This window comes from Rhyacophila brunnea, unplaced genomic scaffold (assembly GCF_057557595.1).
Source record: "Rhyacophila brunnea isolate RB1 unplaced genomic scaffold, BYU_Rbru_1.0 scaffold_4, whole genome shotgun sequence".
Taxonomy (NCBI): Eukaryota; Metazoa; Arthropoda; class Insecta; order Trichoptera; family Rhyacophilidae; genus Rhyacophila; species Rhyacophila brunnea.
Genome location: NW_028233068.1, coordinates 17,275,616 through 17,383,319, shown reverse-complemented (window position 1 = coordinate 17,383,319; position 107,704 = coordinate 17,275,616). Strand labels below are relative to the sequence as shown.

Sequence of the window (107,704 nt, the reverse complement as noted above, 5' to 3'; positions counted from 1 at the left end):
TAAACATTTTCCTGAATGTTTATTATTTCGTAATGTACATATTCTGATTATTTATAAAAATATCAATAATAATTTGCAAAAAAACATAAAAAGTCATACTTAAATACATTTAAATTATAAAAACTCCGTATAAAATATATATACTTATATCAATATGTCCCTATATCCCTTGTTAAGATTTTATAGACACGCTGTACTATTTCGAGTTAAGTATTGCGCAATGTCAATTTTCCGTAAAAGAGCGTTATAACTATAGTTGTAATTAATAAAATCGTATAGAGTAAGAAAAATGCGACGTAAAATAAGGTTTCTATCTCAGAATATGAATGTGTTATGCGGAGTCAGTAATCTATTTCGTCCGCGCAAAAGCATGTTGAATCGAGTCGAAATATAAAGTGCGTAATATTATTCCAAATAAAAACGATTTTTGGACATTATCTCAGCTGTTATTTAATTAATCACCATTAAATTTTGATGATTTTGAGATAAGAAAAAACGGTACTGTTCGGTTATACCGGAGGCAGCGGAAAACGCATTTTGAAAATAGCCGATGAACTGGATTATTTGTTAGTTTGGGTTAGTTTAGGTTCGGTTAGGTTAGGTTGGGTTAGGTTAGGTTAGGTTTGGTTTGGTTAGGTTAACCTTACAAATAATCCAGTTTATCGGCTATTTTCAAAATGCGTTTTCCGCTGCCTCCGGTATAACCGAACAGTACCGAAAAAACTTACTCATTTTATATGATGAATAACGTTGATAAAATCGGTCTAAAATAAATTTAGTATAATTTATACTATTTAAGACATTTATTGTTAATATTGTGTACATTCAATCTTGGAAATACATAGGTTTAATGGAGTAAATAATATTGTAATATGTGAAAGTAAAACAGTTTTATTTATTTATGAAAAGACAACAAATAAAAGTTCAATAAAAATTTAAAAAATGTCAAATGCATTAAAAAATATGGTGTAATCACTTTTTTAAAAGTACGAAGCATTGTTTTTTCCAATCTTTCTCATTTTTATTAATTTATGTGAAAAAATAAAATCAATGTGCAATACATGGGTAATAAATCAAACTTCATTCAAACTCAATTTTTTTCTAATGTATTTGTATGTTATTTAAAGAATTTTTTCTGTTATATTTTCGTTTTTATTTTATTTTCCATAAAAATTGATAAAAAAAAACGCAATCCCGAAAGTTTTGGGATTATGTTCCCAATCCCGGATTCATAGGTATCGAAAATAGTTCGGGATCCCGGGATTGTAATCCCTAATTGTAAGAATAAAGCGATTGTGAAAGAACGGGATTAAATGTCGTGAAAACAACCGAAATGTAAAGGAAACGCGTTTCTAAAAGTGATAATAATATAATATCTGATCATTTCAAGTTTGTAAATGATGTGGTCGATTAAAGGTAAGTGAAAGTGTTATTTGTTAAGAAATTAACGTAAATAATGAATACATTTCGTCGAAACAGCTGTAGCTGTAGCGCCATCGAAGAAGAAGAATGACTACGCATATGACCCCAAATTTATATTGGCAGTAACGACTTGCAAATCGTAAAAGTGACAAATCAGCAAAATCTCAAAGTCTCTGATGTGTTATTGGATTACATTTTTTTTCACTGTACCGAACTGTTTGTTTTAAATATATCTGGCAGATAAAAAACACCACACTTAAACCTATTCCAGAATAACAGTTTATGTGAACAATATTTTTCATCTGCGGCTGCAAAATACATATAAGAACATAACACAAAATTTCTGTAAATGTACGTGACAGTATCTCTTCTCAAAATCGTTTGTCCTTCATCTCATAAAATCATAAATGATACAATACTGACTCAAAGTGTACCTAACAGTGCTACGATAACCATAATTACGTTTTAATAACTGACTGGGCTATTACGGTGGGATTATGGACATGTGAAGTAAAACACGGTTGGCATTATAAAATACAATATATTATAACAGAGTATTTTTATTTGTAAAAAATAGAAATAGTTATACCACGCCACATGGATATCTTGTAGGTACTTAAAGATTATAGTCAAACAAAAGATAAAAAAATAACACTAAGAGGAAAATAGGCAACGCAAAAGTAACACACAAGTAGCAATAATATAAAGTAGTCACAAATTTTAGTTGGTTGGGACTTATCTAATATCACTGAATTGAACTTGCATATTCTTCTCATGAAGTAATTTGTTGTTTCAAATGCTCGATATTGTTTTTCGAAGATTGGCAGTGTTAAAACTAAAGAGCGCATTTTAAAGCTAATATCTTTAATCTCTGAGAACTTGTTAGTATTATTTTGTTGAAAGTAATTTTGATTCATTTGCTAAGCTGATAAGTTAATTAACGCATTGAATAATTAGTATTGTCTGTATTCGAAAACTTTCCAACATTGCAGCGCATACTTTGAAAACCAGTGTTTTATAGCGTATTTTCTGTTGTGTTTTCTTGATGTGTGATGAAGCCGTTTTTATGTCAGCGCAGCAGCTCTGGCAAATTATTCTCAGACCACTTAATGTATGAACGGGCTACAAATTAATCTGTGATGGAAAATTTCTTGCAACTATTGTTATTAATTATTAGTCTTAGTAACATTTTTCCGCTTCACCATCATATTTTAATCTCCGTAGATGAAGGTTATTTGACATATATTTAGTTTGTCTGATTCAGCTACTTGAAAATTATTATAAGTCTCGTGATTTTCTTTTGTTTTAATATTATTCTACCGACACCTGTCATTATTGTGACATTAGGGCCAGACAACACTTTCGATCCACGGGACGTGTTTAGCTACTCTCACATACACGTCTGGAACAGTTTTAGTACCGCAGCCAAAAGGAATAGTCGCAACTGCCACGATTGTATATGTGCAGTAGACATTCTTGTTCTGTATTTGGATTGGACTACCGTAGTCACTCTGCAAATTAAAATGTGATTACATTATTAATAATAAAATTTTTGAATGGGCATCTACCTAACCAGCAAAAAGATAGGTACGAGTACCTACCGATTAAAGAAAAATCAATTTTATCAACTTTTTCATTTTATTTTATAATAATAAAACAAATAGGTACATACATCAGTAGGTATTATACATTTCTTTTAGATTTGAAAATCAACATTATTTTAGATCGAAAGTATGCTTTTGAACTTTGGACAGTGTAAAGGAGGATACCTACCCACTGTTAAAAGGAAAAAGTATTTAACCCACAGAAATCAAATTTTACAGGAAGCCCAAAAACGTTTTTGTCGTGGTTTTCGGACAAAGTTAAAAAATATACAACAGACATAAACCTTAAATGCATGACGATAATTATTTTGGTTTTTTATATTCCTAATCTGATATTAATTATTGAGGTACCGGTATCCGATGGTTAAATATATTTTCCAACTTCACCTATTTCTTTTAAAAAAATTATAACCTAAATTTAAATAATATTTCATCATTTGCAGTTTACATCCTTTGGTCATAGCGTGTACCTATTTATTCGTGTCCAATGTTATTATCCATCAAACGTAGGTACACATTTTGAAAAAATCTGAGAGTTAACTTCTTTTTATTTTCTACAGTTGAATGTAATTCGTATTCCGTTATGGAAAAACCCTTTGGTTTCTCAAACTCTTAGCGATAATCATGTTTTGTTACCTGGCAAGTCCCTTTCCCTTCCGTTCTGCTTCCATAGCAAACGTATACATCATTGTTGACGATTAAGTTTTCGGTCGCATACAAAGCAGAGCACTGGGCGTGCGGGATTTCTTCCAATTCCACCTAATCAAAAATACATACCATGAGTGCATTGAGTTCATTATTTTATCAGTAGGTACGGTGTTGGTTTAGTAGCACCCGCGATGGAGGAGCAGACGTAAATGCTAGAACGTAGTGGTCGGGCGGGCGGCGTGCGCAACTCAAACGTATAACCGTGTGTGAAAGTATATCTACGGAACTCACCTGGTCCACTATTTGGACCCATTGATTTCTTACAATTTGGCTATATGAGTTACGAAAAAATAATTTGTATCCAAAACAAATCGCCCATCCAGAATAAAACAACCATAACTGCAAATTCCTAGTTTTGAGAAAATCGCAATTAAAGTTTTTCAACCATTTAAAATACTCTTTTCAGATCAAATATCTCAGGTATGAAGATATTTTTTTTTGTTTCCACAGTAAAATAATGTGCTTCAAACTATTTTCAGCAAAAAAAATCTGAAAATATGTTTTTAAAGCCTTATTTTAGCACTTGTGGTCTTTTTACACTAGATATTTTGGTAATGACCTACACTTTTATGCATTTGTGTTGTTTTGAAAAATATTTAAAATGAAAGGTAGTGTTTATTTTTATAACAATATATACATTGGAATGACTTAAATGCTAATACAAAAATGTGCTAATGTAGGTAATATTTTTTTTTATATTCTTAATGTAAATAACCAATTTACATAACAAATGCGAATAAAAAGAGTTCCTCTAACGATTTTGTGATTCTGAGTAATGGTGAGTCTGTAGACTCGCGATTAGTAAATAGCGTCAGAGTGGCTCAGATTAGCAAGTGAGTCTTATTCATCATCATCATGTTCTCTGACATCATTAACAGGGAAAGGTGGCTCTGCCGCAAGACTATCATAATAATTACGGTACACGTTTGGGATTAGGTTAGACTTGCACAAATCTTACAAATCTTTAAGTTTGCTGCTGATAGCTTAGGTGGATTTTCGTACGCAGCAACTAAAATTGGCTCCATTGTCTACCGCTGACTGCTGTGCGTTCGTATGTCAATGACTTTTGTTCGGCATAATTTAATTTATTAAAAATTATCAAAGGTACTCCCTTTCTCACTTGGATCACTTTGATATCCTTCCATAAAACTTTATCACCATCTGTATTCACATTAAAAATCGTCCCCCATAGCAGGCGACATCGTGAAAAGTTGAAGAATGATGGGGGTCGATACAATGATGTCACGGGATGTTTCATCACCAGCCATTTGCTTATTTTGATTGCTTATCAGTGTCAGCATTCTTAAACCCTCCACAGAGTGTGCACTGATCTTCCAAAACCTTGTCACGAGTGTTTCTTGAGAAAGTATCACCTATGTCTAATGTTTTCATAAAGAATGTCTTACATACCTTTATCATGTTACCGTCCCATGTCAATTGGTATGACAAATTTAGTTTTCGGTTGGGCACACCTTTCTTTATGCGTCTATATTTTGGGAAGACTTCAGAAGTATGGGTCACGATAAAATTACGTTGTCTAATATGTTCTCCCATTTTCCAAAACTTGGTATTGATGACAACTTGACATTGATGTGATAACTTAGTTTACACTTTCGTTTACAATAAATTATCATTGCAACTGCCTTTGACACACTTAGTTGCAATGATCTTACTTGAAATGGTTACATGCTGTTTACCAAAATGTACGTTCTTTTTTGCAATATTTCGCTTCCAGTTTTTAGGTTGACGATGTCGCTTGGGTGATAAAGTTGTATTTTGACTATTGGCATCGATAAGTATATCGTGACTTTCAATCACTGGTGGAATCCATTTCTTGATCACTTCTTTCACACACATACTCAACTCATCATCTGTGTTATTTGGTGAGAAATCTCCAGTGGTCTCATTCCTTTCAGAACAATCCTGCTGTAATATGTTTTCTTTTTTTTCAATAATTGCTATTATTATCAATTTGGTTAATCGATCATGGATATCTCAATCTAATAAATGCATGCCTGTCACCATCAACAAAAATCTATATATTTTAATTAGGAACAGGAAAACACAATTTTAGCACTTATGGTGGTTTTGAACTGGATGGACGAAATGATGAATGAACCTCTACCAGATTCTTTAGTTACATCATGCGATTGTAATTCTAACTGCCGTACATTGCCATGTAGTTGTTAGAAATCGGCTTTGACATGCGCATATCTTATTGTGAAAATCTGTAAGTAGTATAAAAATTATGAACTGAAGCAGTTTAAATACTTGCTCGTTTATGTATGTTGTTAGTTTTTTTTTTTTAATAATTATGTACTTAGTGTAGATACCTACTGACATCTTAGTCCAAATGTGATGGCGAAAAGATGGCTCTTTCCTTGCTTTTTTTTCGTGCTTTTTATCGTCTGTCATATTTTGGGACTTGGGATGAACAAATTAACATCGGAATTGTGGTCGGAAACGGCGAAATTTTATTACGTTAATATTACACCTATGATTATGTATTTACCTGCCCTATAAAATAAACAAGGTGTTCCGTTAACATTTCAGGATTTGCGAAGTGTTCCAACGTAGGGTAAGTTTGGGAAAGTTTATTAAAAATATATCACTTTCTACTAATAAAAAAATAATATTTTGAATTTTTTAGGTCCAAAATATTTTTTTTTTGTAGTGAGAGTAATATTAATTTGATAACAATATGTCGTTTTATATTGAATATTTGTTATCAATTAAATCATATAATTTTACAAATTTATATACTTAATCCGAATTTACAAATTTGTTTTATTTATATTGAATAATATTATATATTAAAATTTAAACATTACGACATTGTTTTTTAGATATCTAAGTGTAAGAGTAATTAACCCAAAAAGGTTGTAGATAGCTTAAGGAGGCCTTTATCCGGCAGTGGATGGAAAGTGGGTGATCATGATAAATGTAGATAAATATATAGTTTTACAAATTTAATCATCATATTACTGAGCAGGTTTTAAGTAGGTACTTATGTAAGTGCAAAATATTTTTTTCCACTAGGTAATTGTTTATTAAATAATAAAATATTTTCACATTCGGGCATAATACGATTGACGATTTTTCCGCAGAAAACCAACATGTTATGCGAATTTAATGTGATACATCAATATAAATGATAAACCATGCGCCTATTTAAATCCTCGTAAAAGAATGTAACAAGAAGTAATATGACTTCTTATTCGTAAAATAGAATGCAGTACAATTTTTTGTTGAGATATGATTATATTTTTGTGGACACAGTTTGGTAAACACGTTATATTGACATAAATTTGCACCACAGTCGAAAACCTAACATCTTAAAATGTACTGCTCCAGTTCTGAATTTGAACCCAGTGGAGAAAAGCCAGTGGGAAAGCCACGCACACGATGGGGTGATAACATTACAAAAGATGCCAACCAGCTGCTAAAAATCAGGAACTGGAAAAGTCGTGCGGAGGACCGCTGTGGCTGGAGGACGGCGGTGGAGGAGGCCAGGGCTCGACTTGAGCTGTAACGCCATCGAAGAAGAAGAAGTTCTGAATTTCTTAGAGGATATGCACAAAGTATCGCAGAAACTCAATAAAAGTTAAAACGCAAACTTATAGCGCTTTTTTTGGGGACCGTCGATATGTAGTTCGAGAGGATAGACACAAGAATCGTCACAGAAACGTGAAATAGCAGATTTTTAGTTATCAACCTATCGTACTGAAATAATATATCGGTCACTATACTTATTTTGTTTATGTCCGATCCTAATAGGATCATAATATGGGCCTCCACAAAGTGGAGGTTTCTATTAACAGATTTTGTTTTTATGAAAAATGCATGTCAGCCACTTGCTCAACCTATTAGGTCCATACTCTGACTCATACACAAATTGAAAAACAATATGTGTACTTACTTGCCATGGTGTTGGATTTTAATAAAATTGTGATATAAATCTAATAAAAAATATGTGTTGACGGCACCGTAGTTTTCTACTTGTTTCCACTAAGGTTCACATATTATGACGTTACACGATGTTGGCTATTTTTAACCATCGTCACATAATTTGTTAGGCTCCTGTCTACACGTCACATTTTTGACCTAAACGTTAAAATACAAAAAAATGTTTTTTGAAGAAATTTTGAAGTTATACTTCTTTTGGCGCGTTTGACATATAATTTATTTTTTCACACGTAAAAAAACGCACTCGATTGGATTAAAACCACCGATTGTTCGGTTATCATCCGAACGCACTACCTTTATGCTACAGTATGATACTGCAATCGTGACGATTATACAGTATAATATTATAGTTTAGAATTGTTCCGTTGCTTAGGCAGCGAATTTATTATTGTCGGCAATTTCCAATTCCTTACGTAAACAAACGATTAAACATCATAGTGGCAGTAAAGTTGTTACTTTAAAAATAAAAACAACGATAAATAATTATATAATTTAGTAATATATAAATTAAAATTTATAGAAATAAACCAACGGCGCTTCAATAAGCGGCCCGTTTTTTTACGTGTGTAATTTCACAAGATAATTAAGAACTAGTCGAAGAATCTAGTTTATGACAAGTTTTGTTTTTGTTTTGTTACGCCAAAGAAGTAGGCATAACTTCTAACGCGCGTAAATAAATACAAACATCGATTTTTTTTTATGTTTATCCATAAATCCCGATCCCTAATATTCTTTTTCAAATCCTGTTATATTTTTGGCTGACCCCCTTCCCCCTCCGTCACAAATAATCACATTATATCAGACCTCCCTCCCCTAGAGTGTGACGCCATACCTATATGAACGGCCTTAACTATTTCCATAAAATGGTTTTATGAAAACTATATTGTGTGTTTTAAAATGCTCTGTTTAGGAATGAAAATAGTAATTTATTTTAATATTACTAATCTACTGAATACAACAACGCTTTATCATCATATTTCTCAATTATTGGGAAGTGTGAAATTGAATTGACTTCAATATAATCAAAATTTTACCTCGGCGGGTAACCGCATTGCTATAATACCAGAGGAATAGAATTAGATTAGCAAGTGAAAAAAGTCACTTGTGAAAACTTATTATGGATCAATCAAATACACTGCAAAAGAACGAAATGAGGGTAGAAATTTCTCAAATTCATACTTTGGTTTTTGAAAACCAAATATTAAAGGTAATGGGTTTTTTTTGGACCTATCAGACATAAAAAAATAAGGCACACAATCGCTCGCCAAAATGGAAAAAAGCTGTAGGATAATACAAGTAGTTAATACAGAATGGCGACGATGATCACATTGAAATCCCTGTGTGTAATTATTGTTAAGTTTACAACGAGTCAAATCGCATTCGCCAAGTGTGATTTTTAAAAAAAGTGTCATCATTGATAACAATAATTATTGATAACCGTTTTAGAGTAGCTACCTTTAAGAGAACAGTACTCTGTGGTCCATCTAGTGAAGTACTTCCCCATCCAGCGAGAACTGCTTTGTTTATATTAATGGTTGGGTCTACATGGAGACATGCTGGAATTACAGCTGGACCAAATGTTGCACTGCAAAGTAAAAAGAAAATATAATACATGTTGTAACAAAAACAAATGGTTATAATCAGGTCACGAACTGGACTAGAGCGTACCGAAACACAGCTCCGGTTCATGAAATCTCCGAGATTATCGTTCCACCTTGTGAAAATATTAATTTGACTGTCTGAAGTAGGTAGGCCATATATACCCAATAATACATATACCCAATAATAAATATACCCAATGCGCACTTGCATTTGTCTTTCTGCACCCGCTGACCCTTGGTGTGAGCATGTCCCCTCCAATACGCGAGGATGTGTATCATCCAACTCTATGTTTTCTACTAAAGTTTCAGTCGACTTGTCCGCTACAAACTGAAATTCCCTCCACCGAAACCAAAAAGTCCAGGGAGTGGCAGTTGGTGACAGAAACTTCAAGCTAATTTAATAATAAATTATTTCTTTTATTCAACAAATAATTCACAATTATTGAGAATGTAATATTCTTTTATATTGAATATACATAATTTGAAAACACCTCAGATATAAGTATATTATATACATACTAATAGAAAAAGAAAATTGAAAAAAAGTGAAGTGACTTTTACCCCTAGATAATAGTTTTTCGCAATCGTGGGAGACGGTCGGCCCAGACGGAATCTGCCGATTTAATATGAGCATAAGAGTTGTACCCAGTCGGTACTGATCGGTTATCAGGAATACAGCGGAAAACACATTTTGAAAATACCCGATATACTGGATTATTTGTTAGTTTGGGTTAGGTTCGGTTTGGTTAGGTTAACCTAACAAATAATCCAGTTTATCGGCTATTTTCAAAATGTGTTTTCCGCTGTATTCCTGATAACCAAACAGTACCGGCACTTTTAATTTTAGATTTATAAAATATATATACATATACTCTTTTTAACACTACAACAGACCATGAGGCCCAATGACAGTAGTGCACTGAAACAATAGTAAATTTAGTAATGGAAGAGAAACAATCATAAACACCCAGACTTTAAGAAAATACTAATAAAATAAGTCATAAAATTAAAAATTAATGCATGTAACCAATTCAGTCAACAGTCAGTCTGGGTAATATTGATTTTATTTTAGAGATACGAGGGTTGTCCAAGAATTAAAGACGTTTATTATTTAAAAAATCAGAAAAAAAATAATTTTACAAACAAAGCATACGACATTTAGGTACATATTCCCACTATTTTTCGACGTAGTCCCCATTACGATCCATGCACTTGGTGAACCGTGGCACTAGGTCCTTGATTCCCTTTTGTCGTATAACTCCGGCGCCGCCGTCCTCAAAAATGTTCTCACCTCTTCCTCCACGTCCTCATCGGTCTCGAAGCGTTTTTCGGCCAAATATTGCTTCAGGTGAAGAAAAAGATGGAAACCACTCGGCGCCAGGTTGGGGCTATAAGCAGGATGACGGAGGACATCCCGTTTGAATGAGTCAAAAAGCGCGGTGCTGACGTTGGCTTTGTGGGGCCGAGCGTTGTGACACACGCCCTTCCTCAGCTTTTCTAGTCGCTTGTTTTCGATAACCCTTTGGAGGTTTTTTTAACGTTTGGCAATAAAGTTTGGCGTTTATATTTGTCCTTTGAGGGAAAAATCGACAAGAATAACGCCTTTTCGATCCCAAAACAGGGTTGCCATGATTTTCCGCCTTGTGATTGTCTGACGAAATTTTCGTGAGCGAGATGAAGAGGGGTAGCCTTACTTGGCATTAGGTGGTGAACCTATGTTTCGTCGCCTGTGTCGCGGTGGACTCCCTTCTGGCTGAGAAAGCGAATGATTGTACGCACCTCGTAGGCAGCGAGATTCGACAGCAGAGCGTCTATCTCAAACGGACGCAAAGGTCACACTGAAGCAGCTACCGATCCGGCTTACCACTCGTTTTGGAGAGGGAAGTTTGCGCTACTCGCCAGTGCTGCCATCTTTTGATAAATAACACCCGCGTCGCCGAAAATGAATAAAGGTCTTTAATAGTTCTTGGGCAACCCTCGTATAAGGTACAAAAGACCAAATTCAAGCAAATCTGGTAAATTATTCTAGCTTTATTGTGATAAGTTTTAAGCTGTTTGCGGTATCGATAAATGCTAGATTTATCGCCACATGTCAGATGCGAATTATGTAAGCTATAATGATGCTTATTAAAAATTTCTAGATCTGGCAAGAAAAACGATAAGTTGGCAATGCTGGCTAAGCATGCATTTTTCACAGACGTAATATTACAAAAAGTGAAATATTACGGCATAACTATGTATTGATACGAAATTTAACAATAATATTAATAAATATAAACGTACCGGGTGTGCGTTACTTATCCTAATAAATAGAAGTGAGAATGTAAAACAATAATAATAAAAAATAAGCGGAATAGCTATGTACGATTACGTGTTACTTACTCTCTATTAAGATGCAATAGGTAAATTGAATCATATCTGGTATCTGGACTTTGCACAACGTGCGAGATATCAAAATACATTTTTTTGTCGATTGTTGCATCAAAATTTGGAGTTCCAAGAATCACGAATTTTAAATTTCTGGAATGAAGATAAACATAGAAAAGATAATGTTGCATAATCAGTGTTATTTTATTAAGTTTTATTATCTATGTGCAGTCAGATACTTCAATTTGATAGACACTCAAAACACACTTAGTAATAATATGATCTAATAAGACATAATCATTTCTTATGAAAGTTGTATGCGATTAAGTTAGTTCATTTTATATGGTAAGCGCAGTATATTAATGGCAAATAAAATCATTCGAAAAGAACTGAGGCAAAATTATTTTATTACTTAGAGAACTTAAATACTCTTATGTTATGATAGTGTGTCCACTGTCCAGTCCTGTAATTATTGTAAATACATTCCACTAATATTAAATATTATTTAGGTACGGTTACGATTATTTATTGTTAACATAGCGACATGAGCTATAAATTAATAATGACTGTTGAAAGGCAAAACCACTAAGTGACTGTTGCTACTATTTCATTAGACCAAAAAAATAATTCCCAATGCAATAATTTGAAATTTGAATAATATGTTGTGTTGATCAGGATGTGAAAAATTAAAGAAGAAGACACTTTCTCGATGATTTACAGGCCGCAAGAGCTTCACATATATATGGAATATTATTAAAAAACAGAATTCTTCAAAAACCGTCGCCATACTCAAATTTCTGCATGAGAACAGCGAGTGCTGTGTCAGAATTGGTGACACTGTCACATAATGATGCAGGATCACAACCGGGGTAAAAAGGATTACATTCTTTCGCCGTTTCTCATCATCATCGTCTTCGACTTCATAATTTGACCAAACCTGACACGCATACATACCACAACCGGTTTTATTCGGGTTAGGTTAAACCATATATTTGAATATAACGCACCAATGATGCAAGAAGGCTGTTGAGCGATAAAGATTTTTGGAAGCGCCGTTTCTTGATCATTTGCTCTAAGCATCGGATATGAATTGAGAGGAAGAAGTGGTACACAATCACTTATGCAGTTTTGCATTTCAAAACTATTAATAGTTACTATTTGACACTTCAAAAGTATTTGATTAATTATAGCCCCGGGAAACCTTCAATAATTGTCGTACACACAATGTAATGGGGAAGTTGATTAACATTAGATATATCATTAACTATGCAACGTTCACTTTTTTTATTATTTCACTCAACTACACTATAGTAAATTTGACTTAAATAAAATCATGGTTAACCACTGCAGATATAGTTAATAAGCCTCTTAGAGCCTTACCGCCTGTCGGGAAACCTCTTTGAGGGGAAAGGGCGTACTACTTTCTGTTCTACGAGCCTCCCTTGAAGTGTCTTTTATGATCTTGTTAGGTACCTACATTTTTGTTCCTCGGACCATACCAGCGGTGTAGCGGAAGTAAATGTGGATGTAATTGTTCTCGCTGAAAACGTTTTAAGCATTGCTGTCAAATACCTGGGACTAGGTATTTTCTTTTTCATACACAAGGTCCGCACCTGAAACCCCCCCCCCCCCTCCCCAATCCTTTATGAGCGCGCCAGGCTGTACACGCTTCTTTCAATATTGAACCAAACAGTACATACAGACCGTTATATTTTATTGCCAGTCCGGCGTCCTTAGATGGGATATCCACCTAATACTAAGTACTTACTTATATTTATTGTAGGTATTTGGTATCTATGTGTACCTATTATTAACATTATTGATATTCATTTTACCCAGGGCTCGAAATGGACCGGAACGCACCGGAGCGCCGTTCCTGTTCGTGAAATCGGTAAAATTATCGCTCCGTCTCGTGGAATAAATAATTTGACCATCTGAGCTGGATAGGCCATATAATAGAAAATCTAACACACTTATTTTTATGAAAAAAACACATAAACTTTGATAACTTTACTATGTAAAAATCTTGAGAAAACTGTGGAGCGCTCCGGTTCGGATTTTTTTCCATTTCGAGCGCTGATTTTACCCCTTCGAAGAATGGACCAGAGTGCAGTAAGTTGTAGTGAGCACCCATCTTTTGTGAATAAGTGTACCGGCACATCCCCATGCCGCTGTTTCAACTGCACCACCGAATCCTAATAGCGCCTGTACAATAAAATAACGGAAATAATAATAACTGGTGACGATATTTTGTGGACTGTATGAAAAGACTAAATGATTTGGTTATTGGCGGTGGACAGTGGAAGCAGTTATTTTATCCAGGCACTAACTCTTGATGTTGAGGTGGTCCAGACTGCTAGATCTTGAAGCGCTCTCGGGTCCTGCGCGCACACACTTGTTGTAGATTGTTATGTAGGTATATCACTTTCACTTTCACGTGAGTCACCCAGTACTTGCTGTATCTGGATAGCGACATTTTGATTGTCATAGGGTAACAGCTATTTATGAAATTATGGTCGAATGATGATTGATGAATTAGTCACCCTGTAGGCTAGCACGTGGCGGTGTAGTGACCAGTGCAGGTGTTTACGCATACACGGCTCAACAGTGACTTACCATGTGCCTGGACGACACGATATAATATAATCGAAGGTATAGGTATGTGAGTAGGATATGAATTCGGATGAAATTATGGCAACCATAAACCATGAAGCGCCTTACGTTTAGTGAACCAGAAGGAAAATAGAATGCGGGAATACCACACCGTCGTTGATATATTAAATTCGAGCGGGTGTAACCAACTGGATTTCAATATTGATAAACGCTAAATATATCATCGTCTACCAGAGCCTCGCGAATATTATTTTTTCAATATTCGAAGCATGGTAGAGTTCTTTTGCCAATACCATCTGTAAGGGATCTTGGCATTGCGTTTGATAGTAAGCTGACAGTTAGACTTGGTTTTACCATATAGCTGTCATTTGTAAAAAGACACTGCAAATTTTGGCCTTGGTCTTGCGTACTTCCCGACTCCCGTGTCTTTTCGTATATTGATATATTCGATATACGATATACATCATATATATACATACTATAATGTATAGGTGGGCATTGTTTTATAATTTTTTAAAATAGGGTCTGCTTAGCTCATTCGGTGTACTTCCTTGCATCTAATTTATATATAGGTAATATATATATTTTTTTGTATTCACACTTTTCTACTGTTTAATAACTTTTATAAAACACTGTTTTATTAATATTTCTTTGTTTCTAAATGCCACGTTGTGAACGTCTTAAATTATTAACTTGTAATGTTCACTATAGGTGGGTATGTAAAAAATTGAAACATTTTAATCTCAATTTGAAAAAAAATGCCACGCGAGAACGCGGTACAAGACGACAAAAATAACGCGATGCTAATACGGATTAAAATTTCCAGTATACTGTGCGAAAACATCTTCTTGGCTACGCTTCTAGGAGCTGTTGTTTACTAAATGGGAGGAGCTTGTTAGTTTATAATGGAAGTGCGGTTAAAAATGGGCGGAGCATGTTAGTTCACAGTTTAACATATAGCCAAGAAGATGTTTTCCCACTATAAACATAATATTTTGACAAATCATTTTATTTTATTCTTCGTTTGGTAAAAAGAGTTTTCCTAGTTCAAATATTGTTAAATCTGTATGAAAGCTTTGTTGTTTTCGCTAGAAATCTAACAAAAAAAAAACACGAAATTCGCCCCAATTATTATTTTTTGGATAATTTTATTTTTCAACTCTTTTTTTGGACCAAGGATTGTATCATTCAAGCCAACCAATACCAATCTATACCTTCAGCAGTTTTCGCAGTCTTTCTTGTAGCGTGCATACTGTATTACGTAATACAGTCCATATTATTATAGTAATAAAGTACAACAAGTAGTAAAAATAAAATATTATACATAGATATTATGTAGATGTAGTCTAATTTGAATCTTTTGTCTGTCATGCACCTTTCAAATACAATACTTATCAACGCAACGAAATGTCAATATTAGAATAATGATAATGGATTATTATACAACAATGCCTCATTTGGAAAATGTTGCAATAATTATGTTGATTTTTTCAATATGATATTACCTATGCGCTATGCATTTCGATCCTTCAAGTTTTTTTTCAAATTTGGAAGGAACAAACATACATATTATTATTTCATTTTAACTTAACATATAGGTACACGCTCTGTGTTATAAATATGTTTAAAATCTGTATAAGCTTATCTGTTTATTTGGTAGGTAGCTAGTAAGAGACATACCAAATGTGGAAATTCATTTAATCCAGCAGACATACCGCCAGCAACACGACGTGACCTGAAAAATACATGGTTATAAACGCGATGGTGGTAAAACAAAAATTAACTATTAAAATTTGAAAATCTTCCATATTGTTAGAATTTTATGAAATAAATGAAGAATTTAAAATAATATCAGTAAAACAAATTTAAATTTATTTTCAATAGGTAAATGGAACTATTTTTTATGTCAGGTACAAACACAATGTTTGCTTAATAAGAACATCTCATAAGAATAAAGTTTATTTGCTGAAGGCCAATAATTGAAACGAAAAAAAAAATCATTGTCCGATAATTTTGGTTAAATAATATATAAGTATTTCATTATTTTTCTAATGCCCAATTTACCCCGGTCCATTTAGTGTCCATATATTTACTGAAGCACATATAACTGAGCAGTTTTAGGGTTGAATGACAAAAATTTAAATATTGAACCTTGTATTTCTACGCTCGCGATGATTATCAACATAATTAGAGCACAATCCTTTTGGCTTTCTCGGATCTCCAAGTGGAAGACTGTTATTACATCCGAAGAGTGTGTTGGCCACGTCAATGCAATCTAAAACAACATAATATGTAATCATACATATACGGGTGAAATTCGGGAATCCATGTTAACGGTCTTAACGCATTATACCTACAAGGAAATATGATAAGACGATATTCGTTATATCTTTTGTGGTACATTTTTAAAATGACACTTGTATGGGAACTGCTCATCTAGTAGTATATCAATGTATGTAATATTATAATATTAATTATCAACTAGCGGAGCCAGCTGGCAACGGCCAGCGTCTCGCTTGATTGTTCAAATCATAGGGCCAATAAAAATAGAATCAGCTTAGAGAACCCTTCATCCAACAGTCCACTGTCCAGGCTAATGGTAATTAAGATGCATTTTGATATTTCTTCAAAATATCTTCGGGTACCTAGGTAATATTAGACGGTTACTTCTAAAAAAATAAATAGTCAGTTTGGCATTAAATTTTAGCTAATTTTTCACTTTTGCAAGGCTAGTTTTAATTTTCTGAAAATTGAGATTGTTGTGATAAAAAAATAAACATTTCATTTTTCGATGAAGCATGAATCCAATGGATTGATCAAATGGCTAACAACTATTTATCGTAAGAGTTTTTTTTAATATTACTTCCATTCTTTGATGTCAAGCAATAATATGGCGATTTATTTAATTGTTTAAACTAATTGTCCACCGGTGCCCCATTTTAAGATTTAAATGGTTTGCGAGAAGTATAATAATTGTGATGTATACTATAGGTATTGAGGATATTATAGAAAGTATTATTAAACAATATTACAATATATAATTTTTGACAGATCAATATAATTATTACTCTTTAATCTCTTCGATAATAACATACTAATCTCTTATCTAAACGCGACTTCAATGATTTTGTTAACACATTCACCAATTGCTTTTAATTTGCATCGAGAAAATCCTTAAAAACAATTTGATATTTTAAAAGATAAATGATTGAGAAAATTGTGTTTACCATTCGACACCATACTTCTTTTTACGTTTTCATTAATCTGTCACAAATAAATTGTAATATCGTTTAAACTTTCTATATAGGTATTTGATATATTATTATTTTCACATATCATAATTATTATTCTTTCAAACTTGTATTTAAAACGAGGCACTGATGGACAATCAGTTTAAACAATCAAAAAAACATACATATTTTAGTTCCTATGCCAAGCATATGGCCCCCCAAAGAATAAAAGTTATATAATATTAAAACCTCTTACGAGAAATAGTTGCTAGCCATTTGACGAATCCATTTTGTCCATGCTTCATCAAAAATATAAATTGTATTTAAAAATACAATTCAAATTTTTAATGTCACTATCTAAATGTCATAAAAATAAAACCATTTTTACAAAAGTGAAAAATTCAGTCAAGTTCGAATGGCACTGGCCTTTCATCAGGAGGCTCGGCTTCGATTCCCGGTGACTGACATGACCCGGCTCACGGCTAGCTCAATAATGCTACCGGGCCGTCACTGAGGAGACTAGTGATGAACTAGGAGAGGTGGATCTCCTTTGTAGTATCACAACTTTTGAATTCCCGAATAAAACTCTCAGCTGGTGTGGTGCCGAATTTATTCAGGTACTAGAGTTCACGGTCACACAATAAGGTTAACTGTCATTGTTCCCGTAATTAAATCTCATTAAAGTATCAGCAAACTATTTATTTGTTCACTATAGGATCTCTGTGAAATCTTTCACGAGTTCCCAAAAAGTCACACCTAATTCAGAAAATGTATACGCCGATATTCTTTGGATATTTTTAATTCGAGAAATATTTTCCCATAAGAAAGAAAATATAAATTATTCTTTGGTCACACAGTATTAGGTTTATAAAAAAGAATAGAAATTATTTTATTGTTGTTTATAAAGTTTATTTATGTTCACAGTACATTTACAAATATTTATTTGTGTTTACAGACTTGTTTACAAAAGGTTTGCTTAATGTTTACAAATTTATTTACTAAAATTTGTTTTTATGTTTATGAATTTGTTTACTAAAATTTATTTTATGATTATGTTTACTTAATAAAGTTTCAAAAATTTATTTTATAATTCCGAAAAAAGATTTGTAAAATTTATTATTACAAACTGAGTTTATTAATTTGTTTTTATAAAACAAATCCGATCGCGTAATTTATCCCGATTACGTCACCTCGTATGATGAGTAATGAAAAATGAAATTACTCCGCGAGCGCGTTACTATCGACAGATACGTGGTATTCGAGCTACGTTTTAGCGGCCGACGTCACTACCGACAGATACGTGTTATTCGCGCTACGTTTTGCGGCACACGTCACGACCGGCAGATACGAGATATTCGCGTTACTTTTTGCCCGTCGATGGGGACTTATTGTAGGTAAATTTCACGAATGTTACTGAGAACCGTATCTCGTATCCGCGGAAGGACTGCTGCTTAGTAGGAGATCGCTGGTGAGAAGTGTAGAAACTAATAATTTTACGGGAAAAGTGGTCGCCTTTTATACCCTTCGGATAGAGGTTTAACAGGAAACAGTCCGTAAGGGATAGCAGATGTATATCTTTCTCTCACGGGATAAATTTACATATATCTCCCGTTCCTGGCAACTTTCTAATAGAGATATCTTCTAATTAAATCGGGTTAAATTTACTCTACCTTATTTTCACAAAATAAAGTTTCAATAGGGGTGTTTCGAGCACCCTCTAGAACAAGTCCCTTAAATACGCCGTTGCGATGACGTAAGCAAAATAGTTGATTTTATATGATTTTTCGTGTTCAAACGAAGGGGAAAGTTTCTAGCTTTCCATCGAGGTATCGGAATAAGTATTCGGGTACTAAATAAGGGAATGGCAGTCTTTAAATTTAAAATGTCAAAACGAAAGGTTGACACCCACGTACTAGTCCTTTCCACCACTCTTGGCCTTTTTAGGCCAATAGAATTTTACTAAGTTTTAATAAAACTATTTGGAGCCGCAGAAAACGTTTCATTCGATATTTACCTTTCAGACGAACATTATTACGTGAAAATACTATAATATTATACTTAACATTTCAACTTAAATATATAAATGCTTAATCCTAACAAGATGTTATACACGAGTAGTTACTAATTTATTTAATCTTGCATAGTGACTTTTATATAGTAATATGGATGTAACCTTGAATCTATTTTTACCTCGCGAGCCAGCACAGCTGGGCCGTAAATTCTAGTCGGACAGAATTCAGTTAAGGTTCAAGGTCACGCGTCAATTTGTATTTTTAGTTGCAGTATTTAATTCTTTTATTTACCCAAGATGCGATTAAGATTTATTATTATTTATGGGTAGAAACCCATCTATACCAGAATCTTAAGTTTTTCCAATCGTTACTTTTACAATATTCATTATAGTCAGCGAGTTATAGCATTAATAAAATCTATAATTATAATTACGCATCTATAGATATAGGTACGCGTTTACAGTATTTTTATAACGGTAGTTAGTTTCTATCTTGTATTGATAAAATTAGTGTTAAAATTCCTTATTCATAATTATACAGTATATAAATTTATAAATATTCAATTTTCTTTTCCAATTTTCATACACTTCCATTATTGCTATAAAAGTTATTGAAGCATGTACTTGCTAAATTTTACGTAAACAATCTCTCCCATAACTTATTTTCTAAGTTTAATGGAGATTTCCCGGAAATTATTTTCAAAATAGATCGCGCCCAAATCTACGCGACGTGTCATCTCGAGGCCTGTGGTCACAGCGTTCCAATTACACTGAGCAGTCTCGATTCTTGGAGGCGAAATTTTTTACGTAAAATTTTATTACATTTACAAAGAAAAGGTTAACAACATACATTTTACTTCCTAATACTAAACGATTACGCTACTGGTTACCTTTTCATGGTCTTTTTCGACCATTTCATTCTTGATTCTTCCATAGTTTAGAACCATGGGACTTATATATCCTGTCTGAACCGTGTCGTGAGGTTGTCGCAAGGCTATTGAGAAGTAGAATTGACTACAAGGCTAGATTTGTATAGTTATGTCGTTAAACCATACTCTGCCACAAACACTAACTGAAGGTCGGCGTTTCTGCTCGTGTCAAATGCCCACCCTTAATAAAGACATAACTGTATATGTCTAGTCTCAATTCACCATTGCAACACCTCAGGACACCGTAAAAATGCAAAGCGATAAAGCAACAGTAAAGCATATTCAAAATAAAATACACAAAATCTGCGCATGCACACAAAGTTTTTCTTTTACTTTTTATAATTAATATTCGCCCAGATTCAGGTCTTAAAATTCTAATTAATAAAAGAAAATTATATAATTCAATAATTCTGAAGTTAAAAATTTTATTTTGAGGACGGTGAGTGCTGTATGGGACGACTACTGCTTTTCCTGCCGAGGGACAACCGCAAGGAAGAGGACTCACGGAGACGCTCCCTTTACAACCCATGGACAGAAGTAGAGTTCGACTTCCCGTCGCGAATCACGTTCCCGCTTACTAGAAAATACGGCATAGTACCATGATATGCCAGGGAGACTCCCCTGACAATACCTTTAATATTAAATTACATAGGGTCATTTAAACCTATTTAATCTAACGCTCAATACTCCTAGCTATATATTACATTCTACAGAATTTGAAATCAATCCCAATCAAGAGACTTATTTCTCGCAGCTCCGAATACCAATAAGGACTTAGCGTGAAAGTTACGAACTTCCCCACGCCTAAATTAGCAACGCTCTCTTCATTTCGCAGCTCCGAATACTAATAAGGACTTAGCGTGAAAGTTACAAACTTCCCCACGCCTAGATTAGCAACACGTTTTCATTTCGCAGCTCCGAATACTATTAGGGGCTTAGCGTGGAAGTCAAGGACTTCCCCATGCCCTAATTAGCAACACTTTCTTCGTTTTGCTCTCCCCGAAGACTTATTTCTTTCTCGCTTCGAGAAAAGACTTGTTTGCTTCGATAATAGACTTATTTCTTTATCGCTCCTCTCGAAGACTTGTGGTTTGTTCCGATAATAGACTTATTTCTTTATCGCTCCTCTCGAAGACTTGTTGTTTGCTTCGATAATAGACTTATTTCTTTATCGCTCCTCTCGAAGACTTGTGGTTTGCTCCGATAATAGACTTATTTCTTTATCGCTCCTCTCGAAGACTTGTTGTTTGCTCCGATAATAGACTTATTTCTTTATCGCTCCTCTCGAAGACTTGTTGTTTGCTCCGATAATAGACTTATTTCTTTATCGCTCCTCTCGAAGACTTGTGGTTTGCTCCGATAATAGACTTATTTCTTTATCGCTCCTCTCGAAGACTTGTTGTTTGCTCCGATAATAGACTTATTTCTTTATCGCTCCTCTCGAAGACTTGTTGTTTGCTCCGATAATAGACTTATTTCTTTATCGCTCCTCTCGAAGACTTGTTGTTTCGCAGCTCCGAATACTAATAAGGACTTAGCGCGAAAGTCACGGACTTCCCCATGCCTTAATTAGCAACACGTTCTTCGTTTCGCTCTCCCCGAAGACTTATTTCTCTTTCGCTTCGAGAAAAGACTTGTTTTTCGCTTCGATCAGAGACTTATTTCTTTATCGCTCCTCTCGAAGTCTTATCGCTCGCTTCGATAATAGACTTATTTCTTTATCGCTCCTCTGGAAGACTTATAGCTCGGTTTAGTTAGAGACTTAGCTTACAGGCGATGGCGGTAGCGATCGCTTTGAGCGACGCTTACCTGATCGGCCTATACGCTGATACTGACGTTTGGGGGGCGCATTCCGGATGGGGGCGTCTCGTAAGACATTGAAGTTAAAGTCCCTCCACCAAACCCGCCCCGTACCACCCTCGGTCTTAATCGAGAGTATCACGGGACCCATCAATTGGTGATGTGAAGCATCTAAGAATTGGCCTGGGAGTGTCCTGGGAGAAGATGCCCAAGACTTAGATTGCTACGCTCAAAGTGAGCTCTGACTGAGTTTACTGAGTTTACTCTAATGCAAAGTGCCAGGGAGAGAAAAAGCACATGGAAATTACTAAAAAGAAAATGAACCTACTTGTTTATTAAATTAAAGAACGAAGCTAATCATACAGGCAGCAAAATTTATGTGAAGAGATCTTCACGCCCGTAGTAAGACGCCGCAAATTTTTTGAAAGCAAGATAATTGGCCTTAGTAGCAACCAGGTCGGACGGGCCGATGGGTCCAACAGCTGGTTGGACCGACCTGAGCATTTCCTCCCGTTCGGAGCACATACTCAGACACTCCCATAGGATGTGGTTGGCATCCTGTATTTCCCCTCCGCTCGCGTCCAACGCATCCCGCCACTCGCCAAAGGTAGTACCTTGATCTTTGCTCCAGGGCGTTGGGAAGTTGGTCCTCGCAGGGCGCCGCCCTCCCAACCGTCCCACTCTCCTAAATTCTCTTTTGGGGGGCGCTATCTTGATGGGGGCGTCTTGTAAGACTGCGTCCAACGCATCCAGCCTCTCGCCAAGGATCCTCTCTTCATTAGATATTGTCGAGTCAACAATTCTTTCTACTTCAGCTTCTCCATCGCTAAGTTCGGAATCTGTTTTTGAACTCGCCAGTAGTTCTTCCCGCGCACATTCCTGCGCATCCATACGACGTTCTGACAGGGCGTGCACTCCCTCGTCTCTGTCGCTGGTAGCTTTGGAAAGCGGCGTAGGTGATACCACCGGGTCGTCTGCTCTTTCATTAGCCAGATTCTTCTCAAACTATTTCGCACCGCAGCTCCGAATACTAGTAAAGGACTTAGCGTGGAAGCCATGCGCTTCCCCATGCCTTAACTAGCAACACTCTTTCCGCTATTAATTTAAAATATATTACACTTATCACTGATATGTATATCACGCTTATCACAATTATATATATCAATTTAACACTAGTATTTAAAACACTTTTAACACTAACATTTTTATCAAGTATAATATTTAAATCTTTATGAGGTAAACTATTTTTATTACGTACAATTGCAGTAGTTGGCAATTTCTCTTCACCCGGCGCATCCAACGTACTACCTACAATTGCCCACGTACTTCTGACTACGCTATTTGGACGGTCTGCAGTCGTTACAGATGGTAGTGTCTTTTGACACGCCGCAAAGTTCTGTCCCCGACTACACCTGTCCCTAGGATCTAAAATATTTACAGAACCGAGAAAATCCGTAGAAATTTTGCTTTGTTGGTTATGGGCAGCCGTAGCTGAGTCCCATAACTCTTGTTCTCCGTTATTGAGTATATCACCGCCTTTGAGACGATGATCATACACAACAACTCTTTCGTCACTATATCTAGCTTTATCTATGTACATTAAGTTCATATTTCTTAGTTCAAACTTAACGCTATCAAAATTAATCTTATTAAGCCTATACAATTTATTTTTAACGTTCTTAATACTAAAGGACTTACATTTACTTGATTTTTGCTTAAGATAACGATTATAGTCATCTAATGCTATGAGCTCTTCTTCATTAAGTTTATTTCGCCTTAATTTACCGAAGGTATTAATGTTTTGTAGTCGACGATTAGTTCGACTTTTCCTAATAATATTCTTAACGTCAGCCTCGTGGGGTCTGTTCGCTAATTTAAAAGGTAAGTCCCTTCCTAAAGTTTCGTTGCTGGATTGCAACGACGATCGACTATCTAAACTACATACATCGCTTTTAATTTCAAGTAAACTGCCAGCTTCGGCTTTAGTATAGTTAGTACTATTAATATTTTTACACAAATGGTTAGCGGAAGCACAATAATTCGTTAAATTATTTGTTACAAGAGATCTGTCGTCAGTATCGACGAAACTACAGTTACTTACGTTTGCCGATGTTCTCAGCACACCAAGAGCGCCACTGCTTACGCCTTCGCCGCATCCACTGCTAGCTGTCTTTAACTGTTTATCTTGATAACCTTCTTCCTTGTTGCCAACATTTATTTCATAACTCCCTAATTCTAATTTATCTAAAAACTTTTTATATTCTATTTCGCCGCCGGTAAAAGGATTAAAATTTTCTACTATTTTACTAGCAGAATTCTTAATATCACGTTTGCGATGTTTCTCCGGTCTTACGCTATTATCCTTTACAAGAGGACCTGTACAAAGATTAACTTGGTTACTGGGGCCAGCTTCGACCTCACAGTGAACCTTAGGGTTAAATGATTTCACCGGAAGGGTGTCCTTCAGTTCACTTTCACAGTTAACCCTATTCGCCAGAAGAGCGTCTATGTCACTAGCTAGAACTCGGCTGAACGGCGTTCGAGGAACGTTCGTGTCACCTTCTTGAGTCTTCTCTTCGGCGGTCCGCCAGTGTTCGTCGTCTTGGAGCCATCGACGATCAACCCGGCCCGCGAGCCGTCTTCATGGCTCCTTTCTGGTCTGCTGAGCTGCTTGCCTGTCTGGGCAATCCTTATTTTCATGGAAGCCAGGACAATGTTGACAGCGCCTTTGTCTGGCACCGCCTCACTCATCAATGCGAGGACGTGGGCGGTACGCAGGTCTTTCCGAATCGTTTTGCTGGTCCGATTGCCGTGGAGGCCTTTTATCAACAGCCTCCGTAGTCTTATCAGATTTCATGTTAGTCTCTTGTACCGAACGCGGCTTCTCGCGCCAAGTATTTTGTGGTACGGGTCTCCTTTCATTGTTCGCCTTGGTGGCATTTGTAGTAGGTGGCACGGATGCCAGTGCTGACTTTAATGGACGAAGTGTATGAGCTACTTCAAGCAGCTCGTCCATCGTCTTCCATTTCTCTTGATTAACCCTTATTTGATCGCTCACGGTGAGTAAGTCATAAAAGGTTGAAGCCAGGGTTTCCGACTTCATTTCCGGAAGGAGTACCTCGGCTAATTCCATCTTCTTCAGGAGGAAACCATAAGCTCCCTCTTGAGATCCTTGCTCTTTATGTTCGAGCTCCGTTCGTTGAGCACGACGTCTTGAAGGCGATTCGAAGTGCTCTTTCAGGTCGTTACTAAACGACCGCCAACTGTCTGATGTGTCCAAGTCTTGGCCTCTCCTCTGAGCTGACGCATAGCCAACTCTGTCCAATTCTCAGCTGGGTACTTCACAGCTTCGCAATATTCTTTGCAGCGTCGGAGAAAAAGCTCAACGCTCTGCTTTGGGCTACCCTCATAGGTGGAATGGAGTTCCGGCTTAACATGGCACGGGGTACATACGGCCGGTTCTGGTTGTGCCATTTTTTGTTTGGGATCCGACGTGCTTACTTGCAAAAATGAATCCTCTTCGGGGAATACTTGCGCGTTTTTCAAGCCTTCTTCCAATATGAAGTCTTCTTTTACACTCGGACCCGGAACAGGGTTCGGCATAATTTCTTCGAATTCCTCCGTCCCCTGGAGTTGGAAGAAGCGGACCTTCAACCGTAAATTCATATAAAAATTCAGCTATCGATTGCGCCAATTTTCAGCTTCCTACGACCACCCGTTCGTCCGCAATCGACGTTTAAAGTATTTTGAGGGCATGCGCTGCTTGTCGCTGATAACCCTGAAGGCTTGCAGCTCCTGTTACAAGCGTCCAATCTTCTCCGTTTAAAATCTTATATTGTAATAGGTACAGGCCTTCATGTACCTATACCCATGACGTCACGGTAATTATGATAATTATCGAGATTTTAATGTACAAACTGAGCAGTTTTAGGGTTGAATGACAAAAATTTAAATATTGAACCTTGTATTTCTACGCTCGCGATGATTATCAACATAATTAGAGCACAATCCTTTTGGCTTTCTCGGATCTCCAAGTGGAAGACTGTTATTACATCCGAAGAGTGTGTTGGCCACGTCAATGCAATCTAAAACAACATAATATGTAATCATACATATACGGGTGAAATTCGGGAATCCATGTTAACGGTCTTAACGCATTATACCTACAAGGAAATATGATAAGACGATATTCGTTATATCTTTTGTGGTACATTTTTAAAATGACACTTGTATGGGAACTGCTCATCTAGTAGTATATCAATGTATGTAATATTATAATATTAATTATCAACTAGCGGAGCCAGCTGGCAACGGCCAGCGTCTCGCTTGATTGTTCAAATCATAGGGCCAATAAAAATAGAATCAGCTTAGAGAACCCTTCATCCAACAGTCCACTGTCCAGGCTAATGGTAATTAAGATGCATTTTGATATTTCTTCAAAATATCTTCGGGTACCTAGGTAATATTAGACGGTTACTTCTAAAAAAATAAATAGTCAGTTTGGCATTAAATTTTAGCTAATTTTTCACTTTTGCAAGGCTAGTTTTAATTTTCTGAAAATTGAGATTGTTGTGATAAAAAAATAAACATTTCATTTTTCGATGAAGCATGAATCCAATGGATTGATCAAATGGCTAACAACTATTTATCGTAAGAGTTTTTTTTAATATTACTTCCATTCTTTGATGTCAAGCAATAATATGGCGATTTATTTAATTGTTTAAACTAATTGTCCACCGGTGCCCCATTTTAAGATTTAAATGGTTTGCGAGAAGTATAATAATTGTGATGTATACTATAGGTATTGAGGATATTATAGAAAGTATTATTAAACAATATTACAATATATAATTTTTGACAGATCAATATAATTATTACTCTTTAATCTCTTCGATAATAACATACTAATCTCTTATCTAAACGCGACTTCAATGATTTTGTTAACACATTCACCAATTGCTTTTAATTTGCATCGAGAAAATCCTTAAAAACAATTTGATATTTTAAAAGATAAATGATTGAGAAAATTGTGTTTACCATTCGACACCATACTTCTTTTTACGTTTTCATTAATCTGTCACAAATAAATTGTAATATCGTTTAAACTTTCTATATAGGTATTTGATATATTATTATTTTCACATATCATAATTATTATTCTTTCAAACTTGTATTTAAAACGAGGCACTGATGGACAATCAGTTTAAACAACCAAAAAAACATACATATTTTAGTTCCTATGCCAAGCATATGGCCCCCCAAAGAATAAAAGTTATATAATATTAAAACCTCTTACGAGAAATAGTTGCTAGCCATTTGACGAATCCATTTTGTCCATGCTTCATCAAAAATATAAATTGTATTTAAAAATACAATTCAAATTTTTAATGTCACTATCTAAATGTCATAAAAATAAAACCATTTTTACAAAAGTGAAAAATTCAGTCAAGTTCGAATGGCACTGGCTCGGCTTCGATTCCCGGTGACTGACATGACCCGGCTCACGGCTAGCTCAATAATGCTACCGGGCCGTCACTGAGGAGACTAGTGATGAACTAGGAGAGGTGGATCTCCTTTGTAGTATCACAACTTTTGAATTCCCGAATAAAACTCTCAGCTGGTGTGGTGCCGAATTTATTCAGGTACTAGAGTTCACGGTCACACAATAAGGTTAACTGTCATTGTTCCCGTAATTAAATCTCATTAAAGTATCAGCAAACTATTTATTTGTTCACTATAGGATCTCTGTGAAATCTTTCACGAGTTCCCAAAAAGTCACACCTAATTCAGAAAATGTATACGCCGATATTCTTTGGATATTTTTAATTCGAGAAATATTTTCCCATAAGAAAGAAAATATAAATTATTCTTTGGTCACACAGTATTAGGTTTATAAAAAAGAATAGAAATTATTTTATTGTTGTTTATAAAGTTTATTTATGTTCACAGTACATTTACAAATATTTATTTGTGTTTACAGACTTGTTTACAAAAGGTTTGCTTAATGTTTACAAATTTATTTACTAAAATTTGTTTTTATGTTTATGAATTTGTTTACTAAAATTTATTTTATGATTATGTTTACTTAATAAAGTTTCAAAAATTTATTTTATAATTCCGAAAAAAGATTTGTAAAATTTATTATTACAAACTGAGTTTATTAATTTGTTTTATAAAACAAATCCGATCACGTAATTTATCCCGATTACGTCACCTCGTATGATGAGTAATGAAAAATGAAATTACTCCGCGAGCGCGTTACTATCGACAGATACGTGGTATTCGAGCTACGTTTTAGCGGCCGACGTCACTACCGACAGATACGTGTTATTCGCGCTACGTTTTGCGGCACACGTCACGACCGGCAGATACGAGATATTCGCGTTACTTTTTGCCCGTCGATGGGGACTTATTGTAGGTAAATTTCACGAATGTTACTGAGAACCGTATCTCGTATCCGCGGAAGGACTGCTGCTTAGTAGGAGATCGCTGGTGAGAAGTGTAGAAACTAATAATTTTACGGGAAAAGTGGTCGCCTTTTATACCCTTCGGATAGAGGTTTAACAGGAAACAGTCCGTAAGGGATAGCAGATGTATATCTTTCTCTCACGGGATAAATTTACATATATCTCCCGTTCCTGGCAACTTTCTAATAGAGATATCTTCTAATTAAATCGGGTTAAATTTACTCTACCTTATTTTCACAAAATAAAGTTTCAATAGGGGTGTTTCGATCACCCTCTAGAACAAGTCCCTTAAATACGCCGTTGCGATGACGTAAGCAAAATAGTTGATTTTATATGATTTTTTGTGTTCAAACGAAGGGGAAAGTTTCTAGCTTTCCATCGAGGTATCGGAATAAGTATTCGGGTACTAAATAAGGGAATGGCAGTCTTTAAATTTAAAATGTCAAAACGAAAGGTTGACACCCACGTACTAGTCCTTTCCACCACTCTTGGCCTTTTTAGGCCAATAGAATTTTACTAAGTTTTAATAAAACTATTTGGAGCCGCAGAAAACGTTTCATTCGATATTTACCTTTCAGACGAACATTATTACGTGAAAATACTATAATATTATACTTAACATTTCAACTTAAATATATAAATGCTTAATCCTAACAAGATGTTATACACGAGTAGTTACTAATTTATTTAATCTTGCATAGTGACTTTTATATAGTAATATGGATGTAACCTTGAATCTATTTTTACCTCGCGAGCCAGCACAGCTGGGCCGTAAATTCTAGTCGGACAGAATTCAGTTAAGGTTCAAGGTCACGCGTCAATTTGTATTTTTAGTTGCAGTATTTAATTCTTTTATTTACCCAAGATGCGATTAAGATTTATTATTATTTATGGGTAGAAACCCATCTATACCAGAATCTTAAGTTTTTCCAATCGTTACTTTTACAATATTCATTATAGTCAGCGAGTTATAGCATTAATAAAATCTATAATTATAATTACGCATCTATAGATATAGGTACGCGTTTACAGTATTTTTATAACGGTAGTTAGTTTCTATCTTGTATTGATAAAATTAGTGTTAAAATTCCTTATTCATAATTATACAGTATATAAATTTATAAATATTCAATTTTCTTTTCCAATTTTCATACACTTCCATTATTGCTATAAAAGTTATTGAAGCATGTACTTGCTAAATTTTACGTAAACAATCTCTCCCATAACTTATTTTCTAAGTTTAATGGAGATTTCCCGGAAATTATTTCCAAAATAGATCGCGCCCAAATCTACGCGACGTGTCATCTCGAGGCCTGTGGTCACAGCGTTCCAATTACACTGAGCAGTCTCGATTCTTGGAGGCGAAATTTTTTACGTAAAATTTTATTACATTTACAAAGAAAAGGTTAACAACATACATTTTACTTCCTAATACTAAACGATTACGCTACTGGTTACCTTTTCATGGTCTTTTTCGACCATTTCATTCTTGATTCTTCCATAGTTTAGAACCATGGGACTTATATATCCTGTCTGAACCGTGTCGTGAGGTTGTCGCAAGGCTATTGAGAAGTAGAATTGACTACAAGGCTAGATTTGTATAGTTATGTCGTTAAACCATACTCTGCCACAAACACTAACTGAAGGTCGGCGTTTCTGCTCGTGTCATGACGTTACAATAAATTTATGTAATTTTCTCAAAGCAGGGCTCAAAGTGGACCGGAGCGCCCAGGAGCGCCGTTCCGGTTCGTGACATAAGTAAAATTATCGCTCCGTCTCGTGGAAAAAATATGAGTATGAGCTAGATATACCATATAATAGAAAATCCAACATACATATTTTTATAAAATACACTATGAAAACATCTTCAGAGAATTGTCGAGCGCTCCTGTTCGTATACGTGTCTATTTCGAGCGCTGTCTCAAAGCCTGAGTGCTGTTTGTTTCACCTCTATTACTGCATTACTGTTTCACTAGATTATTGTCATTGGGCCTCATGGGTTGTTCTAATATTAAAAATAATATTTTATATACCTATATGCACGTTATTGTTTAAAAAAAACAATCGGCGTTTGCTGGTTTATTTTGTGTTTATTCTAATCAATTCGATGACTTTCTACGATGAATAGAAATTTTAACACAAATAAATTAACAGTTACATGATGTACTCGTAAGTATCTAGTTATTTAGTGAAAAAAGAATACTACTTCATAATTATATTTATCAATAATTATTTGTATTCTTAAATGAATGGTTTCAAAACAATCTTACAATCCCATGATTTTTGACCAGTCTTCGGTGGTAATTGTGGACATCCGTCTTTCGAAGGCGGTGAGACAAGATTGGTTGTGGTAGTCTTGCTTGTAGTAGTAGTAGTGCTTGGGAGAGCTTCCAAAGGCGATCGTCCGGGTGGGGCAAGAGTGGTTGTGGTAGTTGCAGTGTTTGGGGGAACCCCGCTGTCGCAACACACAATAGTTGGACCAGTATCGCTGGATCCACAAAACTGAAAGATAGAAGAAGAAAAATCTAAATCACATTATATTTTTAACCTAAACGGAGAACATGGTCGTCCACAGGGTAGGGGTAATATTAGCAGACTTTTTTACGAGGGATGACTGATAGCCACTCGCCAAAACAGGTAGTTTATTGTACTGATTGTAATGATTCATACAAAGACTATTGATGTAGACTCCTGGACTGACTGGAAGTCAAAAAATAAGTGGAATGCATCTGATTTATGTTCATAGCATTTTCCCATGATTGCTTGTAGGGTAAAAACTTGATTGGTGGTCGACATAACCTCGGACTTAATAAAAACGTGGTATATTTGGTTCAATGTGTTCTCGTATAGAGACCTCCATATACCTTTTCATGTGTATTTATATCAAAATGCTTGCGTCGTGCCAATCACCATGTTCTGAAACGCTGCAAAATCTAAATACTTATGACCATAATCTTTGATGGTTCCATGTAGAGTATTTTTACCAATAGTGGGTAGAAATATTATTTCTTTACCTATTTTCTCGCCGCGAGCTGACTTTAGGGGGGACATGCTCAGCGTAGGTGAAAATGGAGCATTTATTGCATTTTCAAAGCACAACCCTGGACATTTCTTAAACGTTGTAGATAATCTGTTTATATAATTTTGAAGCCTAATTATCCTTTATATTTATTTTAAACATTTGATGACTGCATAAAGTATTTTTATTACATAAAATAGTGTTCTTTTAAACCTCTCGCTCTAATGTTTTAGAATATAGTAATATTTCAGTACATCCATGTGCAGTGGTGTTAAATTTTTTTGTGTTTATTAATTTTTAAACGCATTTATAAAACCATTAGTATAATTTATGTCGAGATTATTATAGTAAAATATTTACGATAAAAAATTATATTGATAATCTCTGTGATCCCAAATTTGACAAGAATTAGGCATTTTATTATTCAAAAAATGGACAAGATTAACACAATTTAAGATAATTCTAAAGAAATTAATTATAAGCTATGTCTTTGACCATTCAAGTGTGATAAACATTTTACGAATATTAATTGCTTTTTAATAATTATTGACCTAAGAATAAGTAGTGTTTTTTTGAAATACGCCATTTCTTTTGGCATTCCTCAGTGGTTAAGCTACAACATACGGCCGTAGCCATAAATTGACAAACTAAAACTAAAGTAGGGAGTAAGATTATGTTAACGCGCGTGTTTTCTTTCTTCATTTTCTGATTTCGATTCTTCCATTTCTGCAGCACTCGACTTCAATCATACGATGTTTTCTCATATTAACGAATCACAGCGTAGAAGCCGCCATATTGCATATGCGACTAATCATATTTTGCACGGTAGCTGTGAGCTGTCACTTCAGTGACAGTATTGTTTAAAGAGGTTGTGTTTTTAACAAGACGTTAATAAACTTTAATTTATTATAACAATTTACGATGCAAGAAGATAGTAAGCACCATATCGAAGTTGGCCAAGCCAATAATGTATAATAATAATAAATAAGCCGATAATGGTTCTAGAAAAATAAATTTTACAGGTGGGAAACCATCTGAAGCAAAAAAAAAAGATATTCTATATCATATTTTTATTGTTGTTTTAATTTAATAAAACGAAATTTTTTTTAGTACTTATTCCACTTTTAATAAATAGATTAGGACCGGTTTCGTACGCCTCAGACGGACATTTTCAAGTTCAGTTGAAAGTTGAAAATGTCCCTCTGAGGCGGACGAAACCGGTCCTAATCTATTTATTTAAAGTGGAATAAGTACTAAAAAAAAGAAGAAAAAAATGCGTTTTATTAAATTAAAACAACAATACAATGCAGTTCCATCATGAATTGACAGTTAACAAAATAAAAGAAATCACATTTTTATACCTGGACAAAAGAAAAAGCCGGGAAAGGTAGTCAAGAAATATCTTCAGCTTTGCTGCACCATTTAAGAAATATGGATTTCCAAGGGAAAAAATTATTTCGACTGTTTTGTGATGATTGCATTGCACAAATGCTAAAAAAAGCAAACTATTTTGACATCGGAGGAATGCCAAGAAGTGTATAAACGAATCGGCCCAGTGTGCTGGGTGAAGACTGGAACATAGTGGACACTAAGTCACTGAATAAACTGTATAAAGACTTCCCATGAATTAGTGATTTAAAACGAATATCACTAAAAGTAGAAATAACACCACGTGGCCTAAAACGTGTACTGGTCAAAGGAAATACAAATTTTCATTATATTAGCGACAGCCCGAAAGAATACAGTTACTTGGTGAAGAAAGGTATATCTTATTCACATTTGCAACGAGTTCAATGAGACACCTTGCCCTTATCACATTTCATATCCCAAGAGAAGAAAAATGATATAAAAGTAATGTTTGTGCGACTGGAAGAATCTAGGAGATGGAGGACTAGAATGGTACAAAAAATACTTTTTGATAAACCATCGGCCAATATCGAAAAGCAGAAGGTCATGTGACTGTGTGGAGCCAGAACCTTTTACTATTTAACAATCTGTACATAATATCATACAATATGCTCCCTAATAAATTTTATTAAAATAATATATGATATAAATGAAATGCCCTGATTTTCATTCAAATGATGTTTTGTCCTAGTAAGAAAACATTCGAATAGTGTTTTGTCCACAAGTTTCATGCAAATCATGTTTTGTCCAAATTTCAAATCAAAAAATGAACCACTTCCACGAATTAATTAGATTAAGTATACAACATACCAGGATTAAAATTCTTTCCTTAAGGGGGGACATGCTCGTCGAAGGTCAAAATTGAGTTTTTATTGTATTTTCAAACCATGATCCTGGACACTCCTTAAACGTTGTAGATAATCTCTTTATATAATTTTGAAGCCTTATTATCCTTTATAGTTATTTTAAACATTTGATGACTGCATAAAGTATTTTTGTTACATAAAATAGTATTCTTTTAAACCTCTCGCTCTAATGTTTTAGAATATAGTCATATTTCGGTACATAACTGTGCAGTGGTGTTAAGATTTTTTACATTTATTAATTTTTAAACGCATTTATAAAACCATTAGCATAATTTATTACGAGATAATTTTTGTAAAATATTCACGATAAAAAATTATATTGATAATCTCTGTGATCCCAAATTTGACAAGAATTAGGCATTTTATTATTCAAAAAATCGGCAAGATTAACACATTTCAAGATGATTCTAAAGATATTTATTATAAGCTATGTCTTTGAACATTCAAGTGTGATAAACATCTTATGAATAATGATTGCTTTATAATAATTATTGACCTAAGAATAAGGTAGTGTTTTTTTGAAATACGCCATTTCTTTTGTCAATCCCCAGTAGTTAAGCTACAACATACGGCCGTAGCCATAAATTGACACACTATAATTAAAGTAGGGAGTAAAATGATATTGACGCGCGTGTTTGAACATGTACTGTTAAAAAAAAAAGTAAAAAAAAATCGGTTAGGTACATGTTCAAACACGCGCGTTAACATAATTTTACTCCCTACTTTAATTATAGTTTGTCATTTTATGGCTACGGCCGTATGTTGTAGCTTAACCACTAGGGAATGACAAAAGAAATGGCGTATTTCAAAAAAACACTACCTTATTCTTAGGTCAATAATTATTATAAAGCAATCATTATTCATAAGATTTTTATCACACTTGAATGGTCAAAGACATAGCTTATAATAAGTATCTTTAGAATCATCTTCAAATGTGTTAATCTTGCCGAGTTTTTGAATAATAAAATGCCTAATTCTTGTCAAATTTGGGATCACAGAGATTATCAATATAATTTTTTATCGTGAATATTTTACAAAAATTATCTCGTAATAAATTATGCTAATGGTTTTATAAATGCGTTTAAAAATTAATAAATGTAAAAAATCTTAACACCACTGCACAGTTCTGTACCGAAATATGACCATATTCTAAAACATTAGAGCGAGAGGTTTAAAAGAATACTATTTTATGTAACAAAAATACTTCATGCAGTCATCAAATGTTTAAAATAACTATAAAGGATAATAAGGCTTCAAAATTATTTAAATAGATTATCTACAACGTTTAAGGAGTGTCCAGGATCATGGTTTGAAAATACAATAAAAACTCAATTTTGACCTTCGACGAGCATGTCCCCCCTTTAAAAAAACACTTTGAGTACATAGGCTAGGTCAGTGGTCGGTAAACCCATTAGTCAAAAGAGCCAAATATCAACAGTACAACGATTTAAATTTTTTCTGAGAGCCAAATTTCTTAAACTTAAAGTATATATATGTAGTGAGGAGTATGGGTTTACATAGGGTGTTGATTTATACTTTTCACTTAACACTGATTCAGGGACATTAAGTAACAATTAATTATTAACAACATATTTTGTGAACGCACGATTTGGCACGAAAAAGGTAGCAAGTTGTATTTTTAGAGGCAACGTTCGAGGTTCAAGGGTAGGTTACCGACTGACCGTACCTACACTCGATCCTTCGTCCGCCCAGAAACAGATAACGGTAACTTTCTTTTTGTTTGTTTCGCTGTGAATCCTGGTCTAGCCTTGACTCATTTACAGTTACAATAATATTATCATTATATTTCCAACTCTGTCGATTGGAAGATTTTTGATGGCGGATTTAGGCATTATGATATTTGGTATCAGTAGGTACATTGTTCAGTAATTTAATTAACTTTAATCAAAGTTTTACATCTTAATTAAACTATAAGTCATCATCAGGGGCGCAACAACTCGGTGTGGGTCCTGGCCTCCTCCAACAGCTCCCTCCACCTGTCCCTATCCAGTGTGGCAGCTTTCTAATTTGGTACCCCCAGAATACGGCAGTCACTGGCAACTGCATCCAACCAACGAATTTTTGGCCTCCCTCTTCTTCTACGTCTTATTGGATTGCTGGACATCACTCTCTTTGCTAGTTCATTGTCATTCATACGGTGCACATGACCAAGCCATTGCAGTCTCCCAATCTTAATTGATTGAACTGCGCTGCAATCTTCGTACAGCCCGTAGAGCTCAGCATTATATCTTCGCCTCCAATTGGTGCCATCCCTGATCGGTCCATATATACGGCGGAGAATTTTTCTTTCAAAGATGTTCAGGGCTCGTTCATTTCGCAGAGTTGATTTCCAGGTTTCCGATGCATATGTGAGCACTGGCTATACAAGTGTCTTGTAAAGAGTGCTTTTAGTTCGATGAGATGGTATGCGGGACTTAAAATGTCTTAACAGGCCAAAGTAGCATTTATTCGCAGACATGATTCTCTTGTTGATTTAAAATAAAAAAAATTAAAATATTATTAAACTATAAGTACATTGAATAAAACTTGATATCATACTTAAAAATGATTGTTTTTATTGATACAAATTAAATTGTAAGTAAAGTATCCATACAATTTAATAATGACAAACACTTAATATCCATCTCCTTAAAAAGTTTGGGGAAGTCAGGTTTGTATGTTGTTGTTTTTAATTTTGGGCATGATTCCAGGTTCTCATCAATAATATAACTTCTCAATTTACTCTTGATAAGGTTCATGCTTGAAAAAGATTGTTCGCATGAATATGTAGAGCCGGAAAATGAAAGTACGGCAAACGTTACTTTTTTCAACTGATCATATGAGTCAGGAATACTATTCGAGGTATTAAAAATCATCATGTTTTCCTCCTCCAGGTCTTTCAAACCAGACTGATTATACTGTGAACCATGTTCATATTTGTTTTTCTCCAATATGTCCAATCAGCACAGAGACGTTAAAATTTAGAGCTCCATAATTCTTTATTTTTAAATCCAGCAATTGCATTTCAAAGTTGCCAATGTCAACATTACGGGGGAAAAAAATAATTCTGTTACCTCAGCATTAAGAGGTTTTTTTTTTTTTAAGAAAGACTGACATCGCTTTGTTGTTTCTGAATTCCTAAAATCTGTTGAGAAAAGCTTCCCTCTTATTTAAAATTGTTGTTTTGAAATAGCAAATGTCAATCTTAGCAGAATGATTTTTTTGGCGATGTTAGCAATGATTCTTTTGCGAAATCTTGAGCAAAAAGGGATAATTTGTCTTCGAATGAAATAACCTCTTCTAACATCGAAAAAAATATTGTGTTTCCTTCCCCCCGCAGTTTACGATTAAGCTGATTTAGATGAGACGGACCGACGTACTTTGTTATGCAGCAAAAGATCTGCGTACTCACTCTCCATTACAACTAAAAAACCTTTAAATTGGCGACAATTAAGAGCTTTAGCTATAACGGAGTTGATAATCATAATCACAAATTCCATAACTTGCAAATTTCTTCTGGAAATGTTTGCGCATAAACCGCTTCTTGGCGAATGAAAGCAAGTATCTCGTGATTATTTTTTTCTTTCAAAATAGCAACACAACCTTTTAATTACCCCAGTCGTACTCTTCGCTCTGTCTGTTGATAATTGACACAATTTTGTTGAGTGGATTATAGTGTTTTTCCATGCACTCAATTAAAGCATTATCCTCTCCACGTACTTGACCTTTGAGTGGCAAAAATCCTAAAAGTTCTTCTTTAAGACCGGTAGATGAAATAAATCGTACCAATTTGTGCTGTATCATGTATGTAACAAGACTGTTATTGATAAAGCTGAAACTAATTTAAGATCTTCGACTTACTGGACTTACTGGATATTCGAAGATATTTCGACTGTTCTATTTTTCACTATTTTAGTCCGATCGTGGTCATTTGTGGTAGAGCCACACTCAAGGGGCCAAAGAGCCGCAGTTTGCCGACCACTGGGCTAGGTTATTAAACAATATGTTTTTCATGATTATCTTAACTCAGCATCTGTGGGACAAATCACTTTTTGAATGTTTGCTCCTTAAATATCAACCATTCACGAGAGCAAAAAACCAGTGAAAAAATGTGTAGGAAAAACCGATCACATTATGCAAATGATATTTAAATTATAAATTACATCTTTAAATTACAAATCATATAAATATATACTCATATTTATCATGAAATCTCATAACATCTTTATCGTACCAGGAAATAATAATCAAAATGTGTTTTTCCACCTTATGTTTGAGTACTAAAATAAAACATCTAGATTTTGTGACTTGTTTTGTTCCACGTATTTTTTTCTTTGAAATAGGTACTACATAGTACGGCATGATGTTTTTTAACGCTAATTTGAAGACAGAAATAATCAATTTTAAATTGACAATAATTGAAGACAAAGAAGAAAGCACAAACATTTTTTCATAGTTACCTGAGGGCCGATTCCTCGTCTTATGTTAGCAATAGCCGCTCGACAGGTTTCGATTTTGATACAAGTTCCTACGTTTGCGGTTCGCGCAAAAATGCAGCCATCACCTATTTTAGAAAAAAAAATGATTAACATCATACTGTATGTTAGACATATTATATTGTAATTAATGCGCGATGCACTTAGTTGCTTAGAAGACACGATTACAGACGACAAATGCCATTTGTGATACTATTAAATTTGAGTGACCGATGGTCCAAAATTGGTAAATGCTCTGAAAGTAAATAATTAGTAATTATCAACACATGGATACTACCGACGACGACACTAATGACGATAAAAATACAACGGATATACTCGTAGATGATGTTAGAATAATAATAATATGATTCGTTGTATATAATAATATTATTATCAATATTATCATAATCAAATATGTTTCCACTCAGACATCCACTCAAATGAAGCTCATTTTAAAATAAATATTAGGTAGGTTGATGCATAAGTTCTTGCCATTTTAAAGGTATGTACTTACTTATTTGTAAAAGGTTGTCTTTTGTTGTTGTGTTTTTCCTTAAAAGGTAGAGGATGTACCTTGATTTGGCCAGTTTCAACAGTCGATCGTGTGTCAGCCACAAAAAAATTAGCAATAGCCCAGAATATGAAAGTCACCGAAGAATTCGCTCGACATTTTGACTATCTGTGGATCAATCCTCGCCAGACAAAATAAGGTTTCATTCTTGGATCGAATTATAAACAGGTGATGAAAATTGAATCGTTTACAACAATGTTTCGCGAAAACGACAATGGTCAATCTCTGGAGCAGCATCCCTCTCTACCCATAAAGACGAAATGCACAAAACGATGTGTAATGGTGGGAACTTATAATCTTCTTAGAACTTAAAATCAAATGGAACAATAATGCCGTCAAGTATAGTCAACGATTGAACAATTTAAGCTAGACATTCATTTAAAAAACGACCGCATTTGATGAACAAAAATGGTGTTATTTTTACTATCAGAATTAATCTTACAGCATCCGCCATACTCCCCGGATTTGGCACCAATCCCGAGCCACTAACTATATTTTTCGACTTGGTAATTTAAATTTTTTCCATTAATTCTTTTAACCTGGCATTTATAGGCCCATGTTCACACCAATTCATCCACAAATGTTCGGACTTGTACACTGGTGGCAGGCAAGTCTCGTCAGCCACTATAGTAAATATTATTGATATTGAACCCTTAGTATATTTTGTGATTCTTTTCGGATATTTTACACCTCTTTATAAATGCATTTTGAAGTTCCAGGATTATCGCTCAGGCTAGTTTCGTCATGGTTTTTTTTCAAATTGTTTTTCAAAATTTTTCAAATTTCAAACTTTTTCAAATCCATCCTTCATTTTCTCCGCTCGTGCTCTTTTGATGTTTTGAGTGCTTGCTCTATATTGTAATTTTTTCACGATTGCGTTCGATGAATGAATTTACCCACTTTTCTCCCGGTGGACTTCCATGTTCTGCTATTTTTATGTCACTCAAGTCAAGCCAAGTTTAGTTAGAGGGCTCCCATAATAACTGGAAGCAATTGCTACTTCCACTAGCTGTGCTTCTTCAATTTAGATAGTTTGCAAGTATAGTACAGTTTCAATTGTTTTTATTTACTTTATTTAAATATATTGTTTTTGGAATACTGAACTTTTTCTCTGCTTGGTAAGAAAACATCTCTTTATTTTCCACCAATTCTGCAACTGCTGCTAATTGTTCATCTGTATAATCTCTCTAGCGCATTGCGCCAATTTTTCGACGTTTCCCTGTACCGTTAATAGTTATGCGCTCTAGAAAAAAAGTTACGTCTATAATATTACCTATGGAGAGTATAATATAATTATTATAACTAATGCAGCAAAAATCCTATTTCAAGTAATAGTTAAAAAAAAATATTTGAAATTAACTTGTGCCAGCCCTGGATTGAAATTAAGGTACTAAAAAACTTACTACATGACTCTTCCCTTCTTTACCTGTCATCAAAAAACTATTTTTTTATGTTTTATATAATTTTTTATCTTATCTTATAAACAAGGATATTTCCAAACACGTCTATTATTTAAAAATCAATATTTGTTTGTTTGTTCGTATTTTATACGCTGCCATACCGTTCATCCGATTGCGATAAAACTTTGTCAACGTATTGCTTGTACTTGCGTGAAGGTTATAGGCTATATCTTATATATAAAAATGAATGTCTGTCTGTCTGTCTGTGCCGTATGCGTTCCTATACCATTCATCCGATTGCGATGAAACTTTGGTGAGTTGTTGTGTGCACGCCCGCGAAAATTTCTGAATTAGAAAATCATCTTCTTCTTCTATTCGTATGCGTTTCTATACCATTCATTTGATTGCGATGAAACTTTTGTCAGTTGTTGTGCGCACACCTGCGAAGGTTTTTAAATTAGTATTATATAAAATATAAAGTTTTTTGTTTGTTTTGAATTTTTTACTACATGTTAATACTATTAATAACGTTTGCATATTTTGGATTCGATTTTAATTTAGTGTTCTTTTGTTTGACCCTTTCTTCTATTAGAATTACTTCCATATTGCCATACCGTATTACAGAGATATTTTAATATTAAAAAGATAATTACTTTTTTTATTTTTTAAATATCTAAGATAAATGTATCCACGAAGCGTCCCTGTGCGAAGCCGGGTACTTCAGCTTGTATATTATAAAAACCACTAACCTCCAATAGGTAGTTTGGCCTCCATAGCAAAAGTTTACAGAGCACTCGGTTCTTCAACAATTCCCGCCTTTTATAAACTTATCTGTCAAAGTATCAGTAATGGACTCGAAAAGTTTAAGTTGTGCGGTGGCTTGAAGAGCTAGAATCCCCTCCTCTCGTGTTTCAGTATTCATTCCCCTCACCTTGAAAGCATTTGACGTTTCTTATAAGTGCGCGGTATCAGTCATTTAGACGTGTTAATAATGGCATTAATGGCAAAAGTTTTGAAAAGTGGCGGCAGAAAGATTATAAGTCATCATATCTCCTACGGTGAAGAAGAAAATGACAAAATAAACTCATTCGGCTCTTCAACAACTAAAATAAGAGTTGCCGCGATGGCAGGTATAAAACACACTTAAAATTTGAAAGTTGCTATATAAAATGCTAGTTATTGGGAAAAATGTACTTATATCACTGTATTTGAAATTTGCGAAAATATATATCTACCTATTCAAGGAAGTCGGAAATAATATCTTCCAATCCTAGAAATACTCTCACAATACTTCTAAATCGGAAACAATACGAGCGCCGCCGCCAAGCCATACGTTAAACTTTTCGGTCTCTAGTGACAAACACCTTTTTTCAATGTTGCCATAAAAAGATAATCTATTTACCCAATTTATTCTGAAGTTGTCAGACTTTTCAAAATAAAACTGGAAGGTATTGTTTAATAGCAATCCACTCAAGGCAAAGTTGGGACAGCAGGCTAAGTTACGGCGTTTGACGGTACTGCAAAATGTTCTTAATGGTAAAAAAATAGTTCATAATAATCCGAAGGTTTTTATAGATATGAAATAAATAAATTGATTAATATATGGGAGACAGTCATACCTAACAATGGGCATTATATTATTATATTTAAAGAAACAACGTTTATTCCAATATAATAATATAATGCCCATTGTTAGGTTACTCATCAAGAAGTCCCTCAATCCCAGGGATATTGGGGTACAAATAACGGAAATTAGAAACATCAGAAACGGATTTTCGTACAGCCCCGCTCTGAGGACGAGGCCAAGCGTCTTGTCAGCGCTCTGGGGACCTCAGAGACTGCTCTGAGAGTTAAACTCGCAGGAAAAAAAGCAGCATCGCATTATCATTTTTAATATGCCGGCTTCCACTACAGAACCCCAGCTTCGGGAGGCGATTTACAACTCTACAAGAGAGCAGACGGGTCTATCTGAGGAGGCCTACCAGGCCGTACGCCTCAGCCACAAGGCGGGTCTCAGGACTGGCAGATGCCATTATATCACTTATGTAACTGCCGTGGTGTGGTCTGCTCTCATTGCAGATGACAGACTGTACATGGGGTGGGACTCTTTCCTATCCCAGAACTATCTAGGGGTAACCAAGTGTAATAAATGCCAATTATATGGGCACATGGCCAAATCATGCTCGGCAAAAGACGTCACCTGTTCTAGCTGTACCGAAACAGGCCACGACCGTGCGGACTGCCTCGTGGAGGAATCTTCTCCAAAATGCGTTGCCTGCCGCCGTCACAAGCGGCCATATGACCACCCGACCCATAGTGTAACATGTCCGGCTCGCCCGTACGCGGAGCAGAGGGAGCGATCAATGACGGACTACTCAAATGAAATCCCTCACCCACCCACAGCATGACTCGCTCATAATAAGCTTAAGCATCATTCAACAACCCCCGCACCTTGGTCATGCCAGATTTATTATCAAAATGTACAAGGCTTAAAAACTAAAGTAAATACATTTAAAGAGGGTATATTGTGTCCCCGGCTATCGATAATTGCTCTTAGGGAAACATGGCTCGACGACACCATATCGGCCAATGAGCTGTTCGGCATTGAATATTTTATACATAGAACAGACCGTCAAAATGGTAGACGAGGTGGGGGCGTTTTGCTGGCAATTAGAAATGGGGTAGCATTATCCACACAGACTTTATATCCACTCAGATCAAATATGAGTGAATATGATTTTGATTTTAATTTGTTGAAAGTAAATTTTAATTTTTGTTCACTGTACTTGGCCGCTGTATACTTCCCTCCCAGCAGCTCAGCGACTACATCGCACCCCCAGTAAAATACTGTCGTAAGTCTGAAATGGGCGTTTTCGAGTTATGGATGTGGTTGGATTCGTATTTTTTTTTGCTATTTTAATAAAATACTATCGTATCTCAAACTCAAATAGTGTCGGAGAGAAAGCACTTAATACAGTACATTACTTTCCGAAAACTTTTGAATAGATAATAAAATAGTGTTGTAACTAAGTTACGACAGTATTTTACAAGAAGCTTTCTAAAAAACTAAAACAATACTTTTCAAAAAAATACTGTTGTAACTCTGTTACTACAGGAAAATCTTGAGATACAGCGTAATTTTCTCACTAATTGCATGGATATTATTGTTCCAAAGTATTCAAACAAAAAAAACTGGAAGCAGCAGAGGCAACAATTTTTGTTATCAACAATTAAATGGAAGTAAAATACAAGAAGTATGCAAAAAATACTTTATCAACACATTTGGGGTGAGTGAAAGGTACTGCTCCACTGCATGGAAAACAAGAGATCTTCTTTCCGGAACGCCAATTCCAGAACAAAGAGATCACAAAAATCACAAAAAAAATAGTGATGTTTAAAAAAATGATATAAGAGCTCACATTAAGTCTTTCCCAGTGATCGAGTAACATTATTTGCGTGCACAGACGTCCAAATTGTATTTAGATGGTAAATTAACAATTGCTGAAATGTATCGGTTATACAAAAAACAACAAGCTGACAGCAATATGCCATTTGGAAAAGAACACTATTATACGCATCTATATTTAATGACGAATTTAATATTGGCTTCTTTAAGCCTAAAAAAAGATTTGTGCGTTGAATACGACCTATACAATAATTCTTCACCACCAGATGAAAAAAAACAACTTCAAGAAAAATATGAGACACATCAACCTGGAAAAAAGAGGCAAGGGATGAAAAGATCAAAGACGTAGCAGAGTCCCGAACTAATGGCTAAAATAGCGTCATTAATGTAGCTGTATATGATTTGCAGGCTGTTTTACCGCTTCCTTGCGGAAATGTGTCAACTTTCTATTATAAACGAAAGTTTGGCAATGTACAATCGTACAGTCTATAATATCACTGAAAATATTGCAAACTGATACATGTGGGACGAGAGTCAAGCTGCATGAGGATCCAATAAAATTGGTAGCTGTGTACTCGATTACAATGCATGTAAAAAATATCACCACAATGAGCATTTTATTTTTTACAGTGACAATTGTGCCGGGCAGAATAAAAATAAATAAATTGCTGCAATGTATTTATATGCCACCGGGAATTTACAAAAAAATACAACGATCTCTCATAAGTTTTTGGTCACCGGGCATAAACAAAATGAAGGCGATATCGTCCATTCTACAATTGAGCAGCAGAAGACCAGGGCTCTAAAAAATGGACCAATATTTGTGCCCAGCCAAATGATTACCATTGTACAAACAAGTAAGAAAACAGGACAACCATACATAGTTAAACCCATGACGACAAATAATTTTCTCAATATGAAAAAACTAGCAGATGAAATCGGTAAAAATTACAACACGGATGAAAATGGAGAAAAAGTTTTGTGGCAGAAGATTAAAATTATAAAAGTAGACAGAGACTATCCATACATTATTTTTTTTAAAACCAGTTATCATGAAGAATGTAGGAAATTGAATGTTCGACAACAGCAAATGGGCAAACCGTTACCAATGGATGGTCTCAATATATCCAAAGCATATCAAGAGTGGCCAAAAATAACGACAATTAAAAAGAAGGATTTGCTTTCCTCTGCACCGCTAAACATCGTGAATTTTATTATGATTTTTTGCTTCTCTTCCAAGTGATGTTTAAAAATTAAAAATCGTATGTAAAAAATTTATTTTCCCATTAAATTAAATAATTAAGTATTTTTTGTTGTTTTGAACTAATAATTGTATTTTTCTTTTTTTTTCAATAAATCTTTAAAGATTGTACCATAACTTAATATTTTGAAAACCTTCCTTTACAGTGCCCAACAAATTAGTTGAAATTATTAGAGTGATGGTAGGGAAATTTACATAGAAAGTATTGAGTTGATTCAAATTTTACCATGAAATTGTCAAATATCCTAATAAAATACAGTCGTAACTCAGAAATATTCAAATATCTCCGTTTGTATATGTTTTAGAGAAAAATGATGAATACAGTTGAAAATAGATCATGTTTTTCCATAAAAATGAGTCTTTTCCTGTATTTACAAAGAATATTTGAAACTTCAAATGGTTCTCCTGCAAAATGCCAATTTTTGACTTACTACAGTATTTTACTGGGGGTGCGACATACAGTGACTTTTTTCACATAATAGAGAATTTGGCCCTGCCCAACAAAAAACTAATTATTTTGGAAGATTTTAATTTGTATTCCGCTGGTATAATTGAATCTGATTATGCCAGCTTTAATAATTTATTTAATCTAAAACAATTTTCTTCTGTGAAAAATAGTCTCTGTCGGACGCTTGATTTGGTGCTACGAGTATCTAACGTTGGTTGCACGGTGGTCAGCGCATGTGACGAGCATCTCGTTCCTGAAGATGTCTATCATCCCTTTACTTGCACAATTATATCTTTTAAGCATGTATCGCATAGCAATGATGCGTCGATTCCGCCACTGAATAGGCATAATACACAATGGATATTAGATATTAAGAATATTAGCATTAGATATTTTCCATAATAAATTTTATAACAGTCTGGACTCCTGTTTCCCTCGCCGGCTCGTTCATCTACTGAAGTACTCATATCCTAAGTGGTTTACGCCAGAAATTATTTACAATCTAAGGTCAAAGGCATATTATCACCCACTGTGGAAAAATCATAGGCGGACTGCAGATTATAGTAAATTTTCCTGTCTCAGAAACTCATTGAAGTGTGACATCTCTTCGGCTCACAAATCATATCTGATGTCGATTGGTCGAAATATTGTATCAGATCCTAATTTTTTTTGGAAATATATTCATTCGCGTAGTTTCAGTAGCACTACAAAAGACAATGCCATGATGACGTTGAATAATGATCCTATAGAGTATAGAGAACCATGGTATATCTGATGCATTTGCTAAGCATTTTGAATCAATTTATAGCTCAATAGAACCGCTACTTAACCCTGATTCTGCTGGTCCTTCGTCTGCAACGCAAGATCTTCAAATCTCAGCATTTGACGACAAAGATATGGAATATGGGTTTTTAAATTTGTCTCCCAAAAGTTAATTTGGACCAGATGGCTTCCCACCTTATGTTGTTAAGAGCTGTTACGAACATATATCCTTTCGGCTTAAACATATATTTAATTTAATCATAGCATCCAGCACTTTTCCTGATGCATGGAAAATAACCCGCCTAAGGCCGCTTCATAAAAAGGGATCTAGATCAGAGATCTCTAACTAAAACTCTAAAAAGAGGCCAATAGCAGTTCTTTCGGCTCCATGTAAATTATTTGAATCGATATTACATATACACATCAACCGTCAAATAGACTCTTGCCTCTCCGATTCGCAGCATGGTTTTCGACTTAGGCGGTCCACAGTAACAAATCTTATAGTGTATAATAATTTTATTTCAAATTCTATGGATAAGTCGATTCAAGTTGATTCTGTGTATACAGATATTTCCAAGACATTTGATCGTGTTGATCACGATATTTTATTACAAAAGCTTTGTATATTTGGCGCGTCATCTAGTAGAATATTATGTTTTTTTGCTTCTTATTTGAAAAATCGCCGTCAATTTGTTGATGACCATGGGAATGAATCGCGGATTTTAGAACAAACTCTGGCGTTCCTCAAGGTTCAAATCTTGGCCCAATTTTGTTTTTAATATTTTTCAATGATATTGTGAAAGTTATAACCAATTCTTCTTGTTTGCTATTCGCAGATAATCTTAAACTTTTTCGAACTATTGAAACCCCATTATGCTGTGCGATGATGCAGTCTAATCTAGATGCTATCTCGCAATGGTCTATCTTGAATAAACTTGAATTCGCTACCTCCAAATGTAATATTATTTCATTCAGTCGTTCAAGGCACACCTTATTGTTCCCATACACATTGTCTAGTATAATATTGAGTAGGGTAACGGAGATAAAAGATTTGGGTGTATTGTATGATGCAAAGTTCACTTTCAATCAACATATTGTTAACATCAGTACTAGATCTAGCAAAATGCTTGGTTTTGTTATGAGGGTTTCAAAATCATTCGAAAACATCCGAGTGCTACGTACATTATACGTATCATTTGTGTTGAGTATTCTTGAATATGCCAGCATTATTTGGAGTCCTAATAGGTCCATCCACACAATTAAGTTGGATCGAGTCCACAATAGATTTCTTAGGTTTCTCTACTTAAGGGGGGACATGCTCGGCGTAGGTCAAAATTGAGTTTTTATTGTATTTTCAAACCATGATCCTGGACACTCCTTAAACGTTGTAGATAATCTATTTATATAATTTTGAAGCCTTATTATCCTTTATAATTATTTTAAACATTTGATGACTGCATAAAGTATTTTTGTTAATAAAATAGTATTCTTTTAAACCTCTCGCTCTAATGTTTAGAATATAGTCATATTTCGGTACATGAATGTGCATCCTTGGATGGATAATACGCAGTGACGTCCCGTGGAGAGTCCGTGCATATTGAGCGTCGCTTGGGGGTGGCAGCTGCTCGAAGGGCGGCAAATCTAGGAGAATCATTAGGTATATTATAGAAATAGGTACCTAAACTTTGTAATAACGGGAATATTTTTTCATTAAAAAAATTAGCTTACTGGTTGGAAACAAAATCTATTAACTCATTTAGTGCTAATACCGCAACTGGCGCGTTTGGCGTCGTTGGCCATTAGATATAATTAACGTGTTATTTAAATGTGGTAATTGAAAGGTTAGCAGTGATTGTGTTAAATGAAAGGTTTAACAGGAATGTAATTTTTTTTGTTGAGTTCGCGCTGTCTGGTTTACTTCCGTTGTTCTTGGACTTCATGTCTTTGATGACCAGCAATGACACGTGCATATTTGCGAATTCTATTTTAATTTTAGGTAGGTACCTACATACTAACCTAATAAATTTATCCATATATTTTTGGCAGTCACTCGCGAGTTTTGAAAGTTGTCAGATGTATTTTTAAATGTATCTGAAACCGTGGACCCGCAATATTATCTACTGAAGTATAGATGGTATTTAAATTAAATTTAGCGGTATATGTATATGTTGTTACTAATGTATCCATACAAAACATTTCTTAGATATTGGAGTTATGAAAGGATGATAAAAAATAATGTATAAAAAATGGGGCGGCACATTGACGCTGCTTAGGTGCGGCATTTTGTCCAGGGACGTCACTGATAATACGATACCTACATTGGCAGAAGAATAAAAAAAAAACTTGTTTACCTTCTTGTTGCGCAGATGCTGGCGATATCACAAGCACCACAAAACATAACAGTTCTTTTATTTTCACCATTTTTATACACGCGGCGCCGCCGATTAATTAATTGAAGAAATTAGCATACACCAAAAAATAAAACTAAACATATACTCCACATAGTTATGTATAAATTGACGTATTTACAAGTGAATGATTAAAATTTAGGCATTTAATAGCATATTTGAAATAAATAATAATATGTGAAGACACCCGTCCGACGCTGCTATCTAGAAACGAATGATATTATTGATAATTAGAATCAGACACAGCTCGCGCAGCTCCGATTTGTGAAATCAGACGAGATTCGGAAATTATTTTGAAAATAACTTCAATAGGTAATCTTATTTACATTTTAATAAAGTTTAATAAAAATAAAAAAATGTCCTACACCCCTATTTCTACACAAGTACAAACAATGGTAAGATGTTTTGTTGTTTTATTACAAAGATTTTAGGCGGTCTTAATTTCTATTCAATTTCGGCCTTCAGCGAACGGACTTTTTTTCTATTAGATGCTCTTCATCTAGTCTGCTATATCAACACGTGATAACCAGTGTTACTTACGCTAGTTACAATAATTAATTATTGATATCCATAATATACATGGGTGCATGTTTAGTTGCTATAACTATAACTAATATATAACGTACATTCTGATTAATGCGAGTTATGTACCATTCCATAGGATTTGGGTTTAGTATGTCAGGATTCACAAATTCAATTTGTGTATAAGACAGAGTATGGGCATAATAGGTTGAGCAAGTTGCTAACATCCATTTCTCGTAAAAACAAAATCTGTTATTAAGGCGAAGTCTTCACTGAGCCCTTTTTAAAGAGGCACCTAGCGGAAAAATACGAAGCTTGCAATTTGAGACATTTTTTTGATAATTTACAATTTCAACTGTATTAATGAATAAATATGTATCTGAAAACATTAAAAAGAAAAATATTTTTTATTTTAAGTCAAAGATAAACTAACAATTGTAAAAAATGTAATAAAATGTGAATTTGTTGTATCGGACCGCACCCTATTATTACATATATTGTATGGTCATATTTATTTTTAAAATTTAGTTTATTAAGTTTTCTAAGCATCAACTAAGAGATATTTGACTAATTGATAGTTTTAATATTTTTATATCTATTTTAAAAAACATCGATTTTTATAAAAAATATAAATGTGTATAATTTGAAATCCTTTTTATAGCCTTAATACAAACATCCACTCTGATGAAGCCTATATGATCTTATTAGGATCGGACATGATCGAAAAAAAAATGTCAGGATTCACCATCCAACATCTTCAATGTCTGTGGATATTGTATGATATTACTAATTTAATTAATAATACGTTATTTGTTAGTAGTCTTGATTAGTAGTTATGTCTACGACGTGACTAACTATAGAGCAATATCGATACATATTACCGATAATTTCATCTTTGTCAAAAATATTCGAAAAGCTTGTTCACAAAATTATTTATCACCATGTCAAACAATCTTTAACTAACTTTCAGTACGGTCAACTTCGTAAAGCTACTTAAGGGGGAGAGGCATGCCAGCAGAGAACCTAGCGGAAAAATACGAAGCTTGCAATTTGAGATTTTTTTTGATAATTTACAATTTTAACTGTGATAATTAATAAATATGTTTTTGAAAACATTAAAAAGATTTTTGGTACAGTTCGGTTATGAGGAATACAGCGGAAAACACATTTTGAAAATACCCGATATACTGGATTTTTTGTTAGGTTATTTTTTTTAAGTAATTTAAAGATAAACTTACAATTGTAAAAAAATGTAATAAAATTTGAATTCGTCGCAGGGTCACATCTTATTATTACATTATATTTTATGGTCATATTTATTATTAAAATTTAGTTTATTAAGTTTTCAATTTTTTGTCGTTTAGATTTTTGACTAATTCATCGTTTTAATATTTTTTATATTTATTTTAAAAAACATAATTTTTTTTTAAAATATAAATTGTATAACTTGAAATCCATTTCGGTGCAGAGCCACGAATCTTCACAGTGATCGAGTGAATCTGTTTTGTTCTCTTACCTCTTTAAAATTAAGTCGTTACAAATTTACCTGGACGTATCCCTTACCTGGATTGTATCTGGACGACTGCTTTTTGATTGTATTTTTCTTTTCATATATTCCCGGTCTTCTCTAAGTACCTATATAGTTGTTTTATGTTTTTTGAGTCTTCTCTTTATTCATATGATTAGGTACTACTTATGTTTATTTTTTGACCATATTCAATAACTTTACAATATATTCTTTATAACCGTAATAATTAATCGAATTTAATTTAAGTTATTATGCTTTTTATGTCCGCCTGTTATTGAGACCATCACATATTCTTTTATTCTATATTCTCATTATACGTATTCTATGTGATTGATCCTGTTGGTCGACCAATATATATATATTTTTTTAAATGTAGTAAAAATTATATGTTTTTTTTCCAATGGAGCAAAATCCCAATGGATTGGACGAATGACTAATAGCAATTTCTCGTACAATATCATTTAAGATAATTACCATTCCGACTATAATAATATGTATGTACTGAGGGGTATGGGTTTACGTAGGGTGTTGATTTATACTTTTCACTTATTTAAAACACTGATTCAGGGACATTAAGTTACGTAAGTATATTTCGTTTGATAAGTAACAATGAATTATTAACAACATTTTTTGTAAACGCACGCTTTGGCGCAAAAAAGGTATCAAATCGTATTTAAAGGCGACGTTCAAGGCTCAAGGGTGGTAACCGACTGACCGTACCAGCCCTCGACCCTTCGTCCGCCCAGAAACAGATAACGGTAATTTTCTTTTTCTTTGTTTATCTGTACGTGCAGTCTAGCCTTGACTCATTTACAGTTACAATAATATCATTATATTCCCAACTCTGTTGATTGGAGGATTTTTGATGGGGGATTTAGGCATTATGATGATATAATAAATATTATTTGGTATCAGTACCTATAGCTTGCTTAAAACGAAAATTGCATTTTATTTTAAAAGTAGTACTAAATAGTAAATATACTACTGAATAAATTTAAAAAATGCTTAATTTATTATTTAACCAACTACCTTATCATGTTCCAAAATTAAGCAAATAAATTGTCATCAGAAGTATAATTAATTAAATCATAAATGACAACCTCGGAGAGTCTGGCTTCAACAAATCTGGTATGTAACATGGATAATTCCGGTATCGTTCTAGAAATAGTGGATAAGTATAAGAAGCATAATAATGATACACATTCTCCTTATTGCATTCACACAAAAGTCAGTAGGTACTTACCTATAGTAATATTAGCTTCAATGTATAGTTGATTATTTTAGTTGCCTATTAGAACGAATTTTAAAAAGAGGTAATAAAATAATCTGATAAAATATAAAAAACATGCTATTATACTGTACCTAGTTATTTACAATATAAAATAAAGAAGAAACATTATTATAATTTTATTATCAGCACCAGGTACCCACTAGCTAAAATACCCAGCTTCACATGAGGTCGCTTCGTTGAACAAAATAATAATAATATTAAAATATCTGTATCTAGGCAAACAACATGTAAAAATGAAAATAATTCTGACAGCTACGTCAATCAATAGAACATCTAATTAAAATCGAATCTAAAATATGCAACATTATATAATTTAGAAAAACACTTTCTGAGAGAGTATACTATAACCAATAGAAAAAATCTTTTTTTTTTGAAAAAAGTAAGCCACCCGGCCGGGAATCGAACGCAGCATCTCTACGGGTAAACGCCTCAATCGGCGCATTTTATCCATTATGCTACGGTATGACCAATTGTTCAATAATCAGAATGATATATTCTTAAAATCTTGTGAATTATTCGTTTGAATAAAAAAAATAGTTAATTATAAAATATGCAAACTTTATCTTGATCTGTCATGAAATTTGAAAATTACAATTGGCAGTAAAGGTAATTTGAATAATCAAACTTTGTATTTTTTATAATGTTAGTTGGAGCCAAGTAGGAAAAGGAAATGAAACAAACATATTTTGCCATTTATAATATTATATAGAGTATTATTAAATACTTACATAATTACAATGTTTATAAACATTGTGTATCAGTTACATAATACACAAAATGTCTTACGAATTTCATATACCTACTTATGTCAATGGAAAATATTATTTGTGAAAAATTCTGACACCTCCATCAGTTCTTTATTTGAAAGTTAAAAATTTACGAAAAAAAAACAAACGAAAGTGACAGTCCGTCAATGATGAATGCAGTGGAGTAACCTGAATATTACTGTTGAGTAGGTGAAGTTTTGTAGGTTGTAAGGTTGCAGGTGTGAGATGAAGATTGAGTAGGTGTTGAGTAGGAGAAGAGAAGTTTTTCCATGCTATAATAATTATTACACACCACTTGAATTAAATTATAACTCGCTTAAATCATCGAAGGTTAGGAAGAGACAACGCGTATTAAATGCTTTAACAGCAACAATTTTAATAAATTATTGAAGTGAAAATGTTAAAAAGTGGCGGGCAATGTGAAATTGGTGCCTTATCTAAGATATTTTATTATGGGGAAGATATCACTAAATGGAACTTGTATGGTAAAAAAATCATTATGTACATCGATTCATTGTCTGCCAATGATAGAAATTGTGCTAACTAAAGTCCAATATAAGTTTCTGAGAAAAACCGGAATGGATGATTTAGCCTAGTTACAATTTTTCTATAGTACCTTACTGTTTGGTTAATAAAAAAAGTTTTTAAATGTATCTGGCAGATAAAATACACCAATTTCTTGAACTACATATTATTATTAATTAGTCTTAGTAACGTTTTTTCAGCTTCACCATCATATTTTAATCTCCGTAATTGAAGGTTACTTGACATCACTATATAGTTTATCTGCTTCAATTACTTGAATATCATTATATGATTTTTGTCTTTCTTTTGTTTTAATTATTCTACACGTCCTATCATTATTGTGACATTATGGCCAGGCAACACTTTCGATCCATGGGACGTATGCAGCGACTCTCGAAAAAACGTCAGGAATGCCTACAATACCGCAGCCTACACCAAAAGATGAAACACCCACGATTGTATACGTGCAGTAGACATTCTTGTTCTGTATTTGGATTGGACCACCGGCGTCACCCTGCAAATTAAATCGGAGTGATCAACATAGTATGTTCTGCTAGATTAGAGTTTTTACATAAAAGGAAAAAAAATAGACGGCGTTAAATCTAGCGCTTTTCTCGGCGATTCAAGAACCCTCTGACCGTTTTATAATAATTAAACAAATACCTACATAAGTAATATGTACTGGGACTACTGGGTTTGCGGAAGGTGTTGATTTACACTTTTCCACTTATTAAAAACACCGATTCAGGGACATTAAGTAAGTATATTTCGCTTGACGATAAACAATTAATTGTTAATAACATTTGTAAAGGCACGCTGTGGCGCGAAAAAGGTAGCGAATCGTATTTAGAGGCGACGTAAGGGCTCAACGGGGGTAGGTAGCCGACTGGCCGTACCTACCCTCGATCCTTCGTTTGCCTAGAAACAGATAACGGTAACGTACTTTTTGTTTGTTTCGCTGTGCATCATCGTTTAGCCTTGACTCATTTGCAGTTACAATAATATTATCATTATATTCTCAACTCTGTCGATTGGAGGATTGTTGATGGGGGATTTAGGCATTATGATATTTGGTAACAGTACTTACGTATTATACATATTTTTAATTTTAAAAATTAACTTTATTTTTTATCGCAAATGTATAGCTTTTGGACGTTGTAAAGGGGATAGGTACGTAATATTATGCAATTCGTATTCCATACTGGAGAAAGTCTTTACATTTTATTTACTTATTAGGTACATAGATTTGTGGGGGTGGTTGGTGAGAGGGTCGATGGTGTTGTAGATGAAAGACGATCATGGTTATTCATGATGATAGAGAAGTGAGAGTTTATTTGTGGTTACGTAAGTACAATCGGTACAATAATATAAATAAACTAATAGTATATATTATTATATTCAGATAGTAACGGGCCAGGTACTTAGATTCGAGTGACATTTTTGATGAATTATTATTCACTATTTTTAAACCAAAATAATATCTAAACATGATAATTTAGTAAATAATTATATTGATCGAATGGCATTTGCGTCAATGGGCATACGAGTAGCTAGGAATTTATTATTGCGGTCTAATAATTTGATTCTATGGGAATGGATATTAAAATAATCTGTCAATGCGATACAGTACCTATTTAATATCGCCGATCAATCTGCTGACACAGGTAATGAGTTGTTTATCGCCATAGATTTCTACAACCGATAACGTTAATCCTTTTTTATTACCTACCTGGCAAGTCCCTTTCGATTCCGTTCTACTTCCAAAGCAAACTTGTGTGGTATTGTCGATGCCTCTTTCGATGTTTCGTGCGGAGGGATATGTAACAGAACACTCAGCGTGTGGGATTTCTTCCAATTCCACCTTATCAAAAAGACATAAGATGAGTGCATTGAGTCAATTATTTCATCAGTAGGTACAGCAAAAACAAAACAATGATTCGGTTGATCGATAGTGTGCGTGCGGATGTTTATCCCTACTAGTGCTACTAATTACCTGACAGTCGGTGTGCCCGTAGCGCTGACAACAGTATACGTATTCGTACGCATACAATGCACAAACCGAATCATTGTTTTGTTTTTACTGTACTAGGTAGGTACAGTTTTAGTTTAGTAGGGCCCGGAGTGAAGTAGCGAGCGTAACGGGTTACACGTAAATTGTACGTATTACATTTCGCCGTACCACAGTTCACCTTGAGATATCGTACCGGCAATATAATATCGAGACCAAAAAATGACGCGCTGTTCTTGGAGCGTTGCAGACAGTTATGTTTCAATTTTATTAGATTCAACACGACCAATCATTTGATATTGTTTGTTATCAAATATCTGATAACCGCACTGTCATTATGATCAAATCAGCGCTCGAAATTGTGTATTTTACGATCCGGAGCGCTCGATAATTTTACGAAAACATTAACATAGTTGTCTAATTGTATGTGTATTTTATAAAAATAAGTATGTTCGATTTTTTTTATTATATGGCATATCTGGTTAAGATGGTCAAATTAATATTTTCACGAGACGGTGGGGTTTTATGAACCGGAACGGCGCTCCGGTGCGTGTCGGTCCATTTCGAGCCCTGGATCAAATATTTGACAGGTACTTACGAGCACCTATTTGCTAACCTACCTATATCATTTATAATTCTATATAAACATATTACACGATGTGATTGTATTTCTAATCTTCTTCTGTTTTCACCTTTATTACGTAGGTACTTTTAAATGTTTTATTCAGAAATTAATTTGATCTCAATGCTATAAAGCCATAAATTTCTGATACAACAACTCACGGTGAACTGTGATATGACTGCATACGTACACTTTTCTAGACGGGGGCGTAATGACCGCCTCGTTAGTACCAGCGTTGCGAATTTAGTGTTTTTCTTGCCAGATCTGGTATTTTTCGATAAGCATCTAGCTTGCAATAAAGACTTATGGCATTTTGACCAGAATTTTTTGATGTCTCCAGCAGCTTTAAAATGTGCTGAAAATACGTTAGATATTTAGTTTATTTATTTTCATGCCCATCAAATTTCTGTCAATCACACAGGATAGTCTAATTTTTCATACAATCTTGATATCCTGCTGTGGCGATGGGTGGAGGTAGGGTGGATCCAACATAGATAGTACAGACTAAGCTTTGTCAGTTATACGTATTTGTTTACATTGAAATAAGATTAATTAATTTACAGATGGTGTTGGTTGTTTTTACAATTCAATTAAACCCTGGGAAAACCAAGCCATAATACGCATCTGTCTGTAAAATGTTAAAAATTATGCTATTAAATCATACATCATTTTTGATATTTAACTCATTCTATTTAATTACCACATTTAAATAACATTCTAATTATATCTAATGGCCATCTAATGCGGACGCAACAGTTGTGCCGTCAGTGCTGTAAGGATTTTATACATAGAATAATATTTTAACTACTATTGTTTGGTTTAGGCAGGGTTTAATAAATTATAAAAAACTAACCAACAACATGTGTAATATGTACTCTTAGTTCAACGAAAACAAATAATTATGAATGAAAAAGTGCAATATATAAACATATTATATTCTATTAAAATGTCAGTGGTAGCAATCGGCGATTGGCAGCTGTTCTGCTAGGCTTATCAGCCTGAGGTGGTGACAGACAATATTGTGAAGGCCAGACTTCAGAATAGACTACTCATATGACCCCAAATTTATATTGGCAGTGGCGACTTGCAAATCGGCGAAATGTCAAACTGTCTGAGGTGAATGAAAACCCATCCCGAAGGAAAAACTATGGCGCCGTCTATACATACTTCACAATTATATTAATATCCAACACCGCCAAGCCGTCTGCAAGACCTAGCGAGACAGACTGGCGACCGCCAGCTGGCTCTGCTAGTAACAATAATTATTGGATACACTGTATTAAAGTAGGTACCTTTAGGAGAACATCACTCGGTGATCCCGCGAATGAAGTACTGCCCCATCCAACGGCAACTGCTTTGTTTATATTGACGGTTGGGTCTACATGGAGGCATGCTGGAATTACAGCTGGACCAAATTTTACACTGCAAAATAAAATGAAAATATAATACACATTGTAATAAAAACAAATGGCTATATTCAGATGTCGGAATAGACTAGAGCGCACCGGAACGTAGCTCTGGTTCATGAAATCTCCGAGACTCGTTCCGTCTTGTGAAAATATTAATTCGGTTCGTAAAATCTTCCATTTCGTGCACTGGTTACATTTATTTATCAGGTAGTGACACAATCATGATTTATTTGAAAATAAGATTTTTTTTAAATATTCTTACGTCATAAAAACCATAAAAATTCCTATGAGTGATTTCCTTTGACGCAGCCGATTCGACAGAAAATTTTAAATGCAGGTAGGTGCGCCGTAATTTTATGTCCAATGTATGCGGCGTACAAGGGCGGTTGAACCAAAAAACTGCCTCTTGCATTTCGTCTTTCTGCACCTGCCGATCCTTGGTTTTTGCGTGTCAACTCTGATACGCGAGGATTGTGTATCATCCAACTGTATGTTTTCTACTTAAGTTTCAGTCGACTCGTCCACTACAAACTGAAATTCCCTCCACCGAAACCAACCAGTGCAAGAAGTGGAAGTTGGTGGTGGAAATTTCTAGCTAATTTAATAAATTATTTCTTTGACACCTCAGATATAGGCAGGTAGGTATATATACATACTAGAAAAAATATTTTTTGAAAAAATACGACACCCAACGGGACTTTAACCTGTAACCACTGGAGTGCCAGTGTGCTTTACCTATTAAACAACGGGCATCCTACCTAATTACGATGAATTTCACTAGATGCGAATTTTGTAAGCTAGATGCTTATTCAAAAATGCTAGATCTAGTAAGAAAAACTAAAAAAGAAAAGTTGCCAACGCTTTGTGCAGTGGTAATAATACAAAAAGTGAAATATTACGGTAAAACTATGTATTGATACGAAGTTTAACTAAAATATTAATACATAATAAACGTGTCGAGTGTGCGTTATTTATCTGAATAAATATAAGTGAGATTGTAAAACAATAATCAAAAATTTAAGCGCAATTGTTATGTACGATTACGTGTTACTTACTCTCTATCAAGTTGCAATAGGGCAATGTCATTGTACTTTGTTCGAGTTTTTCGAACTGGATGCTGCACGATTTGCGAGATATCATAAAGCATGTTTCTGTCGACTGGTGCACCTATCTCTGGAGAACCAAGAAGCACGAATTTTACAGATCTGGAATGAAAATAAATATGGCAACATTATGCATTGTTATTTTATTAACTGTGTAACCATATGTGCTGTCAGATACTTCAACACTTAGTAATAATATTATGATCTTATAAGACATAACAACCATTTCTCATGAAACTTGTATGCGATTAAGTTAGTTAAATTTATATAATAAGCGCAGCACATCACTGGCGAATAAAATTATTCAAATAGAACAACATTTTTATATTACTTAAATCAGTGTTTATCAACCGGTGGTCCGCAGATTTTTCTGGTGGTCCGTGAATTTTTGGCGTCCAAATGCAATATTAAAAAAATCAATAAAATCTTCAAAACCCGTACACCTGCAAGTATTGATGCAATGTATTTTTGTTCTTAAAATAGATTTATAGTTTTACGTGACGAAATCAACCTCATAATATTTATTTCTGCGTTGACGGTCCAAAAAACATTTCTCCTATTTTCAGTGGTCTGCAAGTGTAAAAAGGTTGAGGACTTAGAGGACTTAAACATTCTTATGTTATGAATTATGATAATATGTCCACTGTCCAGTTCATACGTCGAATAATCATAATGTTTGTAAATAAATTAAAATAAGATATTCCACTAAAATTAAACATTTAGGTACACCATTTATCGTTAACATGACCGTAAGAGTTGAGTAAGAGTTATAAATTTACAATGACTCTTGAAAGACAAAACCACATTTCAGTAGACCAAAAAAAAATCCCAATGCAATAATTTGCAATTATAATAATATTATGATGTTGTGTTGATCAGGATATGACAAAAATAAAGAAGACACTATCTCGATGATTAACAGACCGCAAGGGATTTACATAATTATGGAATGTTATTCAAACAACGGAATCAAAAACTTCAAAAACCATCGCCATACTCAAATTTCTGCATGACAACAGCGAATGCTGTGTCAAAATTGGTGACACTGTCCAGAGTAAAAAAAGATTATATTCTTGCTCCGTTCCTCATCCTCATCCTCATCGTCTTCGACTTCATACTTTGACCAAACCGCACCCTCCCCGTACCACAGCCGGTTTTAATCGGGTTAGGTTAGACAGTACGTTTGAATATGGAGCAGGAGCAGTTACCCAAGACTACCGAAGAAATGCATTCATGTGTGCTTTGAATGAATTTACATGACTAATTTAAAAGTTTTCTTGGTGAAGAGATCACATAGAAACAAATTTAAAATGTGTAGAAAATTACAAAAGCTAATACAAAACTGCGATTATCACTTCAAACATACTACGAAAGTCAATACCATCTGGCCGAAGTAAAGCTATCACTTTCACGGTGAAACTGTGTCACCAGCGGGTCTATTCAATACGCAAGGCTGCTAAAGTGGTAAACTGATAGTATTTACGGATAACTAGGATAGGTTTGCATGGAGTTATTAGCAATTATTGTAACAATTACAATAAGTGGTTGGTATTAGGCGGCCACAGACGTACAGTTTTCGTAGCAGGTTGAACATGGCACAGACAATAACTGTTCAATAACTGTACGTTAGTGGACACATCACAGATCAGTTTAACTACCCCATTTAAATCTGTCGAGCTGTCAACAGACGTGCCCATATACGTACAGTTATTGTCTGTGGCAGAGTAAGTGTCAAAAACTATGGAGGTTAAGTTCGCGGAGATATTACACAGGGGTATTGTTTAAATTAGTTTTAGGTAGGGTATACTTGCACGATATTGATACATGAATAATTTTACTTTGAATTTATTATGGTTATAATTATTGTTTTTATTAGAAACAAATTGACATAAAATACACACCTATGACGTTGGTAAAATAAATCATGATTTCGCTAGTGGATTGTGTACTTTATCGATTCACCGAAACAATATTATACACATTCGTGTAAATATAAAATATAATATTTTCTTTTGAATAAATTATTCCCTTTAATGGACAGTATTAATTATCTATTTGGTCATATTTTTAGAAAACGGTAATATTTATAAAGGTATTGATTTTATATACAATAAATTTAAACATGCCACAAAATTATATTTACATCAATCATCAGTATAATAATTAATTACTATGATATTATTAAAATATATACATACTTAAATTTTATTTAGATTTACCGACATTGTCATTCGCAATTAGGTATATTAATTTATGTTGTGAACGTCTTAAATTAATAATTTGTAATATTCACTACATACAATAAATAAAATTTGAGTACTGAGTTATTAGTCTATATTTTCACAATAACTTAATTAATAATGCTCTCTAAAATTTTAACATTTGTATTATATTGTATAAAATAATATGTTTACATAAATAACTATAACTTTGTTTTACTCTCATAAAAATAAATAAAATATAATATTTGCGATCTCCGCGTACATAATATTATTACATTTTTAATAATAAATGAATTTGTATTTTATAACAAGAAACAAAATAAAGAAAGAAAAAAAAATAACAAGAAACACCAGCCGCAGTTGTATCTCGCGGTATATTCTACTTTACGTTACCAACATCTAACGTCACCCGAGAACTTTCGGTGAGTTGAAATTCCAACAGTTTTACAAAAACACGGGAGTGGGGGGTCGCTGGCATTGAAGTTAAATTCCCTCCACCAAAACCCGCCCCGTACCACCCTCGGTCTTAATCGAGAGTATCACGGGACCCATCAATTGGTGATGTGAAGCATCTAAAAATTGGCCTGGGAGTGTCCTGGGAGAAGATGCCCAAGACTTAGGTTGCTACGCTCAAAGTGAGCTCTGACTGAGTTTACTGAGTTTACTCTAATGCAAAGTGCCAGGGAGAGAAAAAGCACATGGAATTTACTTTAAAGAAAAAGAAGCTACTATTTTAATATAACAAAGAACGAAGCTAATCATACAGGCAGCAAAATTTATGTGAAGAGATCTTCACGCCCGTAGTAAGACGCCGCAAATTTTTTGAATGCAAGATAGTTGGCCTTAGTAGCAACCAGGTCGGACGGGCCGATGGGTCCAACAGCTGGTTGGACCGACCTGAGCATTTCCTCCCGTTCGGAGCACATACTCAGATACTCCCATAGGATGTGATTGGCATCCTGTACCTCCCATCCGCATGGACATGTCGGATGGCTTACAAGTCCAAGCTCAAAGAGCCTGCCAGCGAAACCACCATGACCAGTCACAAATTGACTGGTGTAATGGTCTGGAGTCAAATACTTGGTTATCTCCATTCGCCACTGAATGTCTGGAAAAAAGCTGTATGTGTGCCGGCCCTTGGTGGATTCGTCCCACTTTCGCTGCCAGGTCTTAATGGCCGCGACTAGCGACATGAGTCTAATTTTGCGCTTCAGTAGTGCTAATCCCTCGCCGGCTCGTCGAGGGGGGGGGACGAGATGAAAATCACCAACGTCGGCCTCCTCACCTTTGAGGAGCAACACTGAAGCGCCGCTGACCTGAATGTGCAGGTCAAGTGGGAGAATACCGGCCAGGACCGGGAGCGCGTCGGTTGATGTCGTACGGTAGGCCTTGGTAATGGACAGGAGCGCGCTGCGCTGTCCTCTTAAAAGAGAGATTCTAAGTTTGACACTCTTGGGAATGCGCGGGCACCAGGCACTGGCGCCATAAGCCGCTATTCCCATAAAAATGGCGCCGTAGGTGATCTTGAGCGCCCTTACTTTTAAGCCCCATCCTTCACCAGCCATGCGGCCGATCCTCTGGAAGGCCACCCCAGCCTTGTGGACTTGGGTTTCGGCATGGTGTAGGAAATTTAACATTGTGTCCATTTTGACGCCTAGATAGGTGACGATCTTCGACACTTTCACTCTCGTGTCACCGAATCGGACTGTGGGTAGTCTCGAACTGCTAAGTCGTCTCGGTCCTTTAAGGACAATGGCTTCTGTCTTGGAAGGTGCGAATGATAGTCTAGTTAATCTACCCCAAGCCTCAATTGATGCTAAAGCTTCGCCAACGGTGCTCTCAATCTTCGCCCTGCTGTCGGCCTCGACCAGCAGCAGCGCATCGTCTGCGTAGGCAATGACAGTACAGTCGGTTGGAAGCGGAATTCTAAGGAGATCGTCGAAGAGTACGTTCCAGAGAAGGGGCCCGAGGACTGAGCCCTGGGGACATCCCATGCTGGTTTTCCTCTCTATTGTTGTTGATCCAACACGAAACTCGATCGATCTATTCGTGAAATAACTTTGAATTGACGCGAACAAATTTCCTGGTAGTCTCTTCAGCCGGAGCTTTCGAAGTATAAGAGGCCAGGACGCACTATCAAACGCACCTGCAATGTCCAGGAAAACTCCTAGGACGTATTTACGGCGAGAATTTTCAGCAATGGCAATCACGTTCCTAATGGCGTCGACTGTTGATTTGCCTCTTCTGAATCCAAATTGCTTATCGGAAAGCGGCGAGTGTGTCTCCAGGTGGGCTTCAATCCTGTGGCACAGTAGCTTCTCCAGCACTTTGCCCAGAGCGGGTAGAAGTGTTAGAGTGCGGTAGGCTTTAGGGCTAGACGGTTCTCGGCTGCCAGCTTTGGGGATTACCTTAAGTAAGCCCCTCTTCCAGCAGTCGGGGAACGTGCCGCTTCTGATGCAGTCACTGAAGAGGGCTGTAATCTCTGGCGCGGCGATGGCCCATGTGCGTTTGACAAGTAAATTGTCAATGCAGTCCGGGCCCGGGGCCTTGCCAGCAATCAACGAACGCACGATGTGGTTGATCTCCTGTTCGGAAGGCAACGAGGAGTGATCCGTGTCGATGGGAAGAGAAGCCTCAAAGCGGGCCATCCTCATGGCGTCATCGTCCCTGGATTCATCATCCAGGGGGATGAGGGCCTCGAGTAGGACCGCAGCTGTTTCAGACTCGGTACTGGTGAATCCGCCACCCGGTTTCTCGATGCCGCACAAGAGTCTCGTCGGTCTGAGTCCCAGCCTCAGTGCGCGATATGGAGGACCCCAGGGGTCCGAACCTCCCTCAATGGTGACGAAATTACGCCAGTAGTCTTTCTTGGCTTGAGTGATCGCTTTCTTGTATTCCGTTCGAGTGGATTTGGCCATGGTTGCAAGGGGATCGATGGAGGCAGGTGGTTGCTTGCGCAGGCGTGCACGTTGATGGGCCTTACGCGCTTTTCTGAAAAGATCACGCAGGTGAGAAACATGCTGCGTCCACCACGGCGACTGGCTTGGTGGCTTGGGCTTGCAGCGTCCGAGTGAAGCTTCGGCTGATCCGGTGATGTCTGCAGTCAGTCGTGAGGCGGCCGAGTGTAGGTCCGGAAATCGGGTTCTGGATGTCCTGTCAAGCTTTTTGGAAAGCGCCTCTTCAAACTTTTCCCAACTCCCGTCGCGCGTTCTAAATCGCGCGGGAGGGGTTGGGGAAACGTCAGAGCCGCCATCGTGCGAGGACTCAGGGGCCAGCTCAAAAGTGATCAACCGGTGATCACTCATGGAAGCGCTCTCATGGACTCTCCAGCCGCTGATACGTCTCGCGACGGACTCAGTGGCCAGGGTGATGTCGATGTGGGTACTTCCGGAGTTTGCGTGCGACACAAAAGTCGGCACGCTATTTGGGTTGTTGAGGACGACCAGGTTGTGCTGGTGAACCAACTCCTCGATGACGTCCGCGTCGCACAGGGGGGTATCCACGGGCGCCCAGAGGGGGGATTGCGCGTTCGCATCCGCACAGATGATGACATCCCTGCCACCAACTGCGCGTAGGATGCCGTCGAGCACTGATGCCACGTGTTCCTTTGTACTCTTAAAGCTGAAGTAGGCGGAGATAACCACCACGCTGCCTCCTCCGGGAAAGCTTATGTCTGCACACGCGACTAACTCAGTTGACAGGTGCGAGAGCGACAGCACGCCAAGGCGAGGGTCAAGAGCGAAAACGCAGGCCTTCGGCTCAGCACCCCTGGCGCTGACGACAAGACCCGCACACCCGAGTCCCTTTTTAGTGGCTTTTGGGCCCCTTTCAGTGGCCCAGTGGTACGGCTCCTGTACCAGTGCCAGAGACAGGCCTTTGGCCCGCATAGTCTCAATTAACTCCGCCGAGCCGGCGTCGCTCAGGTTGACGTTCAACTGAGCGAAGGAGATCATCGCGTGGCAGTGTAGTCCACCATGGCCCTCTCACGCAGTTCAGCGTGGAGCCTTGCTGGGCAGTCAAGACTGCCGGTGGAGTGGTCCGACGGCTGCTTGTGCTTGTGACAGGCTACGCATTTGGGGGGGTTTCCTTTGTTGGGGCAGTCCTCGCGGTCATGGCCGGTGATAGCACAGTGGCTGCACGTTGGAGTTTTGCTCGTACATCCTTTGGCCATGTGACCGAAAAGGTGGCAAATATTGCACTTAACTACCCCAACGTAATCCCTAAGGGGGAAGGATTCCCACCCCATGTAGAGTCTATCCTCTGCAATTAGGGCAGACCAGATAGCCGCCGGGGCGAAGACCACGAAGTGGCATCTGCCGGTTCTTGGCCCGGCTTTGTGGCTCAGTCTGATGTCTTTGTATGCCTTTTCTGGCAGGCCGGTCTGTTCCCTGGTGGAGGTGAATATGGCTTCCCGGAGTTGTGATTCAGTAAGGGTCGATGGAAGGTTGAAAATTATGACGCGAGGCTGTTTTTTCCCGGCGAGTTCGGCTCGCAGGGCAGCCTCCGAGGTCTCCAGGGCTTTAATGAGAGCCTTGGCCTCGACTTCAGAACGGGGGTGAACAATGACACCTCCGTTCCTTATGTTACGGATACCCGTAATTTGTACTCCAAGAGACCTGGGGTCGAAGGCCTTTTTGAGTATTTCCTTCGTGGTATCCGACTTCTTCTCCCCAGAACCGGTCGGGAAGAAGAGAACTCCCGGTCTGGGGGCGAGGGGAAGTAGGGACGGAAACTGGTTGGCAGAAGTTGAGGTGGAGGGTGGAGCAAGTGTTGCTGCATTCGCCGCGGGTGGGCGGCTTTTCCTTCCCAGTGCTGTGGCCCATGACATTGCAGGAGTGGTTACAGTGGGTATGACGTTTGTGGCCGCTTGTGGCTGGATGGTTTTGAGTATTTTGGACTGGGCGTGTAGGTCCTTGATGGCTTTTTTTTGGATGTTTAGGCCGGAGGTCCTGTCCTTCAGCAGTCCTTCGAGGTGCAGGATCCTAGCCTCTTGGACGATTGCTTTCCACTCCAGTTTGGCCATGGCCAGATTTTGTCGGCTATGGGTTTCAGACAGACTCAGGAGGGCATTTGTTATGCGTTCCTTGGCACCTGCCTGTTTGCCGCGGAAAGCCGTAATGACCTCATTAAGGTAGGTTGAAACGTCGGTGTAGATGTCCTCATATTGGTCCGGGTCTATTCGGGAGACGTCCACTTCGTAATCCTCGCCAGAGGAGGAAGAGTCTTCATCTACTTGTGGTGGGGGCGGCTGGTGGTTGTTTCTGGATTTTGATTTTTTTGCCTCAGGTTCTTCGATTGAGTTCGGAGAAGTGTTTTTCGTTGTTTTTTTGGTTGGAGTTTTAGGCGAACGTTGTTTTGTTTTGCTGGTCCTGGCCGATGATGGGGCGTATGCGGTGGCAGTTTGAACCTGGCACACATCTGGCAGGTCGAAAACTGTCCGTCTATGGGCGCAGCAGATTATCTACCAAAGATAGCTGTATGGCCGCCATTACGTATTAACTGGCATGTTCAACCTGTTACGAAAACTGTATGTCTGTGGCCGCCTAATGTTGCAATAAGTGCTATATTTTTACAGTGCGTCTCTTGGCTGTGATAAAATTTAGAGCGAGAGAGAGAGAGACAGTTTTGACTGATGAGACGGCATACTTATTGTTACAATTATAATACCTCAATACATAATATATGTAATAAATACTATCATTTTATCACTATAGCGGCCTTGTGTATTAGAATAGACCCGCTGGAGTGCATAGATGACGCTGCACCATTCAACAACTCTGCATAAGAATTCGTCTCGCGTTGGTTTTATAAACAAAACTAAAACACTATGTGCAATAAATAGCATATGTTTGCTCCTAATCAGCATGAGGCAGAACAATTAGTGTTGGCAGCTTTAAATGCCTGAAGGTGTACATCATTTGAAGATGACACTGCGCAAAAAGAGCTCGATGTCCAAATGCAAACGGCTGGAACAACATCCGACTCGATACAGAATGTTTGGGACTCACTGCTGTAATTGGTTAAAATTTTTCAATGCTTGGATTCTGATAGTGCTACTTTACGGAAGCGATACATGGTGTTCTGTAGTATAACTTTAAGAGTAAGAGAAAAGAAAGTTGACCGTGCCCATCTCGTCACATAGAGGGTGAAGAAACGACATTGGACCAGGCTGGTTACATGAACGTGTCACATGAAGAACAAAGGACGTACTACTTTCTGTTCTTAAATTGATCCAAACAGCACAGACATTTATATTTTATTACATATTATGTAAGTTATTGTCCTTGCATCAACTTTGGTATCTATGTGTATTATTAACATTTAATAAAATTGGTATTCGTATTACCCGATCGATGGACTGACAGTGCAGTGAGCTGCAGTGAGCACCCATCTTTTGTTGATAAGTGTACCGCCACATTGCCATTCCGCTGTATCAGGTGCATCACCGAATCCTAATAGCGCCTGTACAAGAGAATATCGGATATAATAATAACTAAAGCATTTCAATGAGCGTGACGTCGTCAGATTGACTTAATCCATTAGCTGCGACGGTCCGGCCACGTGACATATGGATGAATGAAGCGCCTAACGTTTAGTGGACCAGAGTGAAAATAGAATGCGGAAATACCACACCTTCGGTGGCTGGATGGTCTACAGAAGAACTTGTGAATGTTGTGAATCTCATCTGGAGAACATAACAGGGCAACCAATCAGAATGGAGGAGTCTGCTTAAGATGGCCAAGATCCAGAAGAGGTAATGCGTATTTTTATTTTGTCCATTGAACCACTTCAGATTCACTGGATAATTGGTTACCTCCATCAGCCGATATTAATAATATCAAACTTTTTAATAACCCACGATTTTACGATACACTTTTCTACTTTTAAGAACTTTTATATAACATTATTTTAATAATATTTCTTTGTTTCTAACTGTCATGTTGTGAACGTATTGAATTAATAATTTGTAATGTTCACTATAAATATGTTAAAAAAATGAATTTGAAAAAAAATATTGCCACTTGACAACGCGGTACAAGACGACAAAAAAACGCTATGCCAATACGGGTTAAAAACAAATGAATTAAGTACTATTTTCCTGTGTACACATATTTTGACAAATCATTTTATTTTATGCTTCCTTTGGTAAAAAGAGTTCTCCTAGTTCAAATATTGTTAAATCTGTATGGAACTTTTGTTGTTTTCGCTAGACATCTAACAAAAAAAAAAACACGAAATTCGCCCCAATTATTATTTTTTGGATAATTTTATTTTTCAACTCTTTTTTGGACCAAGGACTGTATCATTCAAGCCATCCAATACTAAAATCTATACCTCCAGCAGTTTTCGCAGTATTTCTTGTAGCGTAGGTACCTACTGAATTATGTAATAAAGTAGGTACCTACATATTATAGTAATAAAGTACAAGTAGTAAAAATATAATATTATACATTTTTATGTAGACGTAGTCTAATTTGATTTTTTTGTCTGCCATGTACCTTTCAAACACAATATTTATCAACGCAACGAAATGTCAATATTAGAATAGTAATAATGGATTATTATAGAACAATGCCTCATTTGGAAAATTTTGAAATAATTACGTTGACTTTTACAATTGCATATTATCTTTGAAGACGATTTACTCAACTTGGTTACCAGCTATGCATTTCGACCCTTCAATTTTTTTTTTCAAATTTGGAAAGAACAAATAAACATAATATTATTCAATTTCATTTTAACTTAATATGTAGGTACAAGCTTTGTGTTATACATTTACTATCTGCATAAGCTAATATATTTATTTGGTAGGTAGCTAGTGAAATACATACCATATGTGGAAATTCATTTAATCCAGCAGGGACACCGCCAACAACACGACGTGTCCTGAAAAATAGATGGTTCTAAGGGCGATAGTGGCAGAACAAAAAATTAACTTTTTAAATTTTGAACGTCTTTTTTGAAAATCTTCCATATTGTTAGAATTATTTTATGAAAAAATTAAGTATTTAAAGAAATATCTATAAAATAACGTAAAATTTATTTTCGATAGGTGAATGGAACTAATTTTTATGCCAGGTATAACAAACACAATGTTTGCTTAATAAGAACATCCCATTAAAATAAAGTATATTCGCTGAGCCAAAAATTGAAACGAAAATAAAATCATCTAAAAAAGTCTTTGTAGAAAAATAGCAAAAAAAACTCTTGCTTGTGAATGTCCATTGTCCGATAATTTTGGTTAAATAATATGTACTTATTTCATTATTTTTCTAATGTCCAATTCACCCCGGTCCATTTAGTGTCCATATATTATTATAACAAAGCAGTTTTGAGGTTGAATGAAACATGAAAATAAATATTAACTTCATATTAACAGCCCATATGCTCAGCGTAGGTCAAAATGGAGATGTTATGCTAAACCTAACCGATTTTTTTTAAAAAAAACTGTACATGTTCAAACACGCGCGTTACCATGATCTTACTCCCTACTTTATTTATCGTTTGTCAATTTATGGCTACGGCCGTATGTTGTAGTTTAGCTACTTGGAAATGCCAATAGAAATGGCGTATTTCAAAAAAATACTACCTTATTCTTAGGTCAATAATTATTATAAAGCAAACATTATTCGTAGAATATTTATCACATTTGAATGGTCAAAGACATATCTTATAATCAGTACCTTTAGAATTATTTTTAAAATGTGTAAATCTTGCCCATTTTTTGAATAATAAAATGCCTAATTCTTGTCAAATTTGGGATCACAGAGATTATCAATATAATTTTTTATCGTAAATATTTCACTATAATAATGTCAACATAAATTATACTAATGGTTTTATAAATGCTTTTAAAAATTAATAAATATAAAAAATCTTAACACCACTGCACATGGATGTACTGAAATATGACTATATTCTAAAACATTAGATCAATAGGTTTAAAAGAATACAATTGTATGTAAAAAAATGCTTTATGCAGTCATCAAATGTTTAAAATAAATATAAAGGATAATCAGGCTTCAAAATTATATAAATAGATTATCTACAACGCTTAAGAAATGTCCAGGATTTGAAAATAGCATAAAAGCTCCATTTTGACCTACGCGGTGACATCCCCCCTTAATATATAATGTAAATATTGTCTCTTAGAACACCGTTCTATTGTTTCCTCAGTTTTGAAAAAAAAAATAAACATATAAGAACCTTGTATTTCTACGCACACGATGACTATCAACATAATTAGAGCACAATCCCTTTGGCTCTCTCGGACCTCCAAGTGGAAGACTGTCGTTACATCTGAAGACTGTGTTGGCCACGTCAATGCAATCTAAAACAACATATTATGTAATATTTATTATTTAATCAACTAGCGGAGGCAGTTGGCGACAGCCTGCGTCTCGCTAGCTGCCAAACACCGATTGTTTAAATCATAGGCATAAAGCCCACCAAAAAAGCGCTCGACGCGCTCACTACTGAGTAGGCCCCCTCCCACCCGCGCATTACCCTTCACCTATGTAATGAGGGGCTCAAGCAGCACAAAATAATTATTATTATCAGCGTCTCTCATAACAGTCATAACAAAGCAATAAAAATATTACTAAATTTCTCGGGGCTTGTAATTAAAATCAGACACGCAATAAAATTAAACAATGAGTTCTCTGTTTTTAAATAATGGCTTCTCGCCCGTCGATCGACGACGCTTGCAGAACATGATTTTGCTCGCCGCGTTCAATGAATGGACTGCATTGTATTTTTGTTCATACGTATCGCCGAGAAGCCACAAAACGATGACGCATGGGACGGGCGCGCATAATGCGTCGTCAAATCCAGTGGGCGCTGGCGTATTTGATTACGTTGTATTTTCGTTGATTTACGCGCCACTTGTGAAATTTTGCGCGAGAGCCACACTTGCTGCGTTAAGTGGGTTTTACGCCATAGGGCCAAGAAAAATAGAATCATTGATTCAGGTTAATGGTGATTACCATAAATTTCGATATATCATTAATATATTTTTAGGTGGGTAATATTAGACGGTTACTTCTAAAAATTAAATGGTCAGTATGGCATTCTATTTTAGCTCATATTTGTCAAAAATTGCAAGGCTAGTTAAAAAAAATGAAAATTGAGATTGTTGTGATAAAAAAATAAACATTTATTTTTTTCGATGAAGCATGAATCCAATGGATTGGTCAAATTGCTAACAACTATTTATCCTAAAAGTTTTTTTTTTTAAATATAATTTCCATATGTGATGGCCATTTGCTTGACATAATGACAATTTATTTAATTATTGTTTAATTTTAAACTAATTGTCCACCAATGCCCCGTTTTAAGATTGAAATGGTTTGCGAGAATAAAAATCGTGATTTATACTATATTGAGGATATTATAGAAAGTATTAATACGTCCAGTGCTTAAAACACGCCTGGCGTGTGGCCATTAGATACATAATATACATTCACTGCTGACCAGTCCCATTCACTGAGAACCAGTTAATTACCACATTTAATTAACATGCTAAAAGTATCTAATGGTTATCTAATGGCAACGCACCAGTTGCGTCGGACGCAGGGGATAGGTTTTACCATATGTAATTGCTACACGCCAAGCGTGTCTTGAACACTGACCGAGTTGTGGCAATTAACTGGTCAGCAGGGAATGGGTAAAAAATATTACTATATATAATTTGTGACAGATCAATATAATAATTACTCTTTAATCTCTTTGATAATAACATACTAATTTCTTATCTAAACGCCACTTTAATGATTTTTTAACATATTCACTAATTTCCTTTAATTTGAATCGAGCATACCTTAAAGATATTGACATTTTAGGAAATAAATAATTTTCAAAACTGTGTTTTTTCTTCGACACCATACTTCTTTATAAGTTTCCATTAATCTGTCACAAATAAATTGTAATATTGTTTATCACTTTCTATATAGGTACTCGATATATTATTTTCACATATCACAATTATTATTCTTGTAAACTATTTAAATTTTAAAACGAGGCACTGATGGACAATCAGATTTAACAACCAAATATATATATATTAGTTCCTATGCCAAGCATATGGCCCCTCAAAGAATGAGAGTTATACATTAGAAACCTCTTACGAGAAATAGTTCGTAGCCATTCGAATATCCATTTTGATCATCCTTCATCAAAAAAATTTAATTATATTTTTGAATGTAACTGTCTAAATATCATGAAAATAAAACTATCTTCACAAAAGCGAAAAATTTAGTCCAGTGCGTAAGGCATTGGCCTTTCATCAAATGGCTCGGGTTTGATCCCCGGCGAGTCACAATATATATGATTTTCTCAAAGCCTGAGTGCTGTTTGTTTCACTAGGTCATTGTCATTGGGCCTCATGGCCTGGTGTAATATTAAAAAGAATATATATACCTACCTATATGTATATATAAATGTTTTATTGTTTAAAAAAAATAATCGGCGTTTGCCAGCTAGAGAAACAGCCGCGTCCGCTTAATAACTATATTGTTTGTTTTTGTTTATTGTAATCAATTCGATGACTTTCCACGACGAATTGACAATTTGACACAAATAAATTAACAGTTACATTGATGTAAGTAAATATCTGGTTATTTAGTGAACAGATACTTCATAACTAAACTATAATTAATTGCATTCTGGAAGGAATGGTTTCTAAATAATCTTACAATCCCATGATTTTTGACCAGTCTTCGCTGGTAAGGGTGGACATACGTCTTCCGAAGGCGACCGTCCAGGTGAGACAGGAATGGTTGAGGCAGTTGTGGTTGCAGTGTTTGGGGGAACCCCGCTGTCGCAGCACACAATAGTTGGACCAGAATCGCTGGTATCACCAGTATCACAAAACTGAAAGATAAAACAAAAAAAATCTAAATCACATTATATTTTTCACCTAAGCGGAAAATATGGTCATCCACAGAGTAGAGGTGATATTAACAGTCTTCTTTTACGAGGGATGACCGATAGCCACTCGCCAAACCTGGTAGTTCATTCTGCTGATTGTAATGATTCATACAATTTCATACAATTGATGGAGACTCCTGGACTGACTAGAAATCAACAAATAAGTGGAATGTATCAATTTCATGTTCATAGCATTTTCCCATGATCGATCGTAGGACGAAAACTTGATCGGTGGTCGACGTAACCTCGGACCTCATAAAAAGTGGTACTTATATTTGTTTCCATGTTGTCTCGTATGGAGAAATCCATGTTCATTTTCATATGTATTTATATCAAAATGCTTGCGTCGTCTCTATCACCATGTTTTGACATGCTGCGAAATCTATAAGCCTATGACCATAATCTTTGGTGGTTCCATGTAGACTGTTTTTACCAATAGTGGGTGGAAATATTGTTCCTTTAGCTATTTTGGAGTCGCAGCTCGTGGAATAACATATTAACTCAAAAATATCAACTATTCAGGAGAGCAAAAAACCATTTAAAAAGATGTGTTGGAAAAACCGATTACATTATGCGAATGATATTTAAAATATAAATTACAACTTTAAATTAGAAATCATATAAATATTTATCACGAAATCTCATGACATCATTATCGTACCAGGAAATAATAATCAAAATGTGTTTTTCCACCTTATATTTGAGTACTAAAATATAACATCTACTTAGATGTGGTATGATTTTTTTTTTTTTTTTTTTTTTTTTATATGGTATAGGTATACTTACTAATAGTGTTTTGCTCCATTTTTTTTTCTTTGAAAACAGTACTGCATAACAAGACATGATGTTTTTTCAAGGTAATTTGAAGACAGCAATAATCAATTTTAAATTAACAATAATTGATGAAGATCGGTTCGAATGATTACGAGGGGTTGTAATTATTCAATACAGAGTAGTTATATGTTGAAAAGTGTAATATTATATTACGCAAAATAATTTGTGTACCTATACTAATTCTACATAATGTCTTATGCAAAAAATAATCTGACACACACTAGAGATTAGTTTGCATTCCATGTTATTTATCGTAATATTACGATAGAATGTTATATAATCATGACTATACTTATAAGTGTTTACATCTAAAAAATATTGGAAAAATTCCACGACGTCGGTTAGTAATCAAAAGTAATAGTAATATACCTACTTTGATTTAAGAAACAAAAATCGATTGCCAAAGTAGCTGATTTTGGAAGAACGTTGATGAGTAGGTATTAATATTGACCAATAGTTAAAATTTGTCGCTATTAGTATGTCACGCCGTAGCGACGGATGAGAAATGCGACGGATGAGGCGTATACTTGGGAGATACAGGGTTCGATTCCCCGTCGGGGTGACTTACTTTTTTTCAAAAAATATTTTTTCTATTGGTTATAATATACTCTCTCAGAAAGTGTTTTTCAAAATTATATATGTTTTATAAGTACTAATTAAAAGTATATTTCCAGTATTTTTCGAGAAAAGAATCCGGAAAAAATTGATTGGTGAGTTATTTTTTTCTACAACACAATAGCTCAAAAAGTAAATAACACATTATTTTGACTTAGTGTGTTATTCCATGAGGTAGTCGAAATGTTAACTTAATTATTAGCGGTAATGGACAAAGAAGAAAGAACAAACATTTTTTCATAGTTACCTGAGGGCCGATGCCTCGTCTTAAGTTAGCAATAGCCGCTCGACAGGTTTCGATTCTGACACAGGTTCCTGCAAATGCGGTTCGCGCAAAAATGCACCCATCACCTATTTAAAAAAAATTGATTAATATCATATTGTACGTTAGACAAATTATATTGTAATTAATGCGCGATGCACTAAGTAACTTAGAAGAAATAATTACAGACGATAAATGACATCTGTGATTCGAATACTATTTGAGTGACCGATGGTCCAAAATTGGTAAATGCTCTGAAAGTAAATAATCATTAATAATCTAATTATTAACACACATAATATACTATTGACGACGATGCCAGAATAATAAAAAGATTAGTTTTATATATTATTTTCATAATCAAATATGTTTCCACTCAGACATAAGTCAACTGAAGCTCATTTTAAAATAGATATTAGGTAGGTTGATGCATAAGTTCTTGCCGTTTTAAAGGTATGTAGTACTTATTTGTAAAAGGTTGTCTTTTGTTCAATTTTTTCGATAGTGTAACAACCGCAAAAAATAGCAATAGCCTAGAATAAATAAAAATCACCGAAGAATTTGCTCGACATGTTGACTATCTGCGGATTAATCCTCGCCAGACAAAATAAGGATCTATTCTTGTACTGAATTATAACAGGTAATGAAAAGTGAATCGTCTACAATAATGTTACGCGAAAACGACAATTGTCAACCTCTGGAGCAGCATCCTTCTCTACCCAAAAAAACGAAATGCACAAAACAGTAATGTTGTGTATATGGTGGGGACTTTTAAAATCGAATGAGATAGTAAATGTTGTGAAGTATTATCAACGATTGGACGATTTAAACTAAACATTCACGAACGCATTTTATGAACAAAAAATGCGTTATTTTTCATACCAGAAATCTTACAGCATTCCCATACTCTCCGGACTTGGTGCCGACTTACCGAGTGATTACTGCAAAATGTTCCTAATGGTAAAAAATTTAGTTCCACAAAACAGGTCAAAACATCCCTTGATGATTTTTTTGTGGGCATTATGAAGTTTCTTTAAAAATAAATAAAGTCTTTTAATGTTTAAAAAACTTATATATTAACCCAATGTACCTAATGTTAAAATAATAAATTTATTTATTACTACACTAACACAACAACGTGATTTCGACGTGGCCGCAATGCTATAAGAATCTGTCACTATTCTACCTAGGTATCATAGCAAACTGGTATGAAATTATTAACACATTATAATATTATTTTCTAAAATTCGTTTTAATTATTTTGAATAATTATGTTGGAGCGATGCTGAGCTTGAGAAAACTATCGGAAGCTGTCGGAAATAGTATCGGTAACAATAACTAATTTCGAATGTTATGGAGCGAATACATCACCATCACGTCGCGTCACGCGGAAAAATTTAGTCTATGGTTTCGTCATTCCGCGGATTATTTTGAATGATTACTATCTCCATAAATTCAATTATGGAACGTGTCAACTCGAGCAGATTGCGAAGAGGATATTGAAACTGTTATGTGTAAGCTTTTGCAGTTTTCGATCAACAGAATAAAAAAGCAGAAAGAGCATGGATTATGATTAATTAAACATAGGTACCACATAATCGTGAAGTTCGATAGTTTTGACAGAAAATATAACTTGGAGCGATGCCGAGCAAGAGAAAACGATACATTCTGACATAGTAGGTATCAGTAGAAATAATGAATTTCAACTGTATTTCATGCATACAAGAAGAAAACGATATCCAGGGCCGTATCTAGAGGCTGGCGAAAAGGGAGATCGCCCTGGGTGCCGAGGCGCTGCAAGACCATAGAGCGCGCCAAAATGATGTCAGAATTTTAGCAAAACTTGGTCACTAAATTGCTCTAAATGATAAATTAAAAATATTATAAACTTCAGTTAGGTACTTAACTTATAAAAGCGAAACTTTCCTATTCAAAATAGACAAAATGGTAGCCGCAATAATTATTTCTACACTACCGATGTTTGAGGGCCGAAAGCATGAATGTATTGTTCTATGGATGGGTAACTATATAAGATCTTTTGACTTATGGATTCTTCATTGTATATTTTCAATAAAATGTCAATAAACATAGACGTGACGAAACCTATAGAAACAAAAAGAAAGAAAGAAAAGAAACGAATGATCTCTGAAATGGTTGAAGACGAAGGCCATCTTTAAACACCTAAAAGTCGCTTTAGTAAAGATTATTGGTCTGTTTATGACAGCATTTTATCACAAATGAAATCTCGATTTGAAAAGCTGTATGAAAAGTCTCTATAAACTTTTTTTTACTGATTTCCCGCTTAATCTTTTAACAAGCGAACAATTACGAATAAATCTGGCCAACATATACCAACATGATTTGGATACAACTGAATTTTTAAATTCAATAAATAGTAAGCATCAAATATTAAGCAAATTCTCCTCTGACAGATTTAGCCACCGCATCCCAAATGGAACTTTTACAATTAGTCCATAGATACTGTCTTCAAGATTCTTACCCAAATAGTGAAATTATTGCACTTTGATTTTTTTTTTACCATACCAGTTATTGAGGCTTCATGTGAACGATGTTTAAGCAAATTAAAAATTATAAAAGATTATCTTCATTCCTCTCATTGGGCAAGAACATAAAGAAGAAACATTGGGCAAGAGCTATCTGACTAGCAATTATCTCCATAGAGGTTGTTATAACCGAAACACTGCGCTATGAGCGTATCATTAATGAATTTGCTCATGCAAAGCGCGAAAAGTTAAATTTTAGCATTAACATATTAATTCTATGTAATTTAGTTGAAATTATTGAATGGATAAATGAATAATTTTAATCATGAAGCGCTTTTAGTTAAAACCGCTGACCAGATCAGTCATTGTGATCTTGACTGTGTTGTTTATGTCTTAGGGCCGTAGCAAGGTCTTAGATTGTTATTTTCAGGAATTACGTTTTAGAAGTGTTGTGGGGGCGCAAAACCTACCAGTGGCCCTGGGCACCAAAAGACCATGCTACGGCCCTGACGATATCATTATGTCTGTGCAAGCTCGAGGTTAAAGTTTTCCACTATAAGTAGTGACAACATTGTTGCCAACCTTACTATATGTACAGTATTTGTACTATAATTTTGGTCCGCGTACTAGATATTATGTACGATATTAAAAAGATATAGTACGCTCAAAATGCTATAACTTTGAATATCGTAAAAATTGTAGTTTTATCTTTAAGATTTAATTTCAACATTAAAAAAATACTCTGATGGTACTAAAACTTCGATATTTCCATTCTATAAATAGGCGCAAAGTTCTATAATGTCGAATATAAGAAAATTTGGGAAGCCAAGTTATTCGAAAAAGATAAAAAAAGCCCTTCGCCGGTAAGCCTTTTTGGTTGGAAGAGGTTCATAAATACAAAGGGCCTCAGAAATTCTAAAATTTTCCGGTATTTATTTTGTGAGACACAAAAAACCTACACATTTTCAACAGATGACAACAGCCTACTATATTTTTTGATATTAAATACTATTAATAATTCCTGATATAAAAATAATTTATCGTTCCGCTCCTATGCTAAGCCAAGCATATGGCCCCTCACACAATGGAAGTTATATTAAAAGAGCTTTGAAAAGAAAGAGTTGTTAGTAATTTGACCAATCTATTAGATTCATGTTTCATTGAAAAAATAAAATGTATACTATTTACTGAAATACATTTACTACTCTAAAATGTACCCGAAAAACGATCGTAGCAAAAGTCACAAATAAGCGAAAAATTAATGTTGAACTGACAAATTTTATTTTTAGAAGTTCATCTTTCACTCAAGTTCAAGTATCACTCGATAATATTTAAAATATATCACAATTTACCGTAATCATCGTCAGCCTGACTCCATTCACTGCTGAATGAAGGCCTCTCCAAACTGAGTATATTTCTCTTAGTTCTATGAATTGTATTGCTATATACATGGGCGCGCCAAGCGGGGGTGATAGGGGTGCAGAACGCGGGGGTTTAAAGGGCTGCGAAAGTTCCAAGAACCAGTCACCGGAAAATTAACCGAATAATAAATGTACCTATAATATTTTAATAATAAAACGATTTATCTCATGAGCTTGTGATCCGTGAAGAATAGTAAAAAGTCGCCTGCGGGACAATTTTCTTCAATATCCAGCGATACGTATCGATCGTTTAATGTTACACTGCATTATTATTCAGAATGTTATTTTATTTAATAGGTAGGTAAAATATGACATAATTTATGTTAAGAATATTTTGATGATGATAAAATATTTTTTCAACGCTTCTTTGACTTTGCCATAGTTCCACTAATTTGGGGGGGGCAGCAATTTTAGTCAGGCACCCGGGCGGCAGACACCTTTGGCGCGCCCCTGGCTATATAGAGCAATCGGCGTTTACTAGCTAACAAGTAACGGGACAGCTGACTGTTGAAAGCTAACTCGGCTATTTGATTATCAATAATTGTGGTAATAATACTTTCATATACTTAAATCTTAATACATATTATATCCAATATATTTTCCTTGGCAATGTTAAAAAATGATAATGAGATTAGGTAGGTATCTACTAACTTTATTGATATATAGGTAAAATTTGACATGAAGCATGTTCCCAAATTATATATGTAGGCATAAAGTTCCTAGCAACTAACAAAAATTTATATAAATTTTCATTCATCAATGGATGCATAATACGATAGCTACATAGGCAGAAGAATAAAAAAAAACGTGTTTACCTTCTTGTTGAGCAATTGCTGACGATATCACAAGCACCACAAAATATGACAACAGTTTTTTTATTTTCAACATGTTTATATACACCGTCGATTAAATTATTGAAGAAATTAGCACACACTTAAAATAAAACAAAACACAATATACTCCACATAGTTCTATGTACCTATAAATTGGCGTATTTAATTATTATATTTTAAACATGTAAATGATTAAAATTTATACATTTAAAATCGTGTCTGAAATGATCTTTCAAGACACCCGTCCGACGTTGCTATCCAGAAACTAATGAATGATGATAATTATTGATAATAAAATCAGAGCCAGCGTTGCCAACTTAGAGTTTTTCTTGCTAGATCTAGCATTTATGAATAGGCTTCTAGTTCGCAAGATTCGCATTTAGCGTATGGCTTTAAATAATATAGGTAGCGAATTTCGACTTATCATAAAAAAGATAGAATATTACTTAGCTAGATTAGTTTGAAAATTAACATGCAATCATTTTATACCGTCTATTTTACCCAATGACATTAATATGGACGAAGCATCTGGAAAAAAAAATGACACTAACTTTTTTGTCAGGTCTGCCGAATGGCATAATCTGTTCTAACGCCATTACAATAAAGGTGATATTGCTATAAATTCTCGAAGCTTCTTGTCGGGTCTGCCGAATGGTTCGGTTCGAACGGGTTCGCTCAAACGAACATTGATACTAGAAACACTGTTCTAACGCCATTACAATAAAGGTGATATTGCTATAAATTCCCGATGCGTGATATCGCATAATGGATATTGCGTGACGTCTACCTATGCACGTGCGAATGTTACGTTTGAATTTACTTGCTAGCTACTGTACTGAGTGAATCGTCCATTAATAATGTCATTGATTTTACCAATAAAATCGATACTACAAGCAATTTGATAGAATATAATAATATTATAAATTATGACCAAAATTCGGACCCGGGTTAAACTTTATTTCTTTGGCCTTTTGAACAAAAAATTATTCTTCAATCATTATTCTCATGAGAAAATCTAGCATTTTTTTTTCAGAATTCTAGCGTATTTTTTTACCACATCTAGCATACTTTTGTGAATGACAGTTGGCAATACTGATCAGAGCCGCCAAAAAGTTCCGGTATTTTTTTTATCAATACTTCGGAACTGACGGTACCGATACTGATATTTTGCGTTTTTTTTTTTTTTTGGAAAAAGGTGTTATTTTGATACCGATATTTTGGCATCGATATTTTTTTCCAATACGACGATCACACAGAATAGATTAATAATATAGAAATGCGAAAGTCATTCGCCATAAATAGATCAATAATTTGAAGGTTATTTTGTATGAAAACTTTATGCGGGTTAATCAAACGCAAGAAATACAAAGGCCCCTGAATGTCCTCAAATATTACTATTATTGAATGTGCGCTGCGCTTACATGAGAAACGTTAATGCACACTATACTATAGGTAGGTACATATTGAAAGTAACGTCACTCTTCGTTCTTCAACACGGCGTGTTTAACCTATATTTCACCGCACTCGAGAATCATATCTTCTTATAACCACATCAAGAAGGTAACGTACTTCATATCATTAGCCATATAGTTACCATTTGTAACAATGCGCTTAAAATGTTGGGCTTCGTCATGCGTACTTCCCGGGTCTTTTCAGATGTTACGGTATTAAAACTTTTATTTAATTCTTTAGTTCGAAGCAGACTTGAGAGTGGGTCTATTGTTTGGGCACCGCACCAGTTGAAGTATGGCCTTATGGTGGAGAGGGTACAGAAGAAATTCTTGAGACTCCTTTACTTGAGGTTGTATGGATACTATCCGTGGCTTTATCCAACTGACTTTCTCTTAGGTATGCTTACATACTGCAGTCTGCAATTTAGAAGAAATCTTTATTTAGCTACGTATTTTTTTCGACTTATACAAGGTATAAATGAGAACTCTGCCATTCTGGACAGTGTTGACCTGTGTGTCCCTGATAACTATCTTAGAAATAGAGACCACCAGTTGTTTATTCTCCCAAGGTGCAGAACCAACCTGCCACTGGTAATGCCAATTGGGAGAGTGATAACTATGTTCAACGAAATTGCTTCGGGTGTTGATATATTCCACCTACGTGAGAATGAGTTTAGGTTGATGTTGTTTTATGAAATCTTAAAATAGGGTCTGCTTAACTCATCCGGTGTACTTCCTTGTACCTATCTAATTCATCTACTGATATATCTCTTTTTTTATGTAATACTCTTATATTTATATATCTTTGTTTCTAAATGTCATGTTGTGAACGTCTTAAACTTATAATTTGTAATGTCCACAATATGTTAAAAAAAAAAAAATGAATTGAATTGAATCATGTGTGTGTTTCCTACACGACTATGATGACAACATACGAAGAACAGCGATGTAATTTTTGACCGATATTTCGAAACTTTTATTTCAATATGAATATTCCTTTAGCATTTGTTTTAAAAAAAAATGACCGTTTGATAGTTGCAAGTATTAATACTTTCTATCGATATTGCATTTCTACAGACGACCGTTGACCACTCACTATAGGTAGTATGTACAAAGAAAAAATTAGGGCTTGTAATGAACCGGAACGCACCGGAGCGCCGTTCCGGTTAATAAAATCCCCAAAATTATCACTCCGTCTCGTGGAAATATTAATTTGACAGTCTGAGCTAGATATGCCATACGATAAAGATTTAACACACTTATTTTTTTATAAAATACACGTGCAATTATTATTAATAATTATTATTACAGATGCGATAATAAACGTCTTCTGCCCTGTGAAGACCAAAATATACTATGTACTTACATGTAAACAAATTACACAAATATTATAAGCTTCTACAGATACATTTTTAACCAACACAAACATTTTTTTCACATCTCACATCCTCACTTGTCAAATTTGTGCGGTTTAATCAAAACAATATTCACAATAATCGACTACTCTGTTGACCCGAATTGACCCAAACAGCACATATTATTTTGTAGTGCTTACAAACAAACGCATTTATCGCAAAATAACATTATTATAATTTCGTAACTTGATATTCATTATCGAAAGCAGCAGCAACCTTAACCGTTTTTAACCTATGGCCCCCTTTTTAACGTAGGTAATATGTTTTTTTGTGCCACATGCCACAGCCAGCTGTCTCGCTAGGCCATACAGATAGCCTGGCATCATAACTACCTGGATTTGGACTATTTTTGGGAAAATTAAATTTAAACATTAATTTGTTCCATTGTCTATAAAAAAAACAATTGCTTGCTGCCATAGAATACTATTAAAAAATCAAATTTTGAACAAAAATTTTAGCCTTAAATAATATAATATTTCCCGGTGCGGGATTCATATCGAACCAAATGTTGATAAATGAAGCAATGCATAGATTTGAGAGGAGTGGAATTAGATTTAAAAGGACCTCCAGCAGTGAATCGATCGAAGTTGATGATGATATAAATGGGTACCTACTTATATAAAATCACCAATGTTAATACATAAACTATAACAATTCATTAGACCGAGGGGAGTGGAATCAGCTTAGAGACGCCTTCATCCAGCAGTGGACATCAATTTTACCTGAAACCAGAAGTGGATTGATTCAGGTTGATTGACGATATAAATAAATAGTGACAGATATGTAATATCAGCAATTTACTTATATAAATTCATGAATTGACCGTGAGGAATAGAATCAGTTTGGGGTGGGATAACCTGCAGTAGAATCCTAATAAGCGTAGTGACACATATGACCACACGAATGCAAATAACGGATAATAAGTAGCGGCCAATCCTTTCAACACCGGAATCACAAAATACCATCAACAAAATAAAAGGTCCTTTTCAGGACCAACCTTTGTGGCAGTTTCAGTTAATATCGAAGGCCTATTTAAATGTAAGGAGACAATCCTCTGCACTTTGTAAGAAAACTGACTGCGACATCTTACTAGCAACTTTTGGAAAGGAGCGGTGTGATCCCGGACACGATAAGTAAGTAAGTAAGTAGGTACTTACTCATAGTGATTATGGCATAAAATGGTCATAATTGACTATTTATTTTTATTTGCCTATACGCATGCATTTTACTTATATGTAAAAAATATTTACAATATAAAAGAAGAAGAAATATAATTTCAAATTAATAAATATAAACATTGAATGTGTAGTTACTTATTAAAATATAAAAGAAAAAGAAATTATTAATTAATAACCCATATAAAACGTCACATGAATTTAATTTACCTAACTATAATGTGCACATTACTCATTTATGAAGTAATTTCACAGCTAAAATGATTCGATTTTTGAAAGTACGAGGGTGGGTCAATAATTCCTTAGAAAAAAGCATTAAAACAGTTTTTATTTTTGTATTTTTTTTTTATTTCTCAACATAATCTCCTTGGAGCTCAATACACTTGGTTAGACGTTTCTCAATATTTTTTAAACCGTCAGAAAAATAAGTTTTCGGAAGGTCCTCAAAATAAGCATTTATCCGATCGATGACTTCTTCATTTGAAAAAAAAACGTTGTCCACATAGCCATTTTTTTAAGTTTAGGAAAAGGAAAAAGTCACTGGGGGCTAAATCTGGCGAATACGGTGGGTGGTCGACCAATTCGAACTTCAATTCTTCAATTTTAGCCATTGATCGTAAACATGTGTGAACACGGGCATTGTCCTGATGAAAGAGGATTTTTTTCCTGTTTAAATGAGGCCGTTTTTCTTCAATTTTGTTTTTTAGCTGGTCCAATAAAGATGCATAATAATCCCCTGTTATTTTTTTTCCTTTTTCCAAATAGTCAACGAAAATAGTTTCACGTGCATCCCAAAATACAGTAGCCATAACCTTACCAGCTGATTTTACGGTTTTCGCCTTCTTTGGACATGGTTTGCCTTCGCAATCCACTGCTTTGACTGTTATTTCGTCTCGGGAGTATAGTGGTGTATCCATGTTTCATCTACAGTCACAAAGCGACGAAAAAATTTATCCGGATTGCGTTGCATGAGCGACAACAGGGCTTTAGAGGCCACCACCCTATTGCGTTTATTGTCGACTGTGAGCAAACGCGGCACCCATCTTGCAGAAATATTTTTCATGCCCAATTTGTCATGTAAAATAGAAATGACGCTACCTTTTGAGATCCCTGTAACCTCAATTATCTCACTCAACTTTAATCTTCGGTCACTTAACACCATATCGTGGATTTTATTGATCATTTCTGGTGTAGTCACCTCTACAGGACGTCCTGAGCGTGGTTCATCCTTTGTTGATGTACGACCACGTTTAAATTCATTTAACCAGTTATAAATAGTTGCAAGTGAAGGAGCAGATGTGCCGTGAACTAAATCCAACTCATTTTTTATTTCCTTTGCTGTTAACCCTTTTATATTAAAATGTTTAATAACAGCTCTAAACTCAATTTTCTCCATTTTCCATTTTTCCATTTTCCACAAGCAATTTTTTTTTTAAATGTACGAGAAACACACAACAACCCGACCAATCTGATTGAAACTTCGCAGCATACTGAATCGGTAGTGCCGCTGCATGAAAACAAACCGCTTACAGTACTAGTCGCGCCACCTGTCGGCTTTTCTAAGGACTTATTGACCCACCCTCGTAATAAAAAAATTTACCCCTAAAACAAATGAAATCGATGTAGTCTGTCAATTAATGAAGTTTCACGTGAAATAACATTTTAGGGTGAAGGATTTGATTGATTGATTCAGATTTATATCGAATTTTAATCTTTTCTTCCCTATAAATATCATTGAATGCAAATTATAATAATATATATAATATAAATAAAGTCATCAAATATTGTGAAGAGACAATATATTATATTGTACGCATAAAGCGATTTTGACAGAGCGGGGTTAAATGTCGTGGAAAAGAACCGAAATGTAAAGGAAACGCGTTTCTAAAAGTGATATAATATCAGTGATTATTTCAAGTTTGTAAACGACGTGGTCGATTGAAAGTAAGTGAAAGTTTATTTATTAAGTAATTAACGTAAATAATGAATAAATTGACTGAAAACTATTTCTCGTAGGTCTTATAAAATAATTACCATTCCATAGATTATGTATGCTTTGCTTAGGAGCGAATATTGCATTTTATTTAATAAATTTAAAGTACCTACGAAATAGTAAATAATACCAATGAATAAATTAAAAAATGCCTAATTTATTATTAATTAACCTAGATAATTAACCTAAATGTTATTATTTTTATCGTGTTCCAAAATTGGGCAAATAAAATTGTCATCAGTAGTGTAAGTATTTCATTAAATCATAATGACAATATACCTCGAACTTCAAATAATCCGGAATGCAATATGGATAATTCCAATATCGTTTTAAAAATAGTTAAATAGTTAATATTAAGTATATATTAATAGTCTAACAAGCATAGCGATACACATTCTCCTTATTGATTTCACACGAAAGTCAGTAGGTAGTAATTTTAGCTTCAATGTAGGTATAGTTGACTATTTTATTTGCCTATTAGAATGCATTTTACATAGAGGTAATAAAATAATCTGATAAAATAGCAAAAAAAAAATACTATATTATACCTAGTTACTTACAATATAAAATGAAGAAGGAACGTTATTGTTACATTCTTCACTATTAAAATATTTGTATCTAGACAAAAAAATATGCCAAAATCAAAATAATTCTGACAGCTATGTCAAACAACAGAATTTCAAATTAAAATCGAATCTAAAATATGCAAACTTTATCTTGAAATTTAAAAATTTCAATTGGCAGGAAAGATAATTTGAATAAGCAAACTTTGTGTTTTTCATAATGGGGTCAAGGTTGGAAAGGGAAATGAAACAAACATATTTGTACTTTTATAATATAGACATTATTATTAAATACTTATAAATATTGTGTATTGTCATATTAGGGTTTACGAATAGGTATAAGGAAGGTATGGGAGGTGGGTAGGAATGTATGGATATGGGATAGGAATGGGATAGGATAATAGAGCATGAGACTAGGGGGGAGAATGCAGGGTCGTAGGTAGATTGACATTATCTCTAAAACCTCAGTTACCTGTCCGGTTACTCTACTCATTCGTGTATGTTCCTATAATAATAAAAGACATAGAAATGCAGTGAAGAATATCTCCGGTTTAAGCGCCACTCTATGAAATGCATAGAGACAATAGTGGTAAAAGGTAAATTAAATAAAAAGCGTGTGAAGAAATTTCAACAGATGTATAATTAATATGTATAAGATTGACTTGCGGGTGACAGTGTATAAAGTTGTATAGTTTATCAAATGAATTACGAGCGCCTAACGTAATATAATATTCAGACAAATTTAGAATAAAAGTCAAATGCTAGTTCGGTGGACCGTAACGTAAAGAAAACAACAATAAATACCAAATACACAAATGCTCTACAGTTCCTTCGCTTTCCTCGAGTGTGTCAGGTCCCATGGGCTTCCTTCAATCTCCTGGCATGATGGGGACGTCCTTCAGTGGGCCATAGTCAACGTCTCCAAAACGTCAGGAAATCAAGGCCCTGTGCCCCGGTTCCCTTGACTCGGAACTCGAGAGACGCGTCTGCTTCGTTTGAAAGCTAAAAACTGAGAGGCTCCTTCCTATAATATACTAAACCTCTTATAAATTTCATATACCTACTAATCTAAATGTAAAGTTGCTTCTTCATAACTTTGCATCCCCGGCTCTAGGATGAAAATGAGGTAATAAATTCTAAAACATGTCTTTATATATAAGTATTATCTATTTATTTTCTTATTACTACATTTATTAATACAAGTGAATATCATTTGATCTAATTTTATACGAGGTAATTAGGCAAAGAGGCGAATCAGTGTAATAAAAGTGCAAAAAAGTGCAAAGTTATAAAATGTATACTCTACAACATTGCCTGTGATTAATTTTGACACCTCCATCAGTTCTTTATTTGAAAGTTAAAATTTTACGAAATAAAAACAAACGAAAGTGACAGTACGTCAATTACGAATGCAGTGGAGTATCTCCTATATATTATTATCCTAAGAGATTTTGGAAAACGCACCATTTTTTTTATTTAAACACCATTTTGTTGATTATTAAAGGAATTCACTTCAATTTTTGGAGTCCCGAATCTATTTCCATTTGAATCCGGCACAATCTGATAAAACTCAACACAATCACAGATAATATCGTTTTTAAATAGCGTTTTATATCTGTCACCATACATTTTTGCATCTTGCTGTCCGTCTACGGCAAATTGATTATATTGTCGCTTAATACTTTTTATATAATCGATATTTCACAAATCTAAATTAATATTCCACAAAATTATTCAAATCTGAAATCGCCACATTGGCGTACATTGGAGTTTTAACGAGAATTAAATTCATATTTCCTCACTAATTACTACTAAAATATAATCTAAAACCACGTCATATCTGTCAAACTAATAGACTAATGATTGGCATTTGTTTTCTTTCGCAAACAGCCTATAACAAGTTCATTTGACGTGTCAGAATTCAAATTAAGAATTTGCAGGAATAATCGAAAAAATGTGACATTTCAATTAGCACCGATAAATAATCAATTTCAATCAAGACATTATTTATTGTAAGTTGATTATGTTATTGTAAATTAATATGAATATTGTAAAAAATAACATTACGTATCATTTATTCTGTATCACCTGTAATATCGCTTATTGGCAAATAATATTATAATAGTCAATTATTACTATTTTACGCCATAATTAGGTAGGTACTATAATTAAATAGTTACTACTTTTCCATTTTTATACGTGATAAAAATAATATCATTTTTATTTCCTCATCCAGATAATTTGTTAAATAATAAATTTAGCATGTTGGAATTTATTCAGTAGTATTATTAAGAACCTACTAATTTTAAAATAAAATACCATTTTTGCTCCTTAAGCAAAGCATGTTGACACACCCCTTCAGAGTGGTAATAATTATTAGTATCTTGAAAAACTTATTAGGATACATAGTTTTTAATTTTTTTTTAAATCTAATGGGATCTTCCCCCATTGAATAAATAAAACGTATTATAACGCAATAATCTAAATGTATGAAAAATTAGACTATCCTGCTGTGGCGATGGGTGGAGGTAAAGTGGATCCACCATATAGATAGTACAGACTAAGCTTTGTCAATTAAACGTATTTGTTTACATTGAAATAAGAATACAATTTACAGATGTTGTCAGTTTCAGTCTGTCAGTCAGTCTAATTCAATTAAACCCTGGGAAAACGCATCTGTCTACAAAATATTTAAAAACGTCATTTTGGATTTTTGAAACTCATTCACCGCGGAGTATATAATTACTATTACTAATTACCACATTTAAATAACATGCTAATTATATCAAATGGCCATCTAATACGGACACAACAGTTGTGCCGTCAGCGCTTTTTGTTTTTTACGAGAAATGGATGCCAGCCACTTGCTCAACCTATTAGGTCCATACCCTGACTCACACACAAATTGAAAAACAATATGTGTACGTGCCAGACCCAGGATTCAAACCTGGGACCCACGGCGTTATAGCCCAACGCTTAAGCCGCGCGGCCACCGTGGGCGTAACTCATTTACGGGGTGTTTTACGTGGGCGAAGTCGGCGCGGAGCGGAGCGGCGCGCGCAACTCAAACGTATAACGGTGTGTGAAAATGTTCGTAGACAGTCTTTTTTTCGTTATACGTTTGAGTTGCGAGCGCCGACTTCACCCACGTAAGATGTTGCGTTAGTGTTAACACCGCGACTGGCGCGTTTGGAGTACTTGGCCATTAGATATAATTAACGTGTTATTTAAATGTGGTAATTAAAAGGTATTTAAAAGTTCAGCAGTGATTGTGTAGATAGAAGAATATTTTTAACTACTATTGCTTGGTTTAGGCAGGGTTTAATGAATTATAAAAAACTAACCAACAACATTTGTAATATGTATTCTTAGTTCAACGAAAACAGATAAGTATGAATGAAAAAGTGCAATATATAAACTTATTATATTCTATTAAATGTCATTGGTAGGATTCGGCGATTGCCAGCTGTTCTGCTAGGCATATCAGACGATATTGTGAAGGCCAGACTTCAGAATAGGCTACGCATATGACCCCAAATTTATATTGGCGGTGACGACTTGCAAATCGTAACATAACTGACAAATTAGAGAAATGTCAAACTGTCTGAGGTGAATGAAAATCCATCCCGAAGGGAAACTATGGCGCCGTCTATGCATACTTCACAATTATATTAATATCCAACACCGCCAAGCGGTCTGCAAGACCTAGCGAGACAGACTGGTGACCGCCAGCTGGCTCCGCTAGTCATAATATTATTACTGTTGAGAAGGTGAATTATGAAGTGAAGTTTTTCTGTGATATAATAATCATTACACACCACTTGGATTAAATTATAACTCACTTAAATCATCGAAGGTTATGAAGAGACAACGTGTATTAAATGCTTTAACAGTTGTTATAATTTAAATAAATTATTGAAGTGAAAATGTTAAAAAATCAACAAAGTAGCGTGCAATGTGAAATTGGTACGTTATGGAAGATATTTTAGATTACTTATTATAGGGATCATATCGCTGAATCAAACTTGTACTGTAAAAAAAATCATTATGTACCTACGTCGATTCATTGTCCGCCAATGATAGAAATTGCGCTAACTCATCCAAGTCCAATAATAAGAGTCCAATATAAATTTCTGAAAAAAGCAGGAATGGCTGAATTAGGCTGATTACAATTTTTTCTATTGTACCTTCCTGTTTGGTTAATAAATAAAGTTTTTAAACGTACCTAGCGGATAAAATACATCATGTGATGTAAAATTTCTTGCAATTATTATAATTAATTAGTCTTAGTAACATTTTTTCAGCTTCACCTTCATATTTTAATATCCTTAGATAAAGGATATTTGACATCTATATAGTTTATCTGCTTCAATTACTTGAATATAATTATATGATTCGTGTTTTTTTTTTGTTTTAATTGTGTTGATTGATATCAAACGTCGTAAAGTCCACATATTGAAAAAAAATACTTTTAATAGAGTATGCAAATCTGCACACTATGGTATACTTACTGCAAACCCCCAAAAGTCCACTGTTTACGTATGAAATCACGTTTAGAAAGATCAACATTTTTTCAAATCACCTAAAGTCCACAAGTGCATTTATCTCAGCTAACACCATAACGTCCCTACCGGCCAATCACTGACAAGCTAGCGCCCTGTCATGGCTGCCGTTGTTCTACTTTCAAGCTAAATGTAAACGACGGCTCCTATCATTATGCTTAATTTCTAAACAATTATTTCATAAAATGGACGTAGAAGTGGATGTTGTGGATCCAGACAAAGCCAGAAATAGGTCGAGCACCGAAGCTAAGAAGAAAAAGGCCGACAAGACACAGAAATTATAAGTTTATTAACTTGATACTGAGTTCATTCATTCAGGTTTTAGTTTTTTGTGACTTTTAGAGAGGACCGTAATGGAGATATAGTTACTTTAAAACCATACTAAAATAATGTAACATAAAAATTTTAATTGTGTTATTAAATTAATTATGTAGGTATACCGGTATACCGATATATCAATTCATTTTAGGAACATATTTATATTATGTATTGTCATATTTTGGAATAGATCGGCAGAAGTAGTAGACTTACCCCCAGGTCACCCCCAATTATTGGTAGTATCCCAAGATAATGAATAATTTATTTTAATTTGCGAACTCTAAAAAAAAAGAAACAGAACCTACCTACTTAAATAAAAAAGTAACTTTTGATGTCATCTATATATATAAAACAAAGTCGGGTTAGTTACACCATTTATAACTCAAGAACGGCTGGACAGATTTTTATAATCTTTGTTTTGTTGGATTTGTCTTTGCCCGGAATAGCAGAATAACTATTAAAATATTGGATAAATTACGGAAAAAATAAATTATGAAGAAAATTAATTTTCTCATACATTTTGACATATTGAACAAACCTCGCGCTTTCGAAAATAAAAGAAAATCACAAAAAAATTAAATCCATATACAACGCCATCTCTGATACATGACAAAAACAATAAATAATAAACAAAAAAACAAAAGAAAGAATGATAGTCGAAATTTACTGTCAATGGTGTAGTGTGCCCAACATTTCGTGCTTCATGTCAACAGCTCAATTTGCCTGAAAACAATAGTCATTGGGATGTGACAATCGCTGAAGCAATTGTTTTTACATCTCCAAATCAGATACGCACATTATTTTCTATCATTATTTCGACATGCTTCCCATCGAATTCACCTGAACTGTGGAACAAATACAAGGATGACACGTCAGAAAACATTTTACATCGAATTCGTGTCAGTTCAAGGAATCCCGATCTCAAGGTGAATGAGGAGATACATAACCAGGCTTTGTTTTTAAAGATCGAATACATGTGTTACCTCATGTGCGGCAGTTTGTTAGTCAAGTTAGGAATGCCAACGCCATATCGTGGAATGAACGACGCTTTCAATCGAGAATTGGAACATGAACGTGAATATGATCGAGATGCATTGAACCAGTCAGTTTGAACGAATGTACCACTGTTGAAGCCCCAACAAAAAGAAGTGTACGATACATTAATGAAGGCAATTAATGATGAAAATGGTGGATTATTTTTCCTCGACTAGAAGGATGCCGAACGCCTCATTCAAAGTTGAAATTGCCCTTAAACCTGCAAACGACTGAAAAACCGACATGCAACATTGCAAAACACTCAGTAACGGCTAAAGTTTTGTTAGCAAGTAAAATCATCACCTGGAATGAATGCACAATGGCGCACAAACGCGCATTGAAAGCACTCAATCGAACTATGAAAGATCTGCGTAATGACTCAAGAAGTTTTGAAAGCGTAATGATTCTACTATCTGGCGATGTCTGCCAAATACTACCAGTCATTCCAAGATCGGCCGCTGCCGATGAAATAAATGCTTGCGTCATCGGCTCTGTGACGCTATGTGAAGAAACTTCAGCTGACGACAAACATGCGAGTTGCATTGCTAAACGATCTATCTGCCGAAAATTTCTCCAAACAATTGCTGACTATCGGTAACGGCCGATGAATCGAACGGATTTATTTCATTTCCGCTGAATTTTTGCAATTTCGTCTCAACTAAGGATGAACTCATCAACAAAGTGTTACCGAACATCATTGCTAACCACAAAAATCACAATTGGTTGAGTGAATGAGCAGTCTTGCGGCAAATAACAAAGATGTGGATCACTTAAACTTCACAATTCAAAATCAAATCGTTGGTCCACTGCATTCCTTCAAATCTATCGACTGTGTAACAAACGAAGACGAAGCAACCAACTATCCAACAGAATTTTTAAACTCATTGGATCTGCCTGGTTTGCCACCGCACAATTTACAACTGAAGGTTATACGTAGCATGGTCATGTATCGGCAAACCATCTGCTTTATTCGCTTTCGTACCTGACAACAAAACGAAAAATGTTGTATATCACAAGGTGCTTCAATGAAGGAAATTGACCCGAGTGCAACCCATCCAGCAAATAGTTTAACAGAAAGTAGTGCAACAATGCTACGCGAATCATTTCGAGTCGCTTCAATAAAGCAAATGCCTTGCTGCCACGTGAATTACATTTTTTTTTCTTTTGACCATGTCCGATCCTAATAGAATCATATGGGCCTCTACAGAGTGGAGGTTTATATTAATAGATTTTATTTTTACGAAAAATGGATGTCAGCCACTTGCTCAACGTATTAGGACCATACGCTGACTCATGCACAAATTGAAAAACAATATGTGAACTTGCCAGACCCAGGATTCGAACCTGGGACCCTCGACACTATAGACCGGCGCTTAATCCACGCGGCCATCGTGGGTGTACAGTGCGTACAGTTCAATGTAATTAAAATACTTTTCATTTTAATTTGATTTTTGCACATTTATTGAACTTATTCATTTTGAGTACTCATTTTAACTTAATAAAAAACTGAATTTAATTCAGCTAATAAGTTAACACAAGATTATTGATTTTGAGGCGGTACAAAGTTCGCCGGGTCAGCTAGTGTAAAATAAACGTGACTTGATTTGTACACAGTAGTGTTGACTTCCAAAATAATATTTTTGTTTTTTTTTATTATTTTGATTATTTTCAAATGTTTGGTATGATTTACGACAGAATTTTATTTTCAATTTTTTATCAATTTACTATTTGTAACATAAAAATGAACCACTTCAGTTCGATAATAAACCTTGAAAAATAGTATAATTTTGTTTTTATTGATAATGCCAATATACATATTCCTAGATATGTCCCTTTAAAATAACAATAAAACATGGCCGCCCAATACATAACATAACAAGTTCCATGCATATTTTATCAAACTGCATAAAGTCCAACCTAAAATTTACCAAAACTCATAAAGTCCACCTGTATTTATCTAAGCTGCTAATCTAAAGTCCAAAATAAAAACATTTTTTAAAAATGTTGCACCGAAGGAATACCTTCAGGACTATGTAATACTAATGTAATATGTAATACTAATACTCAGAGTATTGTATTCAATTATCTTACAATATCTCACATGCAACAACCATTTTTATTAAAAGATAATATGATAAAACTGCATTTTTCTCAGTTTGACATTTAGTGGACTTTATGACGTTTGATACGAGTCAACACAATAATTATTCTACACGTCCTGTCATTATTGTGACATTATGGCCAGGCAACACTTTCGATCCATTGGACGTAGGCAGCAACTCTCGAAAAATCTCGGGAATACCTACAATACCGCAGCCTACACCAAAAGATGCAACTCCCAGGAGCAATCCACTGCTGGATGGAGGGTTCCTTAGCCTGATTCTTAGCTATAGATAAGATCTTATTTATAGATATTTATCAAAATCGGTGATATTATATTTATCTACATATTCATATTGTCATCGTCATCATCGACCTTAACCAATCCACTGCTGGATAAAGGCCTCCCTAGCCCTAGCCTGATTATATTCCTTTCTGTCATTTGAATATCTGTATTTATCAAAATCGGTGATATTATTTTTTCTACATATTCATATCGTTATCATCATCATCATTAACCAGGATCAGTTCACTGCTGGATGAAGGGTTCCCTAGCCTGATTCTATTCTTTTCTGTCATTTGAATTGCTGTATTTATCAAAATCAGTGATATTATATTTATCTACATATTCATATTGTCATCATCATCATCAACCTGAACCAATCCACTGCTGGATAAAAGCCTCCCTACTCTGATCTTACTCCTTTCTGTCATTTGAATTGGATTTATGAATTATATTTATCTACATATTCATATCGTTATTATCATCATCATCAACTAGGATCAATCCACTGCTGGATGAAGGATTCCGCAACCTGATTCTACTACTAGCGGTTAAACAAATTTGTGATAGTATACCTATTTCTATCATCCTTATCAACATCGACCTGAACCAATCCACTGCTGGATAAAGGCCTCCCTAGCCCGATTCTATTCCTTTCTGTCATTTGAATTGCTATATTTATCAGTGACATTATTATCTAGCTATCTTTATATAATGCCATTATTATCACGAGCCTCAATAAATCCACTGCTGGATGAAGGCCTCTTTACGTTGATTGTATTCTTGACAGTATTGAATTTCTATATTTATTAAAAATGCTAATGTTATTTATCTACATATTCATATCGTCATCATAATCATCATCAACTAGGTTCAATCCACTGCTGGATGAAGGGTTCCGCAACCTGATTCTACTACTAGCGGTTAAACGATTGCTATATTTATCAAAATTGTTGATATTGTATTTACCTATTCATATTATCGTCATTATATTATTGGTCATATAAATTGGTATATTTTTTAAATTTGTGATTTTATATACCTACAAATTTATATCGTCATTACTCATCGTCATCAACCTGTATCAATCCACTGCTGGATGAAGACCTCTTTAAACTGATTCCACATCTTTAGGGCTTATAAATTCCTATTCTTATCAGAATCGTTCTATTCCTCTCAAATATAGATATAATATGTATTGCTTCATTATTTATCAACATTTGCCTCGATATGAATGTCCCGCACCGGGAAACTATATTGTTTAAGGTTAATTTGTTATTCAAATTTTGATTTTTTAAATATTATTCTATGGCTGCAAGCATTCATTTTTAATAGACAATGAAACAAAATAATGTTTAAATTTATTTTTTACACTGCTAACCTTCTTCTATTTTCGCAATGCGACCCGAAGGAGATTAATATCACGTTATATTGGATCGCTATTAATGATAATCACATAATATATTACTTTATATTCGAATGATTGAGATGTATACTTATTTATCATATTTAACTGCACATAACTACACATATATTGTATTAAAATTAAAATGTCAGTGGTAGCAATCGGCGATTGCCAGCTGTTCTGCTAGGCATAGCAGCCTAAGGCGGTGTTAGACGATGTTGTGAAGGCCATACTCCTGAATAGACTACGCATATGACTCCAAATTTATATTGGCAGTGACGATTTGCAAATGTAAAAATGACAAATCAGCAAAATGTCAAACTGTCTGACGTGAATAAAAAACCCATCCCGAAGGGAAAACTATGGCGCCATCTATGCATACTTCACAGTTATCTTAAAATCCAACACCGGCGACCGCCAGCAAGCTCAGCTAGTACATATAATATAATCGTGTTAACGCGCATGTTTGAACATGTACCTAACCATTTTTTTTAAAGCGGTAGTATATGTCACTATATAATGTTAATTTTACTAATGGTATTGTAAATGCCTTTAAAAATTAACAAATCTAAAAAATCTTAACACCAGTCCACATGGATGTACTGAAATGTGACTATATTCTAAAACATTAGAGCGAGAGGCTTAAAAGAATACTATTTTATGTAATAAAAATACTTTATGCAGTCATCAAATATTTAAAATAAATATAAAGGCTAATAAGGATTCAAAATTATAGAAATGGATTATGTACAACGATTAAGTAATGTCCAGGATTATGCTCTGAAAATTCCATAAAAGCTTCATTTTGACCTACGCTGAGCATGTGGGCCGTTAAGTACGTGCATATTTTTTCAAATTACTTTAAGTCCAACCAAGATTATTAAAACAATTTAAGTCCACCTATATTTTATCTAAATTGCTTAAATCCAAAATATAGTAGTGCAATATCTCAGATGTTGCAACCGTTTTTGTTATAAGATATGATAAAACTACATTTTCCTCAGTTTGACATTCAGACTTTTTGACTTAACGACGTTTGATATTTTAGTCAACAAATTTAATTATGATAATAATATATAACACTAATCATATTATTATTCTGGCATCATCTACGAGTATACTATCCGTTGTACTTTTATCATCATTTGTATCGTCGTCGGTAGTATCCACGTGTTAATAATTAGATTATTAATAATTATTTTCTTTCATTACATTTACCAATTTTGGACCATCGGTCACTCAATCTTGGGATCCTGATTGGTTGGTGGTTGTTCGTTGCGGCTTGGTGCATAACGTTTTCGTATAGTAACAATTAATAATCATATCTGTGAATACATGTGTAACAAGTGGTAATAAATTTTTATTGTGCATGAGAACATCCGCATCATTTTCTGTTTAGTGTAAATTCTTTGCTTAGATTTATATTACTTACTCAAGATGGTGTGGTCGAACGTTAACATCGTTGCAATTGGCATTAGGGAGAGCTGCAAGGCGTCTACTCTGAAGTCAGCGCTAGAAGCTAGGGGGATCAAACCCAGTAAAAAAACTCTTACAAATGCAAGAGCAAGCTGAAATCTGGAATCTGCAAGCTTGGTCCCGTTCCGTTTGAGGAGAGGGCTGATGATTTCGAATCACTCTCGTCATTCTCCCAAGTAGTAGAAATTAAGCCAGCAATAAATTATAAGGTGCTAAATTCCATGCACATTAAATATGACGGCTCGACACCAGTTCACGACTTCGTCATTAGAGTGGAAGACATAATGAGAAATCGTGGGCTATCATTTACCACAATGATGGTATACTTTTCAGAGATTTTGCAGGGTAGAGCATTGGGGTGGTTCAGCTTGGTGGAAAGTGAGGTAAATACATGGCAGGAGTTGAAATCGGCATTGTATTTGCAGTTTAAAGGGCCGACGGTCGGCGCTGCGTTAGTTGAGAGCATGCTCATTAAGGCAAAAGGAGCAGGAACCAGCCTGCGACTTCATTCTTGATATGAGATTGTTAGCAGGTAGATTGAGACCTGCCTATTCGGTTAATGATTTAATGGAAATAACTACTAGCAGGATGGTAGAACGCATTCAAACCGGTGTCAGCTTGCAGAAGCCAAAAACTTTTACAGAGTTAGTCAAAGTATGTAGCGACATTGAAAGGTCAAAGTTAGCTCCTATCTCTTTCATCTCGACTAACCCCTCAAACCTTGAAGTTGCGGCAGTGGATACTAATCCTTCAAGATCAGTTAATAATAATACCAGAGTTAATTCTGATCATTTTCATAAAAATAAGCATAACGCACATCACTGCAAACCTTTCAACGGATCACACAACGATTCCAGTTGTATCGAACACGCTGCGTGTTGCAATGACACGCATTCTAGGAAGTCAGTGAGAGTTAGTGATGTTGACAAACAGTTTGACAAAAGCCAACACGCATGCACTTCTAGCAAGCACAGCGTGTCAACAAAAAACGAGTAGTGATCCACTCTCTCAGACCGTCCAACGAAGTATTTAAAAGAGAGTGGAGAGATATAATTGACTATACAAAATATTTTTTCAGGAACGACAAGTTAGTCGCTCCTATTTGCAAAAAAGATTATGTGGATGAGAGACCGTTTTTGGAGTTTTTGTTAGGAGGAATATGGGCACGGGGTCTATTAGACTCCGGTGCGTCCCCCTCTCTTGCTTGAGTAAGGACGCAGCTGCCACCTTATTCGACAAGGGATTTAAATTATACAGGTCAAGAATTTCGATTGAATCAGTGGATGGTACAATCCAGCCCGCGATTGGCGCTTTGAAAATCCCAGTAAGAGTAGGCCGCAAAACTAGAACTGTATACTTTACCATAATACCTAACCTCCCACCCAATGTAATTCTGGGCATCGACTTTTGGAAGTTGTTTAGAATCGCACCGGAAATAGTCAATCTTTCTAGAAATCGTAAGCACAACTCGTTTATGGTAAATTCCATTACCTCAAAAAGTTTAATTAGCTTAACAGAAGTACAACATAGTCAGCTAGCCTCGGTTAAAGAAAAATTCGAATCGATTTCCTTCGAACGCTGTGGATTGGGGCGCACCCACTTGGTACAACACCGTATTGTGACGAATGGGGGCCCAATCAAACAACGCTATTATCCGCTCTCACTTGCAAAACAGACAACATTAGAGAAGGAGCTAGACAATATGCTTAAGCTTGGAGTAGTACGGAGATCACGTTCCGCGTGGAGCAATCCAATTTTAATAGTGCCAAAAAAAGATGGCACTGGAAGATTTTGTTTGGATTCGCGCAAACTGAATGCGATCACCGTCCCAGACAGTTATCAGTTGCCATATATATCACAGATACTAGATAATTTAAGAGACGCGAAATTTATTTCATCAATTGATTTGTCGAAGGCCTTCTGGCAAATTCCTTTGACGGAGGATTCTTGTGAGAAAACAGCTTTTGTGGTTCCACGCAGGGGTTTGTTTGAATTTTTCGTGATGCTTTTTGGTACCAAAAATTCAAGCGCGGAATTACAGAGATTATCTGACAGCTTATTCGGCCCGGAGTTCGAAGCCAAAGTTTTCTATTATATTGACGATGTGATAGTGGTATCTGAAAATTTTGATAGCCACATGAAGTTACTAGATCGCGTTTTTGAAAACTTTAAACAATCGGGTATGACCATAAATTTCTCTAAATCGGAATTTTGCAGAAAAGAACTAAAATACCTAGGTTATATAGTAAATGAGGAAGGATTACATTGCGATCCAGTGAAATTAGACAGCGTCAAGAATTTTCCCGTTCCCAAGAATTCTCGGGACGTGAAATCATTTATAGGACTATGTTCATATTACAGGAGATTCATAGACAACTTTGCCAAGGTGGCAAGTCCTTCGACAGGCTTGACAAGTGTGCGCAAAGGGAGCTTCCGCGTTCATTTGGTCAGATGAGGCTCAGGCGTCGTTTGAAGCGCTCAAACTCGCGTTAACTTCAGCCCCAGTCTTAGCATGTCCTGACTTCGCTCGTCCGTTGACTTTACATTGTGATGCTTCTAACCTAGGGCTAGGCTCAGTCCTCATGCAGGAATTTTCTGATGGCGAGCACCCGGTTACATTTTACTCTCGCACCTTAACAAAGCCTCAACGCAACGAACTGTTGGCGATCTTAGACAGCATATTTCACTTTAGAAGATACCTAGAGGGAAACAAATTTACGGTAATTTCTGACCACGCCAGTTTAAAATGGCTAACGATGCTGGAGAATCCCATGGGAAGGCTCGCTCGCTGGGCCGCGAGACTTTCACAATATGACTTTTCGATTAAACATCGTCCAGGAAGGCTTAATACCGTCCCCGATGTACTATCAAAAAATCCAGTCGTAGTTGCATCTGTTAGTGCTAACACCACTGCGGACCCACAGGACTCTTGGTACGAAAACTTAGTCAATGACGTGAAGTATCACCCAGAAAGATTCCCGAGATTCAAATTTGAGGGAAGTAAATTACTCAGGTTCAAGGCAGGAGATCTGCCCCTAGATGACTCTAATTGGAAAGTGTGCGTCAAGGGCGCAGACAGTACGCAACTGATCTGAACATCAGTGCATTTTGGCACATTCAAGACATTCAAGCGCATTTCCTCACTATTCTTTTGGCCTGAAATTTACAGAGATGTTAATACATTTATTAAGGGTTGTGCAATATGCAAAGCATATAAACACACAACCAGTGCACCGGCGGGACTCATGTCGAATCCGAAGGAGGAGGACCGCCCGATGCAATCGTTATCAATTGATTTGATAGGACCTCTTCCGAAATCAAAGGAGGGATTCGTTCATATTCTTTCAGTTGTCGACGTTTTTTCCAAATATGTGTGGCTACATCCACTGAGAAGAGCCACAGCGACACCTATTATAAAATTCATTGAGCAGGAGATTTTTCTTAAACACGGGGTACCTAGCAGTATTCTATCGGACAATGGTCGGCAATTCATATCCAAAGAATTCAAGGCGTTCATTAAAAAGTATTCTATACCCAAATTGTTCCTAAATGCGGTTTACTTGCCGCAGAGCAATACAGTAGAGAGATATAATCAGACAGTGGGTACCTCACTGGCTATCCTCGTAGGAAAGGATCAGAGACTCTGGTCGCAGTGTCTTCGAAGCGTGCAGACTGCGATAAACGCATCTGTAAACTTGGCAACCAAGTACTCTCCTTTTTTTCTCATACATGGTCGAGAGATGATCTTAGATAGTCGTTTTCACCTTCCGAAAGACTATCTCAAGGCCAAAAACTCAGTTCTCCCTGCGGCAACAGACTCTGCGCAGTATGCTGGTCGCATAGAAAACTTGCCGTTCGTCTTCGAAATCGTCCAAGCTCAGCTTTTGGAAAATTTTCAATCGAACACCAAAAGGTATAATCTCAGGAGGAAAGATACTCAACTAGTCGTTGGACAGAGAGTGTGGAGAAAGAACTTTGCACTCTCAGATTCGGCAAATTATTTCAGTACCAAGCTTGCACAACGGTATATAGAAAATATAGTTTTAACCAAGATCTCCCCTCTAGTATATGAATTAGGTGATCTGAATGGAAAGTCGTTAGGTCGATTTCACATAAAAGATATCGCCAAATATTAGTTAGTAATTGTCTCGTCCAACATCGTCGTTAGATATATTACTTCGCATAGTGTATTGTCATATACATAAGTCTATTATAGTTTAACATAATTCTTTCCCCATAAGACTTTGTTGCTAGATTAAGTTAGTGAAACCTTGGTCCAACACTGTTGACCATTGCGTTCACTGGGTGAATCGAAGTGAGTGTTGATAGTTTTGGAAGGAAGTCGGTTGGTGGGCAATCTTTCGCTCAAGTGAGGTTTTTTTTTTTTAGAATTATTAATAACCATGTCCTTGTTTTTTCGTACAAGGTGGTTGTTAGTAATTTTGAATCACAAACACCCAAGCTTTGAGAAAAACACATTAATGTTTTTGTCATGACCGGGAATCGAACCCAGAACTCTCGGGTGGAAGGCCAGTGCCTTACCCACTGCACCACAAGAGCCGCCGCTCAAGTGAGGTTATAGAGTTGCGTGAGATTTCGACGTAGTGCATTATCTCACAAAAGGCAGCTTGCATTTTCATTTTTTTTTCTCTAAGGTCACTAACACATTCCATGGGAATTAACGTGTTGAAGAAGTATATTCCTGCCCCCTGTTTGTCGCAGAGAACCAGTCTCAAATATACAACTTGTGGTTTTGACTTGCGTTACTTTGTACCTGCATACGGTGGTGCTCGAACATCGCCAAAGTCACAGTGCGCACTTTGTTCTCATTCTTCTTACTTACGTCACTCGGGTCAACTCACCATGGATCGATTGAACATTGACGGTAATTGGCAATGCAAGTCCCGAATCCAATACTTTCCATTAAGTAGACACTCGTCACTCAACACATTCGCTTGAACATGTTGATGACTTTGTCCACTCATTTTCTCGAGCCAGCCAGATGGGCTAAAGGCAGACAGCCAGCAGTTCAACTGGTGAAAACCTATAAAAACAAGCATCGAATTGGTCTTCATCGCTTCAAAATGACTTGTTTATTCCTCGTTTCTAGCTTAGCACAGATTTCACGTGGCGGAAGTCACAAAGATCTAGTCGTGTTACTAGGTACAAAACTACTAACCACTAACAAATGCAAACTTGCACGTTGTTTCAGTGCAAGTAAATCCCTTATATTTCCGAGCGCACGTCAAGTGTTGCCAGGATAATATACCACCCACTGAGAGAATCTTCGTGATTTCTCGGTTCGTGCATTAATTTTACTTACATGTTCAATTACTTAAGGTTTTGTGTGTGTTGTCCCATAGGCATAAAATCCATAAGTTAAGTAACGTGCATTTTGATCGCACCAATGTAAGTAACATACTTACTGAAAGGAACCTTTGTCGTGTAATCACACCTAAGGTCTCCATGTTAGCCATCTGTGCACTTTCACGGGCACTTCACATGGTAGGTGGATGTGAAACCCTTTTTTTACAATCAATCTTCTTCCCTGATATGTCGTATGTGTCTAGTTTGACCACCCCGTTCCTTGCAAAGTTCTGTGGTAGCACTCTTAGATTAGCTCTAATCTTAGCTCCGAGACAGCGGACGTTTCTTCGCGTCTAATCCTGTAAAGTAGCATTAAGCATACATGAGAGCACCAAGCAGTGTCTATCCGTGCCCACGACTTCCAAGGAGGATCATCTGTGCTCTTCATCGTCACTTGGCGAAAGGGGTGATGGTCGAACCACAGATTTCTCTGTGTTTGACACATGCTAGATGTATGCATCTAGCGGTTTTTTTTTACATACTGTATTGTCATCTCAATACTAAGTATAGTTAACTAAGTACTTATACGTTCATGTTTGTACAGCGATAGCATGCAACCCATCCTTCGCACTAAGTACACATGTTAGTACCGAGGTCGAACCACAGTTTGTTCTGTGTTTAACACATGCTGGATGGTAACATCAAGCGTTTTTTATGTACTGTGTTGTCATTTCGATAATAAGTATAGTTAAATAAGTATTCATACTTTCATGTTTTACAGCGATAGCGTGTGAGCCATCCTTCGCACTAAGTATACATAAAGCACCAAAGCTGTCTCATATCTTGAAACATCAATGAATGAATAACACGCGTGTTAGTCATGCAAGTTACAAGGTTACGTACCCCTCCAAGGTACACCGCATTCATTGTATTCCACTCAGAGACACCCGCAATATGGTATTCTGCATCGTATCGATGAAGGATCTACCTTGCCGGGATTTAGAGTTATTATTAAATAGGGTAACATGTGCCGTCCCTTAGTGTTTAACAACATAATTTAAATTCAACTTGAAGTATACCTTCATTACCTTGTTAGGGTATTTAAAAAAAAGTGTAGCAGTCTGTGCCACACAAAATATGGTTAAAATCCATATTCATTTCTAACAAGTACACTTGAATCACAATTATTATACTTTCCAATAATTAAAAAGCCATATTAAAATTCTTTCAATTTTGAAAGAGCACAAATATGTCCATTTAGAGACATTCATACCTCATGGGAATGCCATAGAGAACAGTATTCACTATGTGAAATTATTGTGAGTAATGTATAAAGAAAATATATAAGATTCTATTTATATTGAATTGAATTCTGATATTATTGTTCAGAAATTACTATAGTTGCGTCTCTGTTAGACGCGATAAGCCTAATTAATGTATGAAATATTGATTGTTTTTTATACAAAAGTTTGTTATCAAATTTCAGAATTGCTGTATTCTACATAATGTGACATCTGGACAATGATTTCGTGTACCAGCAGTAACGTCGAGATCCACAGAGGATAGACAACAAGTAATGAGCGGCATTGAAGCCATGAAATACGCTTGAACTCCTGCTGATCTGAGACGTGCTGCGTCACAGCCTGTGCTGTGAATACCACATGAAAGTTAAGTTGACCTCTTTGTAATGTTTCCCGAATATTAAAAACGTTGAGCTTGCATGTAAGGCATGCAAATGGTCTTTACGACATCACTCCGTGAAAAGAGTGTGTTTCTTCCAAGAAGAAACCTTGTTGTTGCGAACACGCAACGAGATCTGTACCAGAGATGTACACCCGATCTCACGACACAGATGAAATCGATATGGACGCCACTGAGATGTCAAAAATTTGTAAATTAGTTTAATTAAAGCATTTAAGATAAGAGCTTGGTAGCTGTGAGAAAGACAACTGGAGGTCTAGGCTCACTTGCTCTGTTTGTTTGGTCAATTCTCCAATTGCAAACAGGACTCTGTGCAATGAGTTGTGTAATAGATTGAGGGTCAATATAGCTGAGAAAAGCAGTGTGTCCTGGCGCTGTGATCTGACTGATGATAGAAAGGAACTGGTAAAGTCCAATATATAAATTTTGAGGGTGCACGACCAGATAAACTCAAGTGAGGACCTAAACAACCAACTCTTACTAACTTATTATAATTCATATTGTTCAACACGCGTGAACGCTAGTGGAAACTTATTCCGTATAAGCTGGTAGCATTTAGCATTAGTAACTTTTGGAAAAAACGACTTGGCATAAAGACCGGTCAAAAAGATGTGTCACAAAATCTAACATTAGAGTCAGATGCAAGTTTGGAGATGAACTGTGATGTGGTGGATCTAGCTGATTGCTGGGTAAATTCCTTGCAGCATCAGATTGCTCTAGAGCATCGCAACCCTGCCGCATCAAGTATGCAAGTTAGTTTTAAGCATCGTCAGGGAAGCGAATGTTACGAAGGCACATGAGTAACTATCAGAATTGCCCGGTAGACATATAGCTTGACGGAGGAGTGGTTAACAACCGATTATATAGTTATGATTAAGGTCGTTCTCGGGAGATCCATGTGTGCTGCGCAGCTCTGCAGTTGTAAAGCCAAAGGGTTTGAGCGTCGGCACATGAACCTCCCGACGACATACAGATGACAGGGGTCATTGTATGGATTAGTGTAATCTCGAAGTGAGAGCCTTCGTCAGGATGGATCCACCCGCTGGTCAACGCTGAACAAAGCTTATAGATTATAGATTCATGCTAGTAGCAAAACTTCTGCGCGTCCAATCAGAAGAATCATTTTAGTTGTAAGTAATTCAGTAAGCCACCATGGCAATGAATGGTATTTCTATTGTATAATAAATTCTTTTCAGTGAAAGGTCCGGGCCCGCTGCACGCAGCTCCCCTTCAAATTGCATCACTTATCCATATGTCTTTCAGCAAGTCCACACTTATCGCTACTGCTTAATTGCCGCGACAAGCATCGTGATGGTCTAATAAACCGTCTATTTTCATATTAAAATTGTAAATAAGAGGAGCTTGGAGAAGCTCATAATTCGACACCGTACTTTGGCCACTCCAGATGCGATTGAGACGTCAACATGAGGGAGCCCGAAATGGCAAACCTCAGAGATTGACACGGAAGGAGGAGCGCTGAGAATGAGTTTCTCGAGTGCTGAAGAGGAATTGTATTAAAAATCAACTTGTTTTGAGCTGTGGAAGAGCACAGATGCATATCCTAAAAAGTTCCAATTCTACGAGGACAAATTTCTTTCAGAATGGGAAAGTGAAGCTACATCTAGGTCGAGCAATCAACCAAAGTGCAAATGAAGTGGAGGGGTCTGGAGAGCATATTCCATGCTCGATAGTCGTAAGCGTGCCTAGACAGCACCCGTAAATCTATCGTTCCTGCCCATGAGACATGATTACATGCAAGGCCGGCGTAGGGAGACAGAGGTCGAACTGTCTGTTCACAAAGAAAACAACTTCTCACTAGTGAGAGTTGGAGTTAATGTAATCAGCAATGTAGCCGACGGCCTCATCAAAGAATGAGATCCGTCAACCTGTAATTTGATTGCTGAACAAAGTCAAATCGTCGACATGTAGGTTATTCTTAAAAGAAATGTATTGTGCAATAGTTCATTGTTTAAGAAACTTGGTTATATGTGATGGCAAGGTACGCCCAGAAGGATGGTTGAAGGGAGCAAGGAGCGCCAAGGCGACATCAGCGACCGGATCCACTGCATACTCAAGGGTCTGCACTGGATGGCCATCAGCAACTCCGCCACATGCCCCGTCCAACCCACCTGACTGAACAACCCCAAAGCATCCGAAGGAAACAACTCCTTACCATAAATTGAAGCAGAGGATGACCCCAGTGGAAAATTGATACCTGTGTTTCAATTTCTCCTGACCAGGCGGGTAATGTAACGAGTCACACGTTACACAGAGAATTATATTCTCTGAGTTTCTCTGCTGGCAACACCCGTTAGTAATCAACACTGGCCGAGTGGGACTGGAGTGGAGTCAAATAGGTGGGGGGACGCGGGGCGAGGCCGGCCGCGCTTGGCGTGGAAGCGAAGCGGCTCCCCCTTCCTTCTTCTTCTGGTGACCGTGGGCCGAGACAGACGTGTAGGTGGTCTTGCCTGTCGTGGCGAGAGGCGTTCTGTCTCTCGGCCGCCGAGTCCCGAAGTGTAAAAGTGCTTTCAATAAACGTTTGGTAGCACATGCAACTTCCTGTGTTCAAGATGTGATTTGGGTTCCACCGTGGAGAACTTGGTTGGGCCCGTATGCATCAGCATGCGGGCGTGCGTAATTATGTGTAGTCTTTATTTTTATTTCATGTTTAGTTTATAAGTTAGATTAATAGTTGGCGACTGAGAGGCGCAGAGGGCGATCTCCGTTCCTATTACTTTCCCTGTACTAAGTTCAATCTGTCGCTGTATTTTTGTGAATTAAATGTTGTGCCATGCAGCGACCTATAAATAAATCAGTCTTTCATTAATGACCTAGAGCCCCTTTAAGCACATGGTCTTTTGCAGCTGTTTCCCTCATAAAGAAAAGCTTGCTGGCGTCCATTCGGCAGAATGGAGATCGTTTAAAGGTTAAGTGAGGCATGCAACACTCATTCCAGACTCCATTAGAGTCTGGGAGTCCACGCCGTGGAAGACATTTCCCGGCGTGGGTTTCACTGCCTTGAACAGCGCCCGGGTCTACCTCCCAGAGAAAGATCATTTCATGCTCTACGCCACAAGGTGGCAATAAGGTGGGTGGATCGGAGAATATGGTCGAAAAGTAAAGCATAATGTCTATGACTATAGCATGTAGATAACCGATTGTAAGTATTTCATTACATAATAAACTCTATTACATCGAAAACTATTGTCTGCTTCCTTATCCACTCATTCCTCTTTTTGTCCTTTCGCGTTATGCCCAGCATGCACCTCTCCATAACACGTTGTGCTACTCTAAGTTTCTGGATCTCTCTTTTACTTAGGCTCCATGTTTCACACGCATATGTGATCACGGGAAGCACACACTGGTTGAAAACTTTGCGCTTTAGGCACAGTGGAAGGTCACTTTTGAAGACATTATTCAGGCGGCCAAAAGCACTTCAGCCTAGCTTTACTCTGCGAACAATTTCATCAAATATACATCCATATATAGACACTTGTTGTCAAATATATGTAGCTTTTCACCTGTTCGAGCTGAGTGCCATTGATGAGGATCTCTTTTTGGCCCGCAAAGCAGTTGAACATGACTTTCGTCTTTGTTACATTTATTTTTAAACCTACTTTGTTGCTTACTTCAGCGAGTTCCTGCACTCTGCTTTGGAGGTCTTCTGAGTCTTGCGAGAAAACTACTATGTTATCGGCAAAGCGCAGATGACTCAGATATTCTCCATTTATGTGGATCTCTTTGTCATCCCAGTCAAGTTGCCTGAATAAGTTTTCAACGGT

General features: G+C 35.7%; 2 protein-coding genes across 4 annotated transcripts; both read right to left on the bottom strand.

Moving 5' to 3' along the window:
- Nucleotides 1-1,947: 1,947 nt before the first annotated feature.
- LOC147067013 (venom protease-like) lies at nt 1,948-48,960 on the bottom strand. The gene is made up of 10 exons (XM_085954617.1): nt 48,688-48,960; nt 38,471-38,574; nt 30,989-31,220; nt 16,433-16,556; nt 15,962-16,016; nt 13,755-13,873; nt 11,684-11,821; nt 9,156-9,285; nt 3,663-3,785; nt 1,948-2,933 (listed from the first exon to the last, which is right to left on the bottom strand). Exons 1-10 carry the CDS (start codon nt 48,755-48,757, stop codon nt 2,766-2,768), a joined length of 1,263 nt encoding a protein of 420 aa, XP_085810743.1. The 5' UTR covers nt 48,758-48,960; the 3' UTR covers nt 1,948-2,765.
- Nucleotides 48,961-52,783: 3,823 nt separating this feature from the next.
- LOC147067012 (venom protease-like) lies at nt 52,784-80,823 on the bottom strand. Of its 3 annotated transcripts, XM_085954622.1 has the most exons (11): nt 80,733-80,823; nt 79,121-79,238; nt 74,366-74,469; nt 72,435-72,612; nt 69,949-70,072; nt 68,574-68,628; nt 67,088-67,203; nt 58,472-58,621; nt 57,300-57,429; nt 55,107-55,238; nt 52,784-53,891 (listed from the first exon to the last, which is right to left on the bottom strand). In XM_085954622.1, exons 2-11 carry the CDS (start codon nt 79,191-79,193, stop codon nt 53,724-53,726), a joined length of 1,230 nt encoding a protein of 409 aa, XP_085810748.1. In that variant the 5' UTR covers nt 79,194-79,238; nt 80,733-80,823; the 3' UTR covers nt 52,784-53,723. The 3 variants fall into 3 exon arrangements, with proteins under 3 accessions (XP_085810748.1, XP_085810747.1, XP_085810749.1); XM_085954621.1 differs by lacking the exon at nt 80,733-80,823 and having other exon boundaries at nt 79,121-79,409; XM_085954623.1 differs by lacking the exons at nt 67,088-67,203; nt 68,574-68,628; nt 80,733-80,823 and having other exon boundaries at nt 79,121-79,409.
- Between the last annotated feature and the right edge of the window lie 26,881 nt (nt 80,824-107,704).

Bases quoted from the DNA above. Each gene is read 5' to 3' on its own strand.
- LOC147067012 (XM_085954622.1), bottom strand. From the start codon at position 79,193: ATGTTGAAAATAAAAAAACTGTTGTCATATTTTGTGGTGCTTGTGATA. The intron at 74,470-79,120 runs GTAAACACGTTT...TTTTTTAAATAG, and splicing joins AGCAATTGCTCAACAAGAAG to GTGATGGGTGCATTTTTGCG. The intron at 58,622-67,087 runs GTAATACGAATA...TTTTCATTCCAG, and splicing joins ACTGTCAGTCCATCGATCGG to ATCTGTAAAATTCGTGCTTC.
- LOC147067013 (XM_085954617.1), bottom strand. From the start codon at position 48,757: ATGGTGAAAATAAAAGAACTGTTATGTTTTGTGGTGCTTGTGATATCG. The intron at 13,874-15,961 runs GTATGTCTCTTA...TTTATTGTACAG, and splicing joins TAAATGAATTTCCACATTTG to GCGCTATTAGGATTCGGTGG. The intron at 11,822-13,754 runs GTAAAATCAGCG...TCTTCATTCCAG, and splicing joins CTGGTCCATTCTTCGAAGGG to AAATTTAAAATTCGTGATTC.